The sequence below is a fragment of the Oxyura jamaicensis genome, chromosome 1 (genome assembly GCF_011077185.1).
Source record: "Oxyura jamaicensis isolate SHBP4307 breed ruddy duck chromosome 1, BPBGC_Ojam_1.0, whole genome shotgun sequence".
In the NCBI taxonomy this organism is placed as follows: domain Eukaryota; kingdom Metazoa; phylum Chordata; class Aves; order Anseriformes; family Anatidae; genus Oxyura; species Oxyura jamaicensis.
The window spans coordinates 67,518,408-67,649,768 of record NC_048893.1 but is presented as its reverse complement, the minus strand read 5'-3'; the positions used below and the strand labels follow the sequence as shown (position 1 = coordinate 67,649,768).

Here is a 131,361-nt window from a genome sequence, read left to right as displayed (position 1 = left end):
TTTCCTTTCCTTTCCTTTCCTTTCCTTTCCTTTCCTTTCCTTTCCTTGGGTCCAGATTAGGAACAGCTGGAAAGGTTTACAGTTTATTCTGGTGAGACAGCAATTATCAGATTGCCATATACACCTAGAAAAACATAGCTGGGTTCCATCTTCCCAAAGCATCAACATCCCAGAGGCAGAATTGGGGCCTAGGCAGTAGTAATCATATGACTCCTAATATTTTTTTCAACATTTTATAAATAAAATGCATCTCTTGGATATGTTTAAGTCTAGATGCACCAAAACAGTGCACACAGATATTACAATACTGGATGACAACACATGCCAACAGTTCAGATAGATCAAACCTTTGACCTTGTCCTTCATACCAAGTAGCATTCACTTAAATCTTAGTTTACCTCCACTTTGTTATTTTATATTTGATTTACTGACATCAGAAATGCTGTCACTTTACATAGTCTCTAAAAAAGAAAAAAAAAAAAGCAGAAGTAGAACAATAAACTTTCCCTATCTTTAATTTTTGCTCCATAGCCACTTTAAATTTTTATTACCCTACATAGATCAAAGTGGATAACCATTATAATCTATATATTTTTAATCTAACCACTATAATCTGTATTTTTTTAATCTTACAATGAATTACTCACATTAGATCAAAAGCAGCATTTTTATTTATTTATTTATTAGGCTGGACACATTCTAGGTTAGTTTAAAGGAATAGCTTTGTAGTAGCACTTATACTAGTGGTTTAAGCCTATTAGCAAGTTTCATTGTTAAATTTAAATGAAAGGCAGCAGTCATTTAATTTTGGCATCTCCAACAAAAATCAATACCAGGTGGTTGAATGCTGTAGATGATGAGCCAAACAGAAGGTGAGTTTCACAGAAGACAAGAGGCACTACCCATTTAGGAGACTTTTCATGAACTGCCAAAAAAAAATGGTGTTGGAATGAGTTCATGCTTCAGGATATTATTCCACCAGACTGGGCTGTCTACAGATAAGTACATCTTAAGCAGTATGTTGAACAAATAGTTAGAGACAACTGAAAATCTTATCTTCCTTCTCTATTGAAGAGAACTTCTGAGATGATAGACTGTACCCCTGCAAACAGTGAACAGCTCAAGTCTCCAGAAGTTCTGGGAAATGTAGGCTTTTCAGCACTTGCAGAGTCAGATTCCTTACAATGAATACACATCTTATAATAACCCGAAAAAATTGAAACTGTTACATATGGTTAGGTCATCACTTCAATGTATTTAAGTTCCATTTTCCTGTTCTGTTGAAAAGAATGAGAGTCCACAGATGAAGTTCTGGTATATTAAAAAGCAAAGTAGTACATTCCTTGGTTATGATTTTGTTCAAAAGATGTTTGAAGCAGGGGAAAATTCTACGCAATGAGCAGTTGGTCTCTCAACCCTCACCTTTGGCTGAATGTTTTTGAGGTGGGAAAGAGCTATCATTGACAGAATTGGCTACTGTAAATAAAATAAATTCAGGAAGGGTTTTCTTGGAAGCTTCTGTTCTATCATAAAATAAAGAAAAAACAGTTGGCAATCTGACAGAAGAAATAACAGAGTTAAAAAACAAATCAGTTGATCCACCAAATGGATCCATTACTGGTATCCCATTGTATAAATGTACTGTAGCAATATCAGCCATTCATCAAAGAAACTACTACTTGCAGAAGATTGTGCTGCAGTGTAAACCTAGCAATACCTTTCTATTTTCCACCTGGAGAGTAATCTTCCATGGTAAAGGTTGAGATTTCTTTGAGACTTCAGAGAAGATGAAACCATGAAGTTAAATGTGTACTGTTGCAGAAAGGCCTGGAGGAGAATAACAGTGAATGTCAAATTAGATAAAGTTAAAATAGATCTACCTAAAAAAAAAAAAAAAAAAAAAATCTTGCTCTGGACCACAAAGAGATGTTAGGGGGTTTTGTACAGCCAACAGTTCCCCAAGACTTAATTGTCTGTCTCAGAACCACTCCTTCCTTAGTTATCATGGTCTCTACTGTCATTTCTTGATAAAGCAACCCATCTTTTCTCCAAAGTTAAATGGTAATTTAGTGGAGAAAATAAAATGCCTTTTATTCATTACTATGTTCAGCAGGTTATACTCTAATCTACCTAAAGGACTTTTTCAAGAAGCACCTATGCAGAACATGATTCCCCATCTAAATGGGGAGAAATGGTTTCCCTGACCAGTTCTTAAGGAAGAGAGGAAAGATTTTGTAACAGGACTGCTTAGCCTAGCTATATGTCCCTCCCGCCTATCCAGGATTAGACAACCACCATTTGTTTGGTTTGTCCACACTTCCCTAAGGCCTCTTCTCATACCACTGCTGGCTTGCGGTTACAGTAAGTGGGCTGCAGTTGGTCTTGGAAACCACAATAAACATGTACAGGCCGTAACCCATAGCAGGTTATATGGCCTGTCCTCCCAAAAGAAATACAACAACAGGAAAGTCCCACATTGTGCTAAGATGCTGTGATTAAGCTGCAGTGAGAAGTGATGCTACTGGGGGTAAAGGAGCAGTAGTGAAAACCAATTAAATTCTATACCACATCATATTGGAGGGTACCATGGGAGGAAAGAAAATATAGACAGTCTCTATGACTTGTTCATTCAGTTTTACCTGTATCACTCTCGGTCTATACTTGAGGTGAATATTCATACATTTTGATTATTTTTCTTTCTTCTTTCTTCCTTGTAATTAAACTTTTCTCACCTTCTTATGACTTTGTGCAATGTATGCAGATAATTCTATATGTATAAAGCTGTTGTGTGCATCTTAATTTACTGAATAAAGTTAAGATTGCCTAATTTGTGAAACACACTGCTATTAAAACCTATACATGATGGTAACAATTTGGACTGTGGTGTCACTTTTCTCTGTTAGGAGCTTAAATCAAATCATTTTACAAACATTATTGAACAATTCACACTACCTCTAGGTATTCTACATTCTCAAAAGTTTAGATGAGGACCAGGAGGCTTCATGACATTTATAGATGTCTGTCTACAGAAGCACTTAAAAATATGCTTATTTTTAAACATGAGCATTTTTCTGACTTCAGTGGCAATTCATAAAGAATATCACATTAAATTCAATTTAAAGTTTTGAAAATGATAAATTTGTCATGTAACTAACTAGCTAGTACAAGATTTCATCACGTGAATTGTCTCACTGATTCAGTGATTTTGATAGCGAATGTGGCATTGAAATGTAGTTACTGGATGTATGAGATTAAGTTTTATAACATTTTTCATCATGGAAATAGTAAATAATGTTACTTTGGGGTTGAATGCAGGCACGCTCACAACACCCATATTGCATCTGCTTCATTTAATTCACATTTTCAATGTTTTCTTCATAATAGGATGACTGAAGTACGTAATGAACAAAAATGAAGTCCTACATTGTGGAGAGCATCCATCTGATGACAAAAAACTTCAGCCAATTTATTCATACATGAAAATTTCTGTTGGTTTCCTCTGCAGTGTAGGCAGAAAGAATTATGTTTACTCTATTAGGAGTACCATTTAAATATTAATTCATTTTAAATATTGGGGTGTGATTCAGATTTCGCTGAGGTATAGAAGTGAGCTTTTCAGTTTGCAAAAGTCTGTTACTCTTTCATCAGAAGCCTTTAAGAAAGTAAGACGTTATATTTCAAAATAAGTATAATTCACAAATGAATGGATTATTTTTTGCTTACTTGAATAGTCATGCTGTAATGAAAGAATAAAATACTAATTTTGGGAAGGAAAGTGTGTGACCAGACCCTTTTGTGAGATATCTTTTATAAATTTTGTACATACATATTACTGATTTTTTATCAGTATATGTATATAGAATACTGTGCTCAGATGGATTCCTAGTGAAGGTAACACATCCTGGTCCCAGGGAGCTGATTACAGGGTTGGGGATAATATATTCAGGGATTTCTTCCCTATTTTAAATGCAAACCTCCATCTAGTTTTAGCTGCAGGGAAGTCAGTCACAGGATGTTAATAACTAACATATGACCTATTAAAAATAGAGTGTATTCAATGATGTCCATGAAGGGAAACTAGTCTTCAAAGAGTGATACCATTTTATCACAACAGAGTTGATATTTTGCATAAGTTCTTACTTCAATATTAAACATAGTGCTAGTCTACAGAAAATTAATCTCCTATGCTTATGCATATGTATATAAACAATACCTTGGAAACATATTCTTCTGGAGCAAGGCATATTTAATGCTTACCTTTGATATACAAACAAGTCATAGAGTAAGTAGAGCTATGAGAAAATGAGGTATGCAAAAGCAGACTTGAATCCTTCAGAAAAGCTGTGTTTCATTCTGAGGGGTGGGATTGCTGTCCCTGTCCCCTGAGGTTTGGAAAAAACAGGTTCATTTCCACTGACGTGCTGAACATCATCCACACAGGTGGGGTCTCGAAAGTGCTGCTGCAAATATTGCATGTTTTATTATATAGAACACAAGTACTTTTAGCAGTGTCTTCGTATGTTTAAAAGAAAAACTATATAGTGATATGATCACAAACACATTATTTATTTATTTATTTGAGTGGTGGTGGTAATCAGAATTAATAATACTAGTATGATTGTCCTAGTAATTGGGTTCACTAACCTTTTGATAGCATGTGAAAATTATGCCATAAGTTTATTTCTCTCATACATTCAGGCTCAGAAAAAATAACTGAAGAAATATTGTATGTTAAAGTTTTGAAGCTGTGTGAAGTATAATTTCATAATACTGGCTTTGAAGGCAAATATTCAGAACTTTTAAAAAATAATAATTACTAATATTTTGGCTGTTTGGTTCAAATCTGAGAAGGACCATCTATTTATTTTATACTTCAAAAGTGTTTAGTTTTCTGATATCTAGGTTAAGATTAATCAAAAAAAAAAAGTGGAAAAGTTATCAGACAGGCATTCCTAGATATGCATTATTTTAAGGTACCAAACTACTCAGCAAATTTCAACAAATTTCCTACAACAAATGTTTGTAGGATGAGACCCTACTTCCCATTGGCTTTCATTTCACTGTAGCATCCACCTATTTTGTTTATAAAGACCTCTTGGACTTTCCTCTCATCTATTTTCTTTCTGATGCTCAAAAATATACTGCAAAAGGCACAAGAAGGTCACAAGTTCATCAAACATGAATTTCAAAGCTGATGCTCAGCTTGCCTCTAACATAACCTGTTCTGTGACAGTCCTGGGTGATGACCCTGAAAAATCATGTGGTATTTACTAACATGTGATACTGTCTTTGGTGTTAGTTCCATTTTATCTTGTGTCCCAGAGCTCACACTACCAAAAACATTAGCAGACAATGATTATTTTTAAATAATTATTTTAGGTTTTTTTGTTTGTTTATTTGTTTGTTTGTTTCTGTTTTTATGATTTGTAAGTGTGCACACAAACCCTTAACAAGGCAGCCTAGAAAATGGGACAGGTATTACCAAAACCTCTTTCCCTAGTAAGCCAAACAAAATGCATTTCTGGTTCAATAGCTGAGAAACAGAAATGTAGGCTGAAAGTAACTGTTTTAACTAGTGTATTCCTAGCAAAATCTCTCATAATAAAGGGATGCTGAGCATGAATTCTTGCCCTACCAATTAGGCAGAAGGGTAATTCATTTCACTGAAATAATTCTCACTTGACATGTAATACACACAATCAAAGTTACAGGCTCATTAGTGACTTACTAATGAAAGTCTCCCTCTGAGACACATTAGGAAGCCACTTTTAGAGGAGAAAAAATGTTAAGAGCAAAATGTTAAAATAATATGCGAAAGCACAAGTTTTTAAATTGATCTGGAATCAAATTGCTGCAGTTACTTAGATATTTAAAGATGCAAATAAATATTTAGTAAGATTTTTAAAAATACATGGCTGATTTTGAGGTGGCTACATCCAAAAATTCTTCAGCTCTGCTTCCAGTGTTAAGCTAAATGCATAATGTTTCTGGGTATGCCTTTCATTGTCAGCAGAGATGAATTCCCCATGTCTAATTCATGTCCAACAGGTTCCACAAGCACGTTTCTCTGCCAGTATCACCTGAGGAACTGTATCCCAGAAGCTTGAACGTGGTAATTACATGTAGTGGGCACCCAAAATCACTAGTCGAGAGATGCAGGGGACTGGGTAGAAAATTATTCTCTTATTATTCTTCAGAATAATTCTTCTTTTAAATTCCTGCCTCTGGAATATTTTGGTGATCTTGAAAACTGTTGATGAATCTATTTCACTTTGCATAAATAATTATAAAAAATAATAAAAATAATCTGTGCTAAGGAGAGAAGCAATGAGTACAGTTCTGCAGCCCTGAGGCAGGAACATTCACTGAAGGCCAGAGATACCTGGATCTCAGTCCCTGTTCCAGTGGCTGGTTTATATATCATAAGATTTATAATGTAAATGTTAAATATAAGATTAAAATGTATTTAAAATGCATAAACCGACTGCTGAAACAGGGGCTGGGAACCAGGTGTCTACTCTGTCATGAGTATCCATGATTTTTATGGTTGCCTTCTTTTTTGCCTCTGTGATCTGCACACTAAAACCTTCACGTGGCTGGAAGCCTCAATAGACATACATGCCGGGAAGCCGAGCGAAGCAGGAGCTCTCTGCAAGAGCTGATTATGTCTCTTTAGGAATCCCACCAGTCCATGGGTTAGACTAGATTTGCCACGCCACTGGTTTAAAGAATCAATGAAATAATATCACCCTCAAAAGCCTGAGCAGCCAGACCCTCTCCCACAAACAGAAATTCAGATTACTCCACGATGCCTTATACCAATTCATAGCACCAGGGCCAAACACACAACTGAGATGCTCCTAGAAACCATCCTTGGCCTGCTTCAGAGTTGTACATGATTCAGGGTGGTGTGAACCTCTCCTCAAGGGGCACAGTTGCCTTTTGTTTTCTGCTCTGGAAAATAACTTGTAGCTATACATCAACAATTCAGGCAACAAAATTTTTCAGTGGTATGTAGTATATGTCAGTATTTTATAGGTGAGTCATGCTGTCTTTTAAAACCAAAGAATCCTTATTTCTTGTAAACTCTTTGAAGGGTGGGGCGTGAGGGGGGTGAATGGCTTGCTTCCTAGCTTTTCCTAGAGGCTGGTGGTTACAGTGGGGTACGTGAAGGTGCAAGAGAGGTCTGAGATCAATAAATTAAACCCTTCCCTTCCCTTCCCTTCCCTTCCCTTCCCTTCCCTTCCCTTCCCTTATTCTTCCTGGAAGGAGAACATCTTGTTTCTTCTCCCAAGTTTGATTATATCTTTTATTCTATGATTTTTCAATGTGAAATCCATAAGCCAACCCCAAAGAAGGGACAGGAACCCAATACAGGCTGTCCCCTTTTCCCTGCTCCCAGGATTATTGCCTCTTTACTGGACTGCTGTGGGATCATACTTTCTTATTTCTCGTCTCTTAGGCTTTGTGCATCCCTCATGTTGTAGCTCCATCTTGGGGATTTGGTCACAAGTGACTAACTGAGAAATGAATATATCAAAACTATCTGTACAGTAATTCTGGCCTTTGGGTACTTAGGAACTTAAGTCTCACTGAAAGCTATAGCTTGTAGTCAGTTATACTCCTAAACCTTTAGAGGATCCTTTTGAGAACGTTATTCTAAATCCTGAAATTTTGACATTTTTAATCAGTCCCTTTTAACCACAAAGAGGATATACCTGAATCTAGAGATGATCTAAACACATCCATTTTAATATCAGGTTGTTTCATATGTATAAATATTATTTACCACCAACAAGAGGAGCAAGTGACGTTAGCCATTTCTAAGACTGTGTACTTCTGTGTAGTGTCAGAACATTTACAGATATTATATTAATACTGTAAGATCTCACACTTGTCATGAGATAAATTTAGTGGGAAAATGAGAAACTTATGGGTGTGCTCAAGTGGCTTACAGACTTACACACCACACAGTAAGATTTAGATATGGTACAGGTAGGTGTAACCCTGCTAACATCAAGAGAGCTGCATATTTCTTTCTCAGGTATGAACTGCCGCTCAAATAAGTACAAGAACACAAGAATTTTTAACAGCAACTTTGTGGAGCTTAATTAAATTAATTTCCTATTCACACTACCTCCTTCAATTTATTTCCAGGTCTAATACAGGAACCATATGGAGAGAGGCACAGGAAGATAAGCAGGCATTGCATGCCATTACTCACCATCTGTTTAGGCAAGCCATGCTGAGCCAAACAAGTAACAACAGGTCATGGCTCTGATGACATTCACAGGTCAGAGCCCCTCTAATTGACTATGTGTACTACAACAACATCTCACTGCCAGGGAATGCATAGGAAGATTTTCCTGGGATTACTGTGAGAGATGAAGTCAGCAAGTGGTTGACTGATGAGGAAAGAGTAGTAAATGATAAAAAGCAACAGAGAAATGAAAGCCTGTGTTGAGGGAAGGGATAAAAAGTGAATGAAGAGTGATATAGAGGTAAATGGTGAAGGCATAAGTAATATGGCAGCAGAAGATGCTAAAATGAAGATTTTAATGGCAATACAAAGTTTTACACTTATTATGAGTTGTAGATTTTGCCCTAGGCTTCATAACCTTATAATGTAATATTATTCTAACTGACAATTTATCAGTGAGGTCCTTTCTTAGTAAAAATTATAAAAGCATGAGTGTATGTTAAATCATATGGCATGCCCATAAATTTATCACCCAAGATTTATAGGTGAACTTATCCACTGCAGAGCTGTGTTCTCAAAGAACCTGCACTGCACTTTCCTGCACCTGCAGAGAGCTGGAAATGGGAGGATAATTATGAGTATTGAGAGGCTAAGCCAGATATTCCAGGAATGGAGGAATTTCATCTTTTGTTGGCTGGACTCTCTGGGCAGGAAAACAGAAAAATGAAGTGTGGTGTTTGAGCTGGCATGTGCCATACAGTCCTTGCTTGGTGAGTGCCAGGCCTCTACTGCGGGAAGCTGGGCCTGGGGTTGTTACCACAGACCAGGCAAGTGCAAAGCCAAATACTGAATGGATAGGCAAGGCTGAAGTGTTAAAGGAAATATGAATGTGAAATAGGAGCACGTGCAAATGAAGGGAGTACAAGCCTGATGTGATACACTAACTTAGCACATTCCACAGTGTGTCCTTTCAAAAAGATGAGGTGTCACTTCTGTGAGGCTTAGATCACTTACACTTATGCATTTTAACCTTTTACCAGAACAAATATATAAGAAAATATCAAGCAGATATGTTTATATTTGATATCTTTTTGTTTTGTTACCAAGATGTTCTTTTGTTTTGTTTTGTTTTCCTTCTTAAGCAAAAGGAACTCAAATAGTTTAGTCACAATCTATTAAACAACCAACTCTATACTTACATTTTCCCCCGTGTTGGAACATCCATTTTCACTTCCTCTCAGCATATTAAACAATACCATTAAGGCAGTCCTGCTTACAATTTAGAGCAAGAATTTCTGCCTCAAGGCAGCAGCCTTAATTCTTAACATTATATATTGTAAACTGAGAATAGAATATATTCTTAATCATACATTTCAAATCTTTTTTTCAGTTCCTCCTTCTCTTAATTTTATGTTCAGAAGAGCAACTTAAACACACAGTCAGTTTAATAATATTAAACAAATCTTTGTCAGCCAATTCCAACTCCTTTTTCATAAATTCATGCAAAACTGTCAACATGTCAGTGGACTGCAGTGCTTGATTTCAGAGGGGTCTGAAGGAGGAAGGAAAGTATTATGGCAAATATATTTTTGAAAACGGAAATCTCTCAACAGAATTGCACAGAGAGACATTTTAAGATTAAAATAACAAATTCAAAGAACAAATGAAAAAGCCCAGATGACACAGCAGTGTCAGGCATCAAAACGAGACTGCTATGAAATTAATGTCTGATCAGAATGTTTACTGACAGACTTCACAGTTTTTCACTCTAATGTGAAAGAGAGAGACTTTTTTTTTTTTTTTTTTTCTCACATGTTGAAATACCACCAAGTGATTACAGTGCAAGTCCTGTGGCATGTAACTCTCTGGTCTTTGGGTAGAGAAAGATCTTTCCATCCTGATGACAGGCAGCCTTGGACTTTGTCTGTGGGACATCCACTGCTGGAGCTGTGTCCTGAGACTCCACAACAAGATATACTTGTCTTGTGTAGTCTTTGCGTCTCATACATACTTCCCACTCCACATATATAAAGGATGGCTTTGAGGATGGCATCATAGCTGATGTCAGTTGTGACTGTCAGATTATTCTTCCTCTGCTCAGCCAAGAGGTAGATGACCCACTCTGCTCAACTTAAGCCATTCACTGATGGCAGCTGAAGTGGTCAACATCTGACCTGCTGGTCCACCAGCGAGGCAGCAATGCCCAAAAGAGGCAGGCCTCTCCATCTGAAGGCAGATAAAGATATTGATAAGAGGGGCAATCCCTTAAAGAAGTTGTTTTTTTATGGTTTTACAGGCTCGGTTTAACCAAATCTGCAACAAGGCATTTATCACTACTGTTGTTAGTAATCGTGATGGGTTAGATCTGCTGGAGGAGTCTATTGTTTGCTTGTTTGTTTGCTTTAAATACAGAAGAACAAAATTAAAAGTTTCAGGGAGGTAGAAAACACAAACAAAGAAGGTCATTTCCTTGCTTTGTCATCAAGGGTGAGAAAAGACTGAATGATAGATTAAGATAAAGCTTCTGTGAAATAAGGGAACAACAGAGATGCACAATGGACTAAAGTTCTTTCTCTCAGAATCACGCTTAATTAGCACTGCTTGAACAACCATTTTTGAAACAAACTGCGGGGATAGTCTGCCCTTACTTAAACACCTGAAAATTGCATAGATATTCTTCCTTAAGTTTGCTTCATTATGTTTGTCACCTCTACAGAAGATTTCAGTAAGACATAGACCACTGCCAGTATTCGGTTTGATCTTTGTTTCAGTTGCACACGTAGTTTTGCAGGTAGGCAGTTTTACCTTACTAGCAGTTGGTTCTCTAGGATTTGGGTGATTTTCAAGGTCCCAGGATTTGGGTGATTTTCCATTTCTGAGCAACAAACATTGTGAACAGTCAATTAGAAGATGTACAATATTTTATCTCTTACCCGGTGCCTCTGTGGGGAGCAGATTAGTTATCCAGATGAACTGCTTGTATGGTGACTGGGCATAGGAGTTGGGTTGTAACTGTGACTCTTGTCTGTACCTAATGGCCTGGTGGGAGCACAGCCAACAACAGGAGCAACAGGCAGGCAGGCAGGCAGCAGCAATGCTCCCATGATTCCCCAGCCAGCAGGTGAGATGCTGATCTGCTGGACTGATGCTTACCTCTAATGCACTGCATTACGTTATGTTGCTGAACATATTCATACATTCTCTGTGGAAAGTACACAGAAGTAACCAAGTGATCTAGAGCCTGGACCGTTACAAACTCAGAACCTGAGCCAGATTTGCCAAATTTCACAAAATGTTTTAGTTAACTTTGAATATTCCAGGGCATATCTAAAATTTCAGTTGCACCTCTTCTAATGAGCAATACCTCACCCTAAGAGAGAGAGTAATGTTTTTTCCCTTAAAAAGTGCTTTCAGTTTCTGTAGTATTTTTTCTTGGTTTTAGGACAATGTGAGCAGGGTCTCCACCCTCCTTTCATCTCATTGGTAGCTAAACAAACCTTCATGCCCAAGTAAGTTTTGGAGTCAGGCCATCCCCATTCATCCTACAACTTCAAGAAAGTCTTGCTCATCTTGATAACCTGGGAAGGAGAAACCCAAATGGATTTTGGAGTACTCAAGTGTGTAGAGGACAACCGGAGAAGACAGAAATCTGTTACTGTAATCAAGCTGAAGAGAGACAAAAGGGATTAATTTAGAATGTGTTGTTCTTTCAAGTAAAAGCTACACTAACAGGAGACTGAAACAAAAAAATAGAATTTAAGTCAAAGAACAATTCCTCATTCATACACTGCAAAATAAAATCACCACATAAGACATTGTTTTGCGCACTAATGGTTGCTGACCATCACATGGAAGTTGCATGGTTTATTCTTTATGAGGTATTCTAATAATTTATTTAATTCCTGTCTTTCCTGAATATTATTAATATTACTACTGAATAATAGGTGGGTTTTCTTGTCTCATGTTTGATATTCTTTCAATAAAAAAATATATATTTTTTGTTAAAGCTTAGTCAGTGTCTGACAATTTGCAGTTTTTACTCTTGTAAGTCTTTTTGATTTTTTATGAAGTATAAATTCCCATGTGACATCTGTTAATTGTAGTCTAACTAATGTCCGCCTTGGTATACAGCTTTGTAACTTTATTTTTTTTATTTGTATTTTCTCCATGTATAGTTTGAGTTTGCTAAATATGTTGAAAAGCTTCAGTCTGAGGAGCATTCTTAAGTTAAAGTTATCACTACTGTATAGATCCCATTCACAGCAGTATTTAAGTATTGGTACTTTAAATTAAGTATGGGTGAAACACAGCGTATTTGATGGTTTATGAGCACTTTAAAAACCATAAATCCATGTAGAAAAAATATCTAGATCTGTATATCAGACAATCAGGCTTAACTTAATGCAGGGCAAAAGTAAAATATAAGATTCACACAAATGGAATGCAGCATATGTCAGAAGACGGAGACCGAAGGGACCACTACTCCATGAATTTTCTTTTCTTTCCATAGCCATAATGTAAGACATTTCAGCCAAGAGGTAATTTCTTAGATCTAAAGAAAAAAAAAAAAAAAAAAAAAAAAACTCTAAACCTTAGTTTCAGCATCTAAAGATGGGCACTGGCTATAGATCTATTCTAGAGATATGAAATGCAGATCAGAAAATTTTGTTTTATTAAAAGCAATGGGATTTCACCCACAGTGTGTTTACTGACATAGTCTGCACTCAAGCATTCATTTTTACATCTTTTTTTTCCCCCTCTATCTTATCATGAATCTTTGTATTAACTAAATTATAACAATAAAGCTTGTCAAGAATCTGTACATCTAAAAAACAGAGGCCTTGCTTTTGCCTCTCAGATTTTACAAACAAAAAATCTTTCTGAAAAAAGAAACAGATTATGGAAGTATTAGATGTACATTTTCTTTCCAGAGTTTTTGAACATTACTGTGCTGATGCAAGACACAAGAACATCATCAATACTAGAGCATATGGAATTTTCACATAAAGTGTTTTTTAGAAAATGAAAATGAAATATATAATGGAAAAAAAGTCATGTTTTTCCTATTAAGAAAAAAATCACTTTGAATTTTGAGTTAAAGAAAAAAATACAAACAATTCAGTTTGAAATGAAATCTGCTTTACACAGATAAACACTGAATTAAACAAAATTAATTTGCTCTTAGGAGAAGTGAATCAACCATGAAGTTGCTCAATAAAGACTGATTCCATAAGGAGTACCTGGGATTATATTAGAACAGGACTTAGGCATTTTAGTTTCACCATTTTCCTTTTTTTCCTTCTCTGCATTTTCCCACTTTTTTCCCTTTCATTCTCTGCATTCAGATGCATTAGACTGATGCGTTTATGATGGTAGCAAGATTCTGCTTTTCTTCCAGAAGGCTTAATACATTGTCATTCCATTCATATTTCAATAGAGTATTTTGACAATACAATGCCACAATAATGATAAAATAATTAATTTAAAATGGAGCCCCATGTAGGATGAAAAGAACATTTTCAGTGGTTTTGCTAAAAAGAACTGTACTCCAGTATTATACAAATCCAAAAGAGGTGAGTGATTCTCTGGAATGGAAAGTTCAGCCTTTCCTGACTGTGCACTGAATTTAAGCCTAAAGACAAACAAAACTGTGAATTGTGAGATGGTTTCAATTTCATACTGCAGCCAGCAAAAATATAATAAAAAATTGCCCAAGTCTATCTGAGATGTCTTAGGACAATCTTGCAAATTAATCTCAACTATTTGAAATTCATCATGAAATTTTGAACCAAACAAGTTTCATTCAATAGCTGACACTGATCTAAACACAACTGATAAAAAAAAAAAAAAAAAAAAGAAAGAAAGAAAAAAAAAGTATTTCAGTTTCAAAAGTGAGAAAATAATTATCTGCAAAGCAGGAAATATTCAGCAGTGATGGATCAGAATCCGGTAGTTATTAATGAGGCAAAGTAGGTAAAGTGGTAGTTTAGCAAGCCGAATTGGATATCTATGACCATGTGATCATCGCCTTTATTTGTAGTGTACCAGATAAAGGAAAAACTGAAAAGATTACTCTGGGTAGAAGGCCAGTGCAATGTAGGACTTGAGCAAACAAATGGTAACAGACCTCCATACCCTGGATATCACTGTTATATTTTCTTACAGAACAACTGAAGACACTTTGCTGGAGCACTGAGAAATTGGACACCATTTCCCAGTTAGCAAAAATATTTTACTGCATGTTGGTAGTTATCCAGAAACTCTTCCAGTAATTCATTTGTATTCCTAGGCATGCTTGCACATATGTACAATGGGAGACAGGCTGTTAAGACTGATATTGCTGTAGGTGTTAATTCCAAGTTTAAATAACAAAAATCTATAATACAAAGATAAAAATCTTTTACAGAATCATAACTGTAAACCTACTGAATTAATATTCTGACTGGAATTTGCTTCTGACAGGTCCAGCACATTAGGTTCAGATATACTGGCACAACTGAGTTTATCAGGAGTCTGAAAGTCTCTGAGAACATTCAGAATGACGTTTGGGATAACGGGCATGAATTTCGGCCAGGTCCTTCATATACCCATTTGCTGCTCTCCATTTTTAGCTCTAAATACATGCCAAGATCAAATTCCCAGACTTTCTCAGTGCCCAAACAAATATTATTAAACCCAGATTTGGGACATTCATAAAACAAGGACCCAGAATGTTAATGTACATGCCTGTTGTCACACAAATGCAGTGAGACAGAGGGTCAGGAACCAAGAATGGTGTTCTGAGCTTTACGTGGCTTTGATGTATTGTATGTCAAGAATAAAAAGATTGCATCTCACTGATGCCATGTCATGAGATAGTCACAAAGGGCAACTTTATTCTGGTGATTAATCTCCTGTGATCTCTTCAACAAGCTTGGGGAGGGGGAAATGTGTTCCTTGAGGCAGCAGTTTAGTGACTAAATCGGACTGCTGCTCTGAATCTCCCTCTGGGGAAACCTCTCTCTCTCCCTTGACCATGGAAGAAAGTCTACAATGCTGAGCTTGGCTCTGTTAAAAGCTAGCAAAAAGCCAGTTTGTATATCAAATAACAATTTCCCTCTCCTCTCCCTCTCCTGCCTACTTGAAGCTGATGCTATTTTAGCTAGTAGATGATATCAGATACAATTGTAAGGGAGAGGAGCACATAGGAGCATTGGCAGGCTGCTCTTGCAGTACAGTGCCTGAAATCAAGGCTAGAATTTATGCTTGCATCAAGAGGGGCCCTAGGGACAGGGACAGTCCACATCACTGCTACGTTTACTGAAGGAGATTCAGCCAAGAAGATGTGCAAATGTCTAAGTCATGCATTCTGCCATGTCAGCAACTAGGTCTTGTTATCTTTCATGAGAAAGATACTGCTGTCTCCCTTTATGATGAGCACCTATATGTGCTCATAATAAAAAAAAAAAAAAAAAAAAAAAAAAAAAAAAAAGCTAATATCTTCATATCTTCACTCAGTTCTTTAGAACATGAACTTTGGAAAGTTATAGTTAATATAATAGATTATGTTTGTTGTATAGGAAAAAATAAATATGGAGTCAAATGGTCAAATGTTTCTAATTAAAAAAGTTAGAGGGAGTCCTACCTTAGAGAGTGCTTAATGAAGATCTAGCAGTTCCTCCACATCTGATGCCAGCATCAGGAGAGAATGTGCAGAAAATGACTTTTTTTTATTTTTTATTTTTTTTTTTATTTTTTCCCTATTTCCTTTTCTCTCTTTCTTCTTTGGTCTCACTACCAAAGAAAAGAATACTACTAATAATAATAATAAAGAAAGAAAGAAAGAGAGAGAGAGAGAGAGAGAGAGAGAAAATATAAAACACCTTGCAAACACCACCAACAAAAACACCAAAAAAAAAAAACCACCCTAAAGTGACAAGCTCTGCCTTGGCTGGTGGAAGAATTTACCCTGAATAAACCAACAAACTGGAATTTACTGCCAGAGTGAAAGATGTCTTTCAAGATTAAATTAACAAAGTCACAGTCAGCCCACTTCAAAACAAGAGACTTTCTAAAAGACTTCAGAGAATGAATCCATGGGTAATTTGAAATATTGATCAGGATGGAGAAGGTTGGCATAATAGTCTTGTGTAGCTCCTATTGCTATTTTGACTAATGTGTTCATTAAGTATTCAGAAGGATCTGAATATATATTTGTACCTCATTTTGATTACATGCAAAATGTGTGTACAAGAAATATTTTCTTTCAAAGACATAAAAATCCATCCAGAATATAAAAATAAATCTCACATCACTGCACATCATGAAATATTACTGAATCAGCTTGTGACACTAGGCAGCAGTAACACAAAAGTAAAACAATATATTACTGCATCCGACATACGTGGTCACTGGTACAGTTACTTGTTCCATATGAACATGTACTCTCAAGCTATGCCTTCAAAGGAATGTTCAAAATTAAGACAAGTCAGATGAAGATAGAAAATCTGCTACTCCTCTTACAGAAAAACATGTAGGTAATATCTTTATAGCTCAATAAAAACATCAATTTCTCCTGTATTTGTCATGAAGAAAAGTCTTCTAAACACAATATTTGAAGCACACATACCCAAAAGATTATTTCATCAGACTACTTATAATCCTTAATTTACTAAAGAAAGGGAAGGAATTTTCATTTGCTATTCAAGTGTGTGTGTGCTGTTTTTTTTTTTTTTTTTTTTTTTTCTTTCCTAAATTAAGATACGAGTCATGATTCTGAAAATAGTTAACATGAAGGAAGATCTACCTAATTCAGAGAAAATATATCCACTAGGATAATAGTTACAATAATAATAATAATAATAATAAGTACTACATCATGCCTTCATCAAACTGTTATGGACTGCAGCACTAGATCACATATAACCTGGCTACATTTACAACCTGCTGTTGTCATTCTCTGGGCAATCATACTTAACATTACAATACATTAGTATAGCATTATAATAATAACTTTAAAATATAATATTATAACATTATTTATTATTTTTTTAATTTGATAAGTAGCTGACTAAAATTATCCACACATGAATTCATGTTAAGGGTAATATTAAAAATGAGCCTACACACAACAGCAATATAAATCTGTACTTTCACATTACAACACTTCAGATATTAACAGTAACTATTTGCAGAATCAGTTTTAAAAAGGAGATGATGGGGAAAACAGAGAGGAAAGACATCCCTCTTGGCTACCTGAAGTAAAACAAGAATTTCAGCATGGCCACTCTTGCCATTTTGTATCTTAATATTTTACACAAAAGAGATATTTTTCACTGTAAAGTGTATTTTTCTAGTGTAAAACAAAAAAAATATTTTTTGCCATGCAAATTTTAATATATAATTTCAATATTTAGTGCCCTGTCTTGCAAATACATGTATGGAATTTCTGCATATGGGTAGGCTTACTGAACTGCATATTTGACAGTATCAAGCAAAGCATATTTATATACCTGGGTGTATATGTATCTGTATATGTCTCTCTATACACACACACACACATATATGTTTATATACGACTTTCTAGATTGTATATGGAAACTCATTGCAGTTACAATTTCAGTAAAAGTAAACTGTGCTCTCAGCAAAAATGGAGTGCCAAGGATATTTAGACATTTCACAACACAAAATAAACCATGCTGATTGCTTACATTAGCTATGTTTCTGATTTAGAAAAACAGTTTCTTAGGCTGAATAAGGCAATGAATTTATGACCACAGTGTGACCAGGGTTGGCACTACCATATACTGTTAAGGACGCATATGTGATTTTGCTGTTGGTGCTATTTGTTTACTTATTGATTAGCATAACTTTCATTGAAGTTTCTTAGTATTTGGAGGATGTGAATAAATTTAGAATTTTATTGCTGCTTCAGGAAGTTGAAAAAGTTGGATATTTGCTTTCTTCTAAATACAAGCAGAATTATCCTGCTAAGTTACCAAACTCTGCCACTTCAACTGTATTTTGAGTTATTTCATGGTTCCTTTAAGGGAAAATCCAAGCTGAATCTTAATTTGTATGAGGTTCTCAAAGACCATTCTGAGGCTCATCTCTCAGATTAAGAAAGCATATTTTAAACTCTTTTCCCATGCCCAGCATTCATAAGACTACCACATGGCAGTAAGGGATCTTCCTTGCATTTTACACAAATGTATCCTACAGATTTCAGAGAGACTTATCTTGGTGATGTATGGATTTGATATATCTTTTATGCATAAAGATGGAATAAGGATATTCCCCTAAAAATAGGTCCTGGGTTTTATTTCTCTTGAGTGTTATCCTCCAGATATTAGTCCACACTTATAAAACAACATTTGTTGAGAAGTTTCAGAAGCCTTCCAAACTTCCAAAACTGAGTTAAGGAGGAAAGCAATTTGGAAAATCTTTTCCAAATTTCATTAGGATGTCTCAGTGATATTCTTAATGAAGCCAATGAAAATTGCATTCATCTTTTCCATGGCTCTACTGTTTTGTTCTTCTCCTAGTTAAAAGCATAGAAATATGAAATGTGTCTCCAATAGTGAAAAAAAGCTATCCATAACTGCTATTAAACAAACCAACAGAACAATATAAAATGTGTCAATCAAAGGCCAAATTACTGTTCTGTATAAATATTATAGTATTAATATGTATAAATACTACAGTATAAAATGTTAGTCCTTCTCTAACTAAAGCTCTAACTTTTCTGTTCCTTGGACAGCCGTATCACAGACATACACACTAGAAGCCATCTATTTTGAGAAATAAAATTGATTTCTAACTTCTAATGACAGTCACTCATTATTGTTTTTGAGGAGAGTAGCTCTGAACAGATGTATAGTTACTCTAACCATGTTTACAGGTGATGGAGGTAAGTAGCACAAATTTTGATCCAATTTGCACCATTCTATTTCTTATATGAAGTCACTTGTTAGGCAATTACAGAATACATTAGAAGACTGGGCAGAAGATATCTAAAATGTGGCCATAAATTTTAACCATTAATATATTTATATTATCTTTTTAATAATAGTTGTTAAATTGTTAACAATTTTGAATTTTAAATTATTTTAGAACTGTTCAGGAAATTATGTGTTCTGCATGGAAAAGTTTAATGAAAATTTAAATTTCAGGTTTCCATTTTTCCTCTGCAAATTCTGAAGAGGGTGAAGAAGAGGCAGGAAAGAAGGAGAGGAAATTGTCAACAAGGAAACATAATTAACATTAAATGAGGTTTAGTTGAAATCTAATTTTCACCAAAATGTTTTCTCAAAAGAAAAATGGTCTATCAACTCAAGTGCTGACAAATTAGCACAAATTTTACACAAACTATCAAAAGAAAATGAAGACTAAGCTAATTACTATAAATCAACATAGTGCAAAGATGCTTCCAATATTTCAGAAAGTTTTTACTCACTCTCTGGGGTTAGTATATCCCAGCTGTAATCTACCATTGAAATGATGTACAGATGCCAGTAATTCCAAGATTAGACACAGTCCCTGAACAGGAACAACAGGGAATAGAATTTATTATTGCATTTGCTATCTGAAGTTGGAAAGGTTTAAGAAATATATATATATATATATATATATATAGTGGCAGTTCAAACTTTTTAAATTAGTAATATTCCCTGTGGTTGGACTTTCCCCAGGAAACTTAGTAATTGCTTGACTTATATTACTATTAGCATCTTCTTGCTGATGGAAACCCATTGAGCCACATAATTCAACAAAACTGCAACAACAATTGCGAAAAATTAACAGATGTGGTGATGAGCATGGTATATGACTCTTTTCACAGAATCACAGAATTGTAGAGCTTGGAAAGGACCTTGAAAGATCATCGGGTCCAACCCCCTGCCAAAGCAGGTTCCTTATAGCAGGCTGCCCAGGTAGGCATCCAGACGGGCCTTGAATATTTCCAGAGAGGGAGACTCCACAACATCCCTGGGCAGCCTGTTCCAGTTCTCCATCGCCCTCACAGTGAAGAAGTTCTTTCACATATTGGTGCGGAACTTCCTTTGCTCCATCTTGTGTCCATTACCCCTTATCCTATCCCCACAAACCACTGAAAAGATGTTGGCCAAATCCCTCTGTCTCCCACGCCTCTGATAAGATCCCCTCTCAGTCTTCTTTTCTCCAGGCTGAACAGACCCAGGTCTCTCAGCCTTTCTTTGTAGGGAAGATGCTCCAGGCCCTATATCATCTCCGTGGCCCTCCGCTGGACTCTTTCCAGGAGATCCCTGTCTTTTATGTACCAGGTAACAAATCAATCTCATCAAGCCCCTACTATTTACTTTTTACTTTTACTTTTTACAATCTCATTTACCATACTATTGGTCAACAAATAGTATATATTTCATAATACATTCTCCTTGTTAAGAAAATGCAAGCATGCAGGCATTCTCCAAATCACTACACAGAAGTGAATTAGGGATAGGGAAGGATGGGACATTGGATTATGATATGGTTTTGATTTTTAATCTCTATGAAATGAACAAAAATAAACATGCTTTTCTCCTCTGTAGGACAAGGAAAAATACATGATAATATTTGATTTGGAAATTATCTAGAATAGTAAAAGTCATTCAGAAAGTTGGTCCAATCAACTAGATAACAGGCAACCTAAGAAATGTCAGCCTAAAGCCGCAGTATTACTATGTTGTTCAGCTCCTTTCAGCAAATATATCTAGTCACAGAAAAAAGTTATTAGGGTGCTTGCTTCAGTGCATTCAAAGAATTGGGGTCAATTCTTCATTTAGCAGTAACAATAAGAGTACTAGAAAATGATTATAAGGTAAATATACTTCAAAAATAGATATGTATGCAAACATTTTGCTTTACAACCACCCTTGTAAGGTAACTAAGAATACTTAAGGTGTGGCATACAAAAAGTGGAAGGGAAAGCAAGGAGGGTCATGCTTTGCATTTACAAGCATTTCTGTTTTATGTTTTGATTTCCCAGCTGCCTGAGAAATCATGAGCTTGGATTCTGTTGGCTACTCTTTAAAATAATCTTACTTTCTGGAGTTATATATTTCCTTTGCCTTTCACATAACTATAAAACACTCATTTCAACAGGTGAGACACATTCCAGCTTGCAGGTATGTCCCAGCACAGGTCCCACCAGTGCTGACTGCAAAGGCCATAATTATACCCAGGTCACACATGAATCTCCCAGAGCAGGATCAAAGGCCAGAAGTAGCTTTCACAATGTCTGGAAGGAGAATGTGGGTGAAAAGTGACTTTACACAGCTCCATCAGAAGGTATTTCATCTGCTATAGGTGTAGTCTGGGTACATTACTTCTACATAATACTTTTTTTTTTTTTTTTAATACATATTATTTTGTTGGAGTCATCAGTGGAACAAGAATAAATCTGTAGAGCAAAACAGCCAAACAACTCAGCAGGCAGCAGTTACCTCTAAGGGGAATTAGCCACAGGAAAATTGAGACCCGCTACTAGAAAGTTCCCCTGTGAACTTTAAGAGTAAGTAATTGTCATCCAGAAACGTTATATGCCTTATAATTTGTTTTTAGAAACAGTATCAAAATCCACATATCCAGACAAATAGATACATTTCTTTTTGTTTTTTTGTCCAGGCACAGCATTATATTTGAGCTATTTTGACCAGAGCTTCCCAAATTTACATAATTTTTAAATTTGCAGCTTTATTTCAAGCATAACTTTATTATATTTAAGATTTGTTTAAAAAGTGGGAAATTGAAACCCCTTTCTCCTTAGGAAAGAGTTGCAGTATCTCTGCCAGTTGCTGAACAGACTGCACCTGTCTCCTATACCCACTGGTTTTGGGCTATTATCAAAGTAAACAGGCAGGGGGCTGATTTGATAGAGCAATTCCCATGCCTGTGAAATCTTACCAGCTTTCCCTTCTTCTCAGCAACCCTTTCCCTTCCCTTCCAACCCCCAGTCAAATCCCCATGTTTTAGTTTTCAGCAATGAATCCAGTACAAATACTCACAAATAACTAATTACTGGAATTACATAGCTCTGTTGCCTATCACAATTAACTTCTATCATTATTCAGCAGGAAAATTTGTGCTTTTTGCAGTTTGGGTAATAATTACTTACTCCTGTGGAAAGGCAGCTGCGTGCTGGCACTCAGACCCCATGCCAGTCCAGCTCCTCACTGGTGTTAGCACACAATGTGTCAGGGTCATGGTACAGAATGAAGTTGCCTCATTAGCATCTCTTGACTGAAAAGGGATACAACTTAAAATGAATCCATCTGTTTTCAGTACTGCTTTGTTTATACTTTCTAATGCTGTGTTTTGGCAGTCCCAGGCACTATTTATTCATCACTGTTGTCACTTACCCATTCATCTAACCACAGAATTTTGAATAGGAGCGTTCACTTACTTAGGCAGAATTTTCTTTGCATATTTGCTTGTCTTCTTGGATACAAGTACCCAATATTTGTTTGAAAGTGAAATCCTGAACAGGCAGTCATGTGCAAGAGAAAAGACTGGAAGTGAAAAAGAATAAGGCATGTTTGATGACACTCTCAGTATAGTTTCTGTCAACAGATCCCTCCTCTTTCTGTGTAATGATCTTCCTGTGCTGCATGGGAAACTCTCCCTTATTCCAGGAAAGAGCAAGATGTTCACAATTTGCTTGCATGACAATAGTTCTTATTCTTCGACATATGCAAAGCTTTTCTATGATCTGCAGAAAGGAGTCCCTGTGAGACCCAAATCAAGGAAGAAGGGAACTACAAGGTGGATGGAAACACCTTAAAATAGTGGAAAACACACTGACAGCTGCTTAGAAAGGAACTGTGTGTTATAAGAGAGAAAACAAAGGGACAGTAAATGCAATATGGACATGGCCTAATCTCCCAATGAAGATAATTAGTGGTGGGAAGCAACCACTGAAAAAAAATATTTTTTTTTGAGGTTACAGATAAATGATTGCATCCATTCAGGGTCTGAGTGACTTCTCAGGGCAAATATGAGAGTTTCAAACATAGTCATTAAAGTTAATGTTTAGAGAAAGTATGGCTTAATTATCTAATAAAAATGTCTTAACAGATAATGAAATTGCTGAAATCAGAGCTAAAAGATGTTTATTCACTCATTTCATGATGATTTTTTTTCCAAAAATTCTAATAATTCAAAGGCCAGAAGGGAAAACTAGTGAGGAAAGATTAAAGTAAAACAAAAAATCTGTTGACTTCTAAAATTCACAAAGTCCTCATGAGATGTTTGATTTAGCCTAAGTGTCTGAGACTAAATGTTTATTTTGATATACCTGACACTTCTCTTCAGCTTGCAGTAGTCTTCCTATTCCTATGAATATTTTAGTAATCCAAAACTTCGCTTAAAATGTAATCCATGTTCTCTATTTTTTTTTTTCACTTCATTAAACACCCATTAAGGGTGAATTTCTGCTCACTTCAGTAAATCCACTGATCATATATACAATGTACTTAGGCAAGAATCACTCAGAGGAGAATATCTTTAGTAATGTTACATTGCATTCAGCAGAAAAACATGTTTTATTTATGATATTTCATATCATACATAACTTGGGGACTAGGAGACTTGGGCTGGCAACAAAGAACATTCCTTACTTTTAAGCAAACTTTTATTTATATAACCTCTATCCACATCAGAGATCACTTCAATGCATCTGTTGAACTGCACAGCATTGATGTAGTTGCACACATTCAGAAATGAATCACAGAATCACAGAATTTCTGGGTTGGAAGAGACCTCAAGATCATCAAGTCCAACCTCTGACCTAACACTAACAGTCCCCACTAAACCATATCCCTAAGCTCTACATCTATACGTCTTTTAAAGACCTCCAGGGATGGTGACTCCACCACTTCCCTGGGCAGCCCGTTCCAGTGTTTAACAACCCTTTCGGTAAAGAAGTTCTTCCTAACATCCAACCTAAAACTCCCCTGGCGCAACTTAAGCCCATTCCCCCTCGTCCTGTCACCAGGCACGTGGGAGAACAGACCAACCCCCACCTCGCTACAGCCTCCCTTGAGGTACCTGTAGAGAGCGATAAGGTCACCCCTGAGCCTCCTTTTCTCCAGGCTGAACAAGCCCAGCTCCCTCAGCCGCTCCTCGTAAGACTTGTTCTCCAGGCCCCTCACCAGCTTCGTAGCCCTTCTCTGGACTCGCTCGAGCACCTCCATGTCCTTCTTGTAGCGAGAGGCCCAAAACTGAACACAGTACTCGAGGTGCGGCCTCACCAGAGCCGAGTACAGGGGGACAATCACTTCCCTAGCCCTGCTGGCCACACTGTTTCTTATACAGGCCAGGATGCTGTTGGCCACCTGAGCACACTGCTGGCTCATATTCAGCCAACTATCAACCATCACTCCCAGGTCCTTCTCTGCCAGGCAGCTCTCCAACCACTCATCTCCCAGCCTGTAGCTCTGCTTGGGGTTATTGCGCCCCAGGTGCAGGACCCAGCACTTGGCCTTGTTGAACTTCATACAGTTGGCCTCAGCCCATCGGTCCAGCCTCTCCAGATCCTCCTGCAGAGCCTTCCTACCCTCGAGCAGATCGACACACGTACCTAACTTGGTGTCATCTGCAAACTTACTGAGGGTGCACTCAATGCCCTCATCCAGATCATCAATGAAGATATTGAAGAGGACCGGCCCCAGCACCGAGCCCTGGGGAACGCCACTAGTGACCGGCCTCCAACTGGATTTGACTCCATTTACCACAACTCTTTGGGCCCAGCTATCCAGCCAGTTTCTAACCCAATGAAGCGTGCGCCAGTCCAAGCCAAGAGCAGCCAGTTTCTTGAGGAGAATGCTGTGGGAAACGGTGTCAAAAGCCTTGCTGAAGTCAAGGTAGACCACATCCACAGCCTTTCCCTCATCCACCCAGCGCGTCACTTTGTCATAGAAGGAGATCAGGTTCGTCAAGCAGGACCTGCCCTTCATAAACCCATGCTGACTAGGCCTGATCGCCTGCTTGCCCTGCAACTGCCGCATGATGACACCCCAGATAATCTGCTCCATGAGCTTCCCTGGCACTGAGGTCAAACTGACAGGCCTGTATTTTCCTGGGTCAGTCCTCCGGCCCTTCTTGTAGATGGGCGTCACATTTGCTAGCCGCCAGTCAAGTGGGACCTCCCCTGATAGTCAGGACTGTTGATAAATGATGGTAAGCGGCTTGGCCAGCACCTCTGACAGTTCTCTCAGTACCCTTGGGTGGATCCCATCCAGCCCCATCGACTTGTGCACATCCAATTGCCGTAGCAGGTCACCAACCATTTCTTCATGGATAGTGAGGGCCACATCTCCCTCCCCATCCCCTTCCACCAGCTCAGGGTACTGGGTATCCAGAGAACAACCGGTATTGCCGCTAAAGACTGAGGCGAAGAAGACATTAAACACCTCCACCTTTTCCTCATCTCTTGTAACTAAGTTTCCCCCCGCATCCAGTAAAGGATGGAGATTCTCCTTAGTCCTCCTTTTTGTGTTGATGTATTTATAAAAACATTTTTTGTTATCTTTAACAGCAGTAGCCAGACTGAGCTCCAGATGAGATTTGGCTTTTCTAATCTTGTCCCTGCACAGCCTCGCAATATCCTTGTAGTCCTCCCTAGTGGCCTGCCCACTTTTCCAAAGATTATAAACCCTCTTTTTTCTTCTAAGATCAAGCCACAATTCTCTGTTCAGCCAGGCTGGTCTTCTTCCCCACCAGCTCGTCTTTGGGCACGTGGGGACAGACCGTTCCTGCACCATTAAGATTTCTTTCTTGAAGAGCGCCCAGCCTTCCTGGACTCCTCTGCCCTTCAGAACCGCCTCCCAAGGGACTCTACCAACCAGTGTCCTCAGCAGCACAAAGTCAGCCCTCCGGAAGTCCAATACAGTGGTTTTACTGGTCCCCTTCCTGGCCTTGCCAAGAATAGAGAACTCCACCATTTCATGGTCACTCTGCCCAAGACAGCTCCCGGCAATCACATCCTCCACCAGTCCTTCTCTGTTAGTGAACAGAAGGTCTAGCGGGGCGCCTCCCCTTGTAGGCTCACCAACCAGCTGCGTCAGGAAGTAATCTTCCACGCTCTCCAGAAACCTCCTAGACTGCTTTCTCTGGGCTGTGTTGTGCTTCCAGGATATGTCTGGGAAGTTGAAGTCCCCCACGAGAACCAGCGCTGACGATTTCGCGACTTCTGTCAGCTGCCTGTAGAACTCCTCATCCGTCTCCTCGTCCTGGTTTGGCGGTCTGTAACAGACCCCGACCAGGACGCTAGCCTTGTTGTCCCTGCCGATCCTAACCCAAAGGGACTCGACTTTGTCATGCCCAGCCTCGAGTTCTACAACATTGAAAGACTCTCTAATATAGAGAGCCACTCCACCACCCCTTCTGTGCTGCCTGTCCCTTCTGAAGAAGTTTATAGCCAGTCATTGCAGCACTCCAGTCATGAGAGTGGTCCCACCACATCTCCGTGATGTCTTTTTGTTGTTGTTTCTAACTAAATAGCTGTATCTGGAACATGTAGTAATTAATTAACACATAATGAATGCATTCATGTTTGAAAATCACAAGAAGGGGAAATTATTTGCAAGAGAGATGTTGTGAATAGAAATCAACTGAAAGGGTTAGAATGAGTTCATTTAAATAAAATAACTGAATAACCTTTCACTTGCAGAAAGATGCATATAGACATGCATAACGAATGCATTTTTTAGTCATATTTCAAATGACAAGTTGCAGAATCAAAATATTTCTTACAGAATTATAAGTAAAAATTACCTGCACATAAGAAGTTCCAGCTGTTTTCTCTAATTTTATTCTGAGAGAAGTGCTTTCAGTGTTTCCACAGCACTTCAGAGATCACTAAAGTATGTTACCCAAGTTGTTTGAACTCTTGTCTTTAAATAAAACTGCTCCAGTGTCTCAGAAGCCACATGGGCAAGAAGAAAGTTGAATTACATTTATGTTAACTTTGACTTTTTAGGGGCATTACAGTATCTGTACCCACAGGTGTTCTCCATTGTTTGGGATAATCCCCTTGAGGCCTTCCCATTAGCTAAAAAGACAAGGCTGGTGGGGAGGAGGAGAACTGATCTTGATTGTGTTTCCTCAAACATTTGAAAAGGTTAGTCCTCCTGATAACTAATGAATGTTTCCCTCTTTGCTGGAATGTCTCCAACCCTCCCACTTAATCTTAGAAGACTACAATAATGTCTAGTTTTGTCTTTTCAGAAAATAGTTTCCATAAAAAAATATCTCTTTCCCTAAGCTCTCCCAATCCATTTCTCAGAGTGAAATGTAATTTATTCAACTAGGAGTTCTAGAGGGACATTCAGTTCAATTCCACATGACAAAGCACTGTGTCTGTTTTCCAGTTAGCAACTCTCTGTAGCTGACTGTAATGTTCCACTTGTATCGAACAATAATATTAAGATTGTAAGATAAAGAACTCAGAAAAAAACACATAAAAAGCTAAAAAAAAAAAAAATTAAAAAAATGCTGCTCCTCAAATTTCACCTAAGTCAGCTGAGAGGGTTTATCTATTTCTCTGTAAACCTTAGGAGGAAAAGGCACAAAAGAAAAGAGTGTCTCTGGCTTGAGATAGTAGCAAAAATCACAGCTTTGAGAGATTTTTTATATTAGAGGGAGAAGTTGAGAGTTATGATACTGTTTGCATAATGCACCTAGCTTTCTACTATCAACAGACTTTTAGCAGGAGGTAGTTGGTCTCTTCATTTACAGCAAGGTGGTCCACAAATCTCTGGTGTGACCTACATGTGGACTAATGCTCTTAGCTGCAGATCTGTCTCCCCAGCACTTTTTGTCACTTTGAGAGAACTTGGTGACCCCTCCAGCTGAGCTTGTAAAGGTAGTTTGCCCATTAGTTGTCTTTAACGCAAACTCCAGTTCTCTTTGGGTCTGTTCTGCCTGTAGTCAACCAGTTCCCCCTGCAGTACAGCATGTAGGCAGTTTGGCTCAGTTCAGTTACCATTCATTTAACAGACATTTAAAACAACTATATTATTGCAATGATGCATAATAAAATAGAATACAAAATGGATGGTTTAGGGCTCAGCAGCATTTTATTAACAAGGGCATTCATTTAGATCAATCTTCTAATGTTAAACTCATTTTAAAAGGGCCATTTAATTTGACTAAAAAAATAGCTATAATGAACAATTAAAAGTTACTTGGATTTCCCATTCACTACTCTCTAAAGTATCAAATTTCATCTTGAAAACTGAAAAAAAAAAAAATAAATCCATGTAATTCTCATGGAGAGATTCAAGCATTTAGAATCTCAGTTATTAATAGATAACATAGCTGGAACAAATTATAAGGGGATTCAAATCTAATGAAGATTCAATTTTACTTATTTATTTATTTATGGAGGGAGAAGATACGGATAGCTTGAGCACAGTACCTGGAAATACTGAATCTGATATTGGCATCTCTCCAATTTCATCAATTGATATGTGGTCTGTCCCCATTTTCCTGTTAGAAAAAGACAGTTTCGCTTACTACAAAGGAGATTGTAAAGAAGTGTCATTTTATATTTCAGTGGTTTTGGAAATATTTGTACATTGGTATTTTCAGTCAGTGAGCTATCTTGTTCATGTTTCCCCATGGAGAACCTTGGATCAGCCTTCATTCCTTGAAAGGATAAGGTGATATTAAAAATTACATTTTTCATCACTTGACTTATAATCTTTTCCTGGAGAAAACCCTTTCATTAGCTTAGAGACTTGTTAGTTCTGATGTTTGAAGCTCTGCCTGTTTTACTCCAATTAAAACTAGAACCTTTGTAGGTCAGCCTTTGTGGTTTTTGTTTGTTTGTTTTGAGAGGACCTACATTTTTCTTTCAATCTCTTAGATGTTTTCAGAGGAACCTAATTTTGTCTACATCACTTCTCAAATATAAATGATATTTCAGAAGATACTGGCTACCATTTCCTTCCTCTGAGAGCTCTCTTCCCAGCCAACACCTTTCTTAACTCATTTGGATGTTTTATTAAATCTTTCAAACTTAGATTAAGGAAGAGCATAGTTTCTGTGCCTTGAATGTTTACATTTGTTTTGGAGACAGATGGAAGGAAATTTACTCCTTAAAATTATATCTATAGATAATCTTGTAAAAGAATACTGTTTCTTTCTTCTTGCCAATTGAAAGCGTCATTTCTGGCAAGTCAAACAAAACTGGAATATCACTGGTTCAGACAGACAGGCAAAGCAGGCCCTGCTTGCACGTATGTCTTGTTATTTCAAAGGGAGGTAGCAGTATACTAGTTATATTAAATTTCTGCATACTAATATGCCCTCACCTTCACTCTCCCATACACTTTTTGCACAGGCTTTTCTTATATCAGCATAGCTCCTAAAAAATCACAGAAATTCCTGCGTAAGCTAATTTTTAAGTCAAGTGGGATAAAGGGGTTGAGAAGTTGTGTCATAGATTTCTAGCTCTACTTCAGTCCTCAGGGGGTCCCTCTGGGGAGGGGGGCAGGAGAGAGGGATGATATTGTTGCTTGGCATGAGCAAAAATGATAATGTTAAGTTATGCATAGTACCTAGAAGATTTTCTGTGTTGAGACACCTATTAAACTTTTCTTAACATGGGTAAATAGAGTGTATTTGACGGGGACCTAGTACTATAGAGGCCAGCAAGCCAGCAGACTTTAAGCTTTCCCTTCTATGGAGAATAACAGAGAATAGTAATTCCAGGAGATAACACCAAAGCATTGGACAATTTTTGGTACAGCAAAGATAAGGTGATCCTTGCATAAAGGCCTACACATCAGGAAACTGAAGGAGTGGCGCTGCCCTATGAGGGGGCATGAGAGGGGAACCAGGGCCATGCATACCCTTGCCAACGCATGAAGTCCTACAAGGCCAGGGAGGTGAAAAAAGAAGGTCCACATTAACAGTCCCAGACAAGGTAAGGTAATGAGCCAGGTCTGGAAGACAGAAATACCTATCAGAAATCTGAGGTCCAACCCAGAGAAAGGGCCAGAGGCAAGCTGCCTGAAGCCTAAGCTCCAGGCCCATCCAAGGAGGATGAGCTGTAAATCAGGACAGCAAGAGGCAGGGATGGACAAAGGCACCCCACCCCTGCAACACAGGGCAGACAGGCCATGGAGACCCCAGCTGAAATGGAACTCCTGGGTGTGGATCCCAGGTGAGTCTGCTCATGGCTGTTGAAGTCTACCAGTGCCCTCAGGGCCTGATACTGCATAAAACATAGCATAGCTTCACTTTCAGCATTGCTCTGTTCATTATGGTATTTTACAGATAGGGACCTGAGATGCAGAGCATAGGGCTTTTATCCAAATAATGTCTCTGAATAATAAACAGGACTTAGGCATAACACGGGCACCAATTTCAGGACAGATATTTTCACACTGCCTGCTGTATCCTTCAGGGTAACAGGTCAAACATTTTTATATCAATTAATTAAACTTCAAATCTTCTCACTTAATGACTCTACCATAATTTAAGCTTTTTATTTACCCTTCTTACCAATATTCTAATTAAAAACTACATTAAGAAGTGGGGCCCCAGAACAAGAAGGATATGGACCTGCTGGAGTGAGTCCAGAGGGGTCCATGAGACTGATCAGAGGGCTGGAGCACCTCTCCTTTGAAGACAGGCTGAGGGAGTTGGGTTTATTCAGCCTGGAGAAGAGAAAACTCCAGGGAGATCTTATAGCAACCTTCCAATACCTAAAGGGGGGCCTGCAGGAAAGCTGGGGAAGGATTCTTTGTCAGGGAGTGTAGTGAGTGTTTAAGGAGTAATGTCTTTAAACTAAAACAAGGTAGATTTAGATTAGGTATAAGGAAGAAATTCTACACTCAGGGGGTGGTAGATGCACTGGAAGAGGTTGCCCTGTGGATGCTCCATAGTAGGAGCTGTGGATGCTCCATTGTAGGAGGTGTTCAAGGCTAGCTTCAATGGGTTTTGGGCAACCTGGTCTAGTGGGAGGTGTCCCTGCCCATGTCAGGGGACTTGGAACTAGATGTTCTTCAAGGTCCCTTCCAATCCACACCATTCTATGATTCCTCAGAATGCCATTACAACACTTAAAACTCAGTTATCCTTTACTGTATTAAACAACAACAACAACAAAGTTAAGTCTGATGAAGAAGCAATGAGGAGCTGAGGTTTAACTGCTCAGATCTTGAATGTTAGTCTGTGTAACCTGCTCCAGCATCATTAATCTATGTTTTTCTCCTCTAATTTGATCTCTAAACTAAGTGCCAGTGACTTTTATTTTATAAACATGAGCTAAGCCAGCTATATCTGTTCTCCAGATTCTTCTCATGATGAGTATGTATTCTGACCCTGTTTAATTTTCATATACTACTACAGCTTTATCATGTGGGATAAAGCTTCTTCAACTCATGTGGGAAGTCCCACTTTGAAGTCATTAGAACTAATTGTGTGTGTAAAGTAAACGTGATATAATATGCATAAGCCAAAGGTATTTAATGTGCAGTAAGCTGTCCTACTTTTGGTAGAATTGTCCTAGTTTTCAGCATTTTGCTTTCTTCCTCTAAAATAAATTGGCCAAACATCCTACTTTTTGACATTACATATTACTTTTCTTTCCTTGGGGAAAGTAAGGATAATAAAGCATACAGGGAACTTACTGAATATTCTTCCAGAATACTGGATAGTGTTTTTTTTTTTTTTTTTTTTTTTTTTTTTTTTTTTTTTTTTTTTTTTAAATCATCTCCAGTATTCATTTCAGTCCTGGAAAATACTAAAAGTGGACTTTTCTCCAGTCATGCTTTGCACTTAAATAAACTGGTCAAAGCAGCTTAAAGAAATTTATAAAGCTTAATATAGCTGAGAACAGGTATAACTCTATGTGTAAACTTGACTTGTTACTGGAGCAGGAAATGTTAAAGGACTTCCTTGTAGTCATACTAGTCAGTGGTAAAAACAAAACAATGATCGAATTGTGCTATTGCCTTTCTCTAACTACCTCTGCTTCATGAGGTTTTTTGTTAAGACCTACAATGACATGGTACAATTTTTACTATGTGGCCCATTGTGGTTTTGTTCATATCTGTAAAGGGGAGATTTTTTATAACTAATATAGTAAAGAGAAATGAGCCAAGACATAAATAGGAAAAATTATTAGATAATCACAGTTTAAGTATAAACATAGTTAAACCATCATGAATGTTTTTCTATTCCAAAGTATGCACATATCAAGGACTAATTAAATGAATTACTCAAATTGCTAGTAACTGTGATGAAAGTGAAAACAGTGTTGACAAAGTCAATGTGATCATAAGACCAGGGCTGAACATTTCTATAACTTCTCTTCTCCCTGTTATTCCACCCTCTATTCCGTTAATTCTAGATTCCTAAAGCTTAGCTTTGTTTCCCAAAATAACTTTTTTTTTTTTTTTTTTTTTTTAAACATATCCATAACGTTGATGTTAAAATCTGTTCAACTTAGTTTTTTTCTTTAAGAACGCCCAGTAAGAGTGGCCCCAAATGACATTTTAGTTCGGCAAGATAGACCTTTCACCATTCTCTCCACTCATACACATTCCTCCTTCCTACTCCCTCACACCAGGAAATGATCCTCACTAGGTTTTTTCTTCCACTCCCGCCTGAGTGACAGACTGGTGCCCTTCTCACTAATCAGCTGTAAATAGTGTCTGAACTGCTGTTTGTGATGACATAATTCATGCAGGCAGAAGGCAAAGCCTTTGTGTTAAAATTAGTACAATGTGTATTAAAATAGTATATATTTTGCCAGTTTTTATGGTGTTTTTTATTATTATTATTATTATTATTATTTTTCTTCTGAAATTATATCAGCTATAAGTGTGACTCACCAGATTCAAAGGATTTGAATAAAACTAAAGGCCATTTTGATCATGGTTGTAATATGACAGAAAATACCTTGTCTGATTTTTCATTTATATCTACAAAAGAAATTTTCATCATTCCTCATTTACTCTGAATTATGAAAATCCTCTTTTCTGGTTTACATGGTGCTGGAAATTTTCATCATTCCTCTTTTACTCTGAATTATGAGAATCCTCTTTGCTGGCTGTTATGCAGAAAAGGAGAACATGTATTTGAGGACAAATACACTGACACAGGAAACTCAAAAATGTCTCTTTTCAGTGTAGTATTCTGGATGCTGAAGCCAAGGGCTTAACATAATTCGTTGGAACATTGACCTCATCTCACAGAATTTAAGCTGGACAAAGAATTAAGAATTTAACAGGATAAAAAGTTGCTGCAAATGAGGAAAAGACCCTAGGATATCATAACATGATGAGGAGATGCAAATTGAACAATACTTACCGAATTCTGACACTAACCTCTGCCAAAACCACAGTGCTGTGAATATAATAATCTTAAATGTTTTTAACAGATTTATGAAGACAAATGAAAGTACTGAAAATTTCAATAAACAAAAGAAAACAATGAGAGCTGGGAAAAATCCAGATGGAAGGATGTCCCCTTTCTAGTGTCTTTGCATATAAATTTACCAAGTTCCAACCCCCCCCCCTTTTTTTTTTTTTTTTTTTTTTTTTTTAACTACGGCATATTAATTGCCATTTTCTTAGAAATGAACAATAGCCAGGGATGGAATTTTCCCATCCTAGATCAGCATATTACAGTTCTGGGCAAGAAGGATCTGTTTAAGAGCAAACTGTCTGGATTTTGAATGCTGCCCTTGCAGAGACTTATAATGAACAGGAACCTTGTTTGCTCATTTGTTTATTTGTAGGAAATTATGTTTAGTACAGAATTGCTGAAACCTGGGCACATTTATAGCAAAACAGGCTAGCAAACCTATTTCACAAATATTCAGAGACATACTGAAACAATGGAAAATCCAGCTATCAAAGAACTGCTGAATGTGAATCACTGACCTGTATCATACTTTTCATGACTTTGTATCATACAATTCTGTTAGCCAGCCAACTTTCTGACATGTTTTCCTCCAAGCAACCTGACTGAGGTATTTGCAGCTTAGGAGACTCCTGTTAGGATTCTTCTTTAAAAGTATATCAAGCAAGGTATGATTTCTCATCCATCAGCTACATCATTTATCCTTAAGAGCTAGTAAATTTTTCATGCTTACTGGAACAATTGAGTAGCCTTTTGTCCTGTATCTTGCTCTCTAGAGCTATTCTAAAATTACATACAAGAACATTCTTCCTAGCAGAATCTTTCCCTCAGCTGTCTTAATTGAATTGTGCCCACACCTGTCACTGAGACCTCATCAGCAATTTCAGCTAGCTGAAATGTTCATATCAGCTCACTGAAATCCCTGTTTCTCAGAGCTTTATTTAGAAATTTAGCCGGAAGTTCAGAAGAAGGTTGCACAGCAGAGATGACAATTATTCACTTATGAGGAATCAACCTATTTCTCAAAAGAATAACACGTATTCTTATAGTACACTACATTGTTAATTAGCCTTTAGATCTCACTATATTGTCTAATATGGTATTCACCAATAAATAGCATGACCAAATACAAATTAACATACTAGTGCCCTCTACTGCACGTCTTTACAGGAAAGGGCTAGTGCAGGCAGCAGTGAAGGAGCTCCAGCTCAGCTTTTTCATTTATGTACTGACAGAGCTTTGTTCACCAACCCAATTCCCTCTAATTGAACCCAAGCCACCTCCATTATTATTTCAGACTCATGTTTTACAGGCCCACCTCATCAAAAGGAATGATGGGAGCCATCTGCAGTAAACAGATACAGGGCCAGATCTGTGATAGGTAGCCAGCAAACTGCTTTTCATCTTAAAAGTATTCTCAAAAAAGTCTTGCATTTAAGGATGCCTAGCATAACTGGGCACTTTCCATCTCTTCCAATGACCAGTCTGAGGACAGGCTTCACAAAACCCTTCACAGCATTGCTCAGGTCCCACAGAAACAATGAGGTTTGCCCACATAGGCTAGGAATACCTAGAAGTCGTCATTCTAGAGCCAGGTATGGTATACTGGGTGCTGTGGGTGCTCCAGGGTCACTGGGTGCATTAGTAGACCCTATCGCTCTTATCTCCCTTTGAGTGAGGTTTTCCAATGGATCCACCAGCCTCTCATGCTTCACATTCATATTCTCTGGTATCATCTCCCAGATTCTCCTGTGTGAGGAGAGCCCCCACAGCCGTAGCTGGAAACTCCAAAATTGCTGCACACCTTGGCTCCTGTACTTCTTGCCTGCCTGGCAGAGTTAGCACAGCACAGTCAGCTGGGAAGCGTATGCTGCAATGCTTCCTCCCCAGCACAGTAGGCCTAACTGCTGTTACACCTTCTGGCATTTAGCAGAACCCATCATACATCTGTCTTGACAGCCGTTGTCAAAGAATTGCTCTGCAGGAAGAAAGACACTGTAAATGATCTATTCTGTTTCACATCAGTGACAGTAGAGACTTGCCAGATGATTTCAATCCCACTAGGCTTTTTTTTATTTTTTTTTATTTTTTATTTTTTTTTTATTTTTAGTATGTATTTAGTCAGTAATCTGAGAAATGAGGTGAGTCATTCAGACAGCTTGCAAAAATTGACTGGCACCTTGCTGTTTTGGCACCACGTTTAAAAGAATTTATCTAGGTATGGATAACTGAGAGGAGACAGAATAAATGTAGGTGGAAGTAGCTGCTTTTACAGACAGACTCCCTTCCCCAGTCTCACAGAACTTGCACATGTTCAGGCTGCTAACCTAAAACCTGGCTGCAGAGTCTGCTCCCTCCTCACAGATGTAGGGGCGCCCTACAGGCTCCTCACCTAAAGAAGCCCAGAGGCAAGTGGTACAGATGATAACCTGAAGCAGTTTTGTGGCAGCTGTTGTTTTTCCTTACACATCCCAAACTTGGCTTCTTGCTCCGCAGTTAAGCTCTTTCTCCTCTGCTATGAGCAGGAATGCTGAAACTGATAGTTGACATCCCACTTTACTCCTGCCATACCTGATCTCATCTTTTTGGGGTTTGCCCAGTTACTAACTTCACACTCTCTTGCAGACACTAAAAGATTTTGACATATGTGGCTGTTCCTGGACTGTTTCTGATTTTTTTGCCTGAGTTTCATCTTTGCTGTAGGCTTCCTCTACTCCTTGCAGCTTCTGATTCTTCTTTGCTTCCTGGAAATGGTTCCTGCATAGCAACACACGCACTGTTATCCTACAGAGGTGCACTACGGGATCATTGCATGTTACACTTTGAAGCACCTCCTGAGGATGTCAAAGATTAATTGCTGCTACAGAATTCAGCAGAAAGTAATTAGAAGTACACATCTCTCCCTATTCAAGCACTTTTAAACCAGAAGAAATTCTTCAGAAGTTCATTATCACAGAGCAAAGAAAAGAGTGCAGTGTGTCTGAACCCTTCTGGATGTACAAGGCTCCTGGAGCAGAGTTGCCTCTCTCTAACTTCCTGTTCATAGTCAACATAGTAAACACTCAGCTTCATAATTCTGTTTTCTTCTTCAGCAGGAAAACAGCTTTTAATGTTTTTATTTTTATTTTTCCCAGAAGAAACTTCAGATCTACAAGTACTCTGAGATCTTCAGATGAAAGAAAATAAGACACCTTATAAAGGTTCTTAACAGAGTTGCTGTGTCTTTTGTGATCATGAAATGACGAAACTCATTGCAAGCTTTGCTCTTCCAGAAGGCCCAGAGCCAGATGCCAAAGCCCACAAAGAGGTCAGGCCTGGGGGGGGGGGGGGGGGAGGGGGTGCGTGTTATGTTATGATACTGTACAATATGATAATGTTATGATACTGTATATCTCCTGGCCAGACCCTATCTAGAAGTGCTCCAAGGGAGGCCTGGCAGCAGTTTCAAACTTCTCCCCCAGTGAGATCTTAAGAGAAATTGCAGTAGTAGTTCTGTTTATGACAATGCAGTTAGTGTAATGGAGACCAATTTGCATTCTTTGTGCAAGTTCTCTATGAATCTGAGATAGCTAAGGTGAACACATCCTCTATTTTACTTTCTATTCCTGCAAACGGTAACACTAGGCATTGACCTCCATGTCACACATTTGTCAGCTAGGTCCTCTGGGAGAGAATTTTAGTATTTAATTTCTTAGGGAGAAAACTCCTATTTTTATTCAATTTCTGTGCAGAAGGCAATATTATCCTCTTCAGTGAGGCTATTCAAGGATGAAAGACCAGATAACTGGTAACTAATCTGTAACTGCATTTAAGCATCTAACTACTTTTAAAGACCCGATCTGTGGAAATACTGCCATGTGAAAGCATCAAGGTACAAACTAAGGTACTAAGCTTCTACAATAGTTATTTCTGTTTTATTCCTGCTCCTTTTATTTCCTCATGCCCTGAGCTTCTACTCAAGGTGGAACAGGCTCGTAGGTCACATGCAATCACAGTAAGCTCTGTGGGCTAGATTTATTATTATAAATCTCTATAGATCCAGCTTACTGGCAATGCAAACAATAAAAAGACTGCAATTAAAGTGTTGGCACCTGCAAATGTTATCAATCACATCGTGATTGATAATTGTCGTGATCGTTAACACAGTTTTTCCTCTACACAAAAAGGGCCGTAGTATATCTCCACAGATATCACACTTTCAGTAATAGTTGCTTTATAGAGGCCTGTATCTATTTTCTACCTGTTTTTTCTCCCATGAAATTCATCAAAAGCTGTGTTCATTTCTTGAAAGTATTTTAGCTGACAGAAGTATTATAGCTGACAAAAATAAAGTAAAATATAATAAAAATAAACCAAGAAAACATTCATGCAACACTCTGTTTAAATTATACTTCTTTTGAAAGTGTGATGAGAGCAAAGAGAGAAGAGGGATTGGGATTCAGTTTGGCATATAAAGGCTGCATGTTTATAACTTTGCAAACAGTTGCGTAAGTTGAATGAGACTTAAGATAACACCACAGTAAAAATGCACCCAAAATAGCCCCCAATCCATCATTTTGAACGTGTTTAAGTAGACAAGGTAGATGTGATACATTTTATTGGAATGAGGATATTTTAGAGAATTTAAGCTTCAGGACCCAGAAATTCCTCTTCTGGATGTATTATTAAAGATTAGATGAATTGTTCTTTGTTCAATAAAAGATATCGTATTATCTGTACTGTCTTAAATTGACAGTTTATGCTCTTGGACCAAGACAGCTACACATATCTTTTGCACACTGACAGATACTCAAATTTTCCATTATTCTGACTAAACCACACAGTATTTAAAACACCTCTTTGAAAATAATAATAATAATAATAATAATGGTGAAGTATTCCTAAAAGTCAATTTTACACAAAGATTCAAGGCTTAGCCAGTTCTACAACCAGCAAAACTGTTCACCAAAATCAAAGAGAAATTATGTTGAGTGTGCTTTGTCAGTCCTGCAGAATACAAACCAACCCATTTTCTAAATCATTGCTCCTCCTTTCTCTGTTTAAAATTAAACTCAATCTTTACAAATCAATAAATCCACAAAAAGGCAAGGATGGGTGCATGAAAGAAGTGCAGCAAAAGTTTTGGCTTATGAGAGCACTTTTTGCCAAACTAAGATTTTGGTACACAAAGCCCTGGAATCTGGAGACTGTTGGTCTACTAATTAGGCTACTTGCTAGACTACCATCCACTGCTACTATCCTCCTAATGACCTGGTCTATGCTTGAGAATGAAGGAACTTTGATATTCCTCTGCATCTTTACAGTAGAGTTCACTTCCTCCCCAGGCCCAGTTGTTCAATGACTTCCTCAGTATCCTCAGCACCATGATACAAAAGACAGCAAAATCTGAACAAAGGAAAAAGAAATAAAAGTTCTTACATGAAACTGTAATCCAGAGACACTTGGAACAATGTTTAGACACCATCTAAGAAGTAATTTCTTCTATAATTTCTTTAAATTGACCTTATAAATTCAGTTTTCACTCAAAGTAACAGACAAAGGGAACCCTGAGAAACTTTTGTGTGTACACATTTTGTGGGTAGATAGGGCACTTTTAGCTACTCTGAATGGAACTTAACGAAGAACTGGCAACAAATCCAGATGCAGTGACTACTGTCACCATAGTAGGGAGGAGGACGATGGTGTTTCCCCAAGCTGTGAATAGCAGTAATCGTTTAGTGTCATGACATAAGATATATTTACAGAATCATTTTGTACTCACAAAATCAGAACAATGACAGCAACCATGCCAATAGGGAAGAGAAGTGAATGGAAACTTTTAACTGTAACTTTTATTCATTTCAAAATATTCTGACAACAATTATGTTCTGTAAGTAGTGGGAAAGTTTTATCATTGTTTTGTTTTAGCTCCAGGGGACGGATTAGAGCGTTAACCTTTAGGCTGGGAGAACATCAAGACTTCTTCCTGGAACTGGGAGTCCATATCTCAGCAAAGTCAACTCAAACTTTCATTTTTAAAGAGTAAATTGCAGAGGTAACATACCTGCAGGCACGAGGAAAACAGTTAACATTACTGTGCAAGGATCACTGCAACTGTGGCTGAAAAGGGTTGGAAATTAAGGGAAACCTAATTTGGTTTTCATGCACTTCTGTGCTTGATTTATCTTTTTACATCCTCTTCTTATTATTCTAGGTGCAACAAAGAAATAAACAAAAAATAAAAAATATTCCTCCCACAAATTCCACCCTGGGACATTAACTAGTCTGGACCCTGCTGAGGGAGCATCATTGCTGCAGGTCCCAGGCCTGTCTGAGTCTGCCACTCCTTTTTTGCCATTGTAGTCTCTTCAGCTATCTGGACAGTCACTGCAAACCAAGTTCTTCACTCCAGCTCAATTTTTAGTAGCCAGTAGGAAAGCAGCAAGAATCTAGGAACTAAAGGAACAGCAGTACTACCAGTGCCTTTCACTCAGAACTGAGTGTATAAATCAGAGTTGCAGGTTGCACATTGAAGCATGATATCTTTTGTAGAACTAGATAAGTAGAAAAATCCCTACTCATTTTAGGAGACTAAAAAGATGACAACAAGCAGACTCACAGATTTTTCCTCCTCGTGGGAGCTAATGAAATTATCAAATATGATGTGTCATTAAGTAAGAATTTCATACTGAATTTCTTTTAACTTCAGTGATGTTTCCACTAATATGGAAAAGTCTTCAGTCCTTTGGACTATTGTTTTACTGGAGCAAAAATCACTTCAAAAATGGCTGAAAGAACATATGAAATTTATGGACAGGATGTAGCCCCTGGCTTGCTTTTACTTCTTTCTTTTTCCAATTTTAAGTCCACTGTCCTGCTTTTATCAATGGCGCCCTGCCATTTTGTATCTTCACCAAAATAATAATAATAATAAAAAGAATAACTCACTTCTATTCTATTCTTTGTTTGCAGCAGCTTCACTGCCACTGCATTCCTGCTTTTACTGTCCTTTTGGGAAGTAGCTCTTTCTCTCAAGTCCCAGCTTCTTAGCTTCTCACTTAGTCTTTATAGCTTTCACATTCATCACATGCTTTGAGGACAGACACCAATGCACCCAAAGAGAAAAGGGAATTGCTTCTCCCTCCTTTTCATTAATCCTTTGGGCTTCAGCTGCACTTTCTTAGCTGCTACTCCCACAGAGGTGAAGTGCAGAAATAAAAAGGCACAGGAATGAGAATTTCAATGCTTTTAAAAACAAACAAACAAACAAACAAACACTTTAAATCTTTCTTCAGATTTCATAACCCTTTCTTAGGAGCTGAGTGCAAACAGCGTTAATTTTATTGCACAGCTCTGTGCTTTCCTATAATGATCAAGCTATAGTGAGTTTGGAGTACTACTGCCAAGAGCATATTATTTTGCAATCCATTAATTTGGTAGTTTGTATCGACCATGTATGCAATGATCAATAGGAACATCAGCTCATTTCAGTTTTGCATACATTTCAAGTCAGAGACTTATCAGATACATAATGCTTACTGACAAGAAGTTTTTCATTACAAGCTGTCCAAGTGAACCAGATTTCAGAGGTTATTCCACTGTTCCTCAAGCCATGACTGTAACTGAAATGTCCTGTCATTTAAAAGGATTTTTTCCAAATATCTCTGCAAGTTTAATAGAATGTAGATCTACTGATTTCAATGTCACAAGTTCTCTAAGAAGATGAATAATAAGGAAATATGTGATGCCTACTACTAACACATGATGAAGATGAAGTTTCATTTATTAATTGAACCTACAATATTGTAGTTTTAATATGCTTCAACATAAAATACAATGGAATAATGACATGTAATACTCGATGATTTTGGGACTGCAGTCAGTGGAACTGCTGCATGGGAAAAGAGTACAGGACTTGCACAGCAAGTTTCTTGGGTACAAATACATGATGCCTTATTTGCCCTCTCCAGCCTGGTGCTCAAGAAGTATCTTGATAAGACTTCACAATACTCTGATCTCACACACTGTGGAGAGCTGCTTGTTTAACTCACTAGTTTGGTGAGCTAACTATTTTATGATACCCCTAGATTTGGTGCCTGAAAGTACCCTCTAGGATTTCCACATACCATCACTTGGGAGTAGCCAGCATGCTGTCCTGTCATTCATCATTCAGCCTTGTGACTCCCACCTCCTTTATTTGCATTTCTGATGATAACATGAATCTTTAAGTGGACTTCAACCTTTTGACTTCTCTCTTGAGCAAGATTATAGGATCCAATTCTACTAGTTACATCCAATCAATCTTGTTCATATCAGAAGGACTTACCCCAGTTTATGGGAAGAGACTGCTAAATTTGACCTTTAATCTAATCAACATTGTAGAATAGTTTAAACAAGACAAAGCATATTTGATAGTAAATTGCTAAGAGTTACCACCAGCAAGCTTTATCCTGAAAGTCAAATGAAAGCACCTGCCTTTAGATGAAGCACAATTCACACGTCCTCATCATGACACTGAAATGCATATCAGGCATTTTTTATAGGAAGAGCTGACAAAGCTAAGCAGCAGCAGATCTACATTACAATCAATAGCTCAAGGTAACATGGGCACCTTTTGCTAAGTATGTTTACAAAGCCACAGCAGAAATTAATATTCAGTGAAAGTTCAGTAGTGATCATTGTTTCAACGTATTAGTCCACAGCAGGAAGGACTAATTTTGCAAATATGCATGCTGAAAAAACACAGGGTGATTGGTGGCTGCCACATGCTATTGAACATTTTGGTCTAGATCACCGTAAGGCAGATGCAGTAGAGACTCTAAATCTGCACTGCTCCTTTCATGTAACTCACCATCAACAGCAATCAATCCCATATAAGCATTACAATGAGAGAGCTGAAGCCTCTCCACCCATGCAACAACGTGCTGATGCAACAGCCAGGTTTTCAGCAACATAGTGCCATACTGTGAATCCAGTGAACTGACGTGCACAAGTCCAGATGCACAGAAGCAACACACAGCTACCACAGCGCATCCACCAGTCTAACTAAGTATCAACATAAGAGGTATCCTTAGGTTTTTGGCACTTAATGGATGTTCTGAATTTCCAAAACTGAGAAAAATGAGAGCTGTGGATTATACTAGTCCAGCTGAATGATCTCAACTCCAGCTAGAATTACAACTATGTTCATTCATGCTGTGTGAAGTTGTTATAACACTTTAAAAGTTCTAAAACATATAAAATGTGTTCATGAGCATTTTAATAGCATGGTAGATGTCCAAATAGCTGTCTCCAGCAGATAAGAGGCTAGCGCAGCTCCCACAAACTCAGTTAGAGCGAGGCTCCCTGCTTAACATGTACCATCAATGAGCCTTCGCTGCAGCTCTGCTAATCTTATTCTACAAAAGAAGTAAAGCTATGCTTAACCTTCAAATACTACAACTTCTTGCTACATAGAATGATAGTTTTCTGCACCCTGGAGAAGAATTTGGCCAATCTTGAGAAGGAGTGAGAATTCATAACCTTTAGCATGCCTTTCAATTGAGCTCAATTTTCCAAAGGACCTCCAAAGAGCTCCCAAAAACCAACAGAAGAACAGAGCCCTGCTGCAATGCCAATATCTCCCTCTGTTAACAGAAAAGGACCACAGGCATATCTGTTAAAAATTACAAGATGACTGTAGGTTTGTTTGTTGTTTACAGACTTCCATGAAACCACAAGGTAGAAGGGGACAGAGATCTGAGATATGACCTGGCTTATAGTTCAATTTCAGGGGCACCAGATTGTTCAATATGATTAACCTAAAATGGCAGAAGACACTTGAGATTATCAATTTCATAAGCTCTTCGCTGTCTCTCAACAGCTCCAGTTTTGGCTGGCTTCACTTGAATTCCCAGGAGTCCTGCCTTCTGCTCTCTGCATAGAATTTAATTAAATTCTTTGAAAAATAGCAAAGTCCATAAAACATAACTCAAAAAATAAAAAGGTTTTTAGCTCTATTTAAATAATGTCTGACCCTTTAGTGCACAAATTTCTATACATTTACTACACTTTTTTTTTTTTTTTAATAATAAAATAGATAGCTTTATTTCCCCTCACAGAATTCATTTCCCATTATTTTAACTTAACTGTCAAATTAGATATAATTTTACTTGCATTAGTAATTATATACAAATTTGAAAATGTTTTACTTTCTAACAAGGACAGTAAACTTTGAATGTACATCACTTTTACCTAGAAAGAAACTGATGAGTTCAACTGACTCATCTTGTGGTTTCTAAAGCTTCCATGGCAATGTAGCTCAGCAACAGTAATCTATGTAGAGTATTTATCTGAGCTATGAAAAATAAATCTACACAGAACACACTTGATTTTATCTGCTTCTAAGAAGCCCCAAACTCAGACCAGGTTTAAACAAAATAAAGAGGGAGGGTATTGCATAACATTGTATAGCGTACCTGGATTCCACATCAGTGAAATTCAACTCTTGAACTAAAAGCTTTGCAAGTCAGGCCCCATTTATGGGCTGGATCAAGTAAAGCCTCTGAATGTGAAATAGTACTAACTCTTGGTAAACCAAACCATCTTGCAGGACAATAACTTGCTACCCATTACCATAAAATCTCATATTATCAGTAATTTACAGCTAATCTCTCACAATCCTCCATGCAGGGTGGGATGTAAAGAAATCCCTTAACATAAAGAGTTTCTTCCCTTCCACAGGAATATACCCAGAAGAATCACAAATGAGAAAGGACTCAATTCAGGCCTAGTGCATTAGGCTGTGTCTACTTGAGTCAATTCAGAAAACACCCAGGAACAGAATAAACTGTTTTCATTGATATCCTGCCCTATTGTATGGACAATGATTGGTGGTACAACAGTTTAAAAGAAAAGTCTGCATTAAATAACGGTCATAAAAATCATTCAATGAACCATAATTAAAATAGAACAAAATGCATAGACCAACTCAACATACTTATAGTAATTTATAATTAATCCATGGCTACATAACAAAGCTTTATGCTCAAGATGCTGAGCTCAGAGTTAATGAGCATGTACCACTCTTGCTTGGAAGCAGTGGATGTTCAGCACAATTCAGAAGTAGGCCAAGGAGCTTAAAATAAATAAATAAATAAATAAAGAATCCGTCTATTCAGTCTATTACTACGGGAAGAATTGATTGCAAAATTGGAAGTGGAATTATACAATATATATTTACTTTTAATCTCCGAAATCTGCCATCACATAGAAGGAATTGATTTTACAAAATGTTATTCTATATAAGTTGAGAATTCCATCAGTGTGCTTTTATTATTATTATTATTATTATTATTTTAATTTTGAGGCAGTAGCTTTTGTTGTTGTTTAATTTTTGATTCATAAACAATGGATTTCAGGACATAACTGTGAAAAGTAGACATGCCCCAACTGTCTTCCAAAACATGGGAGGCATCAGCAAAACTCACAGCAAAATATGGCCTGTATCAAAAAAGCCCAGAATAAGTAAGTATTAATAACAGACTTCCAGTACTCCAAACAGTACCTTGCAGAGATTTCAGAATTGTTTATAAACCATAAATCTTTGCAAGATGTACTTCTTCACTATGCAGCAAGGGACGTTTTGTCTTGAATATAGTATTTTGCATCTATAATATTTTGCTTTAACACAGCTGAGTAAAAAATAACATTATCTGCAATTTGCAAGTGAGACAAAAGTTGCCTGGCTCAAAGTCTTCTACCAGAGCAGTGGCAGAGCCTGAAACTTGGTTTATTTCTCTTGATTTTCAGAGATAGCTCACTGAATTTGGCACTCTGGGAAAATAAGACAGGTTCCTGGAAATGAATTTAGAAAGCTCAGCGTCTGTTACCATAAATAATTAATTGAAAAATGACTAAATCAACATTTCACAGAGTTGCCTTGAATGCTTTTCTTACAGCAGGTGTGTTCAAGGAAAGTCCCAGAATATCTGTACTAAACAGAGGAGGAAGAAAAAAGAAATACTGAGATAGCCTGTGGGAATGTTAGAAAACAAAATGCAGCAGCTGAGACAAGTCAACAGCTTACAGTGTTCAGGGCTGAGACCTTCTTTTCCCGATAGCTTCAGAGGAGACTGTGAATCTTGGCAACTTCTTTTACTGACTCTCCAAATTAATAGTTTTCCAAGACTGCAGTCATATGATATGGGATATGCTTCATAACCTGTCTTTGCGGGAGGGAAACCTGTCCTGTGTGTGCTTAACTCAGGCTGGATGCCTTGGTTTTAAACAGCAGTGAAATCTGAATTTTAAACTAAGTTTACAGTATAAAATGAACCCTGTAGGAGAATCTGAACCTCAGTCCACCTGTTTACTTAGTTAAAAGCCAAAAAGTACCTTGTTTTATTGCAGTTTTAATCCAGGTTAACTATGCCTTCATTTATCTGTAGGACAGATACAAAGCTGATATCAAGATACGTGAATACTCATTGGGTACCACACTATATATGCATGAGATCAAATCAGTACCATTTTGAACTACATGCTACTAACATCAAGATAAAAACAGTCCTGTAACTGTAACCCTATAACTCAGCCATAACTTCAAGTTTTTACTTTGCTTTTAATATCTGTGCTTGAGGCCTGTTTTGGCAAATTCATTAATTTGTTTTAGAAAAAAAAAAAAATCTCAATGGCTGCTTTATTTGGGAATTCTATCTACACCTGGTGTGTGTGTGGGGGGGGGGGGTTGGGGAGGGGGGCAAGGGGAAATGGAGAAGGGAAGAAGCTCTAGACACTGATGCCTGTAGATTATAAAGTCTGCAGATTATATCACTGAATTATTCACAGCAGTCACTAGGGACTTTTTCCCAGACTTTTTATAAAAATAGAGCAAAGTTTTCTTATCAGGGTGAAAATCTCTCTGACACCTTTATCTTTGCTAATGTCAAATTTACAGAGACCATCACATCTTTGAAAGGGGCCATTTGTAGTGGTGAAGGAAGAAACCAAGTTCCACTAAAACTTGGTCTTGCATGATCCACTATAGTTTGGGGAAAATGACAGAAAATCAGGTTAGGGAAGAAAACTTACCTTTTTTTTTTTTAAAAAAAAAAAAAAAAAAAGAAAGAAAGAAATGCTGGAAGTCTAACAGTAAGTCACAGGAAACTCATTTTTAATAATCAGAGTATACCTAGGAATTTCAGCTATGCTGCCCTGTTTGTTGTGAACAGACTGGTAATGAATTCTGTTATTAAGATTGCATAATACTTCCGATTTATATGATCTTTTTTGAAGTCCAGGAAAGTTGTAATGAACTGAAGCCACCAAGACTAAAATTCCCATGTTGACTGCATGCCTCAGGCTGAATTTGTTTGGAAATTTTCAGCCAAAATTGTTTGGTCAGGAAAATATCTGTTGTTATTTGACCCACGTCATTTCCCCTCCCCCCCCCACACCAGGTTAAAAGATTGAAAAGGTACTAATTTCTCAGGTCATTTTGATGCTGTGAAGCATAAATCAAATTTTGAAACACTGAACTTTTAAATTTTTGGAAGGTGGTGGTGTTACGTTAGAAGACAACATTTCATCTCTGTGAACTAAAGACCAATTGACACAAGCATGTCACAAGCATTTTTTTTAAAAAATAAATTGCATACATTTAGCAGAATTTTCTTCAATTTTGCAGTGTAAAGTCCCCCAAAGATATCAGTACAGAGCATATGGCCTGCTAGAGGATGGGGATCTAAATGTCCTCTGCATTCTTTATTTCCCCTACATTCCAACCCTTCAAGCAATCTCTGAATGTAACACTGACAAGAGACTTTGGGGCAGAAAAAGAGAGGACTGGAGAAAGACAGACAGCTAGGACAAAGGATATCAAAATAAAGGTATCAAAATAAAGAGTTATACAAGAAGAAAAGGAAAAATCTTCTTGTGGCAGGTGAAAGCTGACAAGAAAACTGGATTTTAAGCCTGCCTCTGTCAAAGGCTGAGTAATCATCAAAAATATATAATTTTAGTAGTAGTCTAGTACAGTGCTTTGGCTTTTACAGATATCAAACTTATGATTCTGCAGAAAGCCTAGCTGTAACTCATACTGGAGAGCTAGGAATGGGATGAAAAAATAAAAGATTAGGCTTCTCATATTAGGTATCAAAAATTCATATGTAGTTTCAACTTAATTCTGTATGGGCTTCATTTTCCTGTGTATAAAAAGGTAATAATATCAACCCCTTACATCACAAGTTCAGGGTGAATATGAAAGGAAATCTATGCATTGCTCAGATGATCGATAACGGTCACTGCCAAAAAGTAAGAGTAGAAATCAATTCTCTCCTCAGACAGGGCTTTAATGGTGTACAAGAGGCCAAACAATGAAGTTAATACAGGATTACTAGATGAGCAGCATCCATTTTATATACAAAATGGAGGAGGGATCCTGTCAGAAAAATACTGTAGGATCACAGTTAAAAAAGGTCTCATATATGGCAAAGAAGGTGAATTAAAACCATGTAGACAGGAGTGTAGAGGCAGGGAATTTATTTGTGGGTGCTTCATTTTGCAGGCTTCATAGTGTTGTTATTTTTTAATCCTTAATGATTTTTAGCATTTTGAAATCTACAGTGAAAAAATGGGCAATTTCTACATGCACAGATATAGCCTCTTCCACTTGACTTAGATCTTTTAATTGACAATGCAGAGACAAAGCTAGGTCATGCCATAATAACAAGTGCAGACTTGCAGAGAATGCATATTCCCACTTGTATACAACCTACTTACATCTATTATAGTTCACTCTGAAATGCCTGATTTTACATTAATACTTTTAACAAGGTCCACAGTCAGCTCCTCCCATTTCAGTAACATTTCAGTGTACAAAAATAACGCTCTTAACTTCTGTGTCTTTCTTAAAAAAAAAATTGTCAAAGTAATTTGTCTTTTAAATGAGTCTTTCCAACTCTTTTGAAGGTAGTTTTTCAGATGTGAAAGACCCAATGGACTGAAGGATATTTACACCTTCTCCAGAAGAATGTTGAATTTTGTGACAAATGCATAAGGAATACTTTAAGGTTTTCTGTGGGGAAAAAAAATAAAGGGGGGAAAAAAAAAAAAAACATCTAGAGCACAGCGTTCAAAGAAATTGCTTTACCTGTGTTGTGAATATATCTACCCCTGGATCTTAAAAAAGCATCTGTTTAACATTTCACACAAAAGTTAGAGCAAGAAATGAGGCTGGAAGAAAAGAAAATGACTGTGTCTAAATGCAGACAATTGGAAAGACAGAACATAATTAACTAAGAGGGAATTTTCCTTGTAGCCTAGGTCTGTCACACCTAAACTTTAAAAAAAAAAAAAAAATCCAATGAGATACTTATGTTTCCAGAAGCAGACAAGACTTTAGGCTTCTCTTGTCACCATAAACACTGCAACTCTAGCAAGAAAGGTTTTTGAGGCACAAATTCATTATGAGCTTTATAACAGCCTCTATTACAAATACAAGAAGGAAATAACTTGTATTTTTACTTTGATGGATTTGTTAGATCTAATCCAAGAAAGCAAGTAACAGAACACATTCCCTACTGTTAGAGAAAGCCAGAATTTTAACCAGATCCTTAAGCAGACTTCAATGAATCTATTTTTCATTGCTCATCTCTCTCTAAACTAGACATGGGGATTTTTTCTGACTTCTCCTGTTTTAAAAGCAAACTTCCACCACAAAAAAATCCTCTGTAAAACAGAAAATTAAGCACAAACTGAAACAAATATATCTAATGATACTCACTCTCTTCTTACAGTGAAAACAACAGCTTTTTTACATTATATCATCTCAAGCAGGTTATTGGAGACTAAATTAAACTAAATATCTGAAAATCCAAAAGACCAAACTGTTTTATTCTTCATAATCCAAAGACACAGAGCTCAAACTGTTCAGCATAAAATCAGCACATATCCATAAAGTCAGGTTTACAGCTGCTGAGCTTACTATGGGTGCCGAGAGCCTGCCTGCTCCTGCAAGACTGTTTTGGCATTGTGTAGTTAGTAATTTGAGAGTACTTGCATAAAACATAGTTATTTATTCTATCTGCATAATAGAAAGTGACACATCTGTTCAATTTATTCATTCAAGATCACTTCCTTCCAGCCTTATATATGAAGAATGTAGTTTTCAACATTTTTTTCTTAACCAAAAAGAAAGAAAGGCAAAATATTGGCTGAGTCTCAATGGCAGATCAGAACAGCAGGAGAAGAAACTTGTTTATAAGTTTTTCAGATCTCTGGTTTTCAAATACTTTCCACCTTTTGGGCACTGAAATACTCAGAGAAGTCTTTCATTCATGTCTTAGTTAAAAAAAAAAAAAAAAAAAAAAAAAAAAAAAAAACAGCCAAAATGTTTCACACTTGATGGAAAAATGATTTTTTCTTACTTTGTTCTTCAGTGCTAAACAAAGTGGGCTGAAATAATAAGTAACTTTTAAAGTGATATTTTCTATTCAATCAGAGTTGAACGCAATAGGTTTGAATATCCTTGTATCAAATTAAATGAAGGACAAACCTGTTTCAAAATATATCTTCCAGCTTAGGCTAAAGCAAGGTTTCTCAGAGAATGCCTTGAAACACAGAAGATAAAGACCAACATGCATTTACAAACTAACTGTCCTGTAAGTTGAAACATTTCTACATCCTGGGTTTCATAACTGGTTTCAGTACTGCTAATCTCCTGATTTCAGTAGGATTTTATCACAGAATCATCTAGGTTGGAAGAGACCTCCAAGATCACCTGGTCCAACCTCTGATCTAATACTAACAAGTCCTCCACTAAACCATATCCATATTATTACTCTTCCATATTATAGAAGAGTGCTTCACTGTTTGCCTGTTAATTCTGCAGAAATAGCCTTCTTTTAACAAAAATCCTGAATTATTTCACCATCCATTAACCTGAACCTAATAATGAAAGAAGAGGTAAACGGTAGCTCCAGGCTACCAGCCCCTGAGTAGCAATCATTTCATGTGTCTCAGCTTAAGAATTTAGCATATCTATTTACTGAATCTGGGTATTGCTGGAATACTCCATCATAAGTATCAGTGCAGCCTTTCATTGAAGCTGCTCAGGACACAGGTTGCTACAATGACCTATGCGACAAGAAACCTTCTCTTACTAGTTATTTATTTCAGCTGAGTACTTATTATTTATTCCTCTATTTACGCTTCATTGACACCAAAACTGAGATAGCGTAAATTATTTCCAGAACCATGATAAATACATAAATAAATCCAGAAAGGACCTTTACAGCAAGTTTCAAACAGTCCTAATTAGATGTATTGACAAATAGGTTATGCTTGGATTTTGTTTCTGTTAGAGCTAAGGAAGTTGTTAAGAAATGTGAGTGTACTGTAACTCTCTTAGTGTGATAATCTGTTTCATAAGCAAGGTCAAATATGAGATTTTCTATTTACAAATTTTGTTCTAATTGTATTCTCACACATAAATGTAATTGTGTAGATCCCAAGCATAGTAAGAAAGAAAATTATATATATTAATTCTACTGATGATTGATTTTAAGTTCTTCAGTCTCTACTTTATAAGTCTAGATCTTAAATAAATAAATAAATAAATAGAAAAGTAACCATGATATAGAATGAACTGTGGAACTGTGGAGAAGGCCATTTCTGAGCTATCTGAAATTACCTAGTCACCTCAAAAGAATATTGGACTAATCCTCATGATTTTTGTACCTTTATCATACTCTAGCATGTTTTCCATATGGAAGGAATCTGGAGAAACAATAAGTAACATCTTGGCGTTTGGTTTCAAGAAAAAAGTACATTTTGTAAACCAGAGGCAGAAAATATACTATATAGGAAGCAAAACAACATTGCGTCAGATACCTTCAGGGTATTATATCTTGGTAAAGCAATGACTGTATTAACAACTTCACTTCAAGAGACTGATACTTTCTAAGATATAGTTCTTAAAGGGTAATAGACCTACTTGTGTAAATAAAACATTCAAGACTGAATTTTTCATCCCCAAACCTGTTACGAAATGATTTTTCAGATGAGAGTAGTCCCCTCTTGATCTCATCTGAGCACTCTCAAACTACAGAGGAAAAAGTCCAATAGAGCAATCCACTGAAGTTATTAAAACATACAAATCTATTCAAGACCAATGCATTGTTTTGCTATCTGGGAAGTGTCATGAGTTGACCTTCTGTATAAACTTCTGAGGAGCTTCAATACTATTTTGTTTATTCAATTAATCTAGTCAAGTATAGTAACTATCTTTTATGCAAGAATAATTCCCACTCTGTAGTCCCAGATGTTTTCCTGGATGTAATTTAAAAATTGTGTATCCTATTTGATGCCTCTGATTAAGTTTATAATGCATTTAAAATATCAGTGTATCCAATCAAGTGTAAAGAGATGTGAAAATGAAGTTAGTCATGCAATGGGAATTAAATCTAGCAGTGCCTTGTCACCTATACTTTCAGGGATATATTTCATTTACAACTTAAGTGAATTTTTACTTCCGTCACAAACTAGCAGCAGCAGCGGCAAACTAGAAGACACGTGTTGTACACTCATTAAATATGGATTTGGATTACAGGAATCTTATGATATAAATATTTTGAACAAACATGTTCAGTTCTGCAGTTGAACCATAAGCACTCTTTTCTTTTCGAAAAGTGTTGAAATGCGCAAAATTAGTACTTTATTTCAATGATTTTGTAGAAACATCATAATTAAAACTTACAAAGCGATTTACAGAGATATTTAATTTGGCAATAGACTAAAAAAAAAGTTTGAAGAAGTGATTCTTTCTAAAGCATCTTCATACCAGCATACTTTAGTGAATTTTAAGAGGAAAAGCCTTTGCTAAATTCAGGGCTGGGAAAAATACAGTGAGCCAAACTTTATGCAAAAAAAACAACAACAACACAAGGCTGATGTCAGTGAAACAGAGCTGAAGTACACAAAGCTAAAGGCATAATTCAGTATCTAAGGAAAACAAGCTATTATGACATGGACTTGAATAGTAAGAACATCTTCCCACTGCATCACATTGATTTGTGTCTACTTCCCTTACTTTTCCACCAGTGTCTCTGATTCAATTAAAAGAAATTTCATTTTCTTCCATTTCTTTTTTGTTGCATTTAATTTTGTTTCTTGCTCTATGTACACAAGAGATTTATAGGGGCTAGGGCAAAACAAAACCTGTGTATGCCAGAATCTAGATCTCTGGAACAGCCCCAAATAGAAGTTGCATCTAATATCCAGTGTAGGGATGGCAGGGATGTATGTACATTATTAGGTGGTATCATGATGCTGAGTATGGCCCTGCATCAGCTGTGCACACTGTTGGGGTTATTCAGATACCTTATGCTGGTATATCAGGAATAGTGGAGAAGCCACCACTTAACTAGAGCTGTTAGATGAACAGCTCTCTATAAAACAAGTGCTGCCTGTGAAGTTTCAGATCAGCTCCTGAAAAAGCCTCTAGCAGTGTGCATCCATCCTCACTGGCCACAAAGGGACAGCCCTCAGGCTTCTCAGGATTGAGCTTCTTTTCTGATACTGTAAAGACTGAGACAGTGGATTTTGTGAACCGACCATCTGGCCACTAGAATTACATCATCTACCCCTTTCCCACAGGCAGTCAGGAAGCATGAATTTTGCTCTGGGGAAATAATAGGGAAGAATAGGGAATTTGGCTGAAAAAACAGCAGGTTTTTTAATTTAAACAAACAGCTGCCCCAAATTCCTTCTCTTTCAGTTTTCCTTACATATGCTACCTTCACCACAAGTAGTACAATGTTGCTTGTAGTGTTAATTAGTGAAAAGAACAATGCTAAATTACTAAAAACACGGAACATTATATACATATATATTTTTTCATCTTTCTACACTTATGGAAAATAAGTTGGAAAAATAATCATCATATCTGTGATCCTTTTAGGAATAGCCATTTTGATAACACTCAGAAGTGCTTTTGACATCCATTTTATAACCATTCTGGATTGCAAAATTCATTTTGTGCAGTTTTGTTCATTTTAATTGCAAACATTTTTTTTTCCAGTGTTATGAGACTTCTGGATTTGAGTTATGCTGAACCATGTATTCTATCCTGAGATAAATGGTGTCATAAAGACATGGCAGTGGGTAGGACAGAGAAGTGAGACTTCCAAAATAATTATGCTGATGGTATTTTTTTTTTCTGTTTTCCTTTGTTATTACTGTAACTGTATTCATTAGATCACAGGCTTTTCCCCTTCTCATTCCAAAAACTTCTTCATCTTAATGAGGTCACAAATGTGTTTACAGCCTCAGAGTCTATTGTCTTGGGTATGTTTTTGTGGATTTGTGACTTTTTTTTATTAAAGTTTTTATGCAACAAATCTGTTATGAAGGGGAAGCAGAGCACAAATAACTATAGTTGCTAAAAACACACAGCAAGAAGATCTCTTGTTCTGGCAGACTTGATCCCAGGACACATACCATCACTACAATATTCATGAGTAATTTTAGGAGCTACTATACCACTCCTAAAAGTTGGCACATGTAAGTATCCATTTTACAGGTGGGTACATAGTGGCATATAGCATATACTCATACACTAGTTAATGCTTTTCTTCCCCACATTATCTCTGCATCGTAACAGCAGAGAACAAGAGAGGTGTGGTAACAGCACAGCTCCAACTGCTGTGAGGTGCGTATATTGACCCCTGCTCTTTCTCTATCCTGTGCTAGTAGATGCCACAAACAAAGCACCAGAAGAGTCAGAAAACACTTTATCAGCCCTCAAGTTGTCATTTCCACTTGTGTATTTCTGCACAGCTTCTGATCAAATTTTTTCACTGTTACGAGCTTTCAAAATTTGTTGCAATATACGTGACGTTTGTTTTGTCTTAAGACAGCCAAGGTTTCACACTCCCCCTCCCCCTCATCACCCCCCTCCTCTCCCTTTTTTTTTAGAAGGACCCATTACTCCTAATAGTAACACAGAAGTTTGGAAAATAGGGGTGCACAAGAATGACTTGTAAACAGGAAAGAAAAAAAAAATCAGTAAAGTTACTATTTGAACAGGAAGGGAGAAGGAGAGTCAGGCTTCAACTTAAGCTTTCTTAACACGGGGGTAAGTAACATTTCTTCTGCTGTTCAGAAGAGACACAGCTGCTCTTGCTGTGAGTAAACCTTTGCAAAGAAAGATGCTGTTTTCAAGTGGATGAACTACTGGAAATTAGAGAAGTGAAGATACACAAATTCAGTATATATATATATATATATATATGCATCACAAAAAAAAAAAAAAATAAAAGGTTAGATCTGAATATTTGAATAATTTAGGAAACTCTCAGATAGCTTCTGCCTAGGATTTCAGACAGGCAAATTTATACATTCATTAGATTACTAATAAATTCACATACATATAAGTGAAAATTACAGAAGCATTAGAAACTGTGATTGCTGTAAAAAGAATCTGCAATTTTTCTTTGACTGTAATATATTTTCATTTTTCACCCAGATGTAATTATTTCAACAGCTTCTGGATTAGAGGAGCAACAAATTCATTTCTGAAGGTTATGTTCCATGTCCTCAGAAAATAGGGAATATATACTTCTGCTATTCCACATACCAAGAGGATGCATTCAGAGCTAGATGATAATGGAAGAGCCATGTAGGAAAACAAACAAACAAACAAACCAGTTAACCTGGGGAATCTGAAGGTCAAAGGAGAATAATCCAAGACATTCTCATAAGGCCAATTGCTTTGTTGGTGTAAGAAAGTGAAAGCATGTCCACTGATTACAGAAGAACTGCAACAAGTTACTCTGGAAAAAAAAAAAAAAATCATATCCAAAACAACCCACTAATAAGTAAATACAGTTAGCACGCTGGCTTCTGAGAACAGCTGCTGAAACAGAAAGCTCTGTGCCCTTTCTCATGTCCTGAACAGACCAAAATATACATCTCTGTTCTACACTACTGCTACCCACACGTCAATGTGAATAAAAGGAAGGGGTGGGGGAAGTGAAAAAATAGATTATAAAGTCTGGGGCATTTATATATGTACATGTTCATCTATAATAATTTTGTTGCTTTGTACTAGGTGTCATAATGCCCTTATGGTCTGTCCTCAACAGCACCTGAAAGACACTGGAGATTGCATGATGGCAGCAAAGGCAGGCAACGTTGATTACAAACTAAGTGAAAATGAAAATCAGTTTACTCCATTTCTTTCCAAAAGACTTGAACTAGAAATCCTAACTCAAGGACAAAGACATTCTTTCTGTTTCCACACTGCAAGTAATTCAAGGGAGACTGAGGAAACAGCATCTCATCCACTTTTAACTTTCAGACTGAGCCACACATGTTAAGCTTGGCTCCTACAATGACTGCAAAGGCAGCATGACAGGTTATTGGCCTTCACTGACAGCACAAGATGGCATGAGGACTGTGTTACTTGAGGCCTTGAGCTCTGGCAGCAGATTTCAAGGCTTCTCTGCCATGCCAAAGGCCCTGCTGGGAAGTGCACTGAGGTCAGCCTCAGGCCTTCTTCTCACCACCAATCTCTACGGAAAGCCACTTATTTTATTTCTGTCTCTTAAAAAAACAGAACTTTCATGTTAAAAAGTTGTTCATGTGCCCCCATAGTTGTGTGTCCCTTCAGGCAAATCGTTTGCTTCCAAGTTCAGAAAAATGCACTCTGGAAAATTAGCAACACGACTAGTGTTGCCCAATGGCCTTCCATTTGTCCTAGCTAGACCCCAAAGATGTTCTGCTGATTTAAACAGTAAAATCTCAGGGTCACGACCTTCTTCCCTGTCCTAAAATAAGTTTTCAGAAGCCTAACTTATGCATGAATCTTTTGTGGTAAGGCAAGAAGTTGTTCAGAAGGCTCCTACCAATGGCTCCATTCACTTAAAACAGTGAATCTACCTTGAGGAAAGCTCTCTTTAGTTACTAGTAAAAGATTAAACTGGAAAGGAAGGGAGGTACAGGAAGGAGCTCTGACTTCTGGCTGTGGCTCTATAATGAAAACTCAGACTCCTCCAAAACACACAGGCCCCTGCAGAAGACCACATCTATTTTCCCCTGAGAACTCTGTAAACTTTGATCAAAATTTAAAAAACAAAAAACAAAACAAACAAACAAACAAACAAACAACAACAAAAAAACCAAGCTTGGCAAAGTTAAATGGGGGAAAAAAAAAAAAAAAAAAAGGTGAAAAGTGATCCTCCTTATACTGTGTTATGTATTGAGGGATAATAAGCTAATATTTAACAGACAGGAACATTACAATCTTGGTTGTCTTGGAAGACAATAGCAGAGAGCTAAGCAATTTTTTCTTGAACTTATTTTCTTGAAGCAGTTGCTTTAACTGCTGATATTAATTACCTCTGGCTCACAGCAGCTTCTTCCTTGTGCTGAAGGATGTATAAACATAGTTTCTTGTATGACTTGAAGGACTCCAGGCCACCTGAAGTTTAAAGAGATCTTCTGGGGTGTGTTGAACATTCTTCCCATGAGATCAATGGCCATTTATACCCTATACTTCCCTGGTGCACAGGGGCCATTCATTCATCCTTGAAACACAGGTCGTGAACCTGGTAGAAGTAGACTAGGTGTATTTATCAGTGTAGAAGGCTGTACAGCCAAAAGACGATTTTCAAATATGTAGAGCTAAAGTGTATGAATTCACATTTCTCTCCTTAAGGAGAGAACCCATTTAACAAAGTCCAGCAAGTTTAGAGAAAACTAATTATACTCCTGTTACCGATAGCACTGGATATTTTGGACTAGGAAAGTTTACAGAGTTGAACATAAAAAGTACCAAGCAGGTGGTTTTTATTAAGATTGCTGATGTCATGTGTTATTTGGAAGCTACACAAAGCATGCAGGGAACATTGTGAAATGAAGTTAACAAGAGGGTCATACACTCTGTAGCTTCTGTAAGCTGAGCTTGCAACATGCCATAGAGGTTTCTTGCTTTCCTCCCAAGTCTCTCCTCCACACTTTCCCATCAGTCCAAATCAGATTTGTTACAAAGCCTCCTTCTTCCCTCCCAAAGATTCTCTGCCTTCCACATTGCTGTCACTTCTGCTGCTCCAGCGAAGATGCAGAATTTCTCCCCATTCCCTTGCACTGTCCAGTTTCAGCAGTGAGTCCCGCCAGGGCAACACAGCTCCTCCTCATCACCAGCACAGCATCCTTCAAGCGCACATTATAGAAACTCCCCACATTTCAGACCAACACGCTCCACACCTTACATCCTCCTTACATGAACCTCCCCCCATATTACTTCCTTCCTGAAAGCTGAACCTCCACATTTCTCTGGTCCAAAGGGCCAGAGAAACTACCTTTTGTGCTACCCATTTTTGTCCTATAACACTTCTCTCTTACCTTGGCTCTGCACGCTCATATTCACTCTTTCATTTCCCACTGGCATATGAACTGTTTTCTCTCTCTTTACTAGTAAGGATATTCTTACTCTCGCCAAACTACTGTTCCACACTTTCTGGCATCTCCCCTTTTCTCCTCCATCTCCCACCATCCATACTTTCCTAGGAGGCAGTTAATTGGAATAACAACACTTTAAACTATGACTAGAAGCAGTCAACATTTCTCCTTTGTTATAATGGGGCCGTTAACCAGGTCTTTGATTTAATGAGACTAAACCTATGGCTGTACTTGAGAGAGAACAGGCGTTCCATGTGTCTCCCATTTTCTCTTAGCCTTTTCTGTGAAATCAACAAGGTTCTGGCTATCAAAGCTTGCAACTTTCCCTAAAGTTTTGCAAGCAATCAGATGGGATGTTTGGAAATTACTCCTTTACAGACATATAGAGAAATGCCACTGGCTTGAGTCTGCAGCCTCTTGAGCTAAATCAAAAACCAGAATAGAGGTCCTCCTGAAATAATTCCACTACATCTGAAAATTAAAATAGGACCCTACTAAATTCCAAAATGCAGACAGGGAGGTTTCTGAAAGTGCACTTATATAATACTTACAGAAAAAATATTGGCCTCCATGCCATGATCAAAAATGACAGTTAAGCACTATTGACTTTTTGCATGCAACAGATATCATGGATCCACTTGTAGGTCTTCATATTTCATGGGCTTTATATTTATGGTTCTGTGCAAGTCTGAGCTAGATGCAGCCATAAACAAAGCCTGGGGGTAAGATTTATATTTAGGGCTCGTTACCATCCCCTTTCCTTGGTGGAAGCCAACAGAAAGCTTTAAATCAGACAATTCTCAACTCAGAAGTTCTGGGGTTTCCAACACAGATCATATCTGTTTGCTTATTTTAATTATCAGCAAAAGTTTTTTACCATTTTTTTTCCATATAATGTAAAATGAAATTATGGCATCATTTAGAAATATATTTTGAATTAGCAAATAAAGAAAAAAAACTAGCTGGAGCCGTGCACTTCAAAGATACTGTTCCACACTGTTTTCTACATTCTGAGTTTTCTAAAGTGAAGACTGTCCGACAAGAGTGACAATTTTGTTCTTTGAACAGCAATGACAATTCGTGAGATGCTTCATCCTGTACTGCTGGATTCACAGATACCAATATGTACACTTTCTGATGGCTATATTGACTATGCTCCATAACAATGAAGAAATGCCTGCATAGCTGAGGGTTAAGCATAGCTCCAGTTTTCAAGCTGTGATTCAAGAAGCATTTTAAAGCATAATTTCATTTGTGAACTTTCATTCACCGTTATCATACCTGTTCTTCAGGTTCAAGTGATGACACACATAGACAAGCTATCCTGACCACTGTTCAATCAATATCACCCAGAGATTTCTTTAAACCTGGCTGTATTCCCAAGCTACAGAAATATGCATGGAAACGTTTCTGATCACAGAGGAAAAAATTCAAATTTTCCCTAATTTTCAGACTACCAAGAATAGTTCCCCAAGAGACTAGGGTGGAACCATCTGAGAAAGAGAACAAATGATAAATTCACCCATATGTGAAAGATTTCAACTACTTACTTTTCATTAGTATTCTTATCAGCCTTAAAGCCATCACAGCAAATAATTTAATGGACGACAAAATGAACCCTCTGCAAAAGACCTGAATAGTGTACATATCAGGAATAAGATTTAAAAAACAAACAAACAAAACATAATGACAAAAAACAAAACAAAACAAAAAAAAAAACTTTTGAACACTGTTCTCTAGAATCAGCCTTACACATCACATAGCACAACAACACTTCAAGTTTACTGTTTTCTATTTTTTTTTCCTAGTCCTGAGAAAGAATTTATTGTGCTCTTGCAGTAAGACAAACAATAGCTTAAATAGTACCATCAGGATTTTAAGACATTAAAAGATCAAACTAACATCTGTGTGGCACCTGGACTATCCAGACTTTCTGAACCAAGAAGTGCAGGTAACTCAATTGAAACCTGCTCACTGGTTTAAACAATAAGGAAATATCAACATAAAACAGCACCTGACTTTCCTGTCAACATTCCACAACCATTTCATGAGCAACATCTGTACCGGTGTTTCCTGTAAAGTTGAGTTTCCCAAAAGGAGGAAGAAGCAATGGCCACTGATCAGTATAACAAGTTTCTCCTTTTCTGTTGATATCAGAAGGTGAGCACCTGTGGAGCCAGAGCTGCAAGCAAAAGGGCTCATAATTTAGCCAAAGACATCATTGTCCATCTCATACTAAGCAATGATGACTGGTCAAAATTAACTTAAAAAATATATATAAAAATCCATATGTCTTCTAGCATCTTCCCAGAATGAATAAGACATTAAAGAATTGGAGGGGAGGGGAGCAAAACAGAAAGCAAAACCCCTTCTCCCCAGAAAACACATCAAACAATCACACATGCATGTATTTCACTGTTCTCTCTTGTAATAAATTTAAGTCCTTTCCATATGACACCTCTCAGTCCAAACAGCTGGAACAATCAGCTGACCTGCTTTTCTTCATCTTTCTCAATTAACTGCTGAAGTTACATTAGCATAAAAAATGAGCTGCTACTTAGATTTGTGAAAGTCAATGCAATAGGATGAGCGATGCCAACACCTAAAATTATTTTATAGAGTTGACGAACGTTTGTTGTTGTCTGAAATTGCTTGCCTCACAATACATCTCTTTGAAGTTGTTTAGCTTTTAGGCAGCACAGCTTACTTAACTGTCTTTGTGTTTTATCTTTTGCATGCACATTTTATCTTTCATATACTTATATTCTGATAAACACTACATAGACATTATACATTACTCTCATGATACATCTTGCAAGTGGGCTTTAGCTACCTGTTCTGCTGAAAACTGTAAGACAGTCACTAGCATATGAGTTAGCATTTCCAGCAGGTTCTTATTTTGGCTTCACAAATGTAACTAAGATGTTCCTTATGACACAGGTGTATTCATTTCTGTTTACCTCATGGCTGAAGATCTCATTTAATATTAACCCTTATTTTGGTCCTACTAGTTAGAAATAGAGAACAAGTACTGTCTTTCTTTGTTTGTTTTCTCAGAGTTAGCTGTTCTCACTGGAATTAAGCTTAGTCAGCCAAGACTTGTAGTTTATAGTCAAAATAAGTTTAAATCCACACCTATAATGATAATAATAATAATTAAAAAAGCAGTACATCAACTAACCACACTCCCATTTTATCAATAATTGCCAGCAGGTTATCAGACTGATGTGTTTTTAGATCTGTCACCTATGAAGCTCATGTCAGTTGCAATTCATAAAAGTCATCATTCTTGTGCTTACATGAACTGAACCTACTATCTGTGCTACCTAAGTCATATTACTGGACCTCTCATTTACCAGAGACAGAATTACTTTTTGAGATGATTACCATTTCAGGAACCAATCAGGTTTAGGTAATAAGTCCTTTAACAAAAAATGTTGCAACCTCAAAACTGAAATCTTCTGCAGTGAAAGTCATTTTAAAACAAACAACTTTCCAGGAAAACCAAAAGAAAAATTCTTTACTTATTTTTAACCAAAAATGAACAGTGTTGTTTTATTCAATTGACCTGAAATGTTTTCTGGTACAGCACAACACCTTTAAAAGTTGATATTTGTATTTAGCTACCTTCTGCAATAGTACTGAGAGCTGACATCCACCAGAATTCAGTCTAGATGCAGGGACCAAGCTGTAAGGTGCATTAACCAGACTCATGGCAGTGAGTGTATCTTGAGAGATAAAGCCCAGCCAGCAATGATAAATCCCCGCTGGTATTTTATTTACCACTAGTCTTTTCCTGCTCCTTTGAGGCCAGAGTGCAGTTCAAAGTTCTGTTTCAGACCAAAATCTGGGAAACAGGACCCTATATTTGTCCTTAAAGACATGTGCTGTTCCATTCCCGAGAGGGCTTGTATATTTGGATTCACCTTTAAAAGAAACTGTTTACACTGTTAACAACAAACAAACAACTCTCAATGGTACCATTTTTGATTATCAGGTTCTTGGTAAGTTCACTGCCACTCAAAGCTGTTTTTGATAGTACAAGAATTATCCTGCTACAGTAGCTTGCAGGGGGGAAACAAGCAAGCAAGTAAACAAAACGCAACCCACCAATCAACAACAACAACGAAAAAACACCCCACAACCTTACCAAATAACCCTGCTACAAAACTAGTCCACTCCACAACCTTACCAAATAACCCTGCTACAAAACTAGTCAGAGAGTCCTGTCACCCTCCTGTAGATCTGGCACGTGTATGCTGATGTGCTAGCTATTCTTGACCAAGTTTTGGAAATCAAAGCAAAGCAAACTTTCAAACTGCCTGGATACGATATCTGTTCAGTACTGGCATCAGTGCCATGAAGCACAGTCCAAAGTTGACACTTTGGGAGGAAGATTAGTATAGTCCCAATAAATTAGGTTTCCATGTTAAATCACTCTAAGCAAGAATATATATATATATATATATATATGTAATTAACATTTGCTTTCTTTTGGAGCACTCTGGAAGGCAGGGCTTTCCTTCTAATAGGTTCAGGCTTTAGAAACAGGAAACTAAACTGTATTCTCAAGTCCTGAAACAAATAGATCTTTCAGCACAAGAGGAAGCTGTATGGTTCTAAACAGCCCATCTTGCACAACATCTCAGTTCACTGTAGTTAGTATTGTCCATTACCTTGTATACCTTTAATATCTTTGCTGCTGGTAAAGCTGTAAAGATACTACGATATTTTGCTCAGTTTAATACTTTATGGAGTGAGTTCTTTAAGAATCTGTGCACCACTGTAGTACAATACCTACTACTGTAATCCTCACTGGATTTCATTTTCAGTGTATCTTCTTGTATACACAGCCAGAGTTTTTGATATATTACCTTTGTAAGAAGTCCTCCCTCATTCAGCAGCTTGGTTCTGAACCTGAATTCTCTGTTGAGATTTTGGACTCCAAAGATCTTTCATATTTCTATTCCTAGATTTGCAGAAGTTGGGTTTGCTTGTTTGTTTTAACAATAACATACAAAACAATGTCAGCTGAGGCTCTCACAAAAGTACAGCGATTTCCAAGAGCATCTGTTGGAGCAGCTCAGCCTGCACATGACCTCTGCAGGCCTGCAACTGAGCTAAGGCTGGTGCTGTGGAGCAGAAGTTTGACTTCCCCAAGGTAGTAATTATTCACACTAACAGACTATAAGTCTTAACTCTGCATGGTGTTTCAGACATATTATATCAGTCTGTTACAATTTAATTTTAACAGATGTCTTGTAGCTTTATGGTATCAGTAGTCCAAAGCCTGTAAGGATTAAACTATAACAGACAGGAACTGAACTGCAGTGCCCCGTGTTTAATTACTTTGGTAACAAGTTCGGTGTAAAAAGCCCACAGGCAGAGTTGGTTTTACTCCATGAGATCTGAAATAAGAAAATAAAACCAGAGAGAACTTACTATAATAATGCCATACATAAAAAGAACAAACTTGTAAGAACCCTTACCCTCCACCCCCAAACCCTATGCATTTTTCTGTGAAACATTATCATCTCAAAATAGTATTAATTTAACAAAATAATTCAAGTAACTATAGCCAAATCTCTCAGTGGCAACATTACTAGAGACAGTATATCACAAAGTTTCTCACAAACTCTGATACCGTCAGATACCTGGCTTCCTTCCTTCTGTATAGGTGATCATCTCATTTTCTTGATCATTAACTGGTTATTTGCCAACCCCATAAACTAAGTTGAAAGTAGATTAAGATATAATATTCTACACTTCACACCACACTATGCTGCACTGCCACAAAGCTGAGCTGGAAGCCTTCCATTTGCAGAGAAATTACTCACCTGCTAAACAAATGAGAATATCCATCTGTTCTACACCATTCTGATGTTGCAATTTACCACCATCTTGTTCCAATCACCATGAAAAAATACATGGTCAGTTATATCATCTTAAACAAAAATCTGAAATCTAAATATCTCAAGTGACAACATGGATGAAATGTGTGCCTGAGAATTCGAAGTCCTGGAACATACTCAGCTGCAATTACTATCATCATTAGAGAAAACCTTTGTTAAAGCTGGAGTATTTGTCAGTAATTTACCTAGTTGTTTTTATCTCTAAGCCATAACGAATACAGGAAGCATTTGTTTTTAATACTTCTCTGTAATGTAAGGATATAAACACCTTGATTTTCAAAATCAGGTTTCTATAAGTACATTCACTTAAAATCAAAACGAAAAAAAAAAGACATACGTTACACAAAAATGTGTAAAACTTTTTCATGAATAAACTGAAGGAATGCTGTGCCTTATAGGTGTCATATGGTAGGAAAGATACACAAATCATGGAATACAAAAGGTTAAATCACCACATGCTGTCAGTTTGCACAAAAGCCTGATTCAGTGATCTCCATGACTGAAATGAGAAAAAAGAAACATAAGTAAAAAGCAGAAAAATCTTCTGTGAAACAAACATCTTAGATCATTCTGTGAAACAATGTTCTTCCTTGGAAAACACCAACGCAGGGATTCATTTTTTAAATTAATTATAAAACCAGGACACTAAAAAAAAGATGATAATATTCTGTATTCCACTTGGGATTATTGCTGCCACCAAAGTGGGTGATAACAATGTTGTGCAAAAAAATGGTCTCTGTACAAAACTACAATGTATTTCTTACCCCTAAGCAAATTTCTCAGTAGTAACTCTTCCACAGTGTTAGTTGGTTGCAAGTTATGCTCCTGGAATCTGACAAGCACATCTGCTAAATGAAATGAAATTGGAGACAAACAGAATTAATAACTTACCAATTAGTCATTTGGATTTGAAATATGCATAACCCATTATTGAGTGCAGACTACTGATAATAAAATGAAACTAAGCTATTAAGTACCTTCAGCACACACTTGGTTGGCCACTTTTTTTGCTTCCTAGCATTCTTCCTCATCAATGAGTTTGAGTGAACATTAAAACATTTTGATACTGAGTGAACCAACATTATAAACTTGTGCTATCAGATAAAAAACATTTACTAAGATAATGTTTCTTTAATCAGGGTGGTGATAAAACTACTGCTGACTCTGTCAGAAAGTTCTGCTTACACAGGGAGCTTGGTTCAATTGTCTTGAGCCTCATACAGTCATTCACAGCATTGTAACAACAGATGGGTGCTATATAATTCTTGTAAGTTTTTAGTACTATCAGTAGTTCTGTTGTATGTCCACACTCACCTAAAGAATAGGTCTGCATCATGTTGGACACTAAAGTTATATGGAATAAAATGCTGCTGGCTGAAAATTTATAGATTAAAGGAGAGTTCTATCTTAGTAGTTTATAATGCTGACCATTGCAGACCACATTCTTTATACTCGAAAGGCCATCTGTGCTGAGCCTCAGTTCCTCCTTCACCAACAGAAATGGAGGAAGGAAACCAGAGGAATGCAGAGGAAAGGAAGGACCATAAGGCCCACCCAGTGCTCACCTGTCCTTTACTGTCAAAGCAGGTCTCTAGCCTTTGAAGTGTTGAAAGCTGAATTTCCACAGTCTGAAATGGGGCTCGTGTACAGTATGCTCTTCTTTCAGTTGAATGGATGATCAAAACTTGAGTTCATTGATTCCCATTCCATATTTGCTCTCAACCCCGAGAAGAGAGCTGCATGCCAAAGGTCTGACTGACTAAATGAGTGGCCAGTACTAAAGATAGGATTCTTTTCTCTCAGTAAAAATGGACTTCATATGTTTTGGAAGATGTACTCACTCACATACACAGGAGTATCCACAAAAAGGAAAGGCAGGATGTTTTTCAGCCCAGCATTTTTAAAAAAGTCAAAACCCAAAGCCCATTTAAATAAATAAATAAATAAAAGTGATAACATGTTTTTATAGTTTATATCAAAGTGTACAAGTTTTCCTATAGTGAAGTGATTTGTTAGGTTTGGCTGCACTCTTAAACCATTAAGAAGGTAGTTATTACTCTAATCTTTTTGCAATGATTCAGTAATAAGCAGTTAGTTTTAAATTTTAACTTCACACAGCAAAGTACTGAGACAGGCATAGAAACAAGTTTCTTGCAATTGAAAGAATATCATAAAAGTAATGCATATTGCTTATAGCTACTACAGCAATTGTTAACACATAGATCTTTGTTTAAAACCCCTGTAATTTCTGAAAACAAAGCAAAAACAAAAAAGGGAATCTGAATCTAAATAAAAACAGAAAGCAACAATTCAGAGTTTTAAATAAGCCTAATTAGGGTCATTGAAAACAATTTAGAACAGGTGCCTACTTATACAGTGGTGAAATAAGTCTGGGTATATGGGAGGAGCAAATTCATTAAATGGAATAATATCTTGCCAGGCTAAGTACTGTATGAATATGTGGGAAGACAAGACATGATATGTGTTTTATCAAATACGTATATGAGAACTATACATGCTATCTTTAAAAACAACTAAAACATCTTTTGTTTTGAAAATGTTTTATATTTTGTATTGTTTGAATGCTCACAATGAAACTTACAAACAACTTCCTTCTGGAAAGCATCTAAAGCTTTCCCATAGGCAGAATTTGGATTGTGTCTCTAGAATAGGTGCACCATAAGAACAAATTTGCAGTATAAACACTTTGATGACATTTATAGCCAAGGTTCCAAAATCATTTTCAATCAATTCAGAATGTTGCTGTGAGAAAGCATAACAATTTTTTACATATACATACAAAAAAGTAATTTAAAAGAATTGTTCAGACTCCAAAATAAAGTACTCAAAAAGACTCTGAACATAAAGATTTTGAAACTTCAAGCTACAATTAGAGGAAAAGTCTAGCTCAAAGAGACCAGACTTTTTTTGAGAAAACTCTGGGGAATGTAGTTGCCAAAGTCAAAGGCTGAACACAGAAAATGTGGGCTTATTACTGAAAGGAATAGGTGATTCAGTGACAGCAGGCAGATTTGATGTTCCCACTGCCTTTTTTGGCCCAGTCTCTACTAACAAGGTCTTCCAGGTCTCTACAGGTGCAGTCTGAGGAAGAAAGGAAATATGAACAGTGGATGTAAAAGAAGTCAGGGAATAATTGCAAGAACTCAACCCAACCCAGTTCATGGGACCATAGTGGTGAGGTAGCTGGCCAATGTCATAGTGAGACTACTCTATTAACTTTGAATGGTCATGGAGATCAGGAGAGGTCCTGATGCTTAGAGGACAGCAGACTTTCTACCCATCTTCAAAAAAAGGCTCAAAGAAAAAAAAAAATGGGGAACTACAGGCTGTTCAGCTTTGCTTCAGTCCCCAGGAAAAAAAAAAAAAAAAAAAAATAATAATAATAATGAAGTCTTCTTGGAAGTTATTCACAGATAGATGAAAGAAAAAAGTGACTGGGAACAGTCAGCATACATTTACCAAGGGTAAATCATACCTGGCCAATGTAATTGGCCTTTGATATTAAGATTTGTGGCTGTCAGGGCATTTTCCTTCTTCCTCTTCCCAAGAGGAATGAACAGCCCCCATAACAACTTCACCACAGCAGGGATGCCATGCAGAAGCCTTCTCTTCAGCCAGGACCAACTCCACCTACCATCCTAAATCTCCTGAAATAGCAGGCAACTCATGTAGAAATGTCTCAGCTGTCAGAAACAGAGCACAGATGAGCAGTAAAAGAAATTAGAAGGGAAAAAGTGCAGACTAAACAGTATATAAAAATCAGTCATAGTGCTTGTTCCCAAACAGGAAGGTGGTAAAGCCACAATACTGGTACAGGAGTGGTGAAGGAAGCCTCTCAGTTTGAGTCAGCTGCTTACCACAGCAATATGTAGCACCTTCTGGGCCTTTAACCTGGATCCACGAGTAACAAAAAGCAAACTATTAACTATTTCAGTTTTTTTTTTTTTTTTTTTTTTTTTTGAAAAACAACAAAAGATTACCTCTCTGCTTCTAACAAAATATGTATTTTTTTGCTCAAATCTAACCTCAGCTAACTGGAGCACCACAGGGAGACAGAGACTGCCAGCTTGTGAGCCAGCCACGTCACCTTTGGAGCAAAGGAGTAGGAGCCTGAAGGAGTTCGGAGCATTGAAAAGAAATAGCTCATTCACTCACTGGCCAGGAACTCACATGTGATAGCTACTCAGCAAGCACTCAGACTTTCAGCAGGATGTATATTACTTACAGAACTGACATTAAATAAAATTAAGACCACAAAATCAAACATTTAAGAGTTAGAAAACTCAACAGAGTTGCTGTGATTGCCCTGGAGCAGGTGCGTCCTGATGTAATCCTAGAAATATTCACGTAAAGGAACTACCATTAAAAAAGACAAAACAAAAAACATATCAACAACAACAAAAAAAACCACCACATTATTAATAGTAACTTATTTACTTTGGTATCTGAGGTATGTGAGGAAGAAAAGTAAAATTTTCTAGGTAGAAGTAGTATAAATTAGTGTTGATTAGGAATATAAATATATAAAAGTGTGTGTGTGCAGAAGGCTGCACTTAAAAAGTGATCACTTGCATAGTAGAGAACCACTGAAAAACACTCAATTTGTTTTACTGTTTGAAAATTTTAAGATCATTTTAAATACAAAATTCACAAAAAAAAAAAAAAAAAAAACACAATTATATCCACTTTGTGTTGACCTATAACACAGGTACAGAACACACACACAGCAGTCTAACATCTGCTATACAATTCTTAAACTCTATTGTGTTCTTCCTTATTAACAGGAAAGAAGATGTAGAAGAATATCTGTTGAAAACTTCTTGTTTAAGCTTAACAAAAGTACTTCCTTTTTAGAATATCCATTAACACAATATATTTGGAGAAGGCACAATTTTTATTTGATGTTAAAGAACCATTTTAATAGCTTTTAATTTGTTTCCCCCCAGTAATTTTATATGCAGTATTTTATTTCATAGTCAATATTCAGAAAACAGCTCTTCAGTCAAGAAAGAGAGAGGTAGAGAGATTTCTGTCTGAAAGGTTGAACTGTGGAAAGACACTATACAAAACCCCTATCAACTACAATCTGCATTGTGGTACATGTGTACAAAAGTATATGCCTATATTTGACCCACTTAGACTTCTCAGTGAAAAGTGTTTTTAAGATGTGATTCATTTCATCCTTAAACAAGTATATAAAAATCAATAAAATTAGCCAGCCCTAGTACTAAGCGCCTTCTTCTGTCCTTCTCTGTTTACTATAAAAAGACTACAAATACTAACTTGAGAGTGAATATTTCCTATAACATCTATTCCTAAACTAGTCCAGATTTAGGATTTTTATGATGTTAGTTCTACCAAAATGTTTAGGTTTAGAAATAAAAATTAATTGATGTCCAACATTTGAAAATGATACTGACAATTTTGACCATCTTTCTTGATCTTCCTGAACTTTCCCTGGGTACTGTTGGAGAGACTTGTCCAGGTCTCCAGATCTCCTTTAGCTAACAGGTACAACCATCCTCTGCTAAATGGCAAGTAGAAAACTAGTGCTACCTCTCTACTTGCCTTAGCGAACATCCCTATCAGTGTCTTTTAAAAATTGCTAGAATGATCCACTTGGTCTTGCTCCCACATGGCTTACAAGCCAAAGGCAGAAATAAGTGTAGGCACATTCAACACAGAGGAGAGACACTTGACACCTCACTCATTCAAGAAGTGACAATGTCCTCTTCCACTTACCCACTCTTAACATTGCCCACACAAGAGCATATGTTGGTCAGCCCAGCATTGAAGAGCACAACAAATTTATTTTGCCATTTCTAAGCCAGCTCAAATGTACAGAAGCAACAACCCAGAGTCTCAAGATACCTCTCAGGGTTTCTTTTTAAAATAGTTGAGGTCCATTAACATTGCTAAACTTTGGTCTGCTTTACATAGTTAATTCACTTACCCAAGAGTAAAATTCAAAGTCCAATAACACAATAAACTTATAATGTGCTTACAGAAATTCCGTTTGGATGCTATCAAAGTACTTTACACTGAGAGAATATTGTTCTTATTCAGCAGCAGAAAAAATCAAAATAGAGAAAAACTAAGCTATTCTCAAAGTGGCACAGCAAGTAAGGGCTATCATAGACCTCATATCTACTAAACTGAGTCTCTTAGTCAAATGTTGAATACATGCTTAGACTCTCATTCCAGTGCTGAAAAAAAATCAGCCCTAGCTCATCAGTACTGGACCTGATTCTGCTGTAATCTGTAAAATGTTGGGTAGAAACCATACATTCATGTAGTTAGTTCCCCGTGAATCAGTTCAGGATAGCCTCAGTTAGACTCTAGGAGTGGAAATGTGGTTACTCACAAAGCCAAGGCTGCTTCTCCTGCTCCTACTTCATTTAGTAGGCTAAGGTACTAGCAGAACAGGTGTGAGCATCATGCAGTTAACAGCCCTAAGAGTTTTTATTACTCATTTTACTGATATAAGAAAAAAAAGAAATCAAGCAAATTGATTTCACAGGTGGGACAATTTTCAAAAGTGCCTGGAACTCTTGTATGCAACTTAAAAACTATTAAAAACCCTTACCCGCAGCGGCTTAAAAGAGTCCATGAGTGGTTTGATATGACTGTGATTAAACAGAGTCTTAATTTGTCTCTGCCTGTACTTTCTCCAACAGTGGAAGGTACAGAGGTTCCCTTCTGTCTCTTCACAGGCAACCAAGTTCTTAATAGGCTTTCTCTTTGTAGAATATAACTTTGATTTTTTATTTTTATTTTCCAATAATATAGGCAGATTCCAAACACACAAAGTAACAAGGTAAAGTGAGATGGACATTAAAAACATGAGCAAATGACTGTTTTCTGGCAGGCAGAGAGCCCTTCTTCCAAGTGTGATTTTACGTGTCCTTGATTTGCAGCAAACTCTGTCCAGTCCTCTGTGATTTTCAGGATTCCTTTTCCAACACCTGTGAGGTCTGTACATCACATCATGTCTCTGAATGATCCTCAGGATTCCTCTCTCCTTCTGGTACTGCCTTGGTCTGCCACACACAGCCATGTCCGGAAGCTGGTGCCTTTTGATAAAGCTCAGCATCTCCATGGGGCAAAAGCTACCAAAGGAAAATCACCTCCTGCAGTGATTACATCTCACATTCTTCTTAAAGTAACACAGAACCACTGCAAATAAGGGTAGAAACAAACAAATGAAGCATTAGCCACAAGACATTTCCCCACAGACATCCTCTGTCTTTCATGGATACGAACACTTAATGTCTAGAGACTGAATACTACCACATGATGAAGATCTTCCTTTCAGACTCTGTGGGAATGGGACAGTACTTGGCATTTGGACACCAGAACAATACAGGATCAGACCCAAAGCCTAGAATCTCTGTATTTATGTTTATTAAGGCAGCAGTGTGTCAAAAGCAGCTAGCGCTGCCTCCTTGCGTTCCAAACATCTCATGGAAGAGGAAAAAAAATCTCTGTATTCAGTTCCTAATGTATAATGAGAATGTGCCCTATGTTTCTTACTACCTGGGTTCACCACTCATTTTCTTCCTAAAGATAGGGACAAATAACCTCAAAAAATAGCATTACAAAATCAATTTTAATTGGGCTGTTATTCTTTGGTTTTATATAAAACTCTAGATTTTTAATATTAAAAAAACAACAACAACAACAACAAAAACTACCCAACAGATTATGCTGATTTTACATTTTGTATTGAGACTCCACAATGTGTTTATCATTTTCATACTTCATGCAAGTTCACTCTTAGGATCAGGATGGAAAAGATTTCAAAAATTCACAGGATGCAGATCATTGCAGGGAGGAAGGGGAAGACAGAAGAGCGGTATTAGCCAGGGTGCTTGGTAGGAAAATGTAGTACAAGGCTGTGTCAGATTAAATTCTTATTTTGAGTTTTTCCTCAGAAGCATCTTGTGGAAAGAGAACATTCCCTTGGGAACAGTGAAGAACTCTTCTTCCACTGCATTAGCAGCGTTGTTCTGTGTTAAATATCAGGGAAAAAGCTCTAGTAAAAGATAAATGGAAAAATCTATTCAGGAGTAACAGTGAAGATAGCCAGGTGAGAAACAGAGATAACATAAGCAGGGGCAGGAAGTCAAGAATGAGGCACCTAGATTCATAGTAAAACATGTGAGCAAGTACCAGGATTTTCAGATGTGCTGAGCATCTGTGCCTCTCTGCTGTTTATGGACTTAATAGGATTGCAGATTCCCTCTCCTATGAGCTGATCACTCTAGTTAGTGTAAGATGGTTATATGTTTGCTCTGCTGTCTGCACCTGCTGGAGACAAGCCAGCCACAGTCCTGGAGAAGGGCAGCAATGTTAATGTAATCTTGGTGACGAGCTAATGAGTATTCTGACCTACACAGTAGCACACAAGCTTAACTAAATATCCCCTGAACCATCTTGTGCCTGGAAAGCTCAAACTGCGAGTAAAATGGATGCATGCCTACTTGCATGCATCCAGGTAAATCCACCCCCAAGTACGTTCTCCTTATGGAGACCTCATTCTTGGCATCTTTTCCAGCAGTGGGATTTTGCAATGCACACACACAAGTCCCCAGGCAAGTGGATCTGATTGTCCTTAGCCTACCAGCTATTCTGTTTGAGACAAACAGTAAAACTCTGGTTTCTAGTCAGATCCTGGGGACAGATAAAGAGCACAAGCATGCCCATGGAATTTCTTAACCATAGATGGTTCCCGCCCAAAAGCGGCAAGAGACCTGCAGATTCAAGAAAGTTGGCAAAGTCCTGAACATGTTCTTTGCCAGCCTTAGAACTTGCCATGAACACCAGGTCTGATTAGAATGCCACCTTTTTGTCCTCCAAGTTCTTTTCCCCCCTGATGCATTTAAAAAGACTGGTGCTCCCTAGAGTAACAGGAACACTCGTAAGCGGTCACTACCTGCAAGAAACTCTTAATCATATCCAGTAACAGGCTGGATTGCTGTGCAAAAGCTTCAGAAAGTGCAGGTGACTGTACTCCCTCCAGGATTTCAGGGGATACACTTTTCAATCTTCATTCAGAGAGACAGTGTGAGCTGTGCCTTGGGGCTACCAGGGAAACCATCCACCACAGTCAAAGTTTAATCAGATTTTGAGAGCTCTTACAGGTAGATAATAGGGCCTTTTATTTCCCTTCCCTTCCTTTTTGAAGGAAGCAAGAAATCAGCAGGAGTTTGCTGGATCATCACAAGGAACTGAAAAGGTCACCACACATGGAAGTACTGCTCTGACTCTTTGTGAGTGTTGCTTAGCAGGAGATATGCAAGGGTCTGAACTTAAACGAGTATTCTAACATTCATTATTTCTCAACACCAGCAACAGGTCTATAGATGAATAGAACCACAAAATTTCATTCCTGGTAGCAAAAGTATGTAATACCCTCTCTAAAGCATGACACTTTTATATTATGTAAAATTCCAGTATTTACAGGGTTCCTATGCAGCATGGGGTTGTATAAATGATTCCTTGTTTTGGTAAGGATATTATTACACTGTGTACACAGCACAGTAGGGCTGAAGCTAGTTCAAAACTACTGTGTATGAGTTGTGTTTTTTATTCTTTTTTTTTCCTTCCCAACTTAAACTATATAAATTGTACTTTTGTTTGTTGAAAAAATGCTTCCAAATGATTATCTATCATTCTTAGAAGGACAATTAGTCACCTATTTTTTTTCCATGAGAAAAAGATTTGTTGTCTATTGTTTCTTTGCTTGTTTTGGAATTTGTTCTCTTGAAGTCATCTAAGGCATAATATTTGTTCAAGTTAGTTGTGGAGTGAGGGAGTTCAAACTTCTAACCAAAATAAAAAGCAAAGGGGTTGTCTAGCTTTCAGCCTGAAATTAGCATAGTATTTTCTTTTCGTGAAGGAGAGAGAGTGAGAGGCAGATTTTCTTTAAATGTATTTATTTTTAAGAGTAGAGATTTTTTCTTTTTCCAAGTTACAGCATTATTCTGTTCAACATATTAAATTTGGAGTTTCAAGGCCAAATCCCTGAGGAAAAGCAGATTGGAAAGCTATTTTTGAGAAGCACTTCCATTTTGTAAACTTTCTTCGTAGCAAAGAAGGAAGATCTTAACACCTCTTCCATAGTGTCAAGCTGTGACAAAGACAGGATGCATTTTTTGCAACAAAACATCTAGCACGCAGTGGTTCTAAAAAGTGTATTGAATGTAGTATTTTCTATTTTATGTGATGGTGAACAAGGCCAGTTACACTGATCTTATCTAGGTATTCAGTAGACATTATCGAGTACCATGACTGCACACTTTACAGCAAGAGTCTGTTGCAGGTCAGCAATGTGGCTGCTGTAATTGAAGCATTGGATGATGGAAGGAGGGTTTAGGGACTTGTTTTTTCTCATACCAACCTGTGTTTTGGATGTACTGGCCTCCAGGATTGTGTGATACATCCTGCATCTTGATGTTGATCCTTACAGTATGCTACATACCAATCATGAAGAATTAAAATTAAAGAGTAATCATTCCCCCCAATGAACTCAGAAGGGCAAATGAAAAGTGAGAAAGAGGACTTCTGATAGGAAACGGCTTTCAGAAATTAGTGGGCACTCTCCTAAAATATTTTATTAAAAATATATTTTTCCAGTTACTGTGGGATAGCTGTACAAGGCAGCACTGTAAGCAATTTTCTTTTAATTTTTCTTTCTAAAAAGAAGCAAGTTATAGAAGGGGAGGCAATATATCCTTAAACACCTTACTTCCCCTTAAATGTTCATACCATTGCTGTTACAAAAACACCAGATATATTAAGTCAAAGACTGGTGTGTTAGAATATTCAATAAAATTACTATGAACTTTTTGAATAAGACACAAGTTTTTACATAACAGACAGAGAGTTCTTCCTCAAACACTGAATGAAAAATATTGTAGCATTCCAGACTCATGGAATAGGAAACAAAGAATCAGGTCAAAATTGCCAGGAAATAATGAGGCAATAAAGAGATTCTAGAGAGAAACTCCTTGCTTCTGAAAAATCATCTATGAAAAACAAAACAAAACAAAACAAACAAACAAACAAAAAACACAAACAACTAGATTATAAATGTTGGATCAGCTTTTCTGAAGGACTAAGGAGCTGTAAAGTAGCTACCATAAGTCTGTAAAAGCTGATGTAGGGACTAATTGTGCTGAAGCAGAGGAAATATGACTGAAGGACAGGTTTTTAGTATTTCAGCTGCATGTAATCTCAAAAAATCCAATGGATTAGATGGATTTGGTAGTCATATAAACAAAGTCTGGTAAATAACACTCAAGTAAGCATCCTTTTTTTTTTTTTTTTTTTTTTTTTTTTTTTTATTAAGCTGTGGTACAAGAAACACCTTATCTCTGTTAGCCTGTGAATCAAATCCACCACATCACCATTGCAGAGGATTCAAGCCTCCCTTTGCAACAAATCAGAAGGGATTCAGTGTGAAAGCAAAGAGAAAAGAGGTGGTGTTCAACCTATGTATAAACGTGTTTCCATAGCTAATCTAATTGCTGGAAAAGGTGTGGGCTCCCCCTTCCTCTCATCCCCTTCCCCCCTCCACTTCAGCATGCAATTTAAATGTGCAAATTTTATCTTACTTTCCATTCCAGTCAGATTAGGACAGTAGAAAATTCCATTCAGTACAGCAAACACAAACCTCCAACTTCTAATAGAGAAGACTGATTTAGGTTCTGTTCGATTTAGCTTTTGTTTAAGCAGGTTTTTGAAAGCATTCATAGTTAGTAAACCATCACCTCTGGAAAAAAAAAAAAAAAAAAAGTTTTTTTGAAACAAATAGAGCAACCTTATATCCCATCAGATGGCTCTGTTTCAGACAAGGCAGTTCACACCTATCTATGCCACATAAAACATTCCCAACAAAATGTTTTGTTTCCCAACAAAAATGCATGCTGCATATCCAAAGGAGACCAAGCAGTGATAAAGTCTCTGTACCCACAAGTATGAGCACAAACACCTGCCAGGAAGGCAGAGTGCCATCAGTCATGTCTCCAGAGAAGAGCAGAAGCTCACTTTACTCTGGGTTGCCTCAACCTCTAGTCCCAAAGAACAGAGGGCACCAGCTGTATGCATGTTGGTTCTCAGCCCTCATCTCTTCCTCATGGAATTCAGCAGCAATAAATCCTATGCCTCCCATCTCCTGTGGATGATCTTGTTTTCTGCATTAGTGCTTTTACCAGGCATTCATCACCATTTTAATTTTCAGTGCTCTTGGGTGGGTTCAGTGTCCATTGTCATCTCTCTCTTTTCCATACAGAGTAATATGCTGGGAAATTTGATCCTTCCTTATTAGTCATGATGATGCTGAAATTAGAAGCTTTACACTAAAATCTCTTGTTTCACCACAAAACAGTTATGGCAGACAACCATAATACAGCATATATTACTATTATGGTGTTTTCATGTACCCTTGACATTTTTGAGAGGATGTTAGAGAAGAGAGCATGTTTAAAGTTTTATGGACTTCTTGTCCCTCTGCTGAGTTTGGAAAAAATAATCAATGTGATGAGCCCCATCTCATCTTGCACAGCCAGCCTAATGTAGCCTAATGATACATTCATATTTCAGCTTTGTTAAATCAGGAAATTTTACTAGATTGTTCTAATTGTTCTCCTCTTGAGTAGAAGTTACCCATAGATTGAAGGCAAATTAATGAAGAGTTTTCTCCTTAGCAGATCAACATCTCTAAATCCAAACATCTGCAGAAGCTTTTCCTCAGCCCCAGCCATTGTTCTCAGTTGGCTCAGACACATATCTACACTCCGTGTTTCTACAGCTCTATGAAGAAGGAGCCATGACTCACTTTTAAAAGTTACCTATACATCCTCTGTACTTTCTTCTCTCTGTTTTCATTGAATGTTGAACAGTATATTCTAATATTAAACACCAACGATTTCCTGCAGCTTCCATCTCCCACAACAGATAAGAAGGACCATTATAAAGCTGACAGATATCACTACCCACTACCACATATAGTTCTCCCCCCACAGGACCTTTGTGCTTTGCCAATTAGACAGCCACACGATATTCACCTATGTGGCTGTTCAACATTTCTTTTTCCTTTTTATCTGAAGCACATTGAACAATACTCTCTACAAATGGATTTCCTTTAACCTGATGTGCAACCTCCCCCTCCATATGGGCACCTCCAACATCATCTAAGCCCCTTTTAATTTTCAATTTTTAATGTTGCAACTACAATACTGTTGATGACCATAGCAGTAGAAGTCTGAGCCAAAGTCCATTACTGTCTATTGAGTTTTTCCATTGACTAGACTTTGGACTGTATGCTTCAATTCTCTGTACTTGACAATTAAGAAGTTAATTAAATAATCCTAAACTCAAATAAAACCTGTATCCAGGCAACACGTGAATTGACATTAGTTGGTATGTCCCACACATTACTTGTATATGTGCTCTTTATTTGTCTACTGCAGGGCAATTAGTTAGCATGTCTGAGAATGCCAGATGATAGTTTAGTAATCTGAGATTGTGAGCATGAGAAAGGAAATTGGTGGCTAACTAAATAACTGTCATCATGTTTTTAATACACTATGAAAAGTTGTATTTAGGTCTCACAACAGAAATTGTCTTGTTGAGTTTTACGACACATGTAAAGCCAGAAATTAAAACAAAGAACAATACGAATACAGCCTGAATAATTATTTTATTTTACTCTTAAATGTGAGAATTGGAGCTAATGCCACATCATGGTATATTCTACAGAACAGGTCAACATGAAGAAGAAAATAATTTATAGGACATGCATCTTCCTGCCTCTCTAGGGTTTCTGATCCTCATCACTCTGGTACGTGACTTCAGACGGAATAAAAAGCATTCCATGTTCTGAACATCACAAAAGCCTTGATGCTACATAAAATGAGTAAATCAGGTTCATATTAAAAACAGCACTTTTTAAAATGAAAAATAAAAGAATAAAGATTACAACAATTCCATATTTTCCTCTATCATTCCTCATAAGGAGACATCTCTCTATACCATTTACCTGCAATATGAAACATTTCTTGTTCTTAGTATCAGTGACTGGTGACACTAAAAAAGCAAGGCATACAGTTTGAAATGGAGGCAGGGAACAGCTTAAATCATATCAGAAGAAAATAGTAAGGAATTATAGGAATTACGGTTCCAAATAACCTTATTCCTTCATCACTGCCACAAAGTTTAAACACATTGAGAACCATTTTCACAGTTATTCATGAGAAATTTTAATGCTCCTTACAAATGCAATTGTGGGACATGCTAAAAAAAAAAAAAAAAAAATCAGGCAGCAGTGAAAGACTATGTAAAGCACTATAAATTTTCTCCCAAAGAAGTCCAACACCTCAGAAGATGCAGAGGAGTGGCTGAAAAGTGTGTAACAGCCAGAGAAGAGATGGAAGATAAGAAGTGGTATTTCAAAAAATATTAGTAGCCAGCCAAAACAGAACAATTATGGACAAAGCTGATAAGAAAGAACTGTTTTAAAAACACTGCCAGTTTGTGTAAAAGAAAAAGATGGAATAAAGTAGTCACCCTGTGACCCTGCTCTGTAAATGCTACATGCAATACTAAGATTTTTTGAGACCCTTCACTTTAGTATTTAACACATCTCTAAAAAACAGTTATGTTCATTTTTAAGTATTTCTGTATTTAGCATTTTCATATTAATTCAAAACACTTCATCTCTTATACAAAAGATGAGTTTATAGTAGCTCCTAGGAGGAAAAGTAACTGTCCTAACTGAAACCAGGACAGATTGAAATTAATCTATTGTTTTAAACTTATCAGCTGATGCCCAATGCAGGTAGTGACAACAGCCTCTTAGCCAATATAGAATTACCTCCAGGTGGGAAAAAAAAAAGAAAAAAAAAAAAAAAAAGTATATTGAATTTGGCTACTCACCATTTCAGGTGAAGTTGTCAGGATCTGAATTCCTTAATGGACCATGAGAAAAGTACTGCTGCTGGTACTTAAAAGATAATAATAGTTTTCACTCATACCCATACATCTCCATAGATTCATTTTTGTATACACATTGAGGGCAAAGAAACCACTAAAAATAGTGCAATGAATTATCCGTAACTCAGCTACCAAGGTAGTAAAACTTCTAGAATATTTGAAAAACTATGAAGATGAGAAAAACAGAGTGGAAACTGAAAGGACAATGAACTGTTCACCACAAGTTAACATCAAACTCCTCTCAATAAAAGACTGTAGTTGGCAGAATTTTATTTATTTTTTTCACCTGGGTTGGAAGCTGACAAGATGGATAATCACTGCTGGGAGGTTTTAGCTGACATTCCATGAGCTGATCTATGCAGCACATCAAGGATTCCCATATACCTAAAGTTACAGTTTACTATTCCAGCAGGAACACACTTATATTGGTTTGGAGGGTCCCTCAGCAATCCCATTTTTCAGGCCTACAAGGGTCCTGTACTGTCAGCTTATGACAGTGCTGAACACAATTAAACATACTCTGCTAAGATATATACAAAATCATACTATATGCCTTCTGGAACCAATTTCATGTTTTGCTTAGATAGGATCAGCTTAACGTGTAAGAAGAAAAAACAAATTTAGCTGTTCTTACTTATATATATATATATATGTTGTTCTTTTTCTCATCTGGCTTAGACAATAGACAATAAGCAAGACTCATCCTTTTGTTCAGGCAAATATATGCTTCAGTCATGAGTTTTGTACATCCAAGGTGGTGCTTCTGCTGTATCCAGGTATGGTATGTGACTGATGGCTTTAAGTTTAGACACAAAATGAAGTTGCAGTCATGAGATCCAAACGTGAGACCACGTGGATCCACCTTACTATTTTCAACATCTCTCTGCCAAATTACTTCCATCTAAAAAAGACCACTTTCTTTGGCTATAGAATTTTCTGGCAAAGTCACTTTATTTCCTTTTCACATTACCATTTATTTTCCATCTGTCTAGTTATGCCTGAGGAGGTGGAATTAAGTGTTTTGAATTAATTTTAAAGCTCATGTCAAGTTCCCACTCCTTTAAAAAGCTCTGTTACATGTTCCCAGTATCTGACAAACCCTCCTTTACATTTTGAGTGTTGTAGAGAACTTTAAGTAATACCTGTATGAGTCAAGCTGCAGTAAAATCAGTTTGCAAAATGACTTAAAAGTTTTTCATCATATCAACAGACATTTAAATGACAGGGGAGTTAAGTAGGAAACACAACACATTACACATATAGGCAGCCAACCAGTCTGAGGGTTAAGATATCTAGAACTGGCTAGTTTGGTCATATTGTACTTGTACCCTGGATCAAAATCCTATGTTCCATGTTCATAGAATCCATAAAATGCCTTGGGTTGGAAGAGACCTTAAAGATCATTTTGTTCGAAGCCCCTGCCACGGGAAGGGATGCCACCCACTATACCAGGTTGCCCCAAACCCCATCCTTCCTGGCCTTCAACACTTCCAGGGATGGGGCATCCACAATACTTCTCTGGGCAACTTGTTCCCATGCCTCATCACCCTGAATTTCCTCATAACTTCTAATTTAAATCTCCCTCTTTTAGTTTAAAACCATTCCTCCTTGTCCTGTCATTATCAGACTGAGCAAAAAGTTGTTCTCCATCTTTTTTTATAAGACCCCTTTAAGTGTTCAAAAGCTGCAATGAAGTCACCCCAGAGCCTTGTTGCTTATAAATTGCTTATCCACAGAGAATCCAAACATAGTTTACTGTAAATACTTAAAACAGAGTTTCAGTCATTAACCAGGATTAGAAGAACAAGGGATTTTCTTTGCTTGCATATTTAAGGGAGGTTTTGTTAATGCCCCATAGATACAACCAGAACTTCTGATCTGGCAAGTAAAAAGGAGTCCATTTGTCACTGGTCAGTAGGCAGCCCTTCAGTCCCAGCTTTCCTGTACATAAGTTCCTGATCTGTTGGACTAAGGCAATGGTCTCAATCATTTCCACACTGACCCAATATTACAATAACAAAATGATGAGAGATTTCCACCTCCCCTCTAATTACACCAAGAAGGAACAATTCCTTCTTTTTTTTTTTTCTTTTTTTTTTTTTTTTTTTTTTTTTACTAGATAGTTTTCATGTACCTCTATTTTCTGAGATAGTCACTTTTTCTCCAGTGAATTTCTAGTCAGGAGTTATTATTAAATTTTCACATATTCCACTACTAATAGATTTTATATTTTGAATACTTTTCCTTTGTGCATATTGAATGTTAAAATCACAGTTCAAACCTAAGTCAGTTCAAGAATGAATTGCCTTTCCTGGTTTATTTTGGCAGCTAATTTCACCACTGAACAAAGTTGTGGACATAAAGAGTGTCCACACCAAATGTTAACCTTACAATCTTAGTTTAATGCTAATAGAAAACAAGAATAAATCTGTTAGGCTTGTCAGGTTTACAGTCTGGATATGTTAATGGTTGATATGGAACATGGAGTGTTTTATTGGAAATGAATTACACTTGAGAAATGTAAGATATCTCTGATCCTGAAAAAAAATCTTAGAATGGAAGTAATAGCATTTTGAATGAGCAAAATAATAAACATACACACACACACAAACAAAGGCTTAAAAGGCTTAAATCTCCTTAAAAAGGAGATTTTCCTGTTATCCTGATTTTAAACCAGTTCTTGGCTCAAAGCCAGTTGACAGTTTGTCATTGATTTCAGCATGAGCCGGATCAGCTCTCCTATTCTGGAGTTTATGAAGTTGCATGCCTCCTCCTCCATGCATAGCTTCATAACCATGTTTTTGTGTTTTCTAGCTTTTCAGATCCCTGTTCTGTATTTTGACTTGTGAAGCCAACTCATCAGTGTTCTGTTAAGAGCGTGACTTCTTTCTGTCTAATCATTCTATAAACTATAAAAAGGAAAAAATAAGCTCCAAGTACACACACCCTTTTACCAACAATTCCTCTAAATGATACTCTTAGGTTGAACGTCTTAAACCAATCTGTGCCCATAGGATTCCTGTCTCAAATCAATCTGTACTGTCAGCCTTCAAGGTCTGGCCCAGGACATCCTGAAAATAATTTTTTACCATTCCATTAAGGTTCCACAACCACAGACACAGACCAATACATTGTTGAGAAGGCTTTTAAACACTTTAGTGATTTAAGATCTTATACAGCAGTTTGAAGAACGTTACAAGCACTGGGGATCTCTCACCTTGCTGGAAGGCAGCAGGGCACAAATTTGTAGATCACCAGAGTGTTATTCAAATTATGAATTCACCTACGTAAAACCAACAAAATTCTGTTGAGAGGAAGATTGACTTTCACCTTAGTCACTCTACAGTAAAAATCACCCTTTCTATTACTCCCTTTTTTGTGATGGCATTACTACCCACACCGGTGCCATGTTAACAAGATAAAGTATTTTGTTTTGATATTACTTGTAATAATTATTCCACTCTAACAAAGTTCTCCGCTTTTGCCCATAGCTTGTGTTAATACCCCAGAACCACATACTGCCTGCACATCAGTGGGAAAGTCACTGGTGTGTAACACAGGGTGGCCTGGGTTAAAGCTCTGTATTCCCTTGGAAGCAAACCAAGTCAAAATTAAACTATGCGATTTCTGCAGAAGTTCACAGGAGTACACACACTATTGCAGGCTCCTTGGCAGGGCAGCAGGGAGCCTTTTGCAGTCCTGTACATTCCTGGGAACAGTATTTTTTAAAGGATGGTAGAGTCTCAGTCCTTCATTCCAAGTCTGTGACTGGGACTCCCAAACCAGATGTGCCTGGCTTTCATAAGGCTGTACAGATTTAAATTCAAGAAATGTTTCCAGTCATTAGAGGACAGGATAAGGACCAAGTAGACTTGCAGGCTTTGCACTTAGCTCATCTCTCTCAGATGTGCATGCAAAGGTAGGGAGCAGTCGGGGAGAAGGGAGGAGGGAGGGGATAGGAATGAGCATATGCACAGAAGGAGTGCATGAGAAAACATTGCCAAGGCCAGCAGGGTAAATGTCCCTAGTGTGCTAAAACATTCAAGCACTGTGCTCTTATCCTGACCTCTTTGGCTATGTGCTCTGTCTATTCCAGTAAACGGAACAAGGCCAGGACACAGACTGAGTTCTGGGCCACATCATCTGTACCATCTTGCTCTTAGCACGTTCCCTGGCATGGTTACGGTTCATTTGAAGGCATGTTCTCCCAGTCAATGCTTGACCTTGGTTCAGGGGATAGCTCATATGAGGCACTGTTCACAAAGAGGCCTGGATGTAGTCACCTCATTTGGGGAGCAGGGGGCATGAGGAAAGATGCAAGTTTAAGTTCACAGACACAAGCCTCACCATGTTGTGCCTTTTGGCCACAGTGCCTGGGAATTGTAATTGGTCAGTTTATTAAATAGTACAGATATAGTCATTATTAAAGCTAGGAGGTGCATCAGATCTCATACATTGCTCTAGCTAAATATATGCAATTAAAACAATCAAGTAATAAAATACATGTATACATGTATACAGATCATAGAGAAATATCATGGGGGTTTGGTCCTCTGTCCCTACATTAAAACAGGCTGCCAACAAGCACTGTGTGATGTGTCGACCTTCTGCCTCTGTTGGCTCTAAGGCAGCTCTTAAGATACCACTCCTGACACCAGAATTTAACAACAAAGGGTGGGAAAGCCTTTTCAGAGAGGACTTTTCCTCTTTCCTGTGCCTACTGAAGGCCTGTCCACCACCTCCTGTGATGCACTCTCTTACAGGGTTGTATGACATCTCAGCAAAGACAGTAGAAAAGAGACTGGTTCTTTTACATAAGTATGTGTAAATATTCTGTGTGCCAAGAAAGCAGCGGAGGGACTATCTTCTAGCATTCCTTTTTCTCCATAGATCATATTGAATTGTGCCGTGTATATTTTCTTGTTAATTTGCAAGGCTTTGAAAACTGTGCATAAAGGTTTACTGTGAAATTTAAACCTTTATTTGGAGGATTACTAACTGGTGATGAGTTGACTGAGATCTCACTGTGCTGCTATTGTACACTGTTATTCAGAATGGCAATCTTGGCATAAATTCTGCTTTAGATTTTGCAGAGATTCTTTTCCTTTGGAGATTTGTTTTTCCAAGGTGCAAGATTCTGACTTGCCAACTCAAAACACACTTCCTATTCAACACTTCCCTTTCAAAAGAAGTGTTCAGTTGGCAAATTAATAAGGCTGTACTGCAAATTAATAACCTACTAAAGTTGCCTATAGGCTCTTCTGAAGAAAACTTGTGCTTTGAAATATATGTTTTATTTATAGAATGTCCCTTGGAAATCAGGCCAGGAAGTTGCAGCTGCTGAGAAGTTAGATGTTCTGTTTAATTTTTAAACAAAATTCTAAACAATGTATTCTAGTATAAAGAAGGCTTTTATGAATCATGAGTCATTTTCTGCTGATGGAAATATGATCAGTATCTCATATAAGTTATTACTTCCCTGTCCTGCCTCCTCTCTTTCCTATTGAATGTATCTAACAATCTATTTTTGCTACTTATAATGTGCCTAGGTAGTCTGATAACCAAACAGCAAGAGGACTGCATTTGAAGTTCCTATTCAAAGGTCTTTTTAACACTGCGTAGTTCTTCATTATCTGTCACATGTCATGGCCTTAAACTACAACAAAAGTTAAATAGAACTGAGTTGAGGATGTGTACTATTTCCCAGTTTCTGAATCCTTCACCTAAAAGCTTTATTATCAAAACATAAAGTATATTATCTCAATCATTTAAATGACTTTTTGCACTAAAAAATCTCAGCAGAGACATCTTTTTTTTTTTTTTTTGGCTGAGTCATAGCACCAAATTTACTGATAGATATCTGTTCTTCATCCTTTATACAAGCGCCTCTCCACTACTTGCCTGTTACCTCAACATTTCCCAGGCCCCTGATAAATGTGTTTCTTAAGAAGAATTATTTTGTACAGTTATGGCACACTTAGCCCATATCAAAATTGGCTGCATAGTTACACAGCAGACTTGGAAAAACAGTTGGGGTAAACCAGGTAATAAGTTGTTTCTGTCCAGGTTGCAAACATTATGACAGTAACTGGATTAAAGTAAATTTTAATGCTATAAAAACAACAAACAGCATCAAGGCCAAAAAAAAAAAAAAAAAAAAAACTAAAAAAAAAAAAAACTTTTACCTTCTGCACAGCATAAATGATTGTTCTGGCAAGCTCAGCATAACACCACCTTGATATCATTGCCTGATTTATGGATCAGAACACATGTATGTACGACAAGTGCAACAGATGAGCTAAGTGAACAGAGAGCCATATGCACACCTCTATTGGTACACCTTGTCTTTTGTGAGGATCTTTCTTTTGACTGTTTGCATAAATAATCATAAATTCCTCAGAAAGAGAGAAACTCTTGCAACATTGAAAACACAAGCTAATTTTAAATAGGTACCTTCTTAATAGGGTTTTTCCTTAGGAAACTTACTTCCCAAAGCAGTGGCAAGTAGTGCTAGCTACAATAGTGAAGTCTGCTGTGTTAAGAAGCACTGCTTAATAGCCAGTAATGCAACAAGTAAAGTAATGCAAAGACTTAGAATTAACAGCATCAGGGAAAAAAAAAAAAAAAAAGAAAAAAGAAAAAAAAGAAAAAAAAAAGGATGCCTAACTTTCACATCTCCCATCTCTCTGCAGAACGGATGGATGATATTCTGTTTCACAGATGCCAGTTGTTTTGGGCATCCTCTTTACCTTCATCTCTCCCTGCAAGCATGCTTAAATGCACAGAACCTACTGTATTAAAATGGTATGGTCATACCTCATAATACTAAAATAAAATGATCTCCAATGAGTGCCAATCCTCCTAGATGAAAACACAAAGAAAATGGGCTCTGATCCTTTGACTAAAATTGTTTGTAACCAGTTCCAGCAAACAACATACCCACAAATGGGAGAAAAAATTGCGAGTGCTTACTAGAGGAAGGAGACCTGAGGCCCAGGCACACTAGTGACAAACTCCTCCCTGGAGGCCAAGGCCCTGTGTCCCCAGCAGGCATCACTGGCACCACCCTCATTGACAGCTGGGGTGGATTCAGGCACCACAAGGAGAAAAACATTGAAGGTTGTGCCAGCTGAGTCACTTAAAACACCTGAAGTCTTATAGAGCAGTAGATACAAAGTGATGGCCTTGCCTGGACCAGGCAGCATGTCTAGTAATCACACAGACAGCCCAGGCCCCAAGGCTTCTTAGGCTTTGTTTTTCTCTGGACTTGTCTTATTTTTACTTTGCTTTCACTTGTTTTCTTGTAACAGAATTTATCTAGTAACCTGGTGACTGTTATCCTAGTCTCTTTCATAATCTGCTTAGCACTGTACAATTGTGTGACACAATGCTTATTACTATATGCACTTCAGTAACCCACTTGCAGGAGCCAGCAGTTATTTGCAAAGAATGAAGTATCAATTACCCCAGAACAAAAACAGCATGCTGATCTTGTGCCAAGCCTCACATCCTTACCATACTAAAGCCTTTAACCCTAGGACCCAGAGGTAGCAGGGTCACATAATACTTGAGAAAAGGAATAGGTACTACAGGGTTTCTGTGTACATTAGCCACACATAACTGTGAGCAAAATAGTACTATTATTAGTCAAGCTGCAATGATGACTGTTAACAATAAACTCTTGTCTTTGCACATAAAGTACTTTCCTGTGCCCTTAAAAGAAAGTTGAGTGAAACAAAACAGTGGGAATTCAAATAAATTCTGTAACTTGCAGCAAACAGGTAACACATGCAAGGCAAGGAAAGAGGTCTAAGAACATAGATCTGCTTCCTGGTGGAAAATCTGTTTTCATCACACCCCCCTCCCCCTTTTTAAATATATATATATATTTCTAGAAGTTATGGTTTAAGAAAGAGAGGTTGGTCACAATAACCAACTGCTTTGTCAGAGAAACAATCTGCAGAAACCGGAATCTGCTGGGATCACTAACAACCATATTAGTTTGCTCAGCATCCTATCATTTTAAGAAGCTGAAATTAAATTTTAGAAGATTAAATGTCTTTCTTTGAGAATTGGTGAAGATTGCTGCTACCCTCACGGTTCTTTTGTGAGTGTGCAAAATACCAGGGATGTTCGGTGAGTTTGGGCAGCATCTAACAGGAGAGAGGGTTTTACGTGCTCTGGAGAAAAAGAGACTGAAGCTTCAACAGGTCTCACATTCCCATACATGGGAAATATATCAAGGAAATATATGGAAATAAATGGGATAATAGGGAAATAAATAGGATATATGTGGGGAAAAAATGAACAGACTCAAGTTATTACAGCTTCCTGGGAGGAGCGAATGCATAGCTCTTTATGCATAACTCTCGGATATTGAATCTAGAGTGCACACACTGAACACAAGCCCAACTAGTATATCTTGATTATTAACTTTCTTCCACCCTGGAAAGTTAAATACACAGAATATAAAAGTTCAGCAGCAAGCTTCTCAGATACAGCAAAAAGTTTAAACAAAGGAAGAAAACAAACATCTTAAAAACAAGTTATTATTATCATTATTACTTATTAAAGAAGGGACAGAAGCTGAAGAAATTGACTTGACATTTTTACTTATTTTTAGTGGATTTTAAAGTGGTTCTTGGCAATGGTCTTTTTGAAGGACCAGTAAGATAAAAGGCAGCTAGAATTTGTAAATGCTTGAAAGGTATGACTGAACAATACAAGACATGTTGGCACCCAGATTTACTTTTTCTCTACTTAAAATTGAAGAAGTTTCCTTTACTCCTCCTGCAAGCTACTCCTAGCAGCTGCTTCTGTTCCCTTTGTGAAAGAACTGGTGAGGAAGAAGCATATCCACCCCTATCTGGCATCCTTCTTTGAAGAGTACCCAAAGTATATGCCTCTCTTAGTCCACTTTTGTTGCTTACATATTATCATATTATCAATGATTCTCAGTTTTGTTGGTTTGCATTTCACAGCTGCCCTGCCTTTAATGACACTGTGCATCGGTGTGATCATTAGAGAATTGATTATTAACATTAATTTCACTATTTACTCAAAAGATTGGATTTCTTGTAGGTGATTATATGCTGCATTATTACCTGTGTTAGTTTCCTCTTGTTACAGTCTGTTTATTAATAAAAATAATGGGTTTGAAAAGGAATGAAATGCCCATTTTTCTTTCTTTATCTTTTCTACCACTCAAAACTTCTACAACCCAAGAAAGTTTGCAGACAGTTCAGCAAGAAAATAATTGACCTGATAGCAGAAATATCACTACTAAATTAAGAAGCTAGTGGAAAAAAAACACCTCATTTATTTCATAATTTTGTATAATCATAGTCAGGTATCTAAAAGCCAAAATAAAAGTGAGACATACTTGAGCCTTTGCAGTCTCCAGGTAAGAGACTTTTAATATCATGTAGAGACTGCAAATACTGCAAATATCCTACAAAAGTCTAGCTAAGTAAAAGCATTTGAAATATATACATAATACAAACAGAGACATCAAAAAATTACATGATACAAGTTAAATTCTCTAAATATTTTCATATATATAAATATATGTTTTTGAAACACAAGAAGCTTTCCCTGGGATTACTAACCTATTGCTAGAAAGTTAAGATGATAATGTACTGAAAAAAAGATCTAATACCAATTTCTGTAAGTCTAGCAAATAAAGTAGAAAATGTATACATTTTTTTTTCTTCAATGGATGTCCCAGCATACAACTGTAGGTGCTGAAAAAAAACAGGGTATGTCAGTTGGATATATGGAGGTGGCAAAGGAACATAAAAGAATTCAATCATTTTATTTTGTCATCCTTGCTAAATAATTTAATGGATAAACACATCACACCATAGCTCATGGTCATTTTCTCCATTGTGTGGGATACTGAACATGTCTCAGAGCAAAATAAACACATTTTAAGGCAACTGCTTTGAGATTTCTCATAGACACAAGAGTATATATTCACTTATTATCACCATTGTTCTAATCCTTTCATTTCCTTACATGTCAGCATGTAACAGCTGGGTGTATTTTCTGAACAGGATTCTAAAATATGGGCCCAATTCTGGCCTTATTTGTCTTATTCCGCCCTACTAAAGACAAAGCCTGGTTAAAATAAGCCTTAACACAATATTGGACCTATTATATCCTTATTTCCATTTTATTTCATTTCCTAATAAGTACTTTAACTAGCCACTTGTAATTTTTGTATTAGAGAGGCAAGGTAGGAAATTGCCACTACAGTTTATTTGTTTTAGACTTGCTGCTGCTTGCCAGAGATGCTGATGGGTGTAGCACTCCTGGTGCACAAAGGCAACTGGCATGCCTTTGGTTTGGTCAAGGGGCTACTTCCTTTATGACAAGTGTGCAAAGTACATTGGCATTTGGCTGCACTCACCTGTTTCCTTATATTCTCTTAATGTTGATAACTATTTCCACATTACAATCAAGTGCATAGAATTTTGATCTCAAATAATACGTAATTTTTAATTCCTATATAGGTAGAACTCCCAGGCAACTTCCTTCTTTCCACTCATGTCAGTGTACATCTGTAACAGCTCCTCCAGAACCAGTGCAATTCCTCATCTGTGCAGGCAGAAGAGTCCATGGATCCCAGAAGATCTGGGGGCTTGAAGTTCATGACATGTCTTTTCTTTTAAATCCAGAGTTTGAACTTGTGCAGTGATGAAGTGTACTGGCAAAAGGAGAATCAAGATAATATAAGAGAAGTACTAACCTTTTAAAATTTGTAATAATGGGAAACAGTACAATCATTGAAAGACATCTTTAACATATCATGTAGAATGTACACATGCATATAGACAGGCATCACTGAATTAAGACTCAGTTACTGTTTTCCTGAGATTTTTAAGAAATTTATTTATGTGATGTTTCTGAATTCCTACACAAAGGAGGAACTATAAAACAATGCTAGAAATCAAGAAATCATGCCAATGGAAAATTAAGAATATGAAAAAACTGCTTAAGAATATATTTGTAATCTTGCTGAATCTCAGCTTTTGAAATGATTTATAGACTGTAGGATAATATTTTTCCCAAAGACACTAACTGCCTTTTTTTTTTTTTTTTTTTTTTTTGATCCAATACACTTGGAAAATCTAATAGATGTTAATTTTTAAATCCCTATGATATATTAGCCACATGCATAGAAGACAGAGGAAGGCTAGGCTTGACTGAAATATTTTCATTTTCTAAATAGACAGAAACATTACCTTATGTGCAGCCTGACCTTTCAATGCTACTGAATACAATCAAATTCCTTTCAGTCACTAAGAATACATTCAGCAACTTCAAGTACTGTCTCAGAAGTACAGATTTGGTGCTGTACCTAAAGCAGAACCTCACCCAGGAGCTCTCCAGTTCATATCTAATTGCAAAAGACATTTGAGCTATGATTGTGTTAGATCTCATGAACATTTCATCAAATGTTTGAATACAGAAGACCCATACAGGTAAGAGAATTAATATAATGAATATAATAACTTAATGAAGTTGTCTGGAAAAGCTTGAAAAATGAGCATATATTCATTGGAAACATGGGGATGTCCATTGGTATCAAAAGCTTGGTATGTGTAGGCTTTGTTTTCAATAAAAAACAATACAGCCTAGAAAAATTAATACTGGATGTGTACATGTGATAATCTTGGCTAAGATCTACCCTTGTAATAATTTGGTCTAAAGAGCTTCATTGTTGGACTATACTTTCTGCTGAACTATTCCTTGAGGTCTATCCTTTCCCCTCTTCTACTCCCTCTTCTCTGTCACTAGCTTTTCAATTTGACTGTATGAAAGGTGACAATTTATTGCTCTTGTTATCAGTTTGAAGGCTATATGCCTATTTAGGAGTTAAAATCTAGTTTGACAAGATAGGTCAATTCGATAACAACATATCAAGACATCGCTAGACTTGTATGAGAGAATCATTATCCAACACATTTCAGTTCTAGTTCTTCAGAAGAGTCAACCTGGTGTCTTTATAACAAAGGATTATTTGTGTACTTCATCTGTAATGAAAAATAACTTAGTCTATTATTTTGATCTATATTATAGTAAAGACAGTAATGTTCCAGTGAAAGCACCTGTAGTGCTTCTGTGAAAGGTGGTCTCACAGATACTGTTGTCATTTCTACTGTACAAATGTGTCTCCAGAATAACTTTCATGCTTTCATGATATTAATTTGCTAAAATAACTTCATATTTTCACTATTTTTTTTAAGAAATAGCAGAAAACATTATTATTTTTCACCAGTATTTAAGTCTGTAAGGTGTTTTCACTAGCATGATTATTTTTGTGCCCTTGGGGTTTCTGTAACATTTTTTGCTACTCTTCCACATAGCTAGGTCTGCAGATGCTAAGTTCCATCTCCTGTTTAACCTTATGTTTACTTTCCCTTCTCCAGCTTCAGCATGTTTCCATGATCAGACTAATGTTCTCCATTCTCTGTGTGTTGTTTGTGTGTGTGTGGTCTTTCTTTTTCCTAGTTTAGCCAGACAAATTTTCCCTCCAGGGAAACTGAATTCTATACCTGAACTTCCAACAGTTCCCTTTTCATCCTCTCCAGCTGTCTGATTCAATGCCTCAAGAAATTCCTTACTTCCTCTGTCTAATCAATTTCCTTCAAGAAAGTGTTGAAAAGATGTGAGATTTCACCACTCCCATCTTTCTTCTCTCTTCTTGTGTATTTTTGTTCATCTGTGTTTCAAGAAGCTCATCCATTATTATAAAGATCAGAAGCTTCTGAAATAAATGAAAACTGTAATCTTCATGTAAATGACAAGGCTCTTGGAGTGGACTTTGAATATACATTTGAACTGATGATAAATATTGGAAGTAGTAACATTAGGAAGACAAAGTATGCTTCAGAGTCCTGCAATACACTGGATTATGTTCAGTAAGTCATTAGAGGCACCCTGGAGACTATAATATTAGAAGGCTCCCATTTCTCACTATATTTTTGTAGTTCTGACACATGGATCTTTCCTCTAAATCATCTTGATAGTCCTAAGGAACAAGTTTATCAAATCTAGCACAATATTTCATGTGAAAGAGTGTGTAGAGTCTACAACTTTAAAAAAGGAGGTTACTGATCTGCACAGGAAAGAATAAAAGCTGAAGGTACAAAATTATTTTGGAGGCACAGAGAAACATTTTCAGTAAAGCAAAAGTGTTTTAACTGATAGCCTTTTGAGGAATAAATATTTCATTAATTAAGAATTCTGTACATTAGGAACATGTTCCATTACAGTGGTTAAGAGAGACATTCTAGACAAGAGCTTGCTTACCACAGGACTAACTCTTTTTTGACTGAATCGTGTGTCTGCCAAAAAACAAAATGCATGGATGTTAAAGTGTTACAGTATCTACAATGCACTAATTTGTCTATATAATTTCATTATTTTAGAGTTTGTCTTTCTTTTTGTTTTATCTCTTCCCTGCTTTCCAAAAACCACAGATTTATGCAAGTGGGAAGGTACACCTGGGGGTGACCTAATCCAACCTGCTGCTCAAAGCTGCAGCAGGTCAGTCAGGGTCTCTTTCAGTCAAGTTTTGAATATCACCAAGCATGGAGTCTCCACAGCCTCCTCAGATCTGACCATCTCCTGGACAAAGGTTTTTTCTTATATCAAATCTGAGCTTCCTGTATTTCTTCATAGTGCCCCTTACACCTCACCTTTCTACCATGCACCTCTGAAAAGAGCCTGGCACCATCATCTCTTTATTATTCCATTTGGTGCTGTTAATATCTCCCTTTAGCCTAGTCTTGTTAAGGCTAAGAAAGCCAGCTCTCAGCTTCTCATTCTACATTAGCTGCTCCAGACCCCAGCTATTCTGGTGGCCATTCACTGGACTTGCTCCAGTAAGTCAATGTATTTCTTGTATTGAAAAGACCTGAACTGAACATGGCACTCCATATGTGGTCCCATTTTGCTTGATAAAGGGAAGGAAACAAGTGTGTCCCAATAGAAACAGTAATACAGTTCACTATGCTTTTGACTACCTTTGCTGCAAGAGTACACTGCTGATTCATGCTCAAATTGCTGTTCGTCAGGACTCCTAGATTCTTTTCTGCAAAGTTATTTTCTAGCCAGTCAGACCCTGAGCCCATTATTCCACTCCCGGTGCAGTACTCTGAACTTGCCTTTGCCAAAGACCCTATCAACCCATTTCTCCAGCCTCAGTTTCTGTATATAGCAGCTCTTCAACATATCAGCTGTTCCCTCTGCAACTCAGTATCATTTCACAAGCTTTCTGGGATTGCACTCTATCCCATCATCAAGGTTATCCATAAAGATGTTATAAAATTTTGATTGCAATATCAACCTTGAGCAATGCTATGAGTGTCTGACCATAAACTGGCCTTTGAAACACTCATCATCACTCTTTCATCCAAGAAACCCTGCCTAGTTCCACCCTTATCATCATTCACTTACCCAGTCCATACCCCTTCCACGTGTCTATAACAATACTATAGGACAGCATGTTGGATAAACCCATTTGCCTCTCCAGGCAAGCCTTTGGAGAGCTCATGATAGAGCTCTGAGAAAAAGACATGTTTCTGATGCCTCAAACTGCATTAAAAATCATGAGACAAATCACACATCAAGTATTTCTTATCAATCTTTGTGATATGGTTTAGCGGAGGATTTGTTAGTGTTAGGTCAGAGGTTGGACTAGGTCATCTTGGAGGTCTCTTCCAACCTAGATGATTCTGTGATTCTATTTCAGTTATCTTGCAGTGATCCACCTCTGCAGAACCTTAAAGAGAAATCCTTCTGAACATTCAAAGCTGCAAAAATGACACGGTGAAATCCCACTGGCCAGAGATGAACAGTAAAACAGCAATGACTTAAAATCCAGCAGTTATAACTACTGTCTCTAGTTCTACTTCTTTCACAGAATCCTCCAAAAAATGGTGAAGAAAGGCTAATTTGCTCAAGTCCCTCAGCTCAACTTGTTTAGACCCCACAGGTTTATTTACACAGAGGATTAAGAATTTGCTGTTCATTTCAACAGATCAATTTTTTGACCCCTCTCCATACCAATACACAAATCCTCAAAAATTTATTTGGGCTCCTTGAAGAATGTAAATTTTATAAAATTTGTTTTCATTGTATACTAGTCAGATGAACATCATGCAGAAATATTGTATAAACTATGTGTTACTATCTTTGAAATTTATAATTAAATCCAAATGTCAATATGATTTATTTTTAAAACATCTCTCAAACACCATATTAGGAAATAATACAATTCTACAAAATACATCAGAGAAAAAATTAGATACCCAAAGTCTGTAGAGTCCAGGCATACTGTTTTACATGAAAGATAGCACCAGATTCAGTAACTTCTACTCTGAGTCAAGACTGTCAAAATGATTTACAAATACTAAAGTGACATCACCTGCACCTATTCTTTTTTTCTATGCCCTCTAAAGGGTATCCAGAACTACTACGCTGACTTTCCAACACATACACAGGCACTCACAAGAGTACAGTGATGAAAAAGATTCTTTCATTTTACGTCAGCAGTATTCACAACGCTTGAGAAAGTTGGCTCTGACAGTGTTCCAGTTTTATGTATACACTCTATTAATTTCTGTGCTGTCTTTATCAAATAACCTTAACATTTAAAGGTAGAATAAAATAAACCATTCTTACACCCCTATAAATATCTAACTAACCTCTAACTTTTATTAAAATCAAGTTTTCAAGAGTCTTGTCTTCAGTTTGTATAAAGTAAACATGCTCTTTACAAAGAAGCATTTAGATCTTGGCCACTCAAATGTTTGCAGGCAGACCGTTACATCTGCCCAGAGCCAAGCAGGAGCAGCTTGCACTGCACATGAGCCTTGGCAGGCAGGCTCTTCCACAAGAGATTTTTTTTTTTTTTTTCCTAAGAAAATGAAAGGCTGGTCCCACGTCCCTTCTCAAATCTCATAGCCAGCATCTGACTGCACACTTACACTGATGGTTGTACGCAGGCTGTCCAGAGCTAGAGGGAGGAAAGACAGCAGGCTTTTTGCAGGCAGTAATACCATTTGTGGTGCTGGAGAATGCAGCACATGTCAACAGTGTGGGAAAGCCTATTTTGGACATATTGCACATAAGTGGTAGATGTTCCTATTTTATTTGTCACATGCTTGTACTTAGGAAAGTTGTGTTATATAATTCAAATATTCATGTGAACAGTGATAGTTACTTTAAAAAAAAAAAAGACACTAAAAAGTTTTTGAACTTATGGTAAACATTTTTGAAGGAGTTAAAATTAAGAACAGTTTTTTTTGTTTGTTTGTTTTTGTGGTGGTGGGGAAGGTAACTGATAATCTGGACAATAGCTTAGTCATTATGTTTATTTTTTCCACTGGCTTTTGCGCCAGTTAAGTCTACATGACTGCATAGCAAGCCTTTGCTTAATTAACAAGAGGTAGCTTGGTTAATCCAATGTCTTTTATTATATAAACAATCTAAGAGATACACAAACTTAAAGCTTGAAGCACAGACTGTTTGCCCAAAGGCATCTGCTATTGTAAACTGAACGTAAGGCCCTATGAAATATATTGTATTGTCACTGTTGGACGTCAGCAGACTAAGATGTACCCTAGCGTTATCTTAGTAAAGAAAACTGGTCCTCTAGTTACTTGCACAAGAATTTGTCTTCTGCCAAGCCTAACAATCCCTGTCACATAATAAATGACTTCTTAGGAGAAAGGACACAATTGTTGATCAGTTCTATACTTTCCTGCCTCTCAGTATAAGCAGTGCTGATAATCAGTTGGTCAGCAGCTGCTCACAAACTTTCTTAGCTTGACTCTCTAAGAAGTCTTTTTATAAATGCACCAGTGGCATATTTTTTAATCCTCGTTCCCACTCCTAAACTGAAGAAGATACTTGAAACAAAGAACAGAAGGTTCCCTAACTGGAGGAGAAAAAAAAAAAAAGAGAGAGAGAGAAAATAAAATAAAACAAAAATATATATATATATATATATCAAGGAAACACTCTAGCACAGCTTTTCATCTGCTAGCCTGCTTGTATTTCCATTCCTATAGACAGACAAACACACATACCCCTAAACCAAAACCTCCTGGTAGCTCAAAAGCACTCCACAGTAGCAAGTGGCAAGAATGGGTGGCAAGCGGCAACTTGGCAAGACTTGGCTACATTTAAAATTGCATTCAAAGACCTTTATCAACAATGACTTTACAGTTGCTTAAACACTCAGCAGGTTTTAAACACAGATCACTCACCAGTATGCTCCTCCTCCTGAACAGGAGCACATACAGCCAATCTACCTCTCCAAAAGCACAAAGGAATTTAGCACATTAGAAATATATTTATATATTTCTAGTTTCTAACTGAGCAGAGATGAGACTTGACATTAACACTCTGATACCATAGGAAAATTTTAGAAGGTGCTAAAAAACAATCCACTACTGTATGCTGTATGCCCCTGGGAGTATGAATTTTTACATTTTACCAGAGACTGCAGGAACACATTGTACACAGACTGCACAAACTGTAGGCCAGGTAACTCCATTACAACTCCTGTCTCATTAAGAGACAGAAGCTATAATGGTTTTGGGGCAACTTCATTGCAGTGAAAGCAGAGGCTCCCAACAGCACAACAGATACAGCATTCTAACGGGAAATGAAAGAGTATCTTACTGCACAGAAGGAAAATAAAGCAGCAAAAGCACCCCACACAACAAAAGCTGGATGTGATGTGATAAGATGTGATAGCAGCCCCTCAAATGAGAATAGCTAATAGAGAAATTGGTACTGACAGGCAAAGTCAGGATATTATGGCAAAGTCAAAAAGATTTTGAACTTACTGCAGAATCAAACAGATCGCAGCTTTGTGTTTTATGAAGTAAAATTAATACCTTTGCCCCACAGACCTAAGTTATTGTCACCAAAGAATTCAGATTAATTTCTGACATGTGACAAAACCTTAGTTATAGTATAGAAAATGTATCTGTCCTATTTCCAGGGTACACAGGCTATTTCGCTCTTTGAGGCATTAATCATTACAGGCCTCTACTGATGGTACTTATGTCTAATTCAGAAGCTAACCTCAAGCTTTATGCAAGACAATGTTGATTTATTCAGCATATCTATGTAATCTATGTACATCTCTGAATTATCTGTGGATGACTTTGAAGATACTATATTTACTTTTACTAATTTGAGAAAGTCAAACCAATTAAAAGCAAGCTAAGGTTTGCCTTTTCTTCAATATTCATAAAATCATAGAATCATTCAGTTTGGAAAAGAACTCTAAGATGACCTAGTGCAACTTTAATAAAGATTATTTTTTTTTTTTTTTTTTTTCTGGATTAACTCAAATGATGCCCATTCAAAGGCTATAATGCAGACCAGTGTCACCAAGAGCAAATCTATTAGCAAGAGCAAAGTATCATAAACACAAGAGCATCACTCAAGACCACCAGCTGAATATGAAGGCCTGACAAGAAAAAGGTTGTGTAATGGCTGTATAAAGGTTGTCTTAAGCTTGTATAATGAAATGTTTTTAAAGTTTTAAAGGCTGTTTAAACACAGCTGACAGATCTCTAGACTTCCTTCTAGCTAGTTCCTCTGAAGATGTCCCCAGGAGAGTGGTAGGTAGATGTTTGTTCTGGAACTGCTGTTTATTCCGTCTCTGCTATTCTACTCTTACTTTGAGCTTTCCATGTATTTGCCATATTTCCTGCTCTTCCTTTTCTCTCCTTTGGACTGTAAGCTCTCAAGGGTGAGGACAATCTTCTTGCAAACATTCTCAGTGGCCACTGAAATCTGTCTCTATGCACACCCATACAAAAAAAAGAACAGCCCTGTTGCTTCAGCAGACAAGGTAGGAAGTCTAACTTGATGCAAATTATACCCCCCCCCCCGAAATAATAATAATAATATTAAAAATAAAAAATAAAAAATAAACGCCTACCCTAGTAAACTATTCATTCACAAATGTTCTAGTGCCCTCACAGCTGCAAAGGAAATACTAATGGAGCTGAGGACTCACTGGCTTATGAGCACTGCTGCACATTATTTGCTGTTATCTGCTAATGTTGACTGATCTCTTTGAGAATAACAGAGCACCAAATTACACGTTGCAAAGGGAAATCAGTAAAAGGTAGCACACTGATTTTTAGTGTATTAGACCTGGCTCCTCAGAGCTCACTCAGGCAAAGTTGACATTAATAGGTCCTTGGCTGAGTGAAAAATGCATGACTTTCCCCTGTCCATGACCAGGTAAACTAAAGTTGAAACAAAGCCTTTGCAATAAGCGTGTTGATGCCGGTTCATTTACCAGGGAAGATAGATAGGTACCTGGCCCAGGATTCATATTTTCTTCAGCCACAAGTACTCTTATAAAGATTCATCATGATTTTCTACATCCCCTGCACTGAGATGTGAAAAAGGTTACTTTTTTTTTAAAAAAAAAAAAAAAAAAAAATCCCTGCAATTTGGCATAGGATCTTCTTGAACTGAGCAGGACTAGAAATGCCATGATCACAAATCTAGCACCTACTTTGCACCAGGGAGAGAAGAGGCTCTATGTATTGCTGCACTGGGCAGCATGGGGTGATGGATGTGCTGCTGCTCTGCCCTTCACAGGAACATACCTGCTATCTTTTCAATAAACTATGACAAGGCCCTAAGGTTTGCCAGGTTGTTCCCCTGGCTCCCTACCTTCTCTTCTACAATATATTGGAATCATTCAAATATACAAAAGAACAAAAGACACTAGAAGCAGCTGCATCTTCTGAATGCAAATCTGACAGGTTTCAGACAACGAGGAAGATACATGTTGAAACTGGAAAGCACTGTTAAACACTAAAAACTAACAAGTTCTCTAGAACACTTTTTAAAAATGTTTTTTGTTGTCTCTACCCCTGCCCAGCTATGTTAAAAAACACTTTTTTTCCCCTCCTCAAAGAATGACATAGAAAGCAGGTTAAGTACCTTACAGAGAAGCTCTAATGAACTTGCAGGCACTTAAGCAGAAATTGCTGGATGTCCATGTCGACAGGGAGAATGTCAGAAAATTTATTTCCATCAAAACTATTACACAGATCTAGAATAAATACTGAGCAACGTCTTACAGCATGAGAAGGAGTAGAGAGAGATGTACATGCGTGATCATGACACTTATTTCTTTGCAAGAGTACCTCTGTCACATGTTGAATTTTACTCCTTGAAATGTCTCTTTCAAAATACAAAATGTTTGAACTGCATCCACATTGGTACTTGGGGAAATGAGTAATCCAGAAATATTGTCATGGCTCTTTTGATATGAATTCTTCAACCAATATATTTCTAATGTGACCACTGTCAGGTCTGAAATGCCTTCGTACACCACATAGCCTGTTCCTGAAATGGTCAAATACCAACAGCAATCAGGAAGGAGACTGATACTGCAAGGCAACAGAACTCCTCAGAAACCAAAGAACTGCTCATTTAAGACAAAGAGATTTGTCTAATACATACTACACTGTACAGGAATATGACAAAATTAGAGACTTGCTCTTATATACACATTTTCCTTACAGTACCATAAAGAATTTTTTGAATTTCATCCTAACAAGTTAATTCTTCACTGTTGGTTAAATAAATGACTACTGCTTGCCAAGATACCCTTGTAAAAGCAGCTGTTGAAATCAAGTGGTTCTTTCCTGCCTATTTTTAAGATTTAAATAAACAATGTTTTTATCAACAAAGTAGCCTCATTTGTGAGTTCTAGACTGAGCAGCAACAAATTGAAGCCAAAAAAAAAAAAAAAAAAAAAAAAAGATGAGTTTCAGTGTAAAAAACAGTCTGGCTCTCATTGTTACCTCTAAGTTTAACACTGTTCACACAGGTAGTATATGCTAATCATAAAACATTTGCTATATATTGGCTAATAATATACTTTGTACTTACTGTTTTTCACCTGATCATCTCAGAGGCCTCTACAAACACAAATTCATTTTTACTGTATTGTAGGAATAGCTAAACAATTGCTAAAGGTACCAGATCTCTGTGGTTGAAATGGACCCTCTCTTCAATGGAGCAGGACGATATTCAACAACCTTCTAGAAGCAAGAAAGGATTCAATAACAGTGTTGTAAACTGTAGCAATCTGGTATTTTCAGCTGTACTGGAGTGTTTATGTTAAAGGTAGCACTGTGAAAAATGAAACTATACTTTTCTTGTGTTCCGTTTGTAACAAAAATACATATATATATTCATTCCTTATAAAGGTCAGACTTCAGCCGGTGACAAAAATAAAATAAAATAAAATAAAATCCCACAAAGCAAACCACAGACCAGAAAAAGTCTGAAGAGTAAACATTAGAAAGGCTAGTAACCTATCTTAATCTGATAAACTCTTTTTGGCACCAAATTAAAATAGTTGTTTCTTGTTTGTGTGCATTTTATAATAGCTTTTTGTTGCATTAGAAGTTGCTGGCTCAAGACTTCAAGTTTATGAAAGGAGAAAGTATTAAATGCACTTCCTGTATGTTTTTGCTAAAAAAAAAAAAAAAAAAATATGCGGTGACTACAGGGTTATAAAACCATCAGCAATTCCTGCCTTCATTGGCTTCTGTGTAGAAATGACTCAAGGTTACTAGTTAGCATGGAGCATAAATTACCCATCAACCATTACATGAATAGCAACATAAAAGTTTTCCAATTAATTGGTATGGCTAGAAGTTAGCACATGCTCAACTTCATTAAAATATGGCAATGTGGGAGACTCCAGACTAAGACTGGCACTTTGCTGTGTCCCTAGAGCCAATGGAAACAACCAACGTAAACAACATGGTGTAGTGGGTTTACGTGGCAAGGTTTTGGTAGCAGTGGGCTATAGGGGTGGCTTCTGTGAGAAGGATCTAGAAGCTGCCCCATGTTTGGTAAGGGCCCCACTGCTGACCAGAGCTTAGCCAATAAGTGATGTTGTTTTGCACCTCTGTGAGAGCATATTTAAGACAGGGAAAAGAAAATAATAATAATAATAATAATTGCTACGCCACACAGCAGCTGGGAGAGTGAGAGGAGTGAGGAACAGCCTTGCAAGCGCCAAGGTCAGTGAAGAAGAAGGGGGAGAGGTGCTCCAGGCACCGGAGCAGAAGTCCCCTGCGGCCTGTGGTGAGGACCATGGTGGAGCAGGATTCCACACTGCAGCCCGTGGAGGAGACCATGGTGGAGCAGGTGGGCCTGCACTGATGGAGGCTGAGGGCTGTGGAAGACCCCTGCCAGAGCAGATTCTAGGCTGGACCTGTAGGCCGTATAGAGGAGACCATGCAGGAGCAGGTGACCTGGCAGGAGCTGCTGCCCATGGAGGATCCAGGTTGGAGCAGTTTGCTCCTGAGGGATGGGCCCCATGGTACAGACCCATATCTGGAGCAGTTCTTGAAGAGCTGCTGCCCGTGGGAAGCCCACGCTGGATCAGTTTGGCAAGGACTGCATCCCATGGGAGGGATCCCACAGCACAGGGGACGAGAGTGATCGAGAAGGAGCGGTGGAGAAGAGACACTATAAACTGACCATAACCCCTCATTCCCCCGTTCCCCTGCACTGCTTGGGGGGGGGGGAGGTAGAAGAGGGTGGATGGAGGGGAAGGTGCTTTTGGTTTCTTTCCATTGTTTCTCACTTCCCTAGCTTGTTAGTAATAGGCAATAAATCTTACTATCTCCCTATGCTGAGTCTGTTTTGCCCGTCACAAAATTATTGCGCAATCTCCTCGTCCTTATCTCAACCCTTGAGCCCCTTTCATCATATTTTCTCCCTGCTCCTCTTTGAGGAGGGGGAGTGAGAGCGGTTGTGGTGGAGCTTGGCCGCCCACCTGACTAAAACCACCACACACAGAAACAACCAACTTCTCCAAATATTCATACACATATTTATATAGGCACTGACTACAGCTAATTGAAATATTATCAATGGCAAACAACATCTAGTTTTCATGTTGTCATGGCCAGAGTTTTAATAATAATAATTAAAAAAAAAAAAAAAGGCATAGAAACTAAGTACTGCAGCATCAAACACAGTGGAAAACACCTATTTTCTAACAGTTTCATGTGCACAGCTTCCTGTACTTTCCTTTTTCCAGAGCAAACTAAAGATACTAAGACCGTCAATTGCAATAAGGATTACAGAAATGAATTTAAGCTTCTTTTTATTTAAGTATTCCTAAAATGTACAGTCAACTTTAAACTTGTGTAGATTGCCAAGAGCCTAGAAACAGTAGCAGAGCAGGAAAGGACTACTTGAGCAGTACAAGAATGGCCTCAGGCCTCTACCAGCGTTTGCAATGGCACAGGGAAGCAAGCTGGCATTAAGAAGATCTTACTAAACTGTTCCTGGACCAGGCCACTCTAAACAGAATGCACATAGAAATCAGAGACCAAGTGATACAATACCAGCTCATGATGCCATGCATTCATGATGATTTCAGGAGTTTTATTATAGTTTTCAAGACACGTTTTTTATTTTATTTTTTCAATACTTTCCTTTAGCCCTCAGTACATCTATTTGCCTTAATCCCCTTTCTCTTCTTCCCTGTGGGGCTCACTTCAGTGTTTCTTTATCTTCTATATCCTGTGTTTTCTAAATGAAATGATCTTCCATTTTTACTGAGCAACATATACTTTAAGTTTAATCAAGTGACATAAACCAAATAAAAATCTGCTGTACCTATGTAACACTTATGCTTGTTTGTTATAATCCATTGCTCTGCTTGCTGGCATACTTAAAACCAAAGTCTTCTGTCGTTGACTATCTTACTCTGGTTACAAAGCACCTAATGAAACAAGATTATACTCCTAAATGGCACTAATGTCTTAAAAAATAAAAAAAAATAAAAAAAAAAATGATCACCAGCAATAAGACTAATCAAAAGCAGCAAAAGCTTAACTATGAGTGAGAGATGTAAGTAGACAGATGGAAACAAAACTAAGACAAAGAAACACGATCACTCACAACAATTAATGCAAAGTATGTTTTAAACACCAAAAACCCTTACAAAAAAAAAAAAAAAATCAAGCAAATTCCTTTCTCAGAAACTTCCCATCCAAAGCATTATAATTTATGCCTGTTTTGGGCCGAAATTCCAAGAAGTTTGAATCAGTTTTACATCTTCCAGCAGCTAATGAAGCCTGGATATGCATAGACAAAACATTCTGCTGTTATCTCAGTAGACAGGAAAAAACAAACAGAATAATTTATAGCCTAAAATAATTTATCCACAAAACATTTTCAATACCATGTGACCATGCAAAGGAAATATGTCAAGTTATTTTGTCGTTTTAGCTTGAAATATATGGTGGTTCTGTCATTTATCAAAATATAAAAGTCATTTTTCATTGGCCATACAAGAAGCTGGGTATATACATGGTTAAATACCACAAAATATTAAGCTGTTTTGGAAAAGTCAGCTTAATAGAGGAGAAGATACTCCCTTTGTGTGCCATCAGCTCTTTAACTGAAAGTGAGCAGAGGGCACAAAGAACAGGTCTGAACATCAAGGTGTAGATGAGGACTTTCTACTTAAGTGGTGGATTCTGTCCAGATAAAATAATAATTTTGCTTTGTGGGAGAAATGCCTGTTACATCTCCCCAGGCAAGACAGGGCTCAGGGGCATCACTGGACTGATGGCAGCACTCAGGTCTCAGCAGGCATCCTGCCCCACAGTGCACGCTGCTGCTGGGGCCCAGCACATCTCCACCCCCTAGTTTCAGGTCTGTAGCTGTTTAGCCCTTCTTTACGGTGTTGTTTCCTTGTCTATTTATTCCTGCCAAAAGTCATCCACATACTCAAACCAGATCAAATATGCAGGCACATTGTTCATCACAAGGCAGCATATACCAGTACAGATGTCTACTGTGCTACTGTGACCATCACATTAGTGAGATACCAGTCTGGTTTACCTCATGGAAGCCACATAGGTGGCACTAATTCTGGAATCTCCTCACTGTGTATAGGATGTGTTGATATTTGATCTTACTGAGCCTAGTATTATTGTGCTAAAAATCTGATTATACAGGAAGGATATGGGTGCTTAATTTTATTCTGCAAATTACAGAAAGGAACTGTCCAATAATTTTATTTCCAAGTCAAATTAACACAGAATGTGATTTTATCATTTAGAACCATACCAAAACAAATAATAAAACGTCTGGTAAGCTTATAATAAGACATTAATACTAAGCTAGTAAACAGCTTATTCAGAAAGAAAAATTTCCAGAGAATCAAGAGAAAACAAATCAATCAAATAGGGAAATAATTGTTTTGTCTTTAAGCATCAGATAGTTTCATTTGCAGATTTTTCTAATTACATTTACTTTCTAAAATATTTTTCTTCCTCTCCAGGAGTATCCATTTTCCCTTGTGACAAGCATATTTTCTTCCAAGTTTACCTGTCCACTACTACTGATGGAACAGAACCTCATACACTTAAATTTAAGTCTATGCTAAGACAACGAAGAGACTTTTATATTTGCTTTATAGTTAAGAAAGCAAGAAATAGGGAGGCTAGATCTGTTGTTTGTTTTCACAGAAGGTTTACCTGTAACAGGGAATTGAACACAGGTTTACAACTCTTAACTCCAATCAACAGGACGGTCCCCTAGTTGCTGAACCCAGAACACCCAGCCTTAGTTTTCTCCCGTCCAAGTAAATACCAGGTAGGTAAGTCCTAGTGAAAGCTATCCAAATGGGTTGATTATTCACAAACAAGCATCTGCTCTAGCTGCTGGGAGCAGCTCCTGCCATATATTCCACTTTCTCCTGGGGATGCTCCATGGCAGCATCTTGCTTCTTGAAGCCAGAGACCTCACTCTCAACTTTTCCCATGAGACCTATACTACATGCTGCTCAGTTTGTTTATGTGGCATCTGTAGCTCTAATTCCACTGCACATTGTATTTGCTTTTCTCTGGGTGTAAAATGGGCCTTTTGATCACTCTGCTCAAATACCTGGGTAGCCCAGTAGATTAATTAACCATTAGACTAACCATGGCTGAGGTACAAATATAAGAGCTGCTATTCTAAGTAAATACATGGATATTACCCAGCCTCTTTCCCCCAAGTACTTTGAATCAGGGGCTACAGAACAAGGTCTGTAATGCTTTCAACTTCGGTTTTTGCTGAAACCTTTATATCATTTACATCCATAGGAGACTTGATAGCCCCACAAAACACTTCAGGCTGACATTTGGAGCATCATAGACTTCCAGTATTTTTGGACCCAATATTTTAGAGTAGAATGTAAGCAATGCAGATAAAATGGCCCATGGATTTAACCATTTTGCAGTTTTTACCTTCTGCTGCAAACATGATTCAATTGCCTGGTGATTTAATCTGCCCTTTGATGTCACAAGTGCTTTCAAATTCTTCAGTCTATTCAGCTTTGCCTGTGACATATTCCACAGGCAGCTAATAAGATCATTCTAAGTGCAAAACAAAGGTAAAAACCTTTCTGTTAAGTCTGTGCAAGGCAAAACCAGGGGTTTGGGAATGTAGGTGTGATATGCAAGTTCACTGCTCAAGTTCAATCACTATTTACCAGTGCAGCTGATGCATTTTTAAGTTACTTATAATTATCTCCAGAGTTTTATAATAGGCAAGAGGTCTATGACTGTATGCTAAATGAAAAGTGGAACGTAACATTCCTGAGGGAGGGTTACAATACCTGGTTTATGAACAAAGCTATGTTTTTTTTAGTCTCCAGTGGCTGATGGTTGAGGAAGGCTCCTACATGCCACTCAGCTTATATGCAGCAGTGGTAATGAAAATTGAAACATGCACTTTCCTCAGCACCATCTGCTGGACGCCAGCAGGTGCTGTACACCATCAGAAAAACACATTTCTGTTAAGTTGAACTGTCCTCTAAAACAAGAGGTTCTTTTTGCTTCAGCAAAATCTCTCTAGAAAGGTAGGTCCTTATTAAATGTTAGTTTGTTTTTTGTTGTTGTTGTTTTGCTGATTGTTTTTAATTGTGTTAGATATTGCTAAGGTGTTACTGATTTATTTTATCAATCCTGTCACTTTTATATTTCTTTTCCCCAAAGGAGTTAAGCACACTGAATTCAGTCCTCTTATGCCTCTCCTGACATGGTAGATCTCCACATCCTAGAGAGTTTGTAGGAAGTACTAGCTAAAAACATACTAAAAAAAAAAAAAGGTTTTTGGGGGGGGGGGAGGGTGCGGGTTGGAAGAAGACAAGGAGATGCTTCTGGCAGAGTTCTTGCACTGTGTCTAGTCTGCATTTCATATTTTGAAAGGAGTAAATAGAACCTAAAACTAGAATGCAGCATTGTGTTCATCTAATGCAACTACCTGAAAAAGATAGACCAGTAATCCAGGCATTTCAGGACTGTCATGTCCAAGAAGTATTTGCACCGAGGATTTTATTTCCAGAATTATCTGGAGACAAAAGAGCAAGCATTAAAGAAATACTTAGGCTGGGAATTATACTATAACTGGAGTTGCTCTCACATTTCTTGTTGTAAATGTTTCACAGAAGGCAAGGCACCTTTAATTAGATTTGAGGACCATAAGAAGTAGAGCATAGCAATATGCATTCTCTCTTTTTGTACAGAAGCTTTCTGGGAAAGGAGCTTGATTAAGGGTTTTCTAATTACTTTATTTTTTGTCAGAAACTTATAATTTATAAATGAGCAAAGATTTCTATGGAACAGTACAAGGCAAGTGTCATAAAGAAAAAATTAAATTTCCAGTTAAAATCAGAGTGAGAGACATGGACAAGGAGAATAAAAGCAGAAAAGTCCAGTACCCTTATCAAAAGCAGCTGTACTTGCAGAAGTTACCTTCATGTGAGCTTGCCGAGTGGCTGACCTTACTCCTGGCTACTGGTGGGCTGCTCTCAGTTCCTTTACTGCACCTCTTCTGTCCTGTGGAGCAGATAACAGCCTCTAGGCCTCGGAGTGAAATGGTCCCACAGCCCAGCCTTCACATAAAATCCATTTACCTTGGCCACTGGATTCAACGAGGTTATAAACCCTCTTCTCCAATGTACGTTTGTTTATGCAAAATGGAACTATTTCAAAATGTTATTAAAAAATGTACCAGATAAATCAATAATACAGGTGACCTTGGCACTCACCCTGGACAAGGAAGACTTGGGTTCAAGTCTTCATTCTTGATATTTTGTTCTTCCTCCTTCCCCCTTTCTCTTTACACATACTTTTTAAAACATAAAATAAAGGTAATGGGCTTGGCCTTATCCTTGCACAGAACTGGATTTTCCTCTCTTCCTTTCAACCAAGCAGTAAATTGTGTTTGTGCCAAGGCCTGCTTTCTGTAGTTTTGTTTAGATAGAGCAATACTGCACTGTTCCAAGTCCCTAACGTAAAAGGCACAGGAAAACCTCTTAACCAAAATTTTAGTATTGGACTCAAAAATATCTAAGTACAAGAATTTTTATGTTTCAAATTTCAGCTGCAAAATTAAGACTTGTGCATCTTGCACGTTTCCTCTGAGCTCAGGTCTGTGCCTATTCCAATGAGTACATTAATTCTACTAGACTTGTAAATGTCCAGAAGACCTTCCCTTCAAGCAATCTCTGTTGGGTTCGGCAGAACAGGCAGCTTCATAAGTCTGATTTAAATAAATAAATATCACATTTCCTCAGCTTCAACTCGTGTTTTGAATAAAGCAAATTAAATTGTTCAGAGCTGGGATTTCAAGGTAACCATCTCTGTATTGAAAATTGGTTATCTCTCCCACATGCCTGGTGATAGGATGAGGGGGAATGGGCTAAAGTTGCGGCAGGAGAGGTTTAGACTGGATATTAGGAAAAACTTCTTTACCGAAAGGGTTGTTAGGCATTGGAATGGGCTGCTCAGGGAAATGGTTGAGTCATCACCCCTGGAGGTCTTTAAAAGACATTTAAATGTAGAGCTTAGTGGTATGGTTTAGTGGAGGACTTGTTAGTGTTAGGTCAGAGGTTGGACTAGGTGATCTTGGAGGAATCAACCTAGATGATTCTGTGAAAATCATGAGCATTCAAGAAAAAGGCATTTGTTTTTCCTTGAATGTTTACCTTGTTCCAACTGATGGATTTGCAGAAAACAGCAGCTGCAATGGCTGCTACAGTGGTTCTGTGCCTTTAACTGATTCCTAAGTTCCACAGGTTTAATTATGATTATCTATGTGATTTATGCCTTAAGTGCATAACTCTCTCCTGACAGTTTCATGATCAGCTGCAGAGTCAAGGAGGAGCCTCATCTGTTGGCTTACTATGAGTTAGATAAACCATGAATGGTCTAAAGGTCATTTTAAATAGTGGGAGCCAACTTCTGGTAGGCAGTAATAAAGGGGAGGAAGAGTCACATGGCTTTCTAAGGTTGTTGGGTATTTCAAAACAAGAATTTATGAGAAAAGGACTTTGATAAGAAAAATTATACAGCAGCAGACTTGGACATAGTTTTATTTTGTTACCACTATAAATAGAATGTGATTCTTAAGATGTAATGAGCTGGAAAACAAGGATGAAAGATATTGCCCTTCATACATTATTGCACAGCAATTTGAATTACACAGGGAGCATATGAATATTAAGTGAAATACCTGCCTTGGAAGAGATAGTCCCAGAGAATTGAGAACACAATGCCACATAAAAGATGTAAAAAGGAAGAATCATGTTGTGATTATGGTGCTATGCTGGAAATTGAGATGTGGCTTCAGCTGCTTGTTTGGTCACACATTTCCAAAGAAGGGTAACTCAGCTGAACTCAGATTCAACAAATACGTGAAAGGATATCCCTAAATTTCAAAAAATGTTCAAGAGACTGTTGTGCTTATGATGAAATATAGCACTTTGGAAGCCATTTAGCAGATCTAGTTTGGCATAAAGATATTTGCTGGCATGCAAAAAGGCAGGGTGTTCATGTTTTCTTTTTCTCAGGCTGCTGCTTTTACTGTTCCTGAGCCTAGCTTCACATTAAAGACCTGTCTCAGTTATGAGTTTCAAGCTAGGAAGAAATGAATCCATAGGAGGCATAAAATATCAAGGATAAACACACTCAAACAATGTTTCCAGTGATGCAGGTGTGTTGGGATAGATAGAGCGTGATGCCTTACCTTAAAATAGGGCAGCCACATGGAAATAGCATTGAGGACAGTCACAGAGGCATGTTGGAGAAGAAAGCCTAACCCATTGCAGCATTCTGCTGAGGGACAAAAATGAAATTTAATGATCTAGCTGAGATGACTAATGGTCAGATTCCACCAAGACTGATGATGCATGGGAATTTCAGTGAATTTAGGTCTGGGGTGTTGCCCTGCCTTGGCCCCATGTTAGTCCTTATTCTGCCAGTAGTGCTTGTGTTATCTTGCAGCAAGACAGAAGAGATCTTGTACAAAATAATAATAATAATAAAAACATTTGTTGTTGTTGGATTCATTTTCAGCTGCATCAGTCCACAGCTAATATAGTTAACTCAAAGGAGGACTTGTGGATAGGAATGGGGGAAAAACATTTCTTTTTAATAAATAGGTCCCAGGGATATGCGAATGCGAAACTGAAGTGAATATAAAACTGTTGGGAGGAAGGGGGGGCTTTTAAGAACTAGAACTAGGTGGTCTGCAAAACCCTTCCAGCACAGCTTTTGTTTTCAAGGGTTAAGCCAGTTGCCTTGTGCAAGATAACCACAGGCTTTCAGCCACACAAGACCAGGGTGGACATGAGTACATCAGAAAACCTCTGGAGGAAGGCAGGAACTGGAATGAGTGCTCATTTATCTCATGGCAGAAAGAATGAGCTTGCCATTGCCTTGAAACACTTACAGGACAGCAATGATACCTATCCATCAGGGTTTCCAGTAGGGAAATAAGACATATTATGAGCATAGCTATTTCATCTGCTTGCTTGAAGAAAGAATCAAGCCTGACTATGTGAGATTAGTATGACTGAGCAAACTGTGGATCTGCTGGTGTTACTGTATTTGAGAAAGGATTATGCAGCACAGACAAACTGAGCATTTCTACTCACATAGCTTTTATAGACTTGTTCTGTTTTCTCCAGTAAAGTTGCTTTGCAGGCTGGATTATTGACACCAGCAAGTCACTTACACTCAGCCTTGAATCTTTCCTGAAAAAGATTTTTTGCACTTGTGAGCTAATAGCACACACAGACACTAAAACACAAGTAAAGCTGTCACTGGCACTGTGAGAATGGATGAAGACATGGCCTCCAAGGAAGGGTCCAGTGACCAAAGTATTTGAGAGATGTTTGAGAAGAGCTACTCTTCAAATATATCCCCTCCCCCCCCCCCCAAAAAAAAAAAAAAGCAGGAAAAATAATGTTTTCTCCTTATAATGGGCAAGAAGTAATTAATTTAAATTCTTAAATTACTCAAGAGAGCAGTTGAGTATTGACATGCAAACAAAGTGCTGTTTGAACAGCAAACACAGTGACGCATAGGACCAGTTTACCAAAAAAGAATGAGGGTTCTTTAAGAACAGGTTGCAGAATTCTGTTGTGATTTAGACTGTCTGGAATGAAGAGCAAGGAGAAGGATTTTGAAGATTCTATTCCTGTAGGGGTCTTTAAAACTGAAGCAGGAACAGCATCACAGTGCAGCTGATATTCTAGTATAGAGCACAGTCAATTTCAGCTTGAACTAAGGGCTTATTTTTCACTGGGGATTCAGGCACTCTATAGCTTTGCCATATTTCTGCCACAGTGAAACACAGCTGATTATCTTACCCCCAGATTTAGGAAATTGATTAACTTCAGGCAAGAGTTAGAAGGGTCAGTTTTACTAGACATATTGGTGATACTCTGTACCCAGGAAGAGAATCCAGCTGACCAGAGTACTCATCTCCTCTGTACAGTCTTTATGGTCTGTAAATCATTACTCAAATACTTATACCATTATTACTTGGTTACTTGTAGTATCGGATATTATGTGTTCTATCTTCTGTAATATATATATATATATATATGCATAAACACACACATATATAAAACAATCTAAACTTGTCAGTATCCTAATATCTATATTGCTTTTTCCCCAGATCATACCTGATCATCATCTTGAAGCCCAATGGGACAAACTTCTACTCAAGAAACCTGCTTATAGAATATTTTTTTTGTTATTACCTTATGTGTAAGACAATTTTATTACAAAAAGTGATCCAATAGGCACAGACATAGTGGGGTTATAATTTCTTTGAGTAATACATGAGTTTCTGAGCACAGAGGCTGGAAAGGGTTCAAAGACAGCTGTGGAAAACTTTCCTTTTGTTCTTTGTGTAAAAGAAAACATCTTTGCACCTTTAATTCACCATATTTTATACACAGCTGTAACTGTACCTATGAGTTATAATAAAATAATGCAGAATCTATGGACAGAGTCTACACAGGAATACCACCCTCCCTGCAGAAAAGAAAATTACCTTTGATCCTGGCAGCCACATCCCTGAGTTCAAAATTTATATTCAGAAGTTAAAGTTAAGTTCTTTGGTACAAGATGCTGTAAATGCCAACAGTCAAGTACAATTCATAAAAGTCTCAAAAAGTTTATGGATAGTGAATCCATACCAATACTACGAAAGGTGCATTTTGTAAGGAATTTTAAATGATGTTACAGACCATCTAGAAGCTGATCAAGAGAACGCTGCAACAGCTGCTTTCAAAAATCAAGGTTTAGTAAGCTACTGAATTTCTCTGGCACAGATGAACTGAACCTTGTGTTCAGTATGATTATTTGTTGTTGGTTTTGCATCATGACATTGTCTCAATTTTCTGGTATGTTTGCCATCAAATCTTTGGCAAATAACTTTGTCAAAATAAATAATTCTCATGTATGAGTCACTAATTTAAAACTGTTTTTAAGTCAGGTGTAAGGCTTTATCATATTTAGTGAAACTGGCTTTTCCCAGCAAATTTAGTGGCACAAAATTTTAATCAGCTAAGAGAAACAGAAGTTCAATCTTAAAACTGAAATTGCAGACAAGTTTCCTAATATCCCAAATAATTTCTAAGACAAAATTCATTTCATTTTCTGTAAATGACTATAAAATTATAATATGTTACTGCAAGCAAATCTGAAGCATGAAGCAAAGAAATTGGATAAGCCTAACAGCTTCTAAAGTAGAATAAGTAGTACCAGATTTTCATTTCTCTCAAGAAACAGACATCTGTTTTAGGATTGGATACAACACTAAGCATCAAGTATGATGTTTGGAGGATGTATCTATTAGACTACAAAATTGTAGGAAGTAGCAAGCTTCCTTGATGTACTTGCATCAGACTACATCCATTTGTAACATACATCATCCTCTACCCTGAGAGAGGGGAAAAGCCTAGAACAGTTAATAACCCTGTGCCAAGTCCTTAAACTTAAATAACCGTCCAGTCTAAAGGAGATGTTTCAGGCCCAGAGCACAACAATTTGCTCAGCTAAAGAATCTAGACAACAAGAGAAATAAGAGAATCAAGAAAAAAAAAAAGCCTAGTAGAGAAATACATACTATGACCTTACTGCTTTATTTAAATCTTCTCTAATCCTAATTAAATGTCATCATGTTTGAAATTTGCAGAATTGTGTATTGCATTTTGGCAGCCTTGTGTCTGTGACACAAAACCATAATAATTCTCAAGAAATTTAAAAGTCTTCAGAAGCATACAAGTTAGACAAGTGAAAAGCTTGAATCATAAAGTTCATTGCCTTCCAAATAACAGAGGTTATTAAATACACACTGCTGGCCTAGCATAAAGAAAGCTTAAAAGTAAATAGGTCAAAGAAACTGTGCTGAGGAACATCCTCAGGAGATGAAAAGTGGCTTTACTTTGGATGCTGTGGATGTTCCATCCCTGGAGGTGTTCAAGGCCAGGAAGGGTGGGGCTTCGGGCAACCTGGTGTAGTAGGTGGCATCCCTGTCTGTGGCAGGGAGGTTGGAATGAGGTGATCTTTAAGGGCCCTAACAACCTGATTCCATTCTAGGATTCTATGACCAAGATTAAATGTATGCAAAAAAATATATTTTCTAAAATTTTTTCCAACAGTGCAAAGCAATAGATTTTATTATTTTTGAACATATTTTAGAAATTGTAACTTGCACACAATGTCAAAATGAAAATTAGTCTTTGATCACCAGAAAAGGGAAAATGCCTAACTCTACAGAGAAAAAGTACACTAAAATGAATTATTTGAAGTGAGCTGCAGCCATTAATTAAATTTAATAGACAAGTGATAGATGAGCTCCCTATGCCCAAAACTTTCCTAAATATTCAGAATCCAGTCAGTTTACCTAAGAAGTTCAATAAAAATGACAAATTAGCTTTATTACAACCATCTTTGACAGGTGACTATACTTTACTAGAAAGAGAGACACTTGCAGACAGCCCAGTAAATCACAAAAGATGCTGCTGCGGTCAAGCAGTTTCAGGAGCCTGGTGAATTTTCCTATAAAGATCACGTAAGCCACAAGGTAGCTCCCTTCCAAGGGATTTAGATATTATACTACTTATTTTTTAAATGATAATAATTATCCAAGTTTAAATATCTTCTATGTTTTATATAAATTCTGGACACTCAAGAACTGTGGTTATTCTGGACAGCATTTCTTGCTGCAAAATTATTCACAAGTGAAGTGTTTAGAACTATATTCAGTTATACTGAAATTCCTTTAATTAAGAGGATTAGTTTGGCTACATTAATTTGTGGATTTGTAAATTCGTTTTACTTGCTAAAATATTTAATCATCAATAGATACAATTGGTGGTAAGTGTGAGTAACCCAAGATCTTTTATATGTGGCTATTTCTGCTGTAAACTCTAATGATGTAAAAATAAATTGACAACTTGACTTTGGAAGAACTGACAATTTGGTTGTGGAAGAACCAAACAGAGCAGCATAAGCTTATATGTAAGGAGTGATAGTACATACCTTCCATAGTGAGCAACGAGTTGTGAGTAAAATTCATAGTAAAATTCAAAGTGAATTTGAATAAAAGGAGGAAAAACATTTTGATTTATTCTTCCCACTACTCTGAATCACCACAACCCTTCAAAAGGAGCATGTTGTAGTGTATTATTATACCAGCAATAATTATTATAATTTGCATTCCTATAATATCTTTCTTGCTTGAAGAATCCATAAGTGCCTGTAATTTACAGGCAAACAGCAGGCTTCTCTTTTGCAGTCCCAGGCATGACAAAAAGGAGGAGAAATTAATACTGAAAAGAATATAATCACATAGAAACAAGTAAATTTCAGTTTAGGACTATAACCTCATACTAGATGCCATAGGTGTTAGAAATGCATTCCTATGTCAGGCTAGCAATGACCACTGTTTATGTAAGCTCTGTTATTCTGAGTGAATGATAACTAAAAAAGAAAGTTAGGTAGCATTTGGATTTATTCCAAGCAAAGAGACCTGTAATGAACAACTAGGAGTAAAGTAAAATAGTAACATGTTATCTTTCACTGCTTCTTTGGAAATGGGCAAACATCTTATTTCTACTACCCTAGAACTGAATATAATCAGTAAAGTCTGGAAATCTTTGGCTATATCTTATGTTAAGTGTATTTTAAATAGAAGTAAGCAACACTGAAAATAAATGGTTTATCAACATTCATATCTGCACATCATTTTGGGAATTTTTCCATATGAATCCAATAGCTGAGTATTTTAAGAAAAATATAGATCAGTCTTGAAAAACAAACAAACAAAAGCCAATATATCTGAAAGGAATTAAGAAGTTCTTTAGTTTGGTTATGAACAGTGTCCTGAAGAAGAATTTCAGTAGGGAATTACGGGAAAAAGGGAAGAAAAGGCACCACCATACAAGCCCCCAAAAACCTATGTGGTATTTCAACTGAAGATTGCTTATAAAAATAAATAAAATCTGATACTTGATATTAAAAGATCAGTATATTCAAAATGCTTTGGATAAATCAGTCCTAGCCAGAGACTTGCATGAAGTTTTTTAAGACAAAAGAAAAACTATTAAAATGACTATAGCAATCTCAATGTCACTGTTACAGATGCTCATTTGCATAAGTTCAAAAACACTTAACTCATATTGAATATCTTACTCCTCCAGTATTTCAACTAATTTGCAGAAATTATCAGGTGAAAAGTGTGTTCTACTACTGTAAGGTGAACTCAAACTAGATGCCTATAACATGCATACAGGTGAAGAAAAGGCAAAAAAAATTGAACATCCATAAGAAATATTTTAGTTCTTTGGTTCATTTTAATTAAGTTAATAGATGACATTAAAACTATGCTTAGGAAGAGCCCCTTGAGCTAATGCAAATACTAATCCAGAAGCACAAAATGAAATACGTTGCCCAAGAAACAGACAAGCAACAACAATAAACACACAACTTTGATTTGTGTTTCCAACCTTTTCCTGTAATAGGTGTCCTGGTTTCAGTTAGGACAGAGTTATTTTTCCTCCTAGTAGCTGGTAGGGTGCTATGTTTTGGATTAGGATGAGAAGAGTGCTGATAACAAGCCGATGTTTTAATTGCTGCAGAGCAGTGCTTACACTAAGCCAAAGACTTTTCAGCTTCTCGCTCTGTCCTGCCAGCAGGCAGGCTGGGGTTGCAGCAGGAGCTGGGAGGGGACATACCCAGGACAGCTGACCCAAACTGGCCAAAGGGGTATTCCATACCACCTGACATCATGCCAAACAATATATAGTGGTGGCTGACTGGGGTGAGGGGGCCAGCTGCTGGGAGATAGGCTAGGCATCGGTCAGTGGGTGGTGAGCAATTGTATTGTGCATCATTTGTTACATACACACTATTATTATTATTTCCTATCTTAATAAACTGTCTTTATCTCAACTGACAGGCTTCACTTTCCCGTTTCTCTCCCCCATCCCAGAGAGGGAGGGGGGAGGGTGAGCGAACGGCTGTGTGGTGTTTAGCTGCCAGCCGGGTTAAACCACAACATAGGTCGCCGGGTTAAACCACAACATAGGTCAACATGAAAAACAATAGGTCAAAATGAAAACTTGTAGCCACTACCACTAGACTGTGGAACCTATTCAGTCCTGACCTGAACTCATGTTTAAGTTTTCATTATGAAGACCATACATTCCTGAAATGTGTAAGTATACTGACATTCTGAGGAAAATAATAATAATAATAAATCACACCTCTGTTTTTTAAACTCCATAACAGAAATTTGCTAGGGGCTTATCTACCCATTAGTTTGATTTACCCTTCACCCAAGAATATTTCTGATCATCTTAGCATGTGTACTGTATTTTATCATGCTCCTTTTCATATAAGCAAATTTTCAAGCTAATCACATTAGAGCACATCTCACTGGTGAGACTTGTGATACCTAGCCAGTGATGAATGTTGTCCTTCCAAGAAGGAAGCAGTATAGCACCTTATTTAACTGGGTACTCTGAAGTCTCCTTATTCTGTGTTCAGAAGGTAATCATAAAATAGTTATTTAAAAGCTCATTTCTAGTTCCCCTTCTATTCAAAGAACTTGACTGTTCTCTAGCTTAAAAATACATTTTGCTTTTTCCAGTGACTCAGTGCTCTCTTTTCGAGTTGAGAAGAGAGCAGGATGTAATAGGCATTGACACTGATGCACAGATTCCAGACTGGGGTACACTGTTAGCATAAAGTTGGAAATCGGGTATCTTGGAAGCAGCTCGCCTCGTTATTGCTCAGTGACAACTAGAACTACTTCAAAAGCACAGGTATTGCTCTCAGTAAATGGCTGGGTCCCTCCAGGAAAGCTTGGCTTCCTGTGTCAACCAGCTGCAGACTGCCTTACAGTAGGCAGTGCTGCCATTAATGCATAGGTTTCAAAACAACAGTACTAGAATTGGCATCAGTTAACTGGAGAACAGGGAACAAAATCTTTGTTTTGTGGAGCAGAAGAAAGAAAACAGTCTTCTGAAATGCTCAAGACTGGCTTTTTTTTTTTTTTTTGTAAAATGTTTTAAGTCTTTTTTACTACTTCTTTTACATAACTGTATCTGAAGAAGCTTTGAAGATGATTTTTCTTTTAAATATACTGAAAGATATTTTCCAGAAAGAGGCACAGTGATCATTCTTAATGTTTACAATGTGCATGCTTAGATTAAAAATTTAGGAAGATCTAAATCTCCTTAGAAATGCTGATAACTTAAATGCACTTTCACAGGAAATTCTGTTTCAAATAGATACTTCTGTACAATTTATTAAAATTAATTTAGCACTCTACACTCTGGATGAGTCACCACTTTGTAACAGACTCATTTTAGGTTGTCTATCTGTATTGTATTGTTATTTATTCAACCTGGATGACTTATTTTAAAACTTATTTTCAATTCAGCACCATTTAAAGCCACTTATTCACATTTTTAATAAAAAGAAAATATGAAGAAATTGGAAATATATCAAAAAGAAAATCAATACAATAAGAAAGTAAAACGAAACTTGATAAAGATGTTTTGTTTGTTTGTTTTTTAAGAAAAAAAAACTGTAAAATAATAGTGTTGTTTTGTTTTGTGTGCCATCTCCCAGCATGATACCTATCCTCGTTTGGATGAGATCTTCACCCACATGTGCATCAGGTTCTCCACCATCCACTTTGAATTGAAGCAAGTATCACACTGACACATACTTGTCACATCCACCTTTTACATTGCACTTAGCTGCATAGATTGTGAGGTCTTCTAGGCTGGGATTTTATTTTATTTTAATTTTATTTTAAGCCACCTGTGTGAAAGCTCACCTAATGAAACCTGGATTTCTAGATTTTCTTTTAGCTCATTTCACATATTACATGTAATAAAAATGTATCAAGTTTAGGTCAAACTAAGATCTCAAAGCAAGCTCACCTCAGAATATGGAATAGATCCCAGGAAAGCTGATAACAGAAAAACAGCTTTTCCAGGAGTTTTGTCTCCAGAATATCTGCCTCAAGATACAGAGGTATTTCAACAGGTCAACAATTAGGGGAATATCATATGGAAACCTATCTACATATCTGTCAAAAAGAACACATTTAAAGACACATCTTATGGCTTCCCTGAAGAAATCCCTGGAGACCATACACAAAGCAAGGCATGAGTAGAAAAGAGGACTAATATGACTATCCACAGATTATTTTTTCCTTCTTCCTGAAGGATACCAACAGGATTGAATTGTCACTAGAAATCTCCTTGTAACACTGCTCCCAAGATTATTTTGAGCAGGGGATGTCCTCTGATGTCAGAGGACATTATCTTAATGACTAGATTTTAGCTAAATCCACATGACCCTGTTGCAAAAATCTACAGAATCACAGAATGGCCAAGGCTGGAAAAGACCTCTGAGGATATCTAGTCCAACCCCCCTGCCAGGCAGGATCACCTAGAGCATATGGCGCAGAAAGGCATCTAACTTAAATTATTCTTAGTTTGTTTACCTGCTTGAGACTATCTCCTGCTCACTCCACTCACCTGGAGATTTCCCACCCCCATGTACATATTGACAGTATGAGACTGTGGACATACTACAACTTCTACTTATTCTTGAAGGAACCAAAACACTGAGGATATTTCAATCCAAATTTAGAATTGTTGAAGTGACAATGCCAAGATTACACTCCCAGTAGCCCAAAACTTTCAAAGCCTAATCGGAGACTTTAGAAGAACCTTGTGGTTCTTCTTTCAAGCTTTATTTTTACATGACCTGGAACAACTCCTGACCACTTAGCAAGTAACATTTTCAACCACTAAATTTTAAAAACTCTTGAGTCTTCTACTTAACTCAAAGTTGCATTCAGGAAGCATGTTTCAATCCACTTCCCCATAGGCTATGTGAAGGCTTAGACATGTACTTAGAGAATTACCTTTAAGTGTACCAAACATTTGATTTGTAATACTGAAAACACTGTGCTTCCATATACACTTGACACTTGAAGCTGAAGGCTCCCTTAAATTATCTTTATCTTCTTCAAAAAATAGAGAAGGAAAAGAAAAGACATAAGGTGTACAAATCCCATAGGGACCCAGAACTCCTGTCTTCTGTCCAATCTGTCCTTTACCATAGAAGTACCAAGGCCCCGCTGACGCAACACTGCTGTTGCCGTTATCAAGATAATGTTATCATTAAATACGAAAAAGACTGTCATTTCTGATGTAAGAGAAGTATTCTCAATACTGCACTTGGGGAAAAAATAAATATAAGAATAGCCAGATATATTCAAACTAAATGTCCATCTAACCCTGAATTCTGTGGCAAACAGCAGAAGCTTAGGAAACAAGCAAACAAAAAACAGCAGGGAAATATTTTATGATATTAAAAAGTAAGTATACACTAAGTAAGGATACACTAAGTATCCTTCTATCTGATAATTCCACCTCAAATTATTTCCCAAATCTGATGAGATTTAAAAGTCTTCTGAATACATATGCAGGCTTCCCTTGACAAAAATTTCCCATCCTTTTTCAAGGAGTTCTGGAGGTCTGCTCTCAATTTCCTGAGAAACCACCCCCATATTGTTTTGAGCTGGTCTCCCATTAAGTCAAATTGATTGGAAGGATTATCTTCCAATACATATAGACTCTGGATATGACTGTTGACCTCTAGGCTATCCCTTAGAAATGGTCTTTTTCAGGTTGGAGAAGTCTCAGGCATTCTTCATACAGATGTGTAATTAATAATTCCTACTGCCTTTTTTGAACCCCCTGTAGTTCCATAATTGTTCCATGTTGGCACAGTGAGGTCCTCCATTTTTGTTAAAAAAAAAAAAAAAAAAAAAAAAAGGATCAAGAGAGATATTTACTTTTAGGGGTATTAATGAAACATTTTAATGAAGTTATCTGTCATAGTGACAAATCAAACAAAGGCCAGATCAGATTTCTTAATAGAGGAGTTAAAATAATAAAGGTAGACATTAGCAATTTTTAAGTTGATTACTCTCTTTTCTATAATATATGTTCTTAGATTTCTCTACATTTCTTTTTGAAGAAAGCAAAATTACACAAAATAAAATTTCATTACAGAACTAAGTACTGACCCTAATAATAACAAGCTGAACCAAGTGCTGTACAAATATGTCAGAGACCATTTCTACATCAAAGTTTAGGAAAGTATGCGTACAAGATTGTTCATTAGATAGTCATAATCTCACTCCACTCATACTCTGAAATTGTGCAAAGTTTCCTTGCAGCAGAGCTTACTAGTGCTCAGCAAACCCACAGACATGCACAAACAGGTCTCATACTCCCAGCCCTGATAACAGACAGTACTAGCTTCTGACTGTTGCACCAGATGCTTTGACATCTCACTATATTACACCAACAAGAAGAGGAAAAGCAAATAATTTTGAACTAAAAAAGCATATACAGCAGGACAGAAGTAGAAATGGAGTCACAGATTCCAGCTTCCAGTCTAGTGCTCTAAGCCCTACAGTGAACTGAGCAAGGCCCCCTTGATTTCTAATGTTTTCATAATACTTGAAAACACTCATGCAATAGTTCTCGAGTTTTTCTTGGAAAGAAATCAAGAGTTTTCCTAAAGAGGAAGCTTAAATGCTTGGATTGCCCCTATGAAATATTTAGGTAAATGTGATACTTATTTTGTCATTGTTATTGAAGTGCATATTTTGGAGCAAGGTGTTTTCATTAAACAGGACTCCAAGCCCCACATAAATTCACCTGTCTATTGAGAATTAAATCATTTTGTGGCAGCTTAGTCAACACGGCTGTTTCAACAAACAACTTTTGCATCCCTGATTAGAGTCTTCACTGCCTTGTATCCCTGATTAGAGTCTTCACTGCCTAAAGGAAGTCTCGACAACAAGGGAAGTGACACATATACAAGAAAAGGTCTAAGTGGGCATGTTTACCATGTCAAAATGGAGGGTAGGGTGGAGAGAAGAAATGCCATTCAGCCTCTTCCCTCTTATTTCTGGTTTATACATTTACTCCAGATCACTGTAGGTAGTTTACTACAGCTTAAAGGGACAGTTCAAAGACATTCTCTTACATACTTATAAACAACTTTCTGGTCAACCTACATCAAACTCACGCATCCTTACACAAGAAACACAGAACTGAGTTTCTACTGATTGCTTATTCCTGTGTTGTCTGTTTGAATCTATCAGTCTGAATGATTTTTATAGAAGCATTTTGAGCAACTCTTATTTTAAAGACTGGTGAAACTGTTGGACAAAACCCTCTCATACAACCCATTAGTTCCTGGCACATGCTAAACAGAAGTGCACACCTCACAATGAGGAACACACATGTATTTATGGGAACAGCAATAAGCTGAGTATTCTAGGAATGTATGCCACTGAGTGATGTTAATAAACACTATCATGTCAACTCAATTTGAAGTTTCACAGAGGCTGTAGAGAATTAACAAGATATCTGCGTACTGTCTAGAAGCAAAGAATAAACTAATACCGGTCACTACCACTGTGCAAGTACAAAACACACACTGCCCTAGTCTCACTAGTGAAGGAGACCAAAATTAATTTGGTATCACTCCTTCGTGGTTTCCAAACAATGGTTTATGTTTATACACAAAGAAGAGCTTTAAACCAAAAGAAATTCAAGCCAAGCACAGTCATAAAAACCTGGAATAGGCTTAGAAAAAATAACTGTGAGAAGTACGTAAAGTTTTGCCAACAGTCAAGAGGAAAATAGTAGAACCAGCAAGCATACAAGTTCCTATAGTCCTATTTAAATAATAATTCTGGCTATTGAATTGGGGTGAAAGGATGACATATAGAAAATTGTATAAAGATAAAGTCAATGGAAGAAGGCTAAATTATTGTCTTTGTTTATAGGAAAACTATGGCAGACCAATGAACAAAAGCTAAGACTCTCCTTTTCCCTCTGTGCTTTTGTTAGAGGATGAAAAAGATACACAGTAGAAAAGTTTAATGCCTTTTTTTTTTACCCTTGTATTATACTTGATTTTATTAATTACAACAGATTTTGCTATATAACTTAGAGAAACAGTTTATTAATTTAAAACACCTTAAAAGGTAGCATATTTTCATATTTTCCAATAGGTTTCAACATATTTCTTACTTTAATATGTGATAATCATTACACAATAAAATAGTAGGGTGTTCAATTTACAATGTTTAATAAAGTACATGCCCACATACCACACTAAAGTTCTTATTATAGATGAAACAGGAACTACCTACATTACTAAAGTTTATTTAATACTATTTCCTATTATTTACAATGTTACACAACTAACTCTTTCCGTTGAAAACTTCTAGGTTATTTTTGGCTTAGATTAATTTTCTTGTTTTTTAGCTAAATGGAAGGGAAGATGTAAGGTTTCAGTCAAAATAGTTTAATCATCCCTAAAAATTAGAACAGAAAAAAATAAGATTTATTACTCTTTTTAAGAATGATTTACTTACCTTTTTCCAAGAAAGAGAGAATATTCTTATGCTTAGGAAGTAGCAACTGTTATGCTGAGAGAAAATAGCTCTTTACATAGTTCTTTTTTTTTCATCCACTGAAAATTAACCAAATTTAATGAGGTTACAACCCTTTGAAAATTCAAAGTTCAGACAAGTTCTAAAGCTTTTGCCAAATCAGCTTTTTAAAGACTCAGTCTCCACTAGATATTTTCCAGCTGGGGGCACACCAATGTGCTGCTGCTGCTGAATCTTTGTTCACATCACCTGAATTCTCTAGATCTTTGGCAACTGCTTTGTTGGATCTCACAGCCTCATTTGGTTGCTAAGTTAAACTTGATATAAATAGAGAGGAATGAAAACTGAAGTGGAGAGGTAAAGGCAAGTGTTACAACTGGGGAGAACATGTATGCATACATGTATCTATCTGGATGTTAGGATGTAAATTTGGAAGCTAATCAAACCAGGAATGGGTCAGTAAGAAGATCATGATGGATAGATCGCTGGGAACTGTAGTGGGAGAAAATTAAATAAGCTGAAGTCTAGGTAAAGAGAAGTTGGAACTTACTAGCTATATATATTAAGGCATAGTAGTATCTCCCATGTTCAGTAAATATTGTCTGAAACTGTAACAGGTACAGATAAAGTCCTTCAGAAGGAGCAAGGAAATAGTGTACTTTAAAACAAAACAGAAAAGTCTTGAATTGTTTAGGAGAACAAAAAGTTATTTTAAGTGGTGTGTACGTAAATACTATTAAAGCTATAAGACATTTTGAAATGTATATACCAATATACCAACTTCAAATAGATGTAGGCTATAAATTATTCTGTGTTAAATGTTGAAAAGGGAACTTCAAACAACCTTTCAAAGTGGAGTAGATGGGATAAAAAGGAAAATATATTTAAAATGAAGCTACGATAACTGGAGACTGGCATAAGTGATTTTGCAAGACACCATTTTCTAGAAGAAAGAAATATGAGGTTTATGTGAATGCACAGGAATAATACTGAAAGGCAGAAGCAGAAGGAACAAGTAGAGGTGGAATGGTCACTGACTTAACTATCATGGCAGAGAGTCAGTTATATCCTATTAAGTACCGTTTGAAAAAGTATATTAACTTTATGGAGCCAGAGAGTGGTGACAGGAACCAGTGAAGTGCAAGGTGACTTATGAGCCTCTGGAGAAAGGACCATGGCATACAGAGGTCGAAGATATTTTAAGATAGTACTGTGATAAGTGAAAGTTTGGACATAAAGTTGCATAAGTATTCTTCAAAATGTAAATCTTCCAGATATCTCAGAAGTCAAGAATTTATTTGTCAATTTAGTTACAAGTTGATTTTTGAATTGCCCAATGAATAAACAGCATCTTCTAGAGAAGTAATTACATTTTGTGGCTGTTAAAATTCATTAATAAGCATTGTTTAATCATTCCAGGGCTCTCACGTTACACCTCTGGTCCTACTCCACTGTATGACTGACTCTTAGGATGTATCTTTGTGCCATGTGCATATATATAGACAAGTATGTATATATATTTGTTTTACAGCTGAGAACTGGGAATGGCTCCAGTTTGAAACAAATGATTGTTTTTGTTTCAGAAATATGATAGGAAATATCTTAAGCTTAGGAGCTATTGATTTAGATAGCAGTCTTATCTGCTGAATGGATGGAGGAAAAAGAAGTCAATAAGTGAGTAAATGTGAACTTTGTCCTGAAATACACAACTTTGTCCTGAAATACACAACTGAATACCCTTCCAGATTTCCATTATCCCAAAGCTTTAGAAAGTATCTCGGCTTAACTTCTCTTTCCTTTTTAGAGTATTCACATTCAGAGCACTTGATGAAATCAAGAGCATGCAACACCATACCATGTTTTACCCTAGTCCTTTGTACTACCTATTTTTAAGGCTGAAGAGCTGTAAATGTAGTTGGTATTTCACAACACATAAGAAACACAGAGTTGTCTCCTCTACCAAGCACTTCAAATTTATTCTGGGTAAAGGATCATTTCATTTGAAGAAAGACCCTATTGACATTGAGTACAGGACAGGACTTTTGTTGCAAACTTTCAAGAGGAAGGCAGCATTGTTGCACAGACAGTGGGAGAAAATGTGAAACTGCAAAACAGAGTGGCAAAAGCAGAGAATGAGAAATGAGCTGAAGGAGTAGAGGAGCCTGAGGAATGAAAAACAGGAGGTAAGAGGAAGGGATAGCAGAGACGTAGGCAAAGAAATAACTGAAGAGCCTTATGATGGGGACAAGGACTTTACAGTTATTGAAAGAATATAAATGCAACCAGTGAGAACTGTGGAAAGAGGTCACTGGTGAAATGTAATCTTCTGCCAAGTGACCTTGGCAGAAAAGACTTAGATTTACATATCTATGTTTCCTTTTTAAACTACTGATACGGTCAGCTCAAACCTCACCCTGCTTATAGGAAATACTAAACACCTTTCCTTGAGCGTGCAAACAGAGCTCTGAAGCTCTGCATCTATAGCTACAGTTTTATTATAAAGTAAATTATCACAGCATTGATTTGGGAAAATACATCTATGGATCAGCTGTATGTTTGTACAAAAGTAAAACTTTCCTTCTTTTCAGCTGTCATCTGTTGCCCAAGCACCCTTGCTAACTAGCCTAGTGGACTTTTCCAAATACAATATTTCTTCCACTGCCTTGGTACAGCCTTCCTTTTCTGCTGCACTTCCTTCACAGTTTGATGACAGGTGCTAGCGGTGTCCCCCTTTTAGGCTTGAATGTCTATCTGCAGATCCTAACACCAGTGCACTCTGATCCAGATTTAAGTTGTTACATGGCACTCACTCTTGATTCCAGGCAGTTGTCACCTGTTATCCCTATGCTCGCCTGGTTCAGTACTACTGTGGACCACCTGCCCCAGCTATTCTCTCAGCTGGATGATGGGTATTGTCAGTGTTATGATGTGTTGCACATGGTTGCTTTTTCCAACATACCGAGAGATAATAGACTGTATTATTGCCTAATTAAAATGCATCCTGTCTGTGCAGTGTGTCCAGGTGATGATCAGGAAGCTATGACCTAGAATGCCTCAGATGGTTCTTCTCTGTCTGTCTTTGTTTTTTACTACCCAGGAGAACCCTATCTGACTTCCCCAGTCCTAAAAAGAGATAAGTAGCTTCTCAGGTATTCTCTTGGAAGCAACTTGCATTGGATGTTTCTCAGCACAGATTCTGGAACATATCATTTGTTCCTCCTTTGTTTCATTTCTTGGAAGCCTTTCTCAGGAGGAATTTTTGTATCAACAATTGTTTTTCTTCTGGTAGAGGCAGGCTGTTTTCTAATTACAAATTAAAGTCTAAGCTACAGAGCCTTAAATATTTTTTAAAAACACTAGAAATGGAAAACAAACAAACAAAATGCCATGTGCTTCACTGTAACCACAAGTGAAAGTTCCATAGTCTCACAGTTAAGATTTGATCATCAAATTCCAAGTTCAAGCCCTGTACCAAGGCCTGAATTCCCAAATGACTGGGAAGTCAGCAATGAGGGAAAAGGCAGTCATGATGGCTCATAGAAATCAATACTCTGAGAACGACTGTTATCTGTCTTTGCTGCATACACTTCTGATATTTACTTTTAGACAGGCAAGTGGAACAGTAGTAGTTTACATCCTGCATAATGTAGGGCCTGAAAGCCTCTTTTTATTTTTTTAATCAGCAATCCGGACAACATTCATATTCATTTTTCATTTTTGCCAAATGTTTGCTTGGGATTAGATGGTATCTTCTTGAGCCTTTATAATTCTATTTATTTATTTATTGCTTCAGATTGTGCCCCATGACCATCATACTCCTTAGCAGAGGATGCTGCGCAGGGCATTACTGATGCACAGGGTGCAGCTCCAAATAGTGTATTTAATGGATCTTCACAGATCCTGCATGGAAATTGGCTGGAGACCCATACAGCAAGCAGAAGACTTTTGGATCTGATTGCAGTTGATGTGGGTGACCTACTTGTTAGGGAAAGACAATTCTAACTCACAGAATTGAACAATCTCAAGCTTTAGGGATTTTCAGATTTGGCCATTGCACAGTCTGCCAGAATTGCTCTGAGCTTTGCCTGAGTTCTTCCCTTTCACTTCTGGAAAGATTTCTCAGGATGTAAATACCAGATATAAATTTACACAGAAGAAGCACAGGCAAAGAGAACCTACCAGTGTAGCTACAGAGACCTCCAGTGTGACAGCTGAATTTACAAACTATAGTAATTAATAGCTGCTTAATAAACAGTTTTTGGAAAGGATCTGCAGAGGGAGCCCAGAATTACTCTGACTATTGGCAAGTTCACAGAGCTCTAAATGTTAAGTCAAAGGAAACACAACAATGTTATCTAAAACACACAAAGGGCATGAACTGATACGGATAATGGAAAATAGACTACATAAATAATCTTAAGAAGATGTTATTAAAAGCCAATGCTTTTGCACAGCCAATGGAACGTGAGAGACAGTGTTGTTTGCCATTCCCTTTCAATTGGACTATAATGGAAACTAGATATTTCCCCACTCCTCCCCTCAACATCAACAGCAGAGTATCACTAGGGCAAAGTAGCTTGCAAATGATGCTGGTAGTCACAGTGTAGTCACTGGTTAGCAGAACCCACACATCCGAATTCTTCCTACTCTACAACCCAACATGAAATACAGTATGGCAAGAGTTCCCATTTTGTGCTGAGCTTTTCTTAGGTGCTTTACCTTCCCCAGATACTTTTGCAAGCAGTATTCCTGTTCTGATATCGTATTTCTCTTAATTCTTGTCTTCATGTCATTAGAATAAACTCTTAACATAATTTCTCACCAGGGAGAAATATATGAATTATCAGTGGCAGGTACACTTTGAACCAAATTAGAAGAGATAGACTTTATATAATTTTATAACATTTTTCTGGAAGCCATGGTAAGAGAAGAGATTCAGCCCCCTTCCACTGCTTCTGGAAAATAGCAATAAGGCAAGACATACCAATCCCCAGTTTTCTTTGTCTTTTATGTCCTTTCTATGTAACTTGTCTCTCTAGGGTTCAGGTCACATTTACATAAGGTATAAAAACAGTGGCATTAATTGCCATTTCATAAATAACTCCCTGTACCATTGACTGGACAAAAACGGATGTACAAATCCCAAGAGAAAAGAGAATGTTTCCAGGAACTGGAAACAATTCTCATTCAAAGTCTATTATAGAAGCGTAGGTCTGTTCATTGTCATTCATCCTCTACAGCAGATTTAATGAGCATTACTATTTTCTTACGGTAACATAAACAAATATGAATTCACTGACATGAGTGGAGCTACTTCTGATATAAAATTCAAATCAAATTCATTCTATGCTCTTGAAGTATAATAATCTTTTCCTTATTTCAGACTAGAACATGCCTAAAGCATAACAATTACTATCTGTGACACGTGAATTTTAATAGTGATTATTTACATAAATGCAGTGCATTCTTCCATTTTATGATTGACAAACAGCAACCGCAAAAAGCTAACCACAAAAGATTCTCTGTCTCTCCTCTCACCCAGAGGTAAATTGCTACAAGAAAAAGAAATGTTACAGAAGAAAAAGTGTAGATTAAAAAAAAAAAAAAAAAAAAAAAAAAAGCAAAATGCAACTGCTGTTCTGTTCATGAATTTTTATTAATAAACTGCTGCTGATGCTGCTGGCACCTTGTTTCTGTTGTTGAGATGAGTCCTTCCAGGTTCCAACTGTGCTGGTGTTTTTACTTGGTCTACAAGAGTTCCATTAGCCTAAAAGAGAAACATCTGCTTGGAGTATGGAGCAATCTATTGGCTGAGTTTATCAGTAGGTTAACTGCAGCTGGTCAACCCTGCCCTATCTTGCATGCGTCATGGAGACCAAAATGAATTAACATGTACTGTTCTTTAGTGGATTCTTAAAAAGAGATATGATTCATATTAAAAAAATATTATTATGTTGGCTATTTTCATTTAATGTAGTACTACGTTATAAAAGCATGTTTTCCAGAAAGACAATACTGTTGAACTTTTAAGAAGAAAAGGGCAAGTTACTGTTTTTTTGCCTTTTTTTTTTTTTTTTTTTTTTTTTTAATTTGACTAGACATGGAATTCTAAGTACCTGCAACCAAAAGCAGGCTAGAAAATCTTGAGGGTGGGACTACTTGAATGTTGTTTGGGCTCTAAAACATCCTGGTGGCCACTAGTTGTAATATTAAAGAAATATTGCCAGTAAATCAAGAAAATTCTGTACACATAATTTGGAATTGCCTCCATGTCATGAGGAGCTTAATAGGTTTTCTTCCATATTAAAAAACCTATGGCACCATCTTTCCTTCCTATGAAATATTAGTCAGACTACTTTTTTTTTTTTTTTTCAATATATTTTTTTTCCAATTTAATGGTTAAGGTAGCCCTTAAAATACTAACTCCTTAGATGCAAAATTTTTTATTCCATTATTCATAATTCACAAAAGTTATTCAATTTTATAATGGTGTAACTCCCTGAAATGAGCTGTGTTAAACAAACAAACAAACAAACAAACAAAAATGCTCAATTAATTTCTCTGTTACACTGTTTAACTCCACTGGTTACATGAGCATGTACAACCCAGACAACCAATTCTGCACTAGTTATCTGTGTGGCTTATGCTGCAACCCATACAGAGGTGTATTTGTTTTGCTATATAGGTATGTTTTTATAAGGTGTTTTGGGATCTTTTGGTATGGAAGAAAATATTACTACCTGCATGGCTTTCTTCCAAAACTTACAGGAAAAAGACATTACTTCTGGAAAGCAAATGTGAATTTCCATATACTGCCATCAAATTCCTGATTTTGTTTATATAGGGCTCCACGGATTTTCACACTGCTTTCTCCCTGTAGATGTAATAGCATCACGTGATCTCAGGCCTACCATGTACAGCTTTCACACCTAAATCACTCTTCCCTAATACTGTGTCAAATGACACAGAGAATATGGTACCACAAACAAGTTCCCTCTTCTTTTCACCCTGTAAACATTATAGGTCCACTAAGAACAGCAACAGGGGTATAATAAACTCTGAATGCAAATATACATATATTTTACAGAAGGAAGTTTTATTTGCAGAAAGTGCAATCAAAATAACCTGTTCTAAAAAGATACTTTGTGAGTCAATCCAGTAGAGACAAGAAAAGCTTTTTGATCACCCTAAAGTGGTAGATGGAAAGATCAGCACTTACATTCAGTTTTCTTTTTGCTAGTGGAGTCAGGAAGAAAAAGTATCAATTTAAAATTCTTTCTAAGATTACTTAGTTTATTCCAATTTTCTTAAATATTAATACTAGCAGATTGAGAGTTATAATGCCTTCACCATGAGCTCTAAACTCAGTTATTGGATGGCTTAGTGCCAAACCCTCAAACAGCTATCGATTTTTATTCAGACTACAAGATATGCTTTATTGTCCTCACTTTCAAAACCTCAGTCAAAGCTGTTTTGGATTATATTTCAGATTCTAATATATTTGTTCAACATCATCTATATGTATATATATCATATTATATATATTTCAGATCCAATCTTCCCATTTGGTTCTATCTCTCATTAAAACATTTTTTTTTTTTACTTATTTTAAGTATACAGATGCTTCTAATTAATGTGTTTTAGTTTTTCCTTAGTAAAGCCAGTATACTGCTGCTAAAGGGTTTGCTAACAACTCTAACTGATCTCTGTGAGACCACTGTCAATTTCTTAATGTCCCCAAAGCTTCAAACTGTGCCATAGCTGTATTGTGTGATAACCATCTTTGAATTCCTCCCGGATTTGTGAATATCTGAAGACACAAACATCAGGACACAGGACATTGAGTCTGGGCTTTTACCTGTATCAGGAGATTGGTATTCATTCTTAAAAGGATAACCTTAAGCTATCCGTAAAAATAATAATCATGGTAGAGATGTTTTAGTAAAGAAATATGATTTTTTCTAGCATTATCTTAGTGCAAGGTATCCTAGAGCCAATTGGAAGAAGCAACTGCAGTTCTGTAACAAGGGTGACCCTGAGAACACTGAAAACATTTTGGAAGCAAATTTCCATCAAGTAATGTGGTATTTAAGTTTGTGGTTCTGTTGCCTTTTTTCTTATTTTCTTGTACAACCAATCCAAGCCATCAAATTCAGCAAATATCAGAGAGGACATTCTCACAGACTACAATAAAAAATGGCTTACCCCTCGTGAGACTTCAGCAATAATGGCATAATAGTTTTTGCTCAGCATGCACATAAGAAAACTCTGGCTGACAAACTCTGGCTAACATCTTTAGATGTTATCCTAATGAAAAGTGAAGCAAAGGGATTCTGTCAAATTCAGTTTGTCTATTTATTAAAAAAACAAACAAACAAAAAAAAAACCTAAAAACTGTCTTAGATATAATAGCTTTCACTTCTATTATCAGGCTATTTGTACTTCCGACTGTGTTTTTCTAGGCTGGATAATGTATTGTTATGCCCATTTTAAGCATAAGAAAACTGAGGTGGAGTGAACAGATTTGCCCAAGTACTCACAGAAAACTGTCTTCAGTACTGAGAACACAGGTGGCAAAACCCAACAGTTCTCCAAGAAACATTTCTCTGCTGGCAATAAAATTTTGAAAATTGGCATCATGCACCACTCTTGATCTCATTTCCTGTTGGAAAAACACAGGCAAATCATGCTATTAGCAAAAGTTCTCGGAAAATTAATAAAACCATAAATAAAATAACTCCTGAAAAACAAACTGAGAAAAATCCTAGGAATATTAAAGAAGCATGAGTTTGTGGACAAAATAAATAAATAAATAAATAAGTCTGAGAACAGAAGGTACTTTTCTGTTTTGCTTCAAATTGTTTATAACTAGACATGGAACATCAGTTGCTGTTGAACATCATAGACTATTATTATTGGATGTTGTTCTCATACTTTTCAGATGGCATGCTTTGACAGACAGATCTACATGGCAGCCAGGAAGTGTCAGGGTAGGGTGGATGAACTGTGTGGCAGTGGAGAACTTGGGCAGAA

At 37.2% G+C, this 131,361-nt stretch overlaps 1 long non-coding RNA gene across 1 annotated transcript; it reads right to left on the bottom strand.

Annotated features, from left to right (window-relative positions):
* Positions 1-11,669: 11,669 nt before the first annotated feature.
* On the bottom strand, positions 11,670-59,607 carry LOC118179057. Its single transcript, XR_004756356.1, has 3 exons — positions 59,545-59,607; positions 38,825-38,959; positions 11,670-11,778 (listed from the first exon to the last, which is right to left on the bottom strand). It is a non-coding gene; the product is annotated as an uncharacterized LOC118179057 (long non-coding RNA).
* Between the last annotated feature and the right edge of the window lie 71,754 nt (positions 59,608-131,361).